General features: G+C 34.0%; 4 protein-coding genes across 8 annotated transcripts in view; 1 reads left to right on the top strand and 3 right to left on the bottom strand.

Annotated features, from left to right (window-relative positions):
- Positions 1-4660, bottom strand: part of Trpgamma (Transient receptor potential cation channel gamma) — a 94897-nt gene extending 90237 nt beyond the window's left edge. For 4 of the 5 annotated variants that reach the window (XM_089085325.1, XM_089085327.1, XM_089085324.1 and 1 more), the window contains exon 1: positions 4159-4660. The gene's annotated coding sequence lies outside the window, so the exon portion shown is untranslated. The remainder of the gene's footprint in view (positions 1-4158) is intronic. The other variant, XM_089085326.1, reaches the window with a different exon arrangement.
- Positions 4661-10113: 5453 nt separating this feature from the next.
- Positions 10114-13116, top strand: LOC105422668 (uncharacterized). Its single transcript, XM_011632148.2, has 7 exons — positions 10114-10329; positions 10561-10633; positions 10716-11199; positions 11269-12283; positions 12399-12527; positions 12618-12773; positions 12864-13116. Exons 1-7 carry the CDS (start codon positions 10295-10297, stop codon positions 12889-12891), a joined length of 1920 nt encoding a protein of 639 aa, XP_011630450.2. The 5' UTR covers positions 10114-10294; the 3' UTR covers positions 12892-13116.
- lsn (vacuolar-sorting protein SNF8) lies at positions 12272-13979 on the bottom strand. Its single transcript, XM_011632147.2, has one exon. The coding sequence runs from the start codon at positions 13819-13821 to the stop codon at positions 13066-13068; it is 756 nt and encodes a 251-aa protein (XP_011630449.2). The 5' UTR covers positions 13822-13979; the 3' UTR covers positions 12272-13065.
- Positions 13980-14636: 657 nt separating this feature from the next.
- Positions 14637-107428, bottom strand: bent (projectin protein bent). The gene is made up of 146 exons (XM_089085319.1): positions 106987-107428; positions 97108-97632; positions 96636-96657; positions 92204-92366; positions 91800-91941; positions 88808-88943; positions 88130-88333; positions 86917-87218; positions 86091-86308; positions 85353-85758; positions 84868-85040; positions 84447-84620; positions 84247-84326; positions 83855-84020; positions 83337-83492; positions 82730-82891; positions 82376-82426; positions 81984-82001; positions 81233-81280; positions 81044-81088; positions 80914-80952; positions 80703-80768; positions 80560-80616; positions 80388-80435; positions 79975-80046; positions 79313-79363; positions 79148-79204; positions 79023-79073; positions 78890-78946; positions 78723-78779; positions 78574-78633; positions 78335-78484; positions 77957-78100; positions 77836-77886; positions 77609-77752; positions 77255-77395; positions 77110-77166; positions 76800-77012; positions 76656-76712; positions 76484-76540; positions 76340-76393; positions 76166-76222; positions 76040-76093; positions 75856-75966; positions 75559-75615; positions 75333-75413; positions 75190-75246; positions 75005-75061; positions 74852-74908; positions 74723-74773; positions 74570-74635; positions 74279-74332; positions 74146-74190; positions 74004-74057; positions 73600-73653; positions 73161-73214; positions 72971-73003; positions 72690-72728; positions 72512-72541; positions 72359-72397; positions 72194-72226; positions 71891-71911; positions 71553-71591; positions 71395-71433; positions 70747-70791; positions 70553-70594; positions 70304-70348; positions 69866-70009; positions 69042-69227; positions 68807-68821; positions 67157-67336; positions 65195-65239; positions 62878-62916; positions 62032-62070; positions 58543-58693; positions 58102-58338; positions 57733-57869; positions 54165-54242; positions 52846-52971; positions 52546-52690; positions 52214-52353; positions 51955-52099; positions 51720-51861; positions 51486-51610; positions 50996-51349; positions 50649-50855; positions 50274-50582; positions 49457-50047; positions 48836-49141; positions 48341-48643; positions 47760-48044; positions 47251-47562; positions 46534-46836; positions 46026-46307; positions 45584-45883; positions 44941-45243; positions 43898-44179; positions 43274-43579; positions 42523-42825; positions 42028-42329; positions 41437-41716; positions 41004-41309; positions 40649-40923; positions 40252-40558; positions 38958-39839; positions 38348-38647; positions 37849-38130; positions 37430-37729; positions 36885-37187; positions 36067-36525; positions 35722-35844; positions 34707-35594; positions 34237-34539; positions 33156-34037; positions 32518-32773; positions 32069-32394; positions 31645-31947; positions 31076-31460; positions 30758-30963; positions 29844-30304; positions 29032-29566; positions 28576-28770; positions 27706-28189; positions 27134-27389; positions 26673-27007; positions 26478-26593; positions 25982-26266; positions 25658-25797; positions 25289-25552; positions 24388-25004; positions 22998-24096; positions 21649-22874; positions 21414-21547; positions 20984-21191; positions 20606-20758; positions 20279-20505; positions 19678-19968; positions 18960-19331; positions 18705-18761; positions 18066-18241; positions 17750-17864; positions 17516-17658; positions 17182-17338; positions 16453-16770; positions 16183-16296; positions 14637-15894 (listed from the first exon to the last, which is right to left on the bottom strand). The coding sequence occupies exons 2-146, from the start codon at positions 97418-97420 to the stop codon at positions 15692-15694; spliced, it is 29145 nt and encodes a 9714-aa protein (XP_088941445.1). The 5' UTR covers positions 97421-97632; positions 106987-107428; the 3' UTR covers positions 14637-15691.
- Positions 107429-126728: the final 19300 nt, after the last annotated feature.

Below are 126728 nucleotides of genomic sequence, written 5' to 3' on the forward strand. Positions count from 1 at the left end.
ACGTGCGGGAGTTCAAAGGAAGAAAAATCCATAAACGAACACTTTTACCGGAAATGTTCGGCACATAGATCCCTTTGGGTTTCGGACAAACATGTCGAAATCGATCAAACGTGGATCCCCGTGGATTGACGTACAAATAAACAAATCGATGTATGCGCGATTCGCTTCGATTATCTTGAGAACGTCTTTTCGATAAATCACGGATCGGCGGTTCCATTATCCATATTTTTAGTAGCTCTCGAGCTTCACTTCCGTGATCGTAATCGGAATGCTTGCGTACCTCTTGCAGGACCATCTCGCAAAATTTAAATCGCAAAGACAAAATATAGAGTCACAAGAAGCGGCCTGGCAAGCAACGTATGAAATAGATCGAGCGATACGAAAATATATGTATATATATATATATATATATATATATATATATATATATATATATATTGATGAAAATAAATGGTTTCTTCCTAACAACATGGATCCAGGATGCATTCCAATTTGCTTCTCGAAAGAAAATATTAGATCTACAAATTAATTCGATAAACTTCAAATTTACTCGTTGAAATCATCATTTTTCTTTTACGTTGAAATTTAATTGGTCAAAAAATGGACTAAAGCTACAAAAAATAATGAAGACTATTTTGATAATTAAATTTATATTATTTAATGCATATTATTATTATTATTAATGTATAAGTAATTTCAATTTTGTAAAAGAAAGCATCAAATTCGTATTAATTCGTACACTTATTATGCTTTCATCAACATACAAAATCCTGCTAAAACTCTTGAAAATTTACACCACTTTCAGACTTACTCGAGATTATAAATGCTTTAGTATTTCAGTTTTCTTAATGCTTTAATAAAATAGAGTCAGTTAATTTATAAAAAAATGTGCTAATAAAAAGTGATTAGAAAGTTTTTATGAAAATAGATAATAAAACATTGTTCTTCAGTTGATTTCTATTAAATCTTATCTCAGTAAGTTCCGAGCAGATTAAAGTTTAATTGTCGAGATAATTAACGTTGCAAAGTAAAAAGTTGCAATGACCAAGTGAAAACAATAGCTTTCCGACACCTTTACATGAAGAAAAAAGTCGACTTCGAGTTGATCACAGAATAGTTGGAAAGTAGTGCCGCGATAAATCTTGGACACTTTATATAAAATATCTCAAGCACATTTTCTTTCAACTTATTCTCAGTTGATCAATTTCGTGTCGATTTTTCTTTGATAAAAGTTTGACTGCATTTTCTCCCACAAATTTTTAATATTTAATTTGATTTTAAACATCTCTCTTTAAAAACTAATTTTTTTCAAAATAAATATTCTGTTAAAGCAAACCATATTCAAAAGTAAGCGAAGAATAAAATGTTTGTCGTTATTCGCTTAAATTTACATCGAGAAAATATTAGACTTTTAATCTCAAATTTCAAATTGATTAACGAATTCATAGAGAAAGGGAGGTACAGAAAATCTGGAATGTCCAATTTAAAAAGATTGAACTAATAATATGAAATTAAATATAATAATATCAATTAAAATAATAATAAAAGTACTCGTTATGATTTCGTGAATCTTTCGTTATTCATATTACGTCCCTCACTTGTCCTCTCTTCAGGGCGATAGGTGTGTAACGGAAGGTGAGGTAATTAAATGACAGTGACTTGAATTTATGACTCACGATTCCCTATGCGTGTACACCATATTTTCACCAGTGGGAAATAGCACTGTACTTGCGAATCGCATGAATAGAGAATGGCAAGCATTACATTGCAAAATTAGCGCTGCGTAATTAATGTTCGCGACATTATTGCTCCTTTTACATTACGCATGTACAGAGAATACTGTCAACAGCAATTTACTATGTTAAAAATTTAAATGTCATCAATCATTATAAGCGGTTTTGTTAAAAATCTCTTCAAATATATCAAAACATTTTTACAATGTAAATTTGTATATTCATGATTTTTAGCAAAGTATGTATGAAAACTTAATAATTAAATTAAAATTATTGTGCATTTAATATAAACATTTAATACACATATAATTTAAACGTAAATTAAAAATAAGACAACGCGTATAAATGCTAAAAGATCTTTTTCATAATTGTATAACTAACATATTTTTTTTATATTTTCTTCGTAACATGCAAAATGAATCTTTCATTTTCTTTCTCTCTTTCGTTGTGCTGAAGGATCTTATGTATTTCTTCTTATTTTTATTGTACCAATTTGAACATATATCTAATTTAACTGAGAGCTCTATTACCAGTTTATTCCTATCTTCAAATAGCACTAACATTGTTATACAATTCCAGACTGGAAATTCGAAGCTCGAACTCCTCCTGACAGTTTTCGTAACAATAAGAGCATCCTTGACTAGCAAACCGCCGAAAGTTAAATTAACTTTCTTCAACACTTCGCAGCGGTATTGTCTCTCTTACCGGCAGTTCGATCAAATCCCACGTGAGAATTTTTCCCCGTAAGATTTTTCCTCTCGATACGATCGAGGGCTCAGAGAGAACGACGAACGGCGCGAAATCACGGGAGATCAGGGAGAAAAGGGGAGGGAGAAAAGCAGGGAGGCGCAACGCGAATGTATCAGGACACGATTTTGAAAGTTGAGGCTGAAGATGAGCTCTAACTAAGTTGAGCCCCCGCAAAATTGCTCCCACGACAGGAACTTCGGAAGAACTGCAGTTATGAACGTACGACCTGGCGATGTTAATCAAGAAGTTGCAGCGGCGAGGTCATAAATGTCGTGGACCGGCAATTCTTTTTTCTTGCTTCTATGTTGTTCCGCGTGTTCCGCGTGCTCAATAAAATGTTCGGGCAGGATAAAAATCCGCGTTATTTTTAGAATTCACCAAGATTCCATGAAGTACTTGCATGAATCTCTCTCTCTCTCTCTCTCTCTCTCTCTCTCTCTCTCTCTCTCTCGCGAGCACATAGAGAGGAACGCGATCGCGTTTTCGCTTATTCGTGTCGCGTAATGATTGTTCACTAATGATTTCGGGTCGCCGTAACTCCCTTCGCACCGAGAAATTTTATTTACCGTGCGGTAATCAAGCTTATCGGTTAACGTAAATTAATTCCAAAATGATTAGCGATCGAAATTACGTCATTTGCATCCACAGATATTGCATTGATACATCCGTATATTTCGATTATGTCACTGCAAATATATTATCGGGAAATTATTATTTAATTTTTCTAACGTGCACGTGTTATTTAATTCGTGTAAAAATATGTCATAATTAATTTGTACATTTAAAAATACAATAAACATATTGGCGATATGCAATTAGAATGTTATCGTGATTGTGATGTTAAAATGTAATTTATTTGTAAAAATGTTAATAAACGACGAAACTGTAAAAGCTAATGGCTTTCAGATTCGAGAGTAGTCTGTCATAGTTACGAATGCAAATGGATTAATATGATTTTGCGAGACATAATACCGGGAGATTACGTGATGAATCCATAGGGGCTAATAAAACATGATGTAATATTGATTCCTGCAATTTCTACAGTATTAAACCATTAATGACAGTAGTCTTGATAAACGCATCATCAAACATATCGCTAAACAACCCGACTATATCAAACGACTAATATCGGGAAAAACTAAGTATCTTGCGCATATTTATTATTATGGATATTGCAACGGCGAGTGAATGGGGTGAATTCGGAAGTAAACCAGGATATTAAATTAAGAACTCTCTCAGTGACCCACTTCCACTCGCTTGAATTTACTCTGTTAACTCTTCGCGCCGTCAAAAAGGAGCATCTCTTATCCACCACCGCTGTATTTCCTCTGTGAAACAAAAAAAACTTGAGGGGAAAAAAAAAAGAAACCCCCCCCCTCCCACAAAACGATTCGCGTTCCCCTGAAATGTCATTCGAAACGACTCGATGTCTCAAATCATCTTTGTTTGATCTTTTTAAAACAAAGTTTCTATCTTCTTATCTCGTCTTACCTATACTCCAAGTCTCATCATCTCTTTCTTTTTCTTTCCTTCATCTCTTTCTCGGAAGGCATTTCAATTTTAAATTAATTACCCGAAATCGAACGAAAATCCTCATTTCACTCTGCACACGCCCCATCCGATTTTGCACGCGTGCATGCTGATGCTGCACCAGAAACGCGGCAGCAATACTGACCTTGACTTTCCGACATCTCCGGGCGGCAATGGATCTTGACTGTCTCCTGAGCGCCTCCAGAGGAACGCGTTGCCTTCAGAATCCGCGCCGGTAGGTGCACCACCACGACACAGCGGCACCACCACTACTTCTCTCTCTCTCTCTCTCTCTCTCTCTCTCTCTCTCTCTCTCTCTCTCTCTCTCTCTCTCTCTCTCTCTCCCTCTCCCCCCCTCCCCTCCTCGCGGGTAGCTTCAAAAGATAAGAGCTGATAACCGGTTCCCGATCCCGCACGCGTGCGACGCGATCTCACGAGCGGGGAAGACGATCACTGACAGCCGCAAAAAAAAAAGGGAAACTACGGGGCGACGCAAGACGGGTTGCGACCGGCAGAATTTATTCGGTGCATCCGAGACGTCGACGTTCGCAGGGATACACGCGGATGCACACTTTTGCCCGTTCGTTCTCTTCACAGCAGCACAACGAATCGTTCGCGGCGCGGCTTGGGCGGTGACTGAGCGCGAGAATCGAGGCGTCCCGACGCTCTCTCGAAGTCACCCCCACTTCCACCCTCGTCTTCCCGCGATATCATGCGGACAGAGAGAGAGAGAGATAATACCTGCCAGAATTCCCTCGTCTACTCGCACCCCCGTCTCGTTGCTAACACGATCAACGAGATCGGAAAGTTTCCCTTTCGTTGTTTCTTCGTTCTTAACCCCTTTCCGAACACCGAAACTTGCGTATTCGGCCCCTAACAATATCGAGAACTTTTATGTTTTCGTGTGCGAAAAACGATCCTTTGTAGAAAGAAAGAAGGAGAGAGATTCGTTAAATACTTTTTTATTCCAAATGTAATAAAAAATTATATAATCTTTGCGAAAAATAATTATTTTAAAAAGAGGAAAGCTATTTTTAATCTGGATATAGAGAGTTAAGATATTAGATAATTTTTTAAATTAAAAATAATTCGTTTAGTCGAAGTAATTTAATTTTGTAAAATATATATGAAACAAATAATTCGCTGAAGTGAGTATTGTAATGTTATTTCTCGATATTTATTTAAAAAGAAATGAATTAATGAAAAGAAATGAATTAATTATGACTGCTATTAAATTAATATTAATATTATTATAGATTAACATTACATACTGTATGCTTTAGTAATAAAATTATTAATTTATTCTTAAATTTGTAATAATTAAATTAACCTTAATTACTTCCAATTATATAATATAACACTGGGATTACTTCCAATTATATAATATAACACTGGGATAAATATTAAATATAAACTGTAGTCACTTACATAATCCATTATTAAATTCATAATTCCATTAAATTATTCATTTTATATAATCGCGATCTAGCCGTATTAATCTTAACGTGAAAATCATTCCACATATATCAATAATAAAAACTTTTAGCAATTTTTATTTAAATTAAAAACCATAGAAATATGCATCGTATGTTTTATGTATATGTTCAGTCATTTTTACGCATTCCTAGATAAGCAATTACTTTAAGATATTAGTTAAAATATAAATTCGATTGATATCCACGAAGAAACAAACAATTTACAAACTTTTAATAAATAAAATTAAACTTTTCTAGAATTTTGCTAAAGTTTTGCTAATATTTTTCATGATGAGAATAAACTCTTTATATTAAGTGACTGGTCTTTATGTCTAGATGATTGATTATTAAAGATTGATTATCAATATTACTTATTGTCAGTTATTAATATATGATAGAATTAACATGAATTTTTCGCCGTCTAATTGTCATAGAGAAATTTTCATGTGCGCAATATTAATAAAATGTTAAAGAATTTAGGTTATAATAAATTTTCAAGTAAGCTCGAAGATAATTTATATTACCTATACTTATACAAATATTACCGACTATCTTTGATGAACAGAAATGTAATTTCAGAAATGTATGCTATGCAGTATGTGTGTGTATGTGTATATATGTGTATGTTTATATAATTATAAACATCGGAATTTGTATGTACATTATACGTATACTAAACTAAATACTGTAATAAATTAAATGTCCAGATATTTGCATTATATGTTCAAAAACTATTTTATATAAGTACTTTTCGAAAGCTCCCTAAATATAAAAATATGATTATATTGTACAAAACACAATATAATGTATATATAAAATAATCTTTAAATATTAAATATTGATTGATTGACTCTTCAGAAATCCATTATCATCAATTCTTCAAATAAGAATGCATAATCTATTAAGTATGAAACGTAAATAAATTTCGTATGAACTAATTTAATGCTAGCGTAATTAATTTATTTTAATGGTAGTAAATTATCAGAATTTAATATTGAGGAGAATTGAAGAATTTTATTTTAGCTCATATATGTAAATAATCAACTCTGTGAAGTAATATATTTAAAAAATTTTTCTGTTTCGTAATGAAATATTTGTTAAATTCACGATATTTTACTTTGTTTCAAGCTGCATAAATCAAGTTGCCAATATGTACAAATAAATACGCTATGAAAGATTAAAATAAAATACCACATATCATGTATACAAGAATAAATACAATAAATATTCATAAATGCATCTTTTTAGATTAAATTAATTGAAACGCTATGTAATACTAAAATATTTATTACAATAAATATTTTGATTTTGTATATTTATATTAAAAAGATATCTTATATGGCTTTTTGTTTATTAATCTCTTTCTTTATATAAAATATTTGCTATCATTATTTTTATTTATATTTGTAACTTTATCTTATAAATTATATGGGACTAGCCTATTTTGCGACAAGTATTCTGATAATACTAATACTAATGTCTTGATAATACTAATGTCTTGATAAAAATATCAAAACATGTTATTATTTAATAAATAATACAGAATAATAAATTTATTGCATTGCTTCGCAACAGTACAGTTTCATAATAAATCAAAATGCAAATAATTTATATTTAGAATTAAAGATACATTCTAGTCTCATCAATCCTAATATATATATATATATATATATATATATATTTATTTATTTTAAGACAAATAAATTTGTAAGATATATTTATATATTATTAACATAAGATATATACATGTGTACATGTATATAAATTTAGATATATTCGTATAATTTTGACACATTTTTTTATCTCAAATTAAAATAAAAATATATGATTCACAAGTACGATGTGCAATAGTGGAATTGTAATTTACGTTCAAAACTATGTTAAGTTGCACATACAAATATATCCGAATTATAGCAATGTATAAAATAATTAATATTTTAAAAATCGTTATGCATATTAAATTTCGTTTTACTTTTCATTTATAAATAAGTATAAATGTTTACTAAAATAATTGTGCAATTTCCGAAAAAAATCTTTATTTTCTACTTTATAGAATTTTCAAAAAGATTAAAATTTTTTTAATTTTATTTTAAAATAAAGTTTAACTTTTACATGTATATATAAGTCAATAAACTCGATAAACAATTTTCAAATCTTACAAATACCGCAGATAAACAATAGATAAATTCATGGCATTATATTGCAAACATGTTTTTGTGCATAAGAAAGATTATTTTTATTATATTTTAATTAATATTTTAATCTTTTGCATATTTCAATGCAGTATTACAAAAATTAATCATATGTATATAATTACGATAATGTAAAGTGGAAAATGATGAAATATATGAAAATAATAAATAAAAAATCAATACCTATAGATTGCTCCGTCAGCTTCGTCCGATGTCTCCTTCTCCGCTCGTTTCAGATTCCTCTTGAATTCATTCGCGAAGTATGAAACTAATTGCAATCGCGAATAAACTTATTATCACAATACGATAATCGCGCAAAACTTTTTACGGCACTCCCGAAATTAAAATTACTTAAAATGTGACCACAATTATACACTGATTTATTTATATACTGAACAATTTTGATCATCGTTGAAAATGCAATATCCAAAAAATTTCTTCTTGACTCTGTATTGAAATCAGAAAATAATTTACATATTTCTCTAATGTGCACATGTATCTAGTAAATTACACATGTATCTAAATTATAGCAATGCACAAAATAGTAAATATTTCGCGCATAAAATAATGATTACGCGTATTAAAGTTTTCATTTATCTTTCAAAAATATTTATTATAATAATTACATAATTTTAGAAAAATTTTTCTTTCTAAACCACAAAATTTAGAAAATACCAATAGATTTCAATTTCGTGAAGAAAAGTTTAATAATATAGATGTATGTAGTAAATTGTTTTAAATCTTAATATCGATATTGTAATTATCCTATATAAAAATATGTGTCCACTTATGAAATTTATTAAGCATACGCCAATTACGATTTTTGCATACGCTTTAATTACGATAAGAATCGCATTGCATTTTGCACGACACGTTTCTAACGTCAAATAATACATCGTATGCATTCTTGTGAAATTTATGTAATACTTAAACACTTTCTATGCGACAGATTTTTCACCTACCAATATTTAAGCAGGCAATTCACACAGAACGTTTCTCATTCTCAATTGCATTCTTAATCCGGAAAGCGGTAAAGCGAGCAAATTACAAATATATCTAAAAAAAAGTTAATCGGTCTAAAAAAAAGTTAATTCACGATGAGAGATATATTTTACAAGACTCGTTAAAGAAACAATTGTCAGCAATAAATATGCCGGCGAAACGATATTGTAGTATATATACAACCCTCATTCCCTATTGCTTCGAGTCCTACATATGTATGTAGGTCGAATAAAACTCGCGAGATATTCGCATCGATAAATAGCCGTCGTTCGTAGATTGTTAATTGTAACAGTTAATCAGCCGTACGAATTGATAACTAAGCGAATGGCTCGTAAGAAATAATTGCGTTTTGAGAGATGTGTGATAACGCTTACGCATGATAACGACGTGCGGAGCGACGCGCGCTGTGTGTTGCTCGCCCGAACATCGACGTACAACAAAACAAAATAGTTTTTTACCCTACTGTGTCACAATAACAAATCCTTATGTAGATCACGCCCCAAACAATTTTTTGCCGTTATGAAATAGATCCAATTTTACGAAATATCACGACGAATATTTTCAGTGCCGTTTGAGCTGATTTTGAATGGCTTGTATTACTATATCTTTTTATATCTATTATATCTTATATTTATACGAATAATAGAGTCCTGTCTTATTTGATCGAGAAAATAGATTGAGAAAATAGAGAGTAATTTATTATAATTATTTTATGCCAAACCTTTGTATGTTTTTAAGACAAGAAAAATTATTTTAAATCTATTTAAAAAACTAATATTAAAAGGAAAGGATTATTCCTGTAATCTGTATTTGATAATTCATGAAAACCAAGTTCGCTAAGCAATTATTATCATGCATAAACTAATCAAATGTAATAAATGTTAAATGTAATAATCGCATGGCGAGTCGTACAATATTAATTAATGTTAATCATATATGCAAAATATACGAAATATTATCGATAAATAATTGATATTACATGTCATTTTTCAATATTTTTATATAAATACTTCAAGTTTTATTCAAGATTATTTATGTTTCATTGTGATATAAAGATTAATTGTTCTGTAAATAAAAATTTAATTAACTAAACTATCCAACCAATAAAATAAAACTATCTAACTAGAAAAATATATTCAAAAATTATTTTGAAAAACATAAATCGCAAAATATATATTTTATTAATAAATGTTTTATAATTACTTTATAATTATCATCTCGCAATTGTCACAATTAAAAAAAACCTGCGCATAATCATATTTGTTTAATTATTATATAATAAATGTCTAATATAATTTTCGAAATGTCGCAGTATAATTATTAATCTGAAAAAAACCAATTAATTGATATTTGCTAATAAATTTTATATTTGAAGCATTTTTGCCGCCAATATGTGTATGCGCTGGTGTGTGATGTGTATATGTGTGTATGTGTATGTGTGTGTGTGTATGTGTCAATCGATCGATCGATACAAGTGCGATGTGTTGATAGCAGCAACATGAATGATCTATTGAATGTTAGATAAATTGAATGAAAATAGTTTAGATATTGAAATAAAATTTTTTATAGTTGATTTGCCTTTTTTATAAGACAATAAATTTTCTATAATAAAATGTTCGATTCGGAGTATACTGCATTGAAACGCGGGTAAGTGTGAGGTTAGGAAAGCTTTAATATATCATTGTTAAATAAAAGATAAAGTTAGTAGCACATAGAAAAATATCAGTCAGACAGTCCTTATACAGGAAGTGATCAAGCCAAGCTAACAGTTTATAAAACAATAATTTTGCGTTTTTGATAATTATCAACTTGATCGATCAATTTTCTTACAGTTATGATTTTATTGTTTATATTTTTACTATTTCTTTTAAATTCCAGAGAACATAATGTTATTCTTCAAGAATACAATGATATTGTTGAAGAGCTTAAACGAGAGTTGGAAGTTTGCAAAGTAAACCTCTTTTCAAACCTACTTAATGTTTGATGTTTAAATTTATAGCGAAGCATATATGCAGTATGAATATATTTTTCAGACAGAACAAAACAGCATTCGTTCTGAGTTACAAGCTCTGCATATTGAGAATAAGAACAGCAGTGATGCTATACGCGATTACATTTCATATACGCATATGGAAGAATGTGGCAATCAGGATGCACACAATAAGATAATTACAAATCTGAAGGAGCATATTGCGGTCTTGCAGATGGAAAAGGATTCAGCAGTTCAGCTGTGGCAGGTGTCAATGAAAGCTGTGGATGCTTTGGAGCAAGAACTCAGAACTCGTCCAGTGGATAGCAGAGATATCAAATTTTATGAGGAACAGTTGAAAGATGTTAGACAATCATATTCGGAGGCTATAAAGGCTTTGGAGGGCAAATTACTTCAAGCGAAGGAAAATTTCATGAAGCAACAGTCTCTGTGGATGTCAAGCAAAGAAACGATAGAAACTCTGAAGAGAGAAAAAGAAGAAATACTGACAAGATTTCAAGAGCTTCAACAAAGTAGTCAACAGAAAGGTCAGTGATTTACATAGCATTTAATTTGAGATACGACAGAAATGATACGTTAGTAATTTTATTTAAAAGATAGGAATAGTCAACAGACAATACAGTCGTTAACAGAAGAATTATCTGCCGCGAAAGCGGAAATACAGAGGACAAGTTACTTGAAGTCAGATTTAGAGAGGAGATTAAACGAAAGCAGAAGAGTGGCTAATAATATTATAGCGAAGAATGAAGAAACAAAATGCAAAATGGCTGAGGCTCTCGATCTAGTAGAATCTGCGGTAAAAGAAAAAGAGTTTATACTTCAAAGGGAGGCACAGATTGCAGAGCAAAATGCTAGATTGGAAGCTCGATTGACTTCCATTATCGAAGAACACGCCGTTAAGATGCGACAAGAGACTGCTAAGTTGAAAGACGCTCATGAGCATAGTATGAAAAAATATTTATTAGAAATCAAAGAGTTAAAATCGGAATTGCGGGAAAAAGTAACATTATTAGAGCAATCGCAAAAAGAAACCAGATTAGTGGAAGAAGAACTGGAGAAAGTGCGTCGAGATTCTGAGGAATTACTGGAAAAATCAACCGCGAAGATTCTGACTTTCGAACAAGCGTTAAAACAGACAGATTCAAAATTAGAGGCTTCTAATGAAATATGCAAAAGACAATATAATTTAGAGATGCAACAGCTGCGAGAAAAAATTGCTAATTTGGAAGAGAAATTAGTAGTTTCGAATGAAAAGCTAAAGCAAATTCAACAACAAAATTCTACAAATATACGGGATCGCATTAAATTAGCCGATGAAAAGACCAAGGACGCAATCGATTGTTACGTTAATTTGGAAAGTCAATTGATCAAAGCTACAGATGATAAAGAATCTCTGACGACAGAATTGAAGACGCTACAGTTGGCTTTCGATCACGAAATACACAAGAGAGATTACGAACGATGCATGTTGGAAAACAAGATCCGCGAACTAGAAATAAACCTTTCGAAGGAAAATTATATGGAGAATAAATCAAGTCTTAATATTTCTCCAGTCCAAGTTCCCTCCCAGCATCATGCGGATACAATGAGCAAACATACTTTGGATATAAGGTAAATAATTTTATTATACATTTTCATTTACATTATATAATTCTATACTTCTACTACATAAAATAAATAAATAACTCTTTTGCTTTGGATGTGCCTAAAAATCAATGTTTTTCAGGGTTGAAAATACAGATCATAATTGGCAGTCTATGTTAACTGAACAATTAAATAAGCAACAGAAGCATTTCGAAAAAAAGATCAAAGAGATGACACAACATGTAACAAATCATCAAAAATTAAGTCGAAAGTAATAAAAAAAAATCTATTTAACTTTATTACTGTTATTATAAACCTGATTATAAATCTGATTGAGTGACAAAATCTGCTTTATTTTAAGATGGAGAGACGAAGCAAAATCTTTGACCGTACGATTTCAAGTCAAGTCTAAGGAATTACGTGGAAAAATTAGTTCGTTACGAAAAGAAAATGCCGAATTACAGAAAGCACTTCTACTTTGCAAACAGCAATTCAAAACGGATATTATTCAACATAGGTTTGTACTATAAAGTCTTAGCTAAATTGAATCATATAAAACTGGCATATTCTTATGACTTATGTCTCTCTCTTATTTGTGTGATTTTAGTAATATACAAGAATCTGAAACCAGGTGACAGTATCCTATATTGAACATAGGACACACATGGATGACTACAAAACGGATCTCTGCTGTAAATATTACAAAGCGACGGATTTTATTTACCAAAGAGATACAAATTGTAAAAAGCAACGTTAAGTCTTTCCTGAAATTATTTTCTACCTATCTGACAACAATGTTGACACAAAGTCTATTCTTTGGAAACAATGCACGCTGTGAATAAACTAGGAAACCAATATAACACCTCGTCTTCTCCTTGTTTATCCAACCAAGCTAATCCTTCCTTCATCATATAGTCCAGAGCCTTCTGCGCTCTATCCTTTTCCCATCTCAATTCCTTGCACAAGATAGACTTAGAAACATAGGCATTTGTGGATAAGCTAGCTTGACGTAATACCGCCGTATGGTCCATACTGAGTTCACCAGGTACTGACTGTACTAAATGTTTTCCTCTGCCAATAGGAACTACAGAAAAACCGTTTCCAAATATTCTCAACTTCTTTGCAGCAGCCAGCAAATCCTCATTGGTGATCTCCTGATGTTCCTTTCTACGTCCTCTGGCTTGGATCAAACGCGTTCTTAGCTCGTCCAGAGATATCAGGCCACCGTTTTTGTAATTGGTTGCCATACAAACTTCGACTATCTGCACAGCGAGCTCGTAGTAAAAATCGCCAATGCCCAAAACTGACCAAAATCCTTTACCGGACGCCAGCGGGTCCACACCTATCGAGGCGCACATCTCCGTAAATTGACGGCGAAAGTGCGCGTTCTTTTTTATCTCGTTCTTGTGCTTCGACGCAAATTCCTCGAGATTTACGCGGAACGTCTCCATGTGTTTCGTCATCTGCTCGAACTGGTTCTCCTGGATCTCCGTGCCCTTGTCGCGATACTTCTCCTGCTCCAACTTCTGCTTTTGTATCGCGCCCACCCCCGCCTTTCGTCTCATCTTCCTCCTCAATCAACTTGCCTCGATTGTCAATCTCGAATTAATTTTTTTCGGCGTTTAATTACTCTTGACGTATCTCGTTATCGTCCTGACAACTCGCCATCTAACCTATCTCTTCTTGGGAACTCGAATCCCCCCCGCCCTTTTTCGTGGAACTGTCAAAACCCCCCCGTACACTAGCGTCCTCAAGTTCTATTTTTAGGATATTGGAATTAAGTAGCCATTTACATTTTCTGACCCTGCCGATAAAATCCTATTCTGGTGTGTGTGTCCGTACTACTTCCACAATTTGTGGAATTTGTGGATCAAGAATATAATTATATATCTCAGTTACTTTTATAATTATTTTTTAGTGAATTAGCCAACTACAATAGTAACACAACATCAATGTCATAGTTTTCCACTTAACAACGTAAATGCAATATAACACGTGTGTTATGTAATAATTATGTTATTTCTTCCCTTATAATTATCAAAATTTTAATAGTTTACGTAAACTTTTATAAGATTAATGACCTAATAATCTAATTATCTGATTTTTAATAATGCATACTTTACTATATTTTATATAATATGCTTTAATCAGTAATATGACTTTTATTAATATTTGCATGTTCCTACTAATTATTTTCAATTTAAAAAAAAAAATATATATATATATATATATATAAAGACATCGTATTTTTTTTCTCATCGAAATATCCTACATAAATGCAAATGCTAACTCGAGAATGGATATGGAAAAAAATTTATGAAAGTTATACTTACTATGTCATAAAATGTATAATAATAAAGTATGGATAATGATAGATTCATTTTTATTTTTAATTATATTTTATTTTATCGTAAATTTTCTGACGGAAGCAGTCTTCAAACAAGTAAAACACGACAGTGCGTACCATTAATATGGAATAAAGTGACACATCGCGATAGTATCGTATACAGATATTTGCGTATTCATTCTAACGCTATCGAAGGATTCCCGCGATGAAATCTTTGGATGCTGATGTTAAAAACGTATGGTTGGATGTTGTTGTTCGAGGATGCTGGCAAGTTTCACCGGGAAAATCGCGTCCGCGAGCGTAGATGTCTTTAGGATCTTTTCACTTCTCTTTTTTTTTTTTTTTTTTTTCAGATACTATCGCGATGTGCTCGTTAAATAGTCGCGTGTACTCGAGTGTATGTCGAGTCGTGTAATACAGCAAAGCCGAATATTTTAGCGTAATAAGTTGCGCGTGCTATCCGTAATGCTTGTGTGCGGAGACGGCGAATTCGGATTCTCGTCGTGGCAGCGAATACGACTGCGATTTTGATGATTCGCGCGGATCATGCGACATCATGACAAACACACAGGAAAAAAAATATAGTGTTCCAGAATAATTTACATATTAGAATGCGCGAGAGCGAGAGAGAGAAAGAAAGAGAGGAGAGAGAGAGAGAGAGAGAGAGAGAGAGAAAAGAGAAAGATTATCATTAATCTTTCAATTTTCTCTTTCTTTCTATACAAGGATATCATATACTTTAAAAATGTTCGCTGTGAACGAGATGCACCAGTTCTTTGTTCGCGTCGCGAGTGCATTCCCATTAAATCTCGCAGAAGTTGAAAGGCTAGAGTGGAAAGCGCGATAACGATCGATCTCGGAGGAGTTGCCCGCAGAAGTTGGATGCATGCGAGAGCGGAAAAGATATATTCTTTTTTGGAGAAAACGCTTTCGAATAAATATAGATCCATTGAGAAAAGCGTGCGCTCTTTAACATACTCGCAAATTAATCGGGAAAGACATTCTCTGAAGAATATATCATAAATACTCCGAGTCGATCGTCCGACCGTGATAATAATCGACGTTGTAACCCGATATCAAGATTGATTTCACAGCTCGCCGGGATTGACGACGTTGAGAGCGAACGCCGAGTTCGTTTCACCCTTCTGGCCGATCGCACGTGCCACATATTGACCGACGTCGCTCGCCATGCATGTCTTGATGCCGAACTCGAAGGACGTATTGCCGTCTGAACTGAAGTGATATCTGCTGCTCGTCTCGGGGATTGCCTTGCCATCTTTCAACCAAGTCACTGGAAAATTTTTAACACAATTCAACTTTGCTTACTGATGCGAAAAAAGAAGATTCAGATGAGAATCGTTATAAGGATAAAAATTTATATTTCTCTCCAGATAAGCTGTCAAAAAAACAAGAATATTTCGTATATGTAATTAATTATAAGGTATATTTTATGAAAAATTTTGTTGGATTTAAAAAAAAAAAATTACTCGAATATTATTTGAATATAATAAATGATCTAGAAATGCTTAGTGCTCAGTCTACACATTCGGTGTCCTTGCTCTGTGTAAAGCCATTTTACCTTTCAAAGGCGCGGTATCAGTCTTGCACGTGAAAGTAACCGATTCGCCTTCACTCACTGTTGCAGACTGCGGGAATGTCGCGAACGCTGGGCTTTTCGGCTCTTCGTTTGGAGCTGGAAGAAATGGACAGAATGAATGAAAATGAAAATAAAAAAAGATTAAGATAAGAAAGGAAGTAGAATTAAAAGTAAAATCGAAACGAGGAACAAGGCTCGTCTTCGCCAATTTTTCTGTGATACGATTGATAATAACTAAAGGCGATCTCTCACCGAGTACGCTTAACGTGCACGACGAGTAGCTCTCTCCTGCATCGTTGAAAGCTTCGCACGTGTAAGTGCCGGAATCCTCGGGGAATATCTCAGCAATGACTAGCTTGTAGATGTTTGCTTCATTAGTGTACTGGAAATCTTTGCTAGGCTTAATCTCCTTATTGTTGTGCAGCCACACCACGTCGAACTTCTTCGCACCGATTATTCGGCAACTGAGCGTCACAGCCTCGCCGTCTTTCACATACTTGCTTGTTAAATGGTCCACGATCTTCGGCGATTTGTCATCGCTCTGCTTCTTCCCAGCAGCGTTCTCCACGGCTAAAAACAAATCGGATTAAGCGTCACGCATCTTTCTATGTTTTTTTAACATTAAAAGTTTCTATGTGTAACCATTTTTATTTTTTAAAATATTTTTTTTTTTTTGTTAACGGTACGGTTTTGAAATTTTCTTTTTATTAATTATTCTCTTTATTCTAATGGAATATTGAGGTCAGAAAATATTGTAAAATTTTATTCTTTATATTAAAATAAACGTTAATTTAAAGAAATAAAAACGATAAAAAAAACGATTGATATTTCTAATGAAATATAATAAAATAATATAACATAAATTACAAAATAAAATTAAAAATGATATTAAATATCTAATTGAAACACGTTAAATTACATTTGATTGAATTATTATCTTTAGGTTAGATAGTATTAGATAAGAATTGTAAAAATTCTTACCTTTTATTGTCAGTTTGCAGGATGTCGTATCACTGCCAATGCTATTAGTTGCGATGCACGAGTACTCGCCTTCGTCCTCGGGGAATACCTCATTGATTGTGAGAGTGGCCACTCCATTCTTATATTTCAGATCAACGATCTCTGACGAGCTCAATATCTATAAAAATTTTATTTCGTTTATAAAGATATAAATTGCTAATAAAAACTTTCCTTCCTTTTATACGAATTTTTAGTACATTTTTAGAAATACCTAATTATTTTCTTTGTGTATCCATTAAAAGTAATAGCAAAATTCTTAATTTAGTTGTCGTGAATAAATTTCGAGCTTATGTACCTTGCCATCTTTACTCCAAGCGATTTGCGGTTCTGGATCGCCATCGACTTTGACGGTGAGTTCCAAATGTTCGCCATCGTTGATTGTGAGATTTTTCAGCTTTTGGATGAATTGCGGCGGTCTCATCGAATCATCTGACGGTTCTTTAATACATATACATTTTCATATAAGATTAAAGATTACATTAAATGATCCAATCATTAGAGATATGACATGGTAAAGCGATATACTAACGGATAAGTTCTTTCGTGGTGCTCCTGGATCGAGATGGACTGCCAGTAGAGTCAAGTTTCGAGCCGTATTTCTTTATGCTTCGCTTATCAGACGTATCGCTGATTTTAACACTATCCTGAAATTATATATTTAAAAACATGTCAATAATGTTGTTTTTTTATTCTTACCGAGAGTCCTTATTTGATTTTATTTTTAAAAAGTATTATGAATACTTGCATCTGTACTTTTAATTATTTTAAGAGGTTTTTCACCTCTGCCGACTTCGAAAAATCGCCAATGATTAATATAAATATATTATATTATTTCGTGTATATACCTTATATGATGATGAAATCGTCGTGGAATTCTGTTTGCCATTGTATGAAGAAGTGAAGCTGCTATAATTTTGTCCTTGGCTGGTTGTGGAACTGTAGCCACTATAACCGCTGGACTTATGGATTGTCACAATTGGCGGTGGTGCCGGTTTTAATGGTTGCTCGATGAACCTTCGATCTTAAAATGGAATAATTCGTTTTAAAACAGCAATACAATATATTCATATATAATTAGGTTATTCTTGTCATAAAAGTCACGAGATTTATATTTCCTTGCAAAAACAAATTATAGCAAATCTAAAAAAATGGGATGATGGAAAAAATGAAAAAGCTAATCCAACATAAAATATGATATACTGTACAAAGATAATAAATGTATAATATTTCGAGAGAATCGTTATTTTTGAGGTGTATCTAAACAAATGGACTTTTATAATTATTTCAATATGATTAATATAAAAAGATTGAAATATTTCATATGCGGCTAATATAATAAGCTACATACGATTTTATACATTTATGATTAATAATGTGGAAAAGCTTGATGTAAACACAAAAATAAAATATATCTATTTAACGGAACATTGCTTGTAACAACAGATGGAAAGGATAGCAAAGGGTACACTCTTAAACAGCTCTACCTCCGGAATGTAGGAGGTCGTGCACTAATTTTACTTGCTCCTCCGTTTCTCCAGTGCCTACAAACAAATGCTTAATGAAGTCTGTTTCGTTAAGAAACTCAGTACAAATTATAAAAAGAATATTTTCAGTTTCAAGAATTATCTCAAGTTATTCTCGACAATAATTCTTCAATTATTTATAAAAATAAGTTTCTCTGTCAGTTTAACTATTCTATTCATTTTTGCTTGATGTTCAATAACATGCTCATCTCATACCTTCTACGATGACCACGCAACTGGTCTCGTCCTTGCCATGCTTGTTGGTAGCTACACAACGATATTTGCCACTGTCCTCTGGCTTGCAATCGATAATTTCCATTGTGACGACGCCGTCAGCATTGCTCATGGGATAATTGTATTTGGACAACTCCTCCCTGTCTTTGTACCATTTCACAGTGGGTGGTGGATTGCCGCTCAGGCAGCAGAGCAACTTGCAAGTCTGCCTGATTTGGATGACACGTGGCCGCAGCAGGAACGTGAAGCTCGGCGCCGACTCAATCATCTCTAACCACACGTTGTAGCCAAGCGGTTCTCGTCTGCGCACCGGATGCAGCTCGGGCCTGTACTTCGGAATTTCTCTTGGCAATGCTGAAAGAGCGAAAACATCCTTATTTTTTTTATAAAATGTAAAGCAAATAAAACTATTATCAATTATATTGATAAAAATAACTGAAATATTATTAGATAATTCATCACGAAATACGTCGATACCTCTTCATATGTTATATAAAAGTATTAAAGAGTATGCAATATAAAGTTCAAAGTAGTTCAAAATTAATATTATAATAAATTTAATATCATCTTTCCTAAATATAATTAAATTATAGTTATCTAGATATACTTAAAAACTATATTAGAAATATCAATTTATAATAAAAATTTTAATTTTCCTCCAGACTTATGTAAATTATACGGTAAAATTTTGATGGCTTACGTTGTACATTGAGGAAAACAACTTCTTCACGATAGCCATAATGATTCTCCGCGCGAATAATGTACTCTCCTCTGTCTTCCAACTTGACTCTGTTAATAATAAAGGTGTAATCATCACCGTGGTATCGCTTCATGAATTTGACGGATTGCCGCAGTTCTTGGTTGTTATGCGACCAACTCAAAGTCGGTGCGGCAATCGCAATCACGCGACAAGTGAATTTCACGCTCTGTCCTTCGTAGGCGAATGCGCTTTGCGGTTTGATGACAAATCTGGGCGCTGCTTGTCGGCGATCTGCAAAAGCATAATTAATTGAAAAATTACCCATTAAGACAATTTTAATCACCTTAGTGTTATTTAAAGCTGGTGTTAATTTCTAGTTACAAGACATATAAAAAATATACAGAAAATTAAACAAACATTTCTTTTTTCGGAACATTTCTATTATTTAAATTAAATAATATCTTTCTTTTGTTAAAATTGAGCAAACAGTTCGTAAATATTTATATCTCTTCGTGTTCTACAAAATCAACGATATTTTTTATATCTCTTTTCTTCATCTTTTAAAATTAATTATGATTACATATATTAATTTTTTACTTACCGAAGCAAGAGTCGTAAATTCTGTATTTCTCGATTAAGAGTTTTCTGAGCGACGAGTACTCGGCTAGGCGGCCAATGGGAAGGACGTACTTGTCCCAATTCTCGTATTTGGCACGTAATCTGTCACGAATGCTGAGATAACGACTGTTGGCAATTGGATTGGTCCATTTACTGTGGTCGCCGGTCAACCATGGATGAAGAAGACATTCATGTGCGGTCATGCGCTTCCTGAAAGGCAAGAATGACAATAATGTGAACGAAAGAGTAACGGAACAATAAAGAAAATGTATTCTCTAAAGAAATCTGTAAAAAAGATAGTAGAACGCACTCTTTGTTTTTGACTAGTAATCGCCTGATGAAATCTTTGCCCTCTTCGGAAACGTCGCGGAATGCTTCCTCGTCAAAGTCCCAGTCGCATGCTTTTACATTCTTCAAGGTCTCAATGTCGTTGTCACCGGCGAACGGCGAAAGACCACTCAATCTGCGCAAATGCATTCTAGTCGATAGAGTTCTCTCTTTCTTCAATAAAATTCTGTGCATTCTTTGTGAATGCATGCATATGTCTTATAAATATTTTACTTCAGAACTCATATAATAACCAATAACTCCAAGACTTCATAATAAATGTATTTCAAATAAAATTTAAATATTTAATTACTTTGTTATAATTGCGCGAAGTGGTAATCTTACGACAAAATTTACTTACAAAACATAAGCTAATACACCGCAGGCCCACATATCGGTGTAAAAACCGACCGGCTCGCGTTCGACGATTTCGGGAGCAGCAAATTCAGCCGTGCCCGTACTGATCTTTACTACTTCGTTCGGATCAAGTTTAGTAGCCAAACCGAAATCAATCAGTTTCACGTTGGTGCTGTTACGAGTTTGGCACATGATATTTTCAGGTTTAATGTCTGGAAACAATCACATATTAATTAAGATAATAAGTTTAAAGTAAATATTAGTTTTAACAATTATAAATAGCATTTAAGAAAATATCAAAATATAATTAAAATAATGAAAATAATAAAATATAATTAAAAATCTAAATTATCAAATCTAAGTAAAATCTTCAATAAATTTCACGTGTGTCATAAGAAAGAAAAAAATTCATTGTTAAAATAACAATGTCTTACCTAGGTGAATGATGTTCTTTTCATGCATATGCTTGACGCCCTCACAGATCTGCCTCATGTAATTAATGACTTCCGCTTCGGACATGGTATAACCCTCGGCTGTGATCCTCTCAAACAGTTCGCCGCCAGACAGGCTAACGAGACAAATGATCGAAATTAAGAATAACGCAAACCCGTCACGATCCGCCGTCGTATTTAATAGAGAACAATCCTCTTGTCTAAAATGGATACTTACAACTCGAAGATCAGCACCATCTCGTCATCGTCCTCAAAAGCATCGTGTAAGTTGATCAGCTTGGGATGATGCAGCTGATTCATAATATCAATCTCCTTCCTGATCAGCTCCTTCTCCATTACATGCGATACCGGGATGAACTTGGCGGCGAAAATGTTACCCGTGGTTCTTTCGCGGCAGCGGTGCACCACGCCGAATGCGCCCGTGCCGATCTCCTCCAGGATGTCGTATTTGTCGTAGACCGACGTATGCTTGATCTCGACCGGTTGCGGCACGTATTTGCTGTACATGTCAAATACGAACTGATCGTAATCGCGCGGCTTCTCGTCCTCGCGGCCGCGTATCTTCTTGCCGGTCGCGTCCACCTCGTACTCCTTCCTCTTGAATTCACGCTTGATCACGGCCTTGGTGGTGATCAACGGCGTTACCTCGCTCGGATCGGAACGGCCGTAGATGTTCTCCGCGCACACTCGGAAGTCGTACTGTTGCCCCGGGCTGAGACCGGTCACCGCGAGCGTGCAGAAGCGAGTGTTGCCAGCGCGAATCCAGCTGCTCATCGGGTGCTCGCGCTTTTCCACCACGTAATTGGTGATGTTGCTGCCGCCGTCCCAGACCGGTGGCTTCCAGCTGACCGCCAGGGAGTCGTGACCGACGTTATCCACTTGCGGGAATCTGGGCGGATCTGGACGATCGCTGATCTGTATCTTGATGATGGCCGAGTCCTGACCGAGGTCGTTCTCGGCGGTGATGCGATACGGGCCAGAGTCCATGCGGCTGCCATCGCGTATCGTCAGCACGGCGTGTCGCTCCTTCACTTCGACGGCGTAGTGTCCACCGGACTCGATCACCTCGCCCTCGCGCACCCATGTGATCTTCGGCTTCGGATAGCCAGTGAATGGGATCTTGATGACAACGTTCACGCCCTTGTCGAAGAAGGCAGTGTCGCGGAAACGTGGCGGCACGTTCAGCTTCGGCGGTGTCTTGATGAAGAGCTCGCCCTTGGTGGACTTTACGCCGCATTTGTTGACTGCGCGGCAGAAGTACTCGTCGGCGTCCTCGCCGAAAACGTCGTGAATAATGAGATTGTGAGTCTCACCCTCGGAGTAAATGTTATAGCGAGAACCGCTCACGATCTCGCGGGCACCTTTGAACCACGTGATGGTCGGCCTCGGTGTGCCAATGATCTTGCATTGGAAGTGGGCGTTGTGATTCTGGATGCAATTTACCTTGAAGAAGAAACGAGAAGAAGAGAATTATATTTTTTGAATAAAGTGACATTATTGTATTATTTTAAAATTCATTCCATAATAATTGTTTATAATCAAACAGCAAGCTAAAGAAATACGAACCTTGTTGAGAGGTTGAATGATCTCTGGAGGCTTCGCCGCCTGCGGATCAACGATCTTCACGGAGGTCGAGGCCTTCGACTCGGGACTAAGTCCTGCGATGTTTTGAGCAAATACTCGAAATTCGTATTGCCTTCCTTCGATCAGGTTGCTGATATTGATCTGCGTCGGCAGGCAAATGCTGACGTTCACGCGCTGCCATGCCTGACTGCCGACTTCTCTCTTGTCGATCCAGTAACCCTGGATTTTGGCGCCGCCATCTGTTTCCGGTTTCTCCCAGGAGAGATTGACGAAGTCTCCGCCAACCTCGATGACTTTGGGCGTGCCGGGTGGTCCTGGTGGATCAAACGGCGCCTTGGCTTTGATCGGATTGGTGCCCTCCAACGGTGGTCCCATGCCGTTGTCATTAGCGGCCATCACCCGGAAGAGATATTCCTGGCCCTCGGTAAGGCCCTGCACGACGAAGGTGGTGTCTTTGCAGAAGGAGGATACAATGATCCAGTGAGTGTGGCTGACATCGCGACGCTCCACCACATAATGGGTGACTCGAAGACCGCCATCGTACTTGGGTGGATGCCAGGATAAGGTGCACGTGTGCTTGTCAATATCGGAGACATCGAGCGGTCCGGTCGGTGGTCCAGGCAGTCCAGTGATGTACACGTTGAAAGACGCGCTGACGCTGCCACTATCGTTCGAGATGGACAGGTCGTAAATACCAGCGTCATCCTTCTGAATATCCTTGATGAAGATAATGAGGTACTCGTCGAACACGGTATATTTGATGTGCGTAGTCTCCACGATTTGGCGGCCGTCCTTTTTCAGAGTCACTTCCATTGGTTGGTCGCCACTGTAATAAATCTTGATCTTCGTGTTGTCGCCCTCCGGTAGATAGAGATCACCCGGTATGCGCTCGATGCGTGGCGGCGTACCGATCTTTAGCCTGCATGTGGTCGCGGCGACGCCGAGCGGATTCGAGATCTGGCAACTGTAGTCACCGTCATCAGCATCCCACACCTCGGATATTACTAGTCTGTAGATGCCGTTTATCGCCTCGGCACGGAAGCGACCGCCCAAAGTGATCTCGCGGCCGTTCCTCAGCCATCTAAACAAATTAAGATTATAACGATAAAGATTAAAGTTAGGAGGTAATAACAGCATAAGAATAATATGTAATTTATTACAAGTATTAATTCTTAAGAAAAATTGTAATTTTTAAATATAAACGTTTAAATAAACGTTTAAGTTGTAATAAATTATATAATAAAACAATCTAAAAAAAAAAATCATATAAATGAAATCGATTTAATTGTTACGATGTTCAAGTCTAATATTTTTATTTTTATGAACTAAGTTTTATTTAATAATAAATAATAAGAATATTATTTCAATTAACCTGGCAGTCGGCAGAGGTTTACCCGTGGCCTCGCATTCGAGGACGAGAGTCTTGCCAAGCGGTATAATCTGACTGATAGGCAGATTTCGGATAAACTCCGGTTTCTCACCACCCTCGACCTCGCAGATTTTCACCGGGGTGGTGCACGAGCTCGGCTCAGACCTGCCAGCTGCATTTACCGCAAAAATTCTGAACTCGTAATCGCCCCGTTCGATCAGATGCATAACCGTGTACTCAGTATCTACGACATTGTATTCGTTGCACTTAGACCACATCGCGCTGCCCACTTCACGCTTCTCGATTATGTAACCGGTGATCCTGCTGCCACCATCGGACACGGGCGGCTCCCATCGCAGGTCGACGTAGTTCTTGCCGACCTTAACGACTTGCGGCGTGCCAGGTGGCGATGGCACATTAAACTTGCTCTTGAGTCTGAACGGCGCAGACGGCGGACTCGGCTTGCTGAAGCCGGCCGCGTTCTTCGCACGAATTCTAAATTCGTATTCGTGACCGCTCATTAGGCCGTAACACACATACGTGGTGTCTTTGAAGAGATAGTCATTCGCCACCCGCCATTGCATGTCTTCGGCAGGATCGCGGAACTCGATCTTGTAACCCTGTAATTGAGAATAATGTAATATATTACAAAATATTTATTAATATTAAAAGTACAAGTTTGAAATAAATTAAAATTCAAAAAAGCTAACTATATAAATATATTAGAATTTGTTAATATTAAAAGTATAATCTGAAATAATTTATAAAATTGAAAAAATACACAACTGTATATATATATAGCTATATAAAAAAATATATAACATATATATAACATATATATAAAATGATACAAATTATTAGATTAATAATTCATATCCTGTAGTTATAAATTCTATTTACACACCTGGATGCGGGAGCCACCATCGGATAAAGGTCTCGTCCAGACCACCGTGGCATTCGAGGTGTCCCAATCGATGACTCGTGGCTGTCCGGGTGGATCTGGCACTGTGAATGGGAATTTGGCCGTTATAGGTTCATCAGCCTGTAGCGGATCAGATACGCCGTACTGATTTTCCGCTCGTACGCGGAAGTTATAAGTACGATTCGGTTCCAAACCGATGACGTCATAGTGCGTGCTTCTCACAAAGCTACTGAGCTTCACCCAATACTAAAAGAAATCCGAAAGCAATAAAGACATTTTATATCATAATGAATAAAAACTAATGTTACCTTTTTGATCAATTTATTTAGAATTATTTCATCGAAAACTTACACCGGCTGGATCCAGTTTCTCGACAATGTAATTCGTGATTGGTGAACCACCATCATCGGAAGGAGGTTTCCACGTTAATGTGCAGGTTTCCGGAGTGATATCAGAGATGTCCAAAGGTGCCAGAGGTGGCGATGGTTTGTCTAAGAAAAAAGTTATTTTATAGCAACTCATGTACTGATAAAATCAAAATGCTCAATAAAGAACTATTCAAAATTACTATTTTGTTACTTTCTAAATATAATTCTTTAAATTTAAATCCAAGGTACTAAAAAAAAAATAATAAATATCTAGAAGTTAAAGATTGATGTATAAAGCGAAATTTACCGACGACGAGGACCTTGCATGAGGCGGAATCTGTGCCGACGGTATTCGTGAGATATATCGTGTACGTGCCGGTATCCGATCTTTGCGCTTTCTTGTTGATGAACTGTGAGGCAACATCGGTGGTCTCAAATTTAATCCTTTCGCCAGTGAGAACTTCCTCGCCGTTGATGGACCAGCTCGGTCTCGGCTTGGGGTTAGCTGTATATGGTACCGTAATGGTGAATGGTTCTCCAGCAATTACAGTCATATCACGGATGCTGAGATCGCTCGTGATCTTTGGTGGGACTGTAACGAAAGATTGACATCTTGAATTATATCTGATTCTCATTAATTTGTGATAAATTACGATTAATAACAATAGAAAATTTAATTAAAGCAATGATCTGAAAATGTATCTGTATATCTGTATTTTCTCTTTGTATTCTTAAAATAAAACATTTAAAATATTTATTAATATATGAGTTAATTAAAAAGTTATTTAATATTTAATATTTACATGGTGCAGCGCTGGCACGAATGATGTCGGAATTGGAGCTCCATGGTCCGCGACCGGCAGCATTTTCCGCAGCCACGCGGAATTCATAATCGTGATTCTCAATGAGTCCGGTAACTCTGTGAGACCAACAAAAATCGTTACAATACCTTGCTAAAAACCAAAGATACCTCTCGAGAGCATATACAAGTCACTCACTTGTAAGTAGTATCGTGTACCAAAGCTGGGGTAGCCTTAACCCATTTATCCTCGTTTAGCAAGCGCTTCTCAATGACGTATCCGAGGATCGGAGAGCCGCCGTCGTGACGAGGCTTGGTCCAAGTAATGGTAATGCTGTCCTCGGTAGTTTCTACACCACGAGGTGTTCCAGGTGCGCCCGGAGGATCAAATGGATGTCGCGCCTTGATCGGATCGATCGTTGTCGCTGGATCCGACGTGCCGTATTGGTTTTCTGCCATTACCCGGAATTCGTAAACCTGACCGACCGTCAGATTTCTGACTCGCACAAATGGTGTCGTGACGTAGCTGCTCACCTAAAAATTTCTTTCTTTTAGAATCTCCGACACTATATTCAAATTCAATGCCAATTAATTAGTCTTTCCTTTCCGTCTTTTTTTTTTACCTAAATTTTATGATAATCTCAATTATATAATATTTACTTTAGACCACGTAGCCGCTTTCGGTTCTTTTTTCTCGATCACGTAGTTAGTGACATCAGCACCGCCGTTGTCTTTAGGCGGGTTCCAGAAGAGAGTGAGGGCGTCGCCTCCGAATTCATCTGCACGAAGATTCTCAGGCGGACTAGGACGATCGAGAACCTTGACGTTGACGGTCGCTGTGTCAAAACCAGATGAGTTGCGCAGCTGAAGTCTATACTGTCCTCCGTCCGAACGTTTCGCATTCTTCACTACCAGGCTGCAGCGAAAGATTATTCAGTAATACAACATGTACAACATTACACTAAACTTTATCTAATAACTAACTGTAATAAAACAAAATTCTAAATCCAAATTGTATTGTTTTGTTTTTAAATTTCTTTATTGTATTGTTTTTAAATTTCTTTTCAAACTATCTTCCTCATAATAATTATAATATTCTCTAAATATTATAATAACTAAAATTCAATTGCATGATGTTCAACTTTAAAAATATTGACAAATTAATAAAATCTTCATATCTCGTTTTAATTCTCATTTTCTCAAAAGTTTATATTAATTCCAGAGTTATATACCTGGCAAAATCATCGGCCAGCTGCTGATGCACACGTGGATCGGTTTCGTCTTTAATGACATCGTTCGCAAACCACGTGGCGGTTGGTTTGGGGAAGCCGATATAAGGTACATGAATAGAGAAATCTTCACCGGCACGAACAGTGATATCGCGAACTCCACCGAGGTCCATGACCGGTTTGTTGGGTTGTTCTTCGATGATGATCGGATTGCTAGGTCGACTCGGGTCGCTGCTGCCGACGTCATTCACCGCAAACACCCTGAAGAGATATTCCTCGCCCTCTTTCAGCTTCGGCACGGTGTATACGTTGCTCGGTATAGGCGCGCCGTTTACATCTGACCAATCGTCATCACCCTTGGCTTTCTTCTGAATAATGTATCCTCGGATCTTCGAGCCGCCATCGCTTCGCGGTGCTCGCCAGCTCAGAGTCACTGAATCTTTAGTTATCCTATCGGCTTTAGGCGGTTCGGGTGCATCAGGACGCACTACAAAGTTAACGGTAATGTTGTTACAGTTATTATAGTTACTGCAATTTAATAATTAAAATAATCAATATTATTGAATATAAATAAAATTAGGAATTAAAACTATTAATAATATTGAAGAACTGAACAAAAATTAAAACTAAAATGAATGTTAAAGGAAGATGTTCAAATTATAGCATTTTGATGAAGATATATTTTTTTTACAATTAAATCGTATTTATTAGATGCAATGAATTTGATGCTACAAATGCTTCGAAGCATTTCTTGACGGATTAATTGATACAATTCTTTGTTCTGATTCGTCAATCGAACACTTCAAAACATTTATAATGAAATGTTGATCGTATTTATTATAATGTGATAACATGATATTGGAGTATACTTACGGCGTTGGTGTCCGGCTGTGATCGGTTCAGTAGGCTTGCTAGGTTTTCCAGGTCCAGCCTCATTGACAGCGATCACTCTAAACTCATATCGCGAACCTTCGTGGAGATCCTGCACAGTGAATGTCGTATTCGGTGTTGGGTAGTTGTTAACTTTCAACCATTCGCCACCACGCTCGCGCCTCTCCACGTAATAACCTGAAAAAAGTAATGCAAATAATGTATATAAGTCATTATATATAAAATATGGATTTCGGCACAGGGTTTCACCAATAAAAAGGAAATTAAAATCTTCATCATATATATCTAAACTTTTAATAATTTTCTCAAAAGGAAACTTTTTTTAATATTAATTTAAATATAACATATATATAAATTAATATATATAAATGCCACAAAATATTTACTTTTACCTATATAGATATATAACAATTAAAATAATTTATTGCGACAATTTACCAGTGATAGGCTTTCCTCCAGTATTGATAGGCGGATTCCACGAGAGACTGCAGCTGTTGGGAGTGTAACCAAGAACCTCAGGCTGGCTTGGCGCATCTGGTGGATCGTAGGGACTCTTGGCGACCACAGGCTTGCCCTCCAAGGGCTCCGATACTCCGTACATGTTCTCGGCGCGGACTCTAAAGACGTACTTCCTGCCTTCAGTCAAGCCCTTTGCTGTAAAACTCGTCCTGGGAACATATCCAGGTACTTGTCGCCAATTGTCAGAACCGTAATCTGAGACTTCGACAATGTAGTTCGTAATGTCGGAGCCACCGTTGTCCATTGGTGGGTTCCAGGACAGCCCGACGGACTCTTGCGTCGTGCCGGTGTATTGTAGAGGACCCTGAGGTGGTCCAGGCTTGTCCACAACTATTACTTCAATCTCGGCCGAGTCCTTTCCGTGCTCGTTCGTCGCGGTTATAGTATACATGCCACTGTCATCTCGCACAGACTTCTCGATAAGCAGTTGCGTTCGGTCGCTCTTGGTCTCGGTCTGAAGATATAATAAAAAATGAAAAAGTGCATATAATACCAATAACAAATAAAGACTGTTCACTTGACTCTGTATAAAGATTAAAATAAGGATTCTGTGAGGCAAGGAATAGGATAAAAAATTTATAATTTATTAAATACAAAAGAAGGAAGGCATTACGAACTAACATTTAAAAAAAAAAAAAGAATTCTTTATAATTATTTTTTAATAAAAATAATTTAATTAATAAGTTTCAATCGAGTCAATTAATTAAAATAAAATAAGAAGATAAACGTACAGATAGACGAAGGGTCTCCATAAGTGATTTTCCATCCTTGGTCCATTCGATCTTTGGCGTGGGAGCGCCAGACAATGGTATGTTGACATTGATCGGTTCTCCAGCGCGAACTTTGATCTTGCGTCCGATTAGAGCGTCTAGATGAAGCTTCGGCTTTTCTTTCATAGGTTTAGCCGTGAATACGGACGAGGTCTCGCTTGGTTTTCCAGCACCGGCGGCATTTATAGCCGACACACGATACTCGTACTGATGACCCTCGGTTACATGATCATCGTAATATTCAGGATATCTAACGGGTTCCTTGTTCTGCTTTATCCAGCGACCTGTAGCACGATCGCGACGCTCCACGTCATAGCCGATGATCTTGGAGCCACCATTGCTAATAGGCGGAGTCCATTTGATTTTGATGTGATCCTTGTCGGCATCCACGCATTCTGGTTTGCCAGGTTGTCCAGGAGCAACTGTACAAGTAAAAATACGTTAATAAAGAAAAAAAAATAATAAAAAAATAAAATTAGCAATATATAGACAAACATAATTTTTTATAGTTATAAATTTATAATTACGTATGTTTGGAATTTAATATTCTATTAAAATATTAATATTCTAAATTACAATTATTAAAATATTATAATTAAAAAAAAGCTCTGGAAATTTTAGATCCTTTTTAAAGATCATTTTTAAAAACGTAATTAATATTCTTATAATTATTTTAGAGTTATTTATTTTGTGTGTATATGTATATAATGTGTATATATATATATATATATATATATATATATATATATTTAAATATTTTTATATCAAAATTATATATATATATATATATATATAAAATTTTGATATAAAAGTATTTAAATTATAATTTAATTATAATTCAAGACTGACAACATAAATATTTTCAAAATATTCACCAAATTGATTCTTGGCAACAACAGATCGGTCAGTAGTCAATGGTTCGGAGCGGCCCTGAAGATTTTCCGCAGATACACGGAATTCATACGTGGTTCCTTCAAGCAATCTTGGCACAGTAGCATGATTATATTTGGGATTAACATGTGTAACTGCTGGTACCCAACCGCCGCCATGCGTGAGATCGCGTTTTTCAATGACATATCCACTGTAAAAAAGAAAAGAAACGTATACGTGAGAAATTATTTCATATGTTATTATTATAATCTTTTCTCCTGTTTAAATAAAAAAAAACTACTTTTCCTGTAAAATTTACTTACGTGAGTTCGCTGCCTCCATTGTCTTTAGGAGGCTTCCACGACAATGTAACGGACTGGCTGGTGATTTCCTCATACTCTAAAGGACCTTCCGGTGGTCCCGGTTTATCTAGGACGGTTACTTGGAAACTGCCCTCGTCTATACCGCTGCTATTTTTCAACAAAAGATGATATAATCCCGAATCGGACCTCTTGGCATTGACAATGTGGACGATCGTGTGATAACCGATCGACGTGATCGTTGTCCTGTCGTTGGAAGTCAATTCGTTGCTTCCTACGCTCCACGTTGCCTCCGGCGTCGGCTCGCCGACGAAGTCGATGTCCACGTGAAAGATGAGTCCAGCCTTAATACGAACGTCTTGCAAGGGTGTCTTGATCTTTGGAGCCACTAAAGAAATTTTAAAAAATTGAATTGTTTATCCAAAGCAAACGAGTATAAATTAAAATACTTTTAAAATTCAAAATATTATAAAATAATAATAAAATTTAATAAAATTTAGGAATGTAATGTTGTCTCGCTATAATTTTTAATCAACGCTTTTCACTTAATTGAATGAAAATGTATAACTTACAATAACGAGGTTTCGCAGTGACAAGATCACTGGGCTCCGATGGTTCGGATTGACCGGCGGCGTTGACAGCAATTACACGGAACTCGTATTCCTGGCCTTCCGTCAAGTCCGGAACAGTCGTGCTGTTTTGATCTTTCGGTACGTGCACTGCGTTTACCCAGTAAGGACTGCCCTTTTCCTTCTTCTGAACAATGTATCCCGTGATCGGCGATCCACCGTCGTTCTTCGGTACCGGCCATTGTAGATCCACGTGGTCCTTGTCCCAATCTGTGATTTGCGGTTTGCCAGGCGCGTCTGGTTCATCTGAAAGTCAGACATAAAACATATATTTATAAATAATATATTAAAATGTTTCAATATATTATTACTTGTTCATATAAGTTTTTAACTTCAAATTTTATGGTGTAAAATTTTTTTCACTCACCAAATTCGTTCTTTGCAATGATGCTCTTCGTTGTCTCAAGCGGATCGGATTCTCCGATGTTGTTAACAGCCTTGACACGGAATAGATATTCTTTGCGATGAGTGAGACGGCTGACTTCATGACTAAGTACCATACTCATGCCGGCGTCGGACCAAGTTCCACGGGACAAGTCCATCTTTTCGATGACATAATGCAGGATAGGACTGCCACCATCGTCGAGAGGATGTCCCCAAGTTAAATGACAACCCTCTTTTGTGACATTGCTGACTTCCAAAGGTTTTTCCGGAGGTCCTGGTCTGTCGAGGACAGTGACTCTTGCACTGGCGCTAAAAATTTAATTGTTTGTTTAATTAATTATCATCAATATTAAATTATATCAGTAAAAAGCAATTTAATTCATCATAAGAATTTTAATAAAATTTAGTTAATTTAGTTAATTTTTCAAGTACCTGAAATTGCCATGTTCATTTTCTAAAGTTAGAGTGTAACGTCCAGTATCACCACGGACAGAGAACGGAATTTCAAAGGTAGTTTCAGTATTAGTAGTGTACATCTCGTGACGAGCGTCGGCCATAATTTGAACTCCATCGCGACTCCATGTTGCCTTCGGTTTAGGTGATGCCACGATAGGAATGTTGTAACTAATTTTCTGACCCGCACGAACCACCAAGTCGTTCAGCAAGTGTGTATCGAACGAAGGAGCGACTGCAATTAATAACAAGAAATTATAAATATTGAAGAAAAATATTGTTAGTTACTCTAAAAAAACAAGAATTTTTTTAATTTGTAGGAAAAGATTTATGTGCAAAAAGAAAACGTAGAAAAAGAATTTGTATATAATATCAAATCTAACTAAAAAGTAGTCTTAATTCGAATTATTTCGATTAATTCGAAAATAATATTAATAGAAAGAATTATATTTAATATTATTAATACTTTTTTTAAATGTATATGTATGTAAAAGAACATTATATATATATATATCAACTTAAAAAATATGTACTTTTAATATCTTTTTACAACAAAACTCTTTCTAAAATAATTTAATTATTTTATGCGATCAATTTCGATAAAAGTTCAAACTTACTGAAACGCGGTTTGGCAATGACCGGCATCGACGCGTCGGATGGATCGCCAGGTCCGCCCTTGTTGACAGCGATGACTCTGAATTCGTATTCTTGACCCTCAGTGAGATCCGGTACCCTGGCGCTAGTTTTATTTCCAGGTACTTCAGCGGCCTTTTCCCATTGTCCGAAACGAGGTCGCTTCTCGATGATGTAACCGGTTATGGGTGATCCACCGTCTTTTTTCGGCGGTGCCCATTCGAGATCCACGTGATCCTTGTCCCAGTCGGTGGCGACTGGAGTGCCAGGTTTGTCCGGTTTAGCGAACGGATCTTTGGCAGTGATGGTGTCCATTCCGGTCAACGGTTGGGATTCGCCCTGTTTGTTGACCGCTCGCACCCGGAATTGATAGTCATGTCCCTCGATCAAGTGACCTACTTGCGCCGAGGTAGTATTAGCTTCGGCCACGGGTACCCAACGCATGTTCTCCGTGTCCATCTTCTCAACTTGATAGTACTGGATTTCGCAGCCGCCATCATCCTTCGGCGGTCGCCACTTCAGGGTACATCCGTTTTTGGTGACGTTATCGATCTTCAGCGGACCTTCCGGCGGTGAGGGCACGTCCATCACGTTCACCGTCAACGTGGCGGAATCTTTGCCGTTCACATTCTTGGCCACAAGCGTATAGACCCCAGAATCGGAGCGTTTGGCCTCCATTACGCGAACCTTGGTGTTATAATCTTCGTTGGTGATCTTAATACGGTCACTCGCCATCACTATGCTATCCTTCAGCGACCACTCTTTGCTTGGCGGTGGCTCGCCGATCACCGGCACATCAAAGTCGAAGAAACTGCCGGCGCGTACTTTCACGTCCAGCATATACTTCCTGTCAATCTTTGGTGGAACTACACAAAATACATAGTATGATTAATTAAACTGCATTAATTAATTAAACGTTAAGTGCAAAGATTACAGTATCAAATAGAATGTTTGATCAGTTCTTTAATTTCTTAAATTTCTAAGTTATAAAAATGTTGTGCTAAATTATAAAATAATATTCGATTTTTTCGAGTACACATAAATTTTGATAAATTGCAAACTTACGATTCTTGGGTCGTGCTATATGAGACTTTGATGCCTCTGATGGTTCACCAGGTCCAGCCTTGTTTACAGCCCTCACGCGGAATTCGTATGGAGTTCCCTCGACTAGATCATTGACTCTACCACGGTTCGTGTCGCCATCAACCTCAGCACATTTCTCCCATGTCGGACTGTACTTGTCGCGTTTTTCTATGATGTAACCAGTAATCGGTGATCCACCGTCTTCATCAGGACGACTCCATTGAAGTTCAACGAAGTCCGTGTCATAATCAACCACCTCGGGCGTGCCTGGCTTCCCTGGTTCGTCTATAAAAGATAAAATAATACAAAAAATATAAAAAAATTGACATCTTTTGAAAAGTTTGACATCTTTTAAAAATTTTGGATTCTAATAAACCAGGATAAATATTTTGAAAATAACAAAAAATCTTTAAAAACATACAAAATTAATATTTTAAAAATGTTTGTCTTACCGAATGGATTCTTCGCCTCGATGCCCTGCATGGCAGTGAGTGGCTCGGATTTGCCCTGCTTGTTGACTGCTCTCACTCTGAATTTATATTTGTGTTGTGGCGTCAGGCCCTCCACCTGCAGACTCGTTTCCGGTCCGTCGGTTTCTCCAGCCGGTACCCAACGACCCGTTGCCTCGTCCATTTTCTCGACGACGTACTTTTCAACTGGTTGTCCGCCGTCGTCTTCGGGCGGCTTCCACGAGAGCTTGCAGCCCTCGGCGTGCACGTCGGACGCGCGAAGCGGACCTTGGGGTGGACTCGGCTTGTCTATCACAGTTACCTTGACCGTGGCTTCATCTCGGCCGTTAATATTCTCAGCGATGACGGTGTACTTGCCGGATTCCGCACGCGTGGCCATTCGCACACTTAGGCTGGTGTTATAGTCCACGTGCTTGACTTTGACGCGATCAGTCGGTCGGACCTCCTTACCATTCAGCATCCATTTGGTGGTTGGCGGTGGCTCGCCCGTTACCTTGCAGTCAAAGTTGAAGTTTTGGCCGGCCTTGATTTTCACTTCGATCAAGTTAGTGCGGTCGATTCTGGGCGCGAGATTACGCGGTTTTGCGATGATGGTCGGCGTGGCGTCCGACGGTTCACCGGGACCAGCTTTATTCACGGCGCGTACGCGGAATTCGTACGGCTGGCCTTCGATGAGATCTGGTACAGTGGCAGACGTTTCATCCGCGGGCACTTCCAGTGCCTTCTCCCATTCGCCGTATTTATCTTTCTTCTCGACTATATAACCGGTGATCGGTGAACCGCCATCGTTCTCCGGCGGGGTCCATTTCAAATCAACATGGTCTTTGTCCCAGTCAGTGGCTCGAAGATCACCAGGTTTGCCTGGTTCGTCTGCGAATAGATGCAAAAATAAGTTAAGCTAATTCTTTAAGATTGAAAAAAATAATATATTCGTATTTTGTAATTTATATTTGCGATGTCTTTGTTTAATTATAATTTATGTTTATAATGGACGTACCAAATGGATTCTTGGCTACTATTGTTTGTTCTGCTTCCAAAGGCTTTGATTCACCCTCGGCATTGACCGCGGCCACCCGGAAAAGATATTCTTTGCCAGGCGTTAGACCCGTCACCTCGAGAGCTGTAATAAATAATTCACATACTCATTTCAATATTCTGTATTAAATAAATGCTGTAAATCAAATTATATATTTCAAAATATTAAATAATTCAAAAGTATCATGAATGTACATGAAGTAAAAATAAAAGAAATACATACAACTTATTATCTATGGTTTATTGAAATAAGGAATTTGCTAGTATTAGTTTTATATCTTTTATCCAGTTAAGAAATCTGACTCACTTGGCTCGGTGGAACGTCCACAGGGTACCCAGCATCCGGTCTCCGGGTCCATTTTATCCACCTGGTAGTACTCGATGGGCGTACCGCCGTCGTCTTTAGGTCTCTTCCACTTCAGCTTGCATCCCTCCTTGTGTACATCTGACACTTGAAGCGGTCCCTCGGGCGGTGTCGGCTTATCTGTGACCGTTACTTGTACTGTCACCGAGTCCTTGCCCGACGAATTGCTGGCCGTGACAGTGTAATCGCCGCTATCGTCTCGCGACACCGGGCGTATGCTAAATTTGGTATTGTAGTCGGTGTTGTCGATCTGCACCTTGCGATCGGAATGAAGCGGTATCGCGCCATAACGCCACTCAATGTGCGGCGGTGGTTCGCCAATCACGTTGGCGTCGAATTTCAGCATCGAGCCAGCAGACAGAGTAACGTCCCTCAGATTGCGCCTGTCGATCTTCGGGGCCACTGCAATAAACAATTGGACAATCGGTGATTAAATGCCAATGTCAGATTTAGACAAGCATGCGGTTCATCAAGATTATTTTCGGAACGTGCGTACGCGCTTTGTGGTAACGATACAAGGATACTATTCTGCTACAGATCAATCGCTTGCGTAAACTAAGATCATAGCTTTGAGCGCCAATTATTATTAAGGAAATATTTATTATAACTTTATGTAATATAAAAATAATAAAAAAAAAATTATAATCAAACTAGACATAATTGAATTGTTATAAGAAGAAAATATTAAGCTTAATGCCAAATCATAAATATATAATTATATAATTTGAAAGATAATTAAGAAAATTAAGATAAATACTTACAGAAGCGTGGCTTAGCAGTAAATGTCTTGCTAGCTTCGCCAGGTTCTGACTGGCCAGCCTTGTTTACGGCGATCACGCGGAATTGATAATCGTTGCCTTCTATTAAACCATGTACGAGAGCTTTGGTGACTGGCGTTTCGGTTTCCAAAGCTTTCTCCCACATAGTACTGTATTTGTCTTTCTTTTCAATAATGTAACCCGTGATAGGCGATCCACCGTCACTGACAGGCTCCTTCCAGGCGAGTTCGACCTGATTGGCCGTCCAATCAACCGGCTCTGGTGCTCCAGGTGCAGTTGGCACAGCTATAAAAATTAGATATAATATAATTAGCAATATTATATTATTTTAGACACATCACACGAAAAATAAAATTAAAAATTAATAGAAAGATTAATAGAAAAAGATTTTTGAATAAAGAAAATCTATGAATGAAAAAAATATATTTGTGATAACGATATTAACAATACAAACTAATAAATTATATATTAAAGGTATTACTGACAAAAATATTATTTTGAGGGATCATAAAAAATATTTCACTTACTAAACGGATCTTTGGCTACGATGGAGCCGAAGGTTTCCAACGGTTCAGATTCTCCTTCCTTGTTGAGTGCCTTGACTCGGAACTTGTATTCATGTCCAGGTGTAAGCCCTTCGACTTTCATTTCGGGTCCAGTAGTTTTACCAACTGGTAACCAGACACCTGTCTCTGGATCGAACTTCTCCACGAGGTAGCCTTCAATTGGTTCTCCACCATCGTCTTTAGGTTTCTTCCATTTAAGCGTGCATCCTTCCTTGTGCACATCGGATACCTCGAGTGGTCCTTCCGGCTTGCTTGGCTTGGCTAGTAAATAAATGGAATTCAGGTTAAATCTTATTTCATCAAAATTGTATTTATAAACTAATTTTATTGTACTTGTAAAATATATTAAAATTTGTGAAAATTACAGACAATAAACTCACAGACAACGGTGACTTCGACTTCGGCAGTGTCGGATCCGTGTTGATTGACTGCTGTGATCTTATAAGTGCCACTATCCTTACGTTCAGGCTTGTCATTGAAGAATTTGCTATTATAAGGCACGTTCTGTATTCTGCGGTGCGTGGTCTGCTGGATACTCTTATTATTGATCACCCATGTAACGTCTGGCGGAGGTTCGCCGATAATTTTGACATCGAAGTGGAAGGCTTCATTTTCGCGCACAGTTATGTCACGCAAGTTTCGTCTGTCAATCTTTGGCGCGACTGCACAATAAAAAAAAAAAAGATTATTACTATTTAAATAAATTTTTCTTTTCTATTAGTTTTTTTTTAAACAATTGGTTTAAAAAAACTTTTACATTAAAAAATGATTTTAAAACCTGACTCGAGATTTTTTTCATTAAAAGAAAGTATACTTTAAAAATTCTAAAAATTATTTAATAGGAGATTAAATTAAGATATCCATAAGTGATGAACTTACGTCTTCGACACTTGGCAGTAATGGGTTTGCTGGCATCGGATGGTTCGCCAGGACCGGCAGCGTTAATGGCTTTGACTCTAAATTCATATTCCACACCCTCATCAAGATTGTCGACACGGCCTTTGCAATCCGGTCCGGTCTCGCACGCTTTGATCCATTTAGGTGCGCCTTTCTCCCGTTTTTCAATCACATATCCGGTGATTGGAGATCCGCCGTCTTTCAACGGCGGAGTCCATCGCAGATCTACATGATCCTTGTCCCAGTCGGTCGCCTCCGGACGTCCTGGTGCACCAGGTTCATCTGTAAAACGTAAACAAAATTGATATTATTTATCTGGACTCAGAAATATAAATAAGATATTTTGATCATAAGAAAAATATAATCATTAATAATTGTTAAAAACTAATTAACAAAAATTTCTTAATTTTCTTGAACTCTAAAAATGACGGAAAACAAAAAAGTATTATTTATGTAATATTCAAAATTTTAATGTAAACAATTAAATTTAAAAGTTAAATAAAAGAATATCGTTGCAAGTACATAAAAAAATAAAACGTGCGAAAATAATGTTTAAATCTTGTCAAGAAACATTGGAAACTGAAGACTTTACCGAAGGGATTTTTGGCGACGATGCCGTGTTCAGTCTCTAACGGTTCGGATTCACCCTCCGCATTTACAGCCGCGACTCGGAACTTATACTCTTGTCCGGGCACCAAGTTCTCCACTGCCATAGTAGGTTCCTTGGTACGTGCGACGGGTATCCATCTTCCAGTCTCCGTATCCATCTTTTCGACCACATAATGATCCAAAGGTGCACCACCGTCATCCGCGGGTGGATTCCATTTGAGAGTACAACCCTCTTTGTGCACGTCGGATACTTTGAGTGGTCCTTCAGGTTTACTAGGCTTATCCAGCACCAGGATTTCGATCGATGCTTCATCTTTGCCGGAACTGTTCTCCGCCTTTAAAGTCAGCGTGCCGCAATGTGCTCTGCTCGCCGACGAGATCACGAATTTGGTCTTGTAGTCTTCCGTTTCGATAGTTAAGACATTGCCGGATTCCTGCTTAGCCTTGTTCAAGAACCAAGTCTTGCTTGGCGGCGGTTCACCCGTGACTTTAACATCCAATCGAATAATATTACCAGCCTTGATCGTGATGTCCTTCAAGTTTGTGCGATCGATCTTGGGCGCGGCGTAGCGATCCTTAGCAGTCAGGGTGTCGCTGGGCTCGCTAGGCTTGCTCTGACCACCTTTGTTCACGGCCTTAACACGGAATTGATATTTTTGGCCCTCCACAAGATCTGGCACTTTGGCTTCGGTTTTGTTGCCCGGAACTTCTGCGGCTTTCTGCCATTTGCCATACTGGTCTTTCTTTTCGATGATGTATTTCTCAATCGGAGCACCGCCATCCTTCTTCGGGGCTTTCCACTTTAGGTCCACATGATTCTTCGACCAGTCTTTCAACTCGGGTTTACCAGGAGCATCAGGCTCAGCTGTAAAACAGATATTTTAAAAGATATTATTATTATATTATTAATATGTATGTAATACATAAGAAGCAAGAATATTGAATTGTAAAATGTATAGCATAAAGTGTATAGTATATAGTAAGTTATACAGTATGTACATGAACATTTTGTTAAATTACATTATAATGTTAGATTTATTTATATAGATATGATAAATACGACTATTATGTTCAAGAAAATATTTTATGTGATAAAATTTTCTTAATTTAATATAATATAAGAAAGGTAAAGAGAAATAAATTTTTAAAATATATTTATAATTAATTTGAAATTATATGTATATTTACTAAGTTTCTATATAATAAATTAGAAAAGTAACTAAAAAAATTAATTGCAGAAATTAAGCAAAGAATAATGTAATAGATGAGATACTCACAATAAGGATTTTTGGCGGTCGTTGGTATTGATGTTTCCAAAGGTTCGGATTCGCCTTCGGAATTGACAGCTTTGACACGGAATTGATAATCCTTACCTTCATTCAGACCAGATACGTCTGCCTCTGGAGTCTTACTTGTACCACATGGTACCCAACGCCCGGTGTCTACGTCCATCCTCTCGATGACGTAATGATCAACCGGTTCGCCACCATCATCATCAGGTTTATCCCATTTCAGTTTACAACCCTCGGCTGTCACGTTGGATACTTCGAGCGGTCCTTTTGGTTTGCTAGGTTTGCTTAGTACCTGATAAATATTGAAATAATTAATTAGATTTATATTCTTAAAAAAATTCAATTTACAAAATTAAATTTGCAAAGTGATTGTTATACGAACCTGAATCTCAACGTCGACCTGATCGGTACCGCTATCGTTCTTGGCGATAACGGTGTAAGTGCCGGCGTCCGAACGTTGAACTTTGTTAAGAATAAACATAGTATGATAGTCTTCATTCTCGATCTTGAGTCGGTCCATACTCTTCAGCACCGTCTCTTTGCGTTTCCATGTCACGACTGGTGGCGGTTCGCCTTTAATATCGGCCTCGAGTCGCAACATCTGGCCAATTCGCATAACTTTCTTCTGGAGATTCTTACGGTCAATATGCGGTGCCACTATAAATAAAATTGATAATATTATAATAAAATCGTATGGATGTAATTGTAATAATTAAAATGAATTATAGAATGCTTACGGAATCGAGGCTTGGCGACGACACTCTTCGAGGTATCGCTGGGCTCGCCAGGTCCGGCCTTATTGACCGCCACGATTCTGAACTCATATTCATGACCCTCTTGGATACCATCGGTCACTTTAGCCGCCGTACGATCTCCCGGAACCTTAGCGACATCCACCCACTGTCTACCCTCTTTGTCTCGCATCTGTACAATATATTTCTCGATCGGCGCACCACCGTCGTCTTTGGGCGGAGTCCATTCGAGATCGACAAAGTCCTTGTCCCAATTCTTGAGTTCTGGTCGTCCAGGTTTGCCTGGTTCGTCTGAAATAAAAAAAATAATATATATTACAAAATGAGATAGATAAGGAAACATACATATTATTTCAAAATCAAATCTATTTTAAGTTGCTGAATTACAAACTTAATTTTCCGAATTTTGAATACGTACCGAAAGGATTTTTGGCTATGATAGATTTGTCCGCCTCTAAATCATCGGATTCTCCTTCTCTGTTGACGGCTTTCACGCGGAATTTGTATGGCTTGCCCTCCTGCAATCCGGTAATGGTTGCTTCAGGTTCGGTACTACGACCGCAAGGAATCCATTGTCCTGTGAGAGGATCCAGCTTCTCGATCTCATAGTATTCGACTGGTGAACCACCGTCGTCCTCGGGTTTGTCCCATTTGAGTTTGCAACCATGTTTGTTAACATCGCTTACTTCCAAGGGACCCTGAATTGTAAAGAAAATATTTAATATCTTATTCGATTTCTGAGTCAATTTATCAAATAGACAATAATAATTTGCATTAGACAATTAGATAATTATTTTATTATCTTCAAATATTTTCTATTTAATAAATAATTCTTTAAATTAATTTTATTCTTTTTTCAACTAGAATTATATATTCTGAAATTATTTACATTTATTATAATATATAAATAATATGTGCATGATTTATATGTATATATGTAAAGTAATATATGTAAAGTTTGGACGCGTCCATAATTTATCATATAAAAGATAAAAAAACAAATTTTTACCTTTGGTTTGCTGGGCTTGCCAAGAACGGTGATTTCTACTTCGGCAGTATCCTCGCCTACTTCGTTCTTCGCCTTGATGACGTATTTGCCAGTATGCGCACGTTTAGTCTTGAGAATAAAGAACTTTGTATTGTAATCAATATTGTCGATTCGTATCGTGTCGTCCGATACGAGTTCCTTGTCTTTGAAAGTCCAAGTGACTTTTGGTGGCGGTTCACCAATTATGTTCACGTCTAGAGTTACGGTAAGGCCAACCTTTATCGTTACAGGATTCAGATTCGTGCGATCGATGTACGGTTTCACTATAAAATAAAAGTTAAAAAATTAATTATTGCTGAATTTGCTTTCTTCACAGAGATATAAGATTTAACTTTTGAAGACAGATAGAATCGCACATAAGATATTGTTCATGATAATTTTTTCAACGACATATTTTCATATTTTTAATCGTCCGTGATAAATTATTGTAATTTATTAAAACAAATTAATACTTACACCAACGAGCTTTAGCGGTGTGAGGATTGGTGGCCTCGCTAGGTTCACCAGGACCAGCCTTATTAACAGCTCGTACTCTGAACTGATATTGATTGCCTTCTTCTAAACGTGGAACTGTGCCAGTACACACAGGCCCTTGCACTTCAGCAGCCTTGACGAAATTAGTACCAAACTTATCCTTCATCTCGATTATATACCCAGTAATTGGTGCACCACCGTCTCTTATCGGTGGTTCCCACTTAAGCTTCACCATGTTCTCCGACCAATCAATGATTTCTGGAAGTCCAGGAGCCGCTGGTGCATCTGAAACATTCAAAAAAAGTATCTTATAAGCTTTCATACTCTTTATTAATGATTAAAAAATTTAAAAAGTAATCAATCTAAGAATTATTAAAGAAATGAAAGAATTTTTAAATTCTTTTTCTTTAATAAAATATAATAATTTTATTAAACATTTTTAAAGAATAATGAGAAAAGCAATAATTAATATCATCTACATTATTAAAATAATGTATCAATACATATCTATAATAAAATTAATTATAAAAAATAATAGTATCTCTAATTACAAATTTTTCTGTTGTTAAGAGAAATATTCTTCCTCTCTTTCTATCTTTCTCTTTCTTACGATATATCTATTATTATTCAATCTAAAGATAGAATAAATATATAAATATATAAATATATAAATAGAAATATATGTAAAAATAAAGACGTATGCGAATGTTGTAATCAAGATTAGATACTATACCGTATGGATTTTTAGCTACGACGCCAACGTCGGTTTGTAGAGGTTCCGATTCTCCCTCTTCGTTCACAGCCTTCACGCGGAATTCGTACTTATGGCCGGGCTCCAAACCAGTAAGCGTGTGTTCAGTTTTTTCAGGATCCACGATACCAGCCGGTACCCAACGACCTGTTGTCACGTCCATTTTTTCAACTAAGTAACCGGTGAGAGGAAGTCCACCATCGTCCTTCGGTTTATCCCACTTCAATTTGCAGCCCTCCTTGTGTACGTCGGTGACTTCCAGCGGCCCTTCCGGTTTTCCAGGCTTGTCTACAAAGTTTTACGTAAATACGTATTACATAATGTTTTTTCTAGTTGCTTTCAGCAACCTTGTTTGATATAATTTATATCATTTAATTTCAATATTTAGAATTAAATTTAAAAAAAGAATATGAAATAATTTACTTATATTTCATTGGTTACATTGGTTACATTTTTTATTTCAATATTAAACAAAACAATTTATATCATAAGTAATTCATATTGTTATAAAGACATTCGTTATAAAAAAATTCATATTGTTATAAAAAATTCGTTTTAGACATTTAAGTTCAAGAGAAATTCAAATTATATTTAAAGTTTACTCACCGAGAATATTGATCTCCACATCAGCCTCGTCTTGTCCGGAATCATTCACAGCCTTGATAGTATATTTGCCAGTTAATTTGCGACTGGTATTTGTTAACTGGATCTTAGTAAGATAATCTTCGTTGTCGATCTTTACATTAGCTCCAGTTTGGAGTGGCGCATCAGCAAAACTCCATGTAATTGTTGGAGGAGGTTCACCTTCGACATCGACTTCTAATTTCACTAGTTGACCTGCCCTTACTTTAATGGTCTGCAGTTTATCACGATTAATGTGCGGTTTCACTGTAAAAAATAATATTTATACAGTATTGCATAAAATTATTTTGCTGTAATTATGAAAATCAATATTTATTATTTTGTATAAAATATAATAATTTAAATTTTAATGTTTAGAAAGATTTTTAAATCAGAATATAAACTAAAAATAAAATTTAAAATAAATTTTAAATTAATTTCAATATTAAATTATATAAGTTAATTATAAGTTGTGACATGGTGTCGTGGGATCGCTCACAACAAGGAGCGTTTGCTCCAATTAATTAAATCCCGCATCCACTCGTTTGAGGGGGGAGAGGCTACTGAGATACTATAAAATCTGAGATACTATTGAGCGTCCAAATAATCGTAGATGATTCTGTTCGAGATTAAATCGAACTTCGTTGACTACCTCAATTGATTATTGTTCATACGAAATCCATTCTTTTTCCTCCTCTCTCGTGCCCCGTTCCGTGAACCCTTCCCTCTATCGCATATAAAATTGAGTTGCCGAGCTACCGTCCGCGAGTCTTCGGTCAAATCGCGTGAGAAAATTATTAAAAATTTTGAGTGCGATTAAGTGACACCCAACATTCCGTAAACTATGATCGCGACAACCTCGGAGCGCGGGATTGGAGTACAGTCGACGAATTCGAGACCGATTCCGGGGCAGCGATCACGATAAAGTTTTAATTTAATTTGTTACGTAATCCGCAAATATTTCGAACTTATGTATGTAATAGGGAATACATTCAACTGTAATTAATTAATTAATTTGATATACTTACAGAATCTTGCTTTTGCAACGTGCGGCTTGGTTGGATCACTGGGCTCCGATGGTCCGGCTTTGTTAACAGCACGAACACGGAATTGATAAGTGGAACCTTTCTTCAAGCCGGTGACGCGACCCTTTGGTTGTGGTGAATCGGTGACAAGAGCTTCCTCCCATTGCGACGAGGGTTTCTCCTTCTTTTCAATAATATAACCGGTGATCGGTGCACCACCAGTGTCTTTAGGAGGTTCCCATTTGAGATCAACGCGATCGACGTCCCAATCCTCGAATTCCGGTGTTCCAGGCTTGCTTGTAACATCTATCAAACAAAAAATATATTTAATTTAATTTTTTAAAAATATAAAATATTAATCAACGTTACTGAATATATTTATCTGTAAAAGTAATAAATTAATAAAAATAAATTATTTGTTTTATTAATAAAAATAAATTATTTGTTTTATATCAAATTATACTTTGATAACAAAGCTTTTTTAGAATCACGGATTTTTTGACAAAATTAATGAAATTTTTACCTAATGTTTTTTATTTTATATTAATTGATATTATTTTATTATATTATTTTTGATGCTTTTTCGGATAATTTAATTTGGTAAATAATTTTCCATCTCAATTTAGCAATATTGTTTTAAACTTACCATAAGGATTCTTTGCGAGCGTGGATCCATCTGATACAAGAGGTTCTGATTCTCCTTCGTCATTCAAAGCTTTCACTCTAAACTCGTATTCATGACCCTCTTGAAGACCCTTTACATCCATTTCAGTGTCTGCAGTACGGCCGACCGGTATCCATCTGCCTGTTGCTTTATCCAATTTTTCCACTTGGTATCCAGTGATCGGCTTGCCACCATCGTCTTCCGGTTTACCCCATTTGAGCTTGCAGCCGTTCTTTGTGACATCCGCGACTTTGAGTGGTCCCTTTGGCTTTCCAGGAGCCGCTATACATGAGAAATCATCGTGCATTATTTTAAATTAAAAAGAGAAAAATATACACAATTTATCTTGCCACAAAAAAAATATTAGATTTAAATATACACAATTTATCTTGCCACAAAAAAATATTAGATTTAAGCCACTCACATAAAATCGTCACTTCGACTTCCGCCTCGTCTTCGCCGTGAGGATTGACAGCCTTGATTTTCCACAGACCAGTGTTTTTACGCACACTATCAGTGATGGTGATCTTCGTGTTGTAATCAACATTGACGATCTCGATGTTCTCACCGGATTTTACTTCACTGCCGACGTGGTACCATGTAATCTCAGGTGGCGGTTCACCGCGCACATCTACGTCGTATTTAACAGTTTTGCCAGCCCGTACGACGATCGGTTTCAAGTTCGTTCTGTCAATTCTCGGTTTCACTGAGGCAAGCGAAATTATATAACATTATTATTTTATTATTTTCTACATAGAAATGAAAATAAATATAAATTTTGAAACGGTATTTCTTCCACAATTTTTTTTCTAATTAATAATTATTAACACTTATTCATTGTTAATTATAATTATACTGTAATATAACAATTATTAATTACAATTATAATCAATTATAATTATAATTTATATATAAATTTGATAAAAACTTACGAGCTTTATGCTTGCAGATCTGCATCTTTGATGCATCTGACGGAGGTGAAGGTCCAGCTTTGTTCACGGCAATGACTCGGAATTGATATTCGCCTTTTTCTTTCAGATCGGGTACTTTGCCCTCAAGTTGATTTCCAGGAACTTCGATAGCCTTTTCCCAATCAGGCTTGTATCGATCCTTCTTCTCAATAATATATTTCTCAATTGGTGCTCCTCCGTCAAACTCAGGCGGAGTCCATTTCAAGCTTACAGATTCGTTATCGTAATCGGTGATTTCGGGCGTTCCAGGCTTCAAAGGTTCGTCTAAAAGAAAATCATTCAATTTAAGCTAGAATTTTAAATATAATGTTTGTCTTAATGGCACAATTATATACAATCATCTAAAAAAATTAAAACTTTATATTTGAATTAAAATACAAATTTAACGCTAAGTGTTAAAAATAAATGTTTACTCATGCAATTTAATATTTAATATTTTATATCTTAATAACTAAACTTTTAGATAGAATATTAGATAGAATATTTTAAAATTTTTAAGGGATAATTCTGTAAAAATCGAAATTTATTAATGTGATATTTTGATTAAGAAAAAAATTACTTCATGTATTAGTTGTAAAATTTATAAATAAATAATTGATAAAGTAATTTAAATATATATTTCTTCATTATTATTTACGATAAACGTTCAATGTATTATTTAATATAAGAAAAATATACCATATGGATTCTTGGCGACAACACCGCGATCGCTTTCCAAAGGTTCCGAATCGCCCTCGTCATTGACAGCTGTTACGCGGAACTTATATTCGCTTCCAGGATTCAAGCCAGTGATTTCAAATTCCGTATTTGGCGAATTTCCAGGCACTTTGCCGACTCTGACCCATTTACCAGTCTTCGTGTCCATTTTCTCGATTTCGTACTCTTTGATCGGCATACCACCATCATCTTCCGGTTTCTCCCATTTCACTTTGGCCGAAGTGTTGGTGACATCGCTAACTTCCAATGGTCCCTTAGGAGCATCCGGTTTCCCTATGTAATTTAATTTGATCATTAAAATTTTTTTATTCATGTCTCTTCCCTATTTAAAAATTAATTCCTGCAGTTCTAATATAAAAATTAGATAGTAAAATATTAAATTGGCGAATATTATTAATTTATTGATAAATTATTATGTATAAAATAAAATGATTAAGTGAAAAGATTTTATTTTTTAAAATTAGACTTACCGAGCACAGTGAGTTCGACAGTCTCTTCGTCTTTGCCGTTAGCATTTTCGGCAATCAAAGTGTACTTTCCGGTATCCTTGCGCATCGCATTCACGATCGTGAAGTCCGTGTGATATTCGACATTCTCGATCTTGATGCGTTCGGTAGTAGTTAATGGGATATTATCTCTCCAAATCCATCTGGTCTCTGGTGGAGGTTCACCAGAAACATCCACAGACCATTTATGAGTGCGACCAGCTTTGATGATGACTGATTTGAAGTTGGTTCGGTCGATTCTTGGTCTCACTAAAAATTTTCCCAATTTTATTATCTATGAATTTCTCTCTTACAAATATTAAAGTAAACAGAATTATAAAATTCTAAATTAAGTCAGTAGTTAAAACATCTAATAAATTAAATCGAATTAAAGCAAATTAAATTATTAATTTATTTAAAAAAATTAAAATTTTAAATGTATTGTTTTTAATTTTTAACACAAATAAATTTGAATTATTACAAGTTTGCTATAGTGTTTAGAACAAATCTTTGGATAATTATTGAAATCGTGTCGATTATACGACTAAAGTACTTCAAGTACTTACAGTTCCTGTGCTTGCAAAGATGATTGTCCGTAGCATCGCTGGGCTCGCTAGGACCAGCTTTGTTGTGAGCAAGAACGCGGAATTGATACACCATCTTTTCCTTAAGGCCTTCCACTTTGGCTTCGGGAGTTGAATCAGTGGTCTTCATTACCTCAATCCAATCGGGGGAGAATTTGTCCTTTATCTCGACGGTATAATGAGTGATCGGCCTGCCACCGTCGCTCTTCGGTTTCTCCCATTTCAAAGACACGCTGACGTTATCATAATCAAAGATCTGTGGCTTACCAGGTTTACCAGGCTCGTCTGTCAAAAGTATTACAAAATTGATTAATAATCAAAAATAATAATAGTATTTATTAAATTAATTTTATTTAATTACTTTTCCTAATTTTATTTTGCAAATTTATTTCTCTTTACGGAATAAATTTATTAATTGTTAAATTATTTCCATGCAGAAAAATTATTAATCATTAAAAAAGTTAGACATATCCTCACCATAAGGATTTTTCGCGAGAATAGCTTCCTCGACCTCCAAGGGTTCGGACTCGCCCTCCTTATTGACTGCCTTGACGCGGAATTTGTACTTCTTTTTGGGCGTTAAACCAGAAAACGTGAAAATCTTTTCATTAGGACCAGTTTCTCCAGCTGGAATCCATCGTCCAGTGTCCAGGTCCATTTTTTCCAATACGTAACCCGTAATATCGGTACCGCCATTATCCTCCGGCGTGTCCCATTTGACTTTAACGTGATCGGAGCGGACTTCCTCTACTTTGAGAGGTCCTTGCGGAATCGACGGTTTATCTGCAAAAGAATAATGAATTATATATTTTAAACAACATACATGTTTCAAACAATTAAAATTAAATTATCATAATAAAATGAACATTCTTTTTTTAATTTAAATTGCTTTAACTTCAAATTTCTAATTTTCTTTAATTAAATAACAGAAATATTTAATTTCCTAAATTTTATAAATAAACATTTGTTTAGACATAAATGTTTATTTTGAATTTTCATACAAAATTCCACTTAAAATTTATTTTAATTTAATCACGAAAATTGTGTAATTTGCAAAACTTTCTAGAGATATTAAGAAAATGTGATAGCTGAACTTACCAAGAACGACGACATCAGCGACGCTTTCACAAGTGCCGGAACTATTCGTCAGCACTAATTTATATTTTCCGGAATCAGATCTAGTCGTTTTCCTGACTGTCAATACAGTATTTCTTTCGTATTTGTCGATTGTGATTCTCTCGGCCGCGTCCTGAATGATCTCCTTTTGGCCTAGATACCAGTGCACCTCCGGTTCCGGTTCGCCGGCGTATTTGATGTCATATTTGATGATTTGGCCCTTTTTAACAATCAGGTTTGTGAGACCATCACCGACGATGTACGGCTTAACAAATCGACACTTGGCGATAATCGGCTTGGTAGCATCAGATGGCTCACCAGGACCTGCTTTATTCACCGCTCGTATCCTGAATTCATACTGCGTGCCTTCCTTGAGACCGTCAATAGTAGCTTGAGTTACGTCACCCTCGATTTCCTTGCCTGTCACCCATTCCTTGCCGAATTTCTCTTTATATTCGATTACATAGCCGGTAATGGGTGCACCACCATCGTTCTCGGGTTTTGTCCATGTTAAATCAGCATGATCTTTATCCCAATCAGTTACCTCGACATTCGTGGGTTTGCCTGGCTCGTCTGAAAGATATAAAAGTATCTTCGTTTAATTCTTTTATTTTATTTTTTTTTTAAACATATTTATGAATTGCAAAATCTATATTAAAAATTTGTTGCGTTCAAATAAAATCATTTTATTAATATTTTCTTTAATTATTAAAAAGATAAACAGTTTTATTTTGCGTGTGAAAGATGATATTAATTTTAATAGATAAATTCCAAGTAATCTGAGTTCGATAAAACTTACCCCATGGATCTTTGGCTAAGACAGGTTTGGCAAACATTGCCGGTTCGCTGGAACCGAGTTTATTTACGGCTCGTATGCGGAATTTGTATTCTCTCTTCGCAATTAAATCTTCAACTTTATAGACACATTTCTCGCCCGTCATAACTTCGCCTACACTATCCCACTGAGATTTCAAGCTAAGATCGAGGCGCTCGATGACGTACTTTATGATAGGTGATCCGCCGTCATCCTTCGATGGCTTGAAGGATACGACGCAGGAATTCTGGAAGATTTCATTAACTTCGACGTCGTACGGCGCAGAGGGGACATCTAAAAGAAATAATTTGTAAATAAGATGTAAGATTTTATGAGTAAATTTTATACGAAAGTACGAACCTTGCATAACGATATTGACATCCTTTACTTCTTCGCCCTGGTTATTTCCGATTTTTATCTGATAGATACCAGACGACTCGCGTTGAGGTTTCTTGATCTTATACGTGACCTTATCCTCACCAACGACGATTTCGACGTCCTTAAGAGGTAGCGCTTTGCCATCTTTCATCAGCTTCGCTTCCACTTGACTCTGCTTGGTGCCCTCGACTATGGAGATCAAAATATTAATAAATAAATATAATATAATGAAATATAATAAAATAAATATGATTTTTTTCAATCCAACATTACTTCATCATAATTATTAAATTTATTGCTATTGTATCATGCAAGATATGAGTGATTACCTTTAAAAGGCACAACAAAGACCAATGGTGCGCTGCAGGGTCCTTCGACTTTGTCGGGGAAGTCGACGATGGGCTTGCTCTCGCCTTTCTTCACAGTGAGCTTGCAACTGCTCGTCAGTTGGCCGCTCTCGCACATAATCTCACCATCGTCCGTCATTTCCAGTTTATTAAAAATTAACTGATGTTTACCGCCACCTAGATTCTTGATCTCCACTCTCTCATTAGGTTCAATCTTCTCGCCGTTGAAGTAAAATACGGCCGGCGCGGTCTGATCCTGAAGCTCGACATCCAGCACCAGCTTTTCTCTCTCTACAGCAACGGTGTCCTTTAGCTTCTTATTGAAGCGATTGGCATCTGTAATTTACGAAAAGATATTTAATTATATGAGCTTTCTTATAAATAAACAACTTTATAAAACGTTATAAAACGTTATAAAACTTTCTTATAAATAAACAAAAATATATTATATAAAGAATCTTATTATACTTACAGTTTATCACAATTTCAGCTTCGGTCTTATCCGCGTTACTCACGCAAGAGTAGAGCCCGGCGTCCGTGACTTTAATGTCTTTAATGATGAGCTTCCTTTTCCTGCCTTCTTCCTTGATTTGCACCCTGACGCAGAAATTATTTATAAAAAAATGTTCTTGAAATCAGAGACAGTGAAATTAAGAAATTAATTATTAATTTAGCTTAAAGAATTGTTTCATCTATTTAAAAATACCTCTTGTCAGGTGTGATCGCCTGGTCACCCTTGAACCATTGAACTTCACCCGCGGCATCGTCCAATTCGCAAAGTAAAGTCAATGTTTCCTTTTCTATCAGTTGCTGGTGTTTCAACACTTTGACAAACTTATAAGGATATTCTAAAAAGACAAAGTAATTTTCGTAAGAATTGAAAATTTTAAATAAAATCATACTCAATCAAGTTACAATTAAAAAAAAAAAATAGTACCTACCAACTATAGTAAGAACAGTTTCGGTTTTGTCTGTCTGCTTGTTTATCTTGCAAGTATATTCCCCGCTGTCTTCGAGAGTCGCGCTCCTTATCGCCAATCGACACACGCCGGACATGTCTTTGGAAATACTGTACTGGTCTCCATCCTGAAAAATATCAGCAAGATTTTTTTAATATCGAAATACATTTCGAATATTAAAAATTTATTCAAAAGTTCGATTATTAAAGATTTATTCAAAATTTTGTACGTAATAAATTACCTCGAGTTTCGTTTTGCCTTTGTACCAGGAAACTTGCGCCATATTGGAACTAACTGTACATTCCATATAAGCTTCATGCTTGGTAAAGCCGCTAGTTTTCTTCGACAACGGCTTCAGGAAGCTATACGTCGGATCGGGCTCTAAAATTTAAAAAATACATGAATAAAAACATTATTTAATATTAAATGTATATATAAATATATATATGTATGTATATATACGTATAGATCAGATATGTGTCAAACAGACAATAGGTAAATTCGTAGCATTACGCAGGCAGGCTTTTATTTAACTCAATTATTAAAGAGAAAATTTATTAACATGTTACGTACCATCTACATTAAGGAAAGCCGTGCTCGATACACCGGCAATTTCGATTGTGTATTTTCCAGTGTCTTCCACTTTTGGTGGAGTGATTATAAGCTGATAGCAATCTTCCTCATTTTTGAATTTGTATTTCGCCGATGGGAATAATTCCTGCACAAAAAACAAATTATTTAGCATAAATTTCTTCAGTCTTTAATTCCATTTTTCTAATTATTACAGAAATGCATTGCATAGAATGTTTCAATTAACAGTTCACAAAATATGAAAATATAATTAAGTAATTATTTCTGGAAAGAAACACTTACGTCTTTTCGGAAGAACCACTTCGGCTTGGCGTTCGGTTTCGAAAAGTTCGCTTCGAAGACGACCTTCTTGTCTTTGCCTTCCTTGGCGTATTGGTCCACCAGTGGCTTCAGGAAACTTTCTTGTTTCTGCGAAAGAAAAATCACTGATTAACTATAATCATATTCGAAAATTCAGCCGGGAAATCCAATTGTTCAACATCGACAGCGATCACTTTGACAGGCTATAAAAAGATGTAGTAGGAAAAATCGGCGGAAAATTCGAAAAACAACATTGTCTCTCCGTACGAGCAGAAGAACGGAGAGCGAGAACGACGAAAAAAGGAATAAAAACGAACTTTTTCTAGAAAAGATTCTAGAAAAAGAGAAATCTTTTAATAAAGACAAACATTTTTAAAAGATTCGATCGACTGGACAAGCTTGTTTTCAAGCCTGCGATTTGTCATGCTTATTATTGTTAAGATTTGTTAAACGATTTTGAGGAAAAGAAGAATGGAGAGATTTCCTCAAAAAAAGTAAAAAAAAAAATATTCGCCATTGCTCGAGCAAAATGCGCGAGAAAATAATTACTGGAGAAGGCGTTGCTTATGATACATTTAAGAGACGACATTGACGAGAAAAGATATTATTTGATACTAGGGAAGCTAACTGTGAGTATTTTACATAGCATTTTAATTATATTATAATTTAAATATATTTACTAAATCCAAAACATTTAAGAAATGATTTTTGGATAAATAATATTTAATATTGAATAGTGACTTGATAAATAACCAATATTGTGCGTAATATTCCAGCTTCAAAAAATATTGTAATATTGTAATATTCTACATAATTTATTTTAACTTTTAGATAATAGTTTAAAAAAAATCTTTAAAAAATGCAAAATTTGACTTATTAACAATAATTTAACATTTTTTTAATTATGTTAACCATTTTTTCATTGCACAAATTATTCACAGATTAGGATCCCTGCGAGTAAATTTTAAAATTAAACAGAATGTGCTCTCGGAAAATTAAACAAGTATTAGAAAAAGTGAAGTCATAGATCGAGTCAGAAGATGCAAGTGAGAAGCGACGTAATCTTGATCATAAGTAATTAATACAATAAAATTTATTGAAGGCAGAAGAAAATATAGAATTTGGGGGCGAGGCAATTAATTAAAAGAATCGTCGAGAGCGAGTTCTCGAGCGAGTCAGAAAGAGAAGATAGGCAGATCATCGAGTTTTGGAGACTGTCGAGGCAACAGCGACAGGCACACAGATCAATATCACGTGAATTTATTGATGGAGAATTCGATTCACATGAGAATCGGTCCAACCTCCGTCTTGGTGAAGTGATGCAGGATTGGCCAGTCGGGTATTAATTCGGCCAGAGACGGCCTACGCGATCCACTATTCTAGAAACAAGAAAAGGCACATCCGCGATCACAGAATTTTCTCGGAACATGTCATCATCGATCTTGCTCGCTGATCGCTTTCAGCGGAGAATTATGGTGGGCTTTTATCTCGAATTTAGTTGTCATTGCTAGCCTTATTCGTGCTTGACTTCGTAAATTTTTTGAATTTTCTTAATAAATCGTCACTATTCGTTATTAACAATTATACATGATTACCTTAAAATGCTTAATTAACTTAAATAGTTACAATCATTAAATAATTATAACATATTAAATAATTACACTTATCATAATGATTAAATCGTGTTAAATTGTTATAAAATATTATTAGAAGTACAACGTTAAATATTATTAAACGAAATATATAATTATTATCACAAATGTTTAGTTATTTAAACGTCGTAAACGTTGCTATTTTTAGTAAATACATACTTTTCGTTCACCATTTTTATTTACAGTGACTTTTTTGCAAGTTTTTAGAGTCATGAGTGAATCATATGACTTAACAGAGCCAAGTGCGATAACAAGGAACGTTATTTGAATAATTTATTTTCTTTGTTTAAATAATGAAATTGTATGTTGATAATGATCTAAGTGTGATGTTATGTATTTTAGTTCGAAAACATGAAAGCATGTGCATGCGTGATGATAAGCGTATGTGATAATAAGCCTCATTTTTAATTAAGCCAAACGTGAGAAGCGTGAACAATTCAGCTGCAATTTTTATTGTGTTTAGTCTTATTAAAGTCTATGAATAGTATCTCCATATTTACGTTCGTGTCTTCATTTAAAAAAAATTTTAGAGATTATTTAAAAAGCGCAGGCCAAAGGGATCTCTCAATCGTAAATAGTCGCAAGAATTTCGAAAAAAATTTTGAAAAAAAATTACAAATCCTAATGTAATTCAATATCGTTTTTTGCGAAGCCTAATTGGATCAAATGTAAATCTAAAATTCTTGCGAATAACTGACTGGCTTTCGTTTTTATTGATTTATTCGGTTTACATCCTCAGTCGAATTGATGTAACCTGCCTTAATAAAACAAAGAGATCAATCACATTACTTTGAACATGTCGCGCAAGAGCCGATCTCTTTGCTGTGTTATAACAACACAATCTTTTTATCTTATCTCGCTCAAAGGGTCAAATTTACAAAATCCAAAGAACAAAGGGTATTCTGGCAAATTATAATCATAGAATATTGAAACGCAAAAAATTTCACGAAAAAATTTTTTTCTTATAGTTTTCCTAATCCGTAAAATTTTAAACAATTTTTTTGCACAAGATAACTTATGCTGTATCTTAATCCACTGTTCAGCTCAAATTTAATTAACCAGAATACCGCGCAGGAAATAGAAGCCTTGCGGGACAGTTCTGCTCTCTGTTTCGTGGCTTTTTGGAATCTAATGCAAGGATTGCATTGCTTTAAGATTTTTTTTTCGCGAACCTTCTCCTTGGCGTGTGTCGCTAGTTTTGGCCAGTCGACGATTAGCTCCTGCAAACTTGGCCTGCGCTGAATGTCGAAGATGTCCTGCATGCCCGGCACACACACATCATGGTTAATGCCACTCTTATACAATTAGCCAATTCCGATCATCAAAGAACTCTGATTTAAAGGAAGATTCGATAAAAATGAAAAAGCTCTGAAGAAAAATGGTGTTAAATAATTTCTCCTAGTTTTATAATGTGTTTTCTGTTATTAATCCTTTTTGATTTATATCTATTATTAATGTTTTATATGTAATTGTTTCCATAAAGCACAAACTTTATAGCTATATTGTATAACATTATAAGTAATAACATTAATTTTTAGTACTAGAATCTAAACATTATTGATCAATTATATCAGAGTTCTTTCTATCATTTCCTATAATACTTCTATGCATTTAGAGATAATGCTTTTCTTCTAATGTGAGAAGTGTCACATGCAATAGGTTCAGAATAACATCAATTTTTATAGTACAAAGTAGTTCATATACAATTCATACACAATAGTTCATATAGTCATAATAGTCACAATAGTTCATATTATTTTTTTTCTACTAGCAACTTTCAGGCTTTTCAGTTCGTGCTTGCTTGTTAATAAAAAAATGTATAATAAACATCAAGATACAACTAACCCTCAGTTTACGTGTGATAAAACAATTTTTACAATAAAATTTTCATTTTATATATTTTGATCTCGAAATTATATCAATTCCTCATAAAGTTTGATCTATCAATATAGAATTTATCTAAAAAAATCAAAAGAATAAAGAGGGATAGATGTAGTGCAGCGAAGTGCAGCATTAACTCTAAACTATACATGAAAGTGCATATGTTAAAAGTGAAAAAGAAAGTTACGTCGCAAAGTAGTGGCACGGGGAAATAGAGAAATTATATGGCATAATCAGAATTTATAATTATGTCGCGAGAGTAGAGTTTTAAATATTTCGACAACGGCTCAAACATCTACTATTCTGTAATTCTTTCTCATTTTCTAGTTATCGTTGTAAAATTATTTATTTAAATTTTAACATTTACGAAAAGAAAAATTGTAAGTTTTAACGTGTCGTCAGTGTAGGATCATCATACTGTCATCGTCATTATGAGGTTTATTAGATCGCTCGGAAAAAAACCTTAAGCCAGCTCCAGTTAGTTTCACCCTTCTTGACGAGGGAAATTCGAAAGATCTCCACACCCGCTATCACGATGACTATTTCCTCGCCATCTTGGAACCAACTCGATCCATGTAGCTCGCTTCGTAACGACTGAGAGACAGAAGTAGATGGAGAAGAGAAAGAGAAAAAGAGAGAGAGAGAGAGAGAGAGAGAGAGAGAGAGAGGAACAGAAAAATGTACTCTAATTCTGAAGATATCACCTTTAAAAATTAAGTTATACTACATAGAAAATTGTTTAATATATTCACTTAATTATTATTTATTCTATCAATTAATTATTTTCTAATATCATTATAAATAAAAAAGATTTATTATTTTTCTTTATTTCCTTTATTTTCTTTCTGATTAAATAAAAATATTTTAATTGCTAGGATATAATTATTGAATGAATAAAAAAAAAGAGAAAAAATTCGAATTAGAATCGAACTTAAAGAATTATTTTTAAATTTAAAGAATATAGTCTAATAGCAGGCGACATTAAATTTACATGTCTCAAATCAACATCGACATGTTACCTGTTTTTACATTCATCATGAAGATATCAGGCTGTTAATGACGTGCTGAAGTCACATTCGCACATCCCCATTATATACATTACATCGATAGCAATTGTAAATACGACGCGTAATCAACTTTGTTCGAAAAAGTTAAACAAATTCAGTTGCATTAATTAAATTTATTTCAAGATAATAACATCCATATAAAATTTAATGGTTCTACGTTGATTAAAAATCAATTAATTACTAATTGATTTTTATTTGCTTAATAATTTTCCTGCAAAATTGATACTATTTGCATGTGTGTGTTTGGAAAAATAAATAAAAACACGTACCTTTTCCACTTTCTTCAACGCCGGCATGGGCTTTTCGACTTCCTTCAGGTCTACCTTCTCCTGCTCAGCCTCTTCTCGTGCCCATTTCTGATATTTCCTCTTTTTCAACATAGCACGGAAGTCCATGCCACTGGCGTCTGTCATAAAATTCATAATAAAATTAAAAACTAAAATTAAAAATTAAAATCTAAAATAGCGAACAACTTTGGTGTCATCATTTTAATATTACAAAAATTAAAGTGTATATCAAATATTAAATTAAACATAATAAAATAAAAAACGCTGAAATTTCTTAAATATGAATAAACCAAATGGAAAAATGCGCTACGTGTATTTATTTGTTATTCTTGTAGAATTGAGACGACTCACCGGAAACATAGAGCTGCATCTCGGCAGAATCCTCGCCGTGGATGTTGCTCACGACGATCTTGTAAGTGCCCTCGTCGTTGGGCTTCGTCTTCCTCATGCAGAGGGTGATCGTATTGGTCTCCGAGTCCGTGAGGAACTTGAAGCGTCCACCCTCGATGATCTCGGTGATGCCCTTGTAAAATTTGAAAGTTGGCGCGGGCGTACCCTCCACCGCGACGGTGAGATACGCCGTCGAGTCTGCAAAAAAAAAATAGCTCGTTTGAATACTAAACATGAACTAGAACATGAAAAGATTACGCATCTAAAATGTCGGTGTAATCTAAACATGGTCCCAGGAATTTACACACAAATCTAATATTATTGCTGTTAATTGTATCAATTTTGAGGGAATAATCTTTTCAGAATTTTAAGGACCAATAATTCGAGAGGAAAATGCAATACCTTCGACGGCAGAATATGATTCCTGGACATCGACGATCTGGGGTGGTCCACCTGGCCCGACATCTCGCAAAGGTGTGCTAGGTAAGTTGATCCTATTCTCAAGGTCCGCCACGCTGGGTCTTCTGATGTCCGCTGTGCTCGGACGACGACGCTACATCATTCAAATGAGAATGTGAGCATACACATATTTACATACATTTTGCTATCGCATTTTGACGTAGGCAATTTCGAAAGGCTTTTGAATAAAAGCGAGAATATTTAAAGCATGGCGCGCGACGACTTCCGCCAAACACTTCCGCAAAATTGTATTGAATTTTATTTATGATAAATCGATGTAATTAGAATCAAAGAAACGCGAAGTGACATATAAATATTTCATATACAGTATTACATATATATAAAAAAAATAATAATTAAATGAATATTTAGTTACCTTCTACAAGAATTTTTTCTTTGATTTTAATTTCCTTTTGTAATAATAAACATTGTTTTTGTTATTTCTTAAATTATTCTCTAGCAAAACAGAATTGAATAAACAGTAAAAAAGTATAAAAGTAAAAAAGTAAAAAAGTGAAAAAGTAAAAAAATAGAAGTCGCCGTTGTTCTTTGAAAAATCTGCAACGTTCATGCGATTTTACATATTTCTTTACACTTTAATTATTTACATTTAATCATTGTAAGTTAATGTTATTTACGAGTAAGAGTTAATTCATATAATTAGTCAGCGTTACATTTCAATCATTAGTTCACTGTGTGTTAGTCACTGAATCGAGTGAGTTTTAATAATATTAGTAACAACACTAAAATTCATTCCTTTTCTCAAAATACATTGATTAGCAAGATAGGATAACTATGGGTAATTTCACATGATGAATTTCCGACTTCCATGGCAAATTCTCGAATGGCCATTACGATTTCAAGGATTTTTCTTACTTAATTTCAACAATAATTTTGCAAGACAAGCTAATTGTTTAATCTTTAATTTAATTAATTTTTTATATTTTACGTTTATATTTTCAGTGAAATATTTTAGAAATTTCAATATTAGCTTACTCGTCTTGCATTTTTGTATGTTCCTTTTGGTTTGTGTGCAAGGAAAATGATTAAATAAATAATTAATTAAGCATATAAAAATTCCTTGAGAACGCAAAGTCGGTCGGGAAACAGATAGGAAGTATATTAATCAGATGAATAAGAAATTGGAGAAAGCAGGAACGTAATTTTAAAAATTCTTGAAAGATGGCTGTTTTATAATAACAGAAAATATAAATACGTCGATCTTGAAACAATTTTACATAATTCCTGCTTTCAACTTTAAAAATAAAACATTACATTATGTTTAATAATTCATTATTTTACGATGATATGAATATATGAAGATTATAATATTCGCGCGTTGATGCAAAGTCAATGCGTGAAATCGTGATAAAAGGCATTTGTCATAATATATAAATCGCAAAATGCGAATTATGAGTTACGCATGAGGGATGAGAATTTAAAGCTGGAATGAAATAGTTAATCATTATTAACATGAAATCGTCGTCGGTCAAGAGACTTTCAGACGAGATTAAATTGCGCAAGAAGGGACAACTTTACGGAATAATAAAACAATAACAGATTAAAATTAAATATTACTAAAAATTAATAATTACTTTCCGTTTTAATTATCTACACCATCACAATATTATATTACAATATCAAATTGTATTTTTGTATTGTACGTTTTGTAATTGTCCCTACTAATGCAATATAATTTTATTATATGATAATCTATGATAGGATCGTTATTCGCGATATTTTTGGCCTGTCCTCGCAAACCGTCGATGTTAGAATATGAGAATACAAAAATAAAGTAACAAAAGATACGGAAACTTGGGAAAAAGAGAGAAACATAGAGTTAACATGATGTATATGACGTGAATGATTATTTTGATTGCTCTGGTGATGAAATGACCAGCTTACTCCGTGAACCAATCTGATCCTCGTTACGTCAATTAAATTGCCCATACGAATATTCGTCTAACGAGAAATTCAGTGATCAGGATTATTTACAAAGAGACACGTTACAATATCTACAACGGTGTACAAATACGATGTCGTATATATTTATGAATCAGGATATTGTTGTTTTTTTTTTACTTTTCCTCTTAAGCGACATCGTATTCGTGACGATGAAAATGAGAATACTCCGATCAAATCTATTTGACACATATAGTGTGAGCACAATGGATATTTACACCTATACATAAAATTCTACATGAATACGTTATTTCACATATATATATATATATATATATATATATATATATATATATATATATATATCTCTGACATATAAGAGCAAACTGCTCGGTTTCAAATTTATCGTAGCGATGTGCAAAATGGCAAAAATAGTCAATCGAAATCTTTAATGTCGATTTTTATTTTTTAAAGAGACAGATTATTATATTTGTAAAATATTTGTCAAGTATATAATTTACAAATAATTTCACAAATATAAATTATTTTAACAATGTATTATACAATCATGTTGATTATTAAATTAATTATAAAAATAACTTTACGGAATAATTTTTTAAACATTCTGTTTCATTTATTTAGTATAAAATTTAAGTATAAAATGTGCATTAAAATAAAGCTGCACTACTATGACAAGTCTGATACCGAGTCGTACTGCAACTACTTAATTTTTAATGGTGGTAGATCTTCACATGAACAATTTCTTCAAATTACTAGGAGACTAATAGGAAGCAATTTCGCTTTTTTCATTAATTATTTATAATGTAAATTAGTCCAATTTCTTACCACCATTACAATTGCATCTAAATTGCATCTATACAGCCGCATAAAATGTACAGGTGTATCCGCTCGAACTAATAAGCAAAATTTCCGCAACGCGGTCGCGATGAACTTCTTCAGGCGTTACACATTAAATCGATCTATACGTATATTTAATTCTAATTACAATATTCACATATAAATCAATGTAATGCAAAAAAACACCTATAAGCGTATCTCGTCGGCGTTAACTATCGCGAGAAAGTGCTCTTTGCAAAATATTTATACAATATACAGGTTTAGAATAATATTCCAAAATTTCGTTTATGCAAAATTCTATTAATTGTACAATTAACCTGTTAATTATACAATTATCTATTTTGTGATCTTAATAAAATATCAAGAAGTTGTGGATTGTAAAGAAAATTTATTTCAATGGAATTTAATTTTAATAAAATTTTAATCTATTTTGCTAATAAATAATTAATTGTCTATTAATCGATTCATTAAACGAAATTTTTAGAAATTACTCTGAAATATCCTGTATAAATAATTTTCAAATTTTAAGCACGCAATAAATAAGAAAATAATATAAAACGATATAACGATATATGTATAAACGTATACATATATATATCTATATATACATAATACAAAATAATATAAAAATATACATATGCGTACAACGCACAACAGAGATATTGTGCTAACCTCTTTTTCTTGCAGCGCGCCTGGTCGGCCGGGCTTAGTCTGTGTGTGGTGCGTGAAAAAATAAAAGATGAGATAGAGACAGAAAGATAGAGACAGAGGGGGGCGGGGGCAAAGAAAGAGAGATTAAAGCTCTGAATTCTGAGGGGTTTGGTCCACATGAGGTGGGCTCTTCTCATGGGGGTGTGCTCGATATGTGGGCGGGAGGGATGATTCGACTTTAAGAGAAAAGAAAACTTAGATTATTGATCAGTAAATTACTTGCCAATGTGCTCTCACGAACATATAATATTAAAAGATATTAAACCGGTATTAAAATTACGGTATTAAACCGTAGTGTTTGAAAAAAATAGCGGCTAGCGTGTTTACAATAGCGGCAGCAACAGCAGCAACAACCTCAAAAACTTCAGTTAAAAACATGTCGCAGAATTATTTTTTTATTATTATTAATATTATCATCGTCATTATCATTATTATTATAATTAATATTATTATTATTGCCGTCCCGCGGTAACGCGTGGCGTTGCTTTTTGCCTCTCTCACCGGGAACTTTCCCTTGCCGAGTATACGTTTTTAGTTTTCACTTAGTTACTGGGTTTTTATTATTATTTTATCGTTTTGTGGGCGACACAGAGGGAGCGATGTACGTCGTTCAAAAATCACGAGGGTTCGGAGGGAGGGTCAAAAAAAAATTCAAAATCCAAAAAGGAAGATCGGAGTTCGAGGGACAAAAAAAAGGGAGGGGGAGGAAAGAAAAAAAAAACATAGAGCGATATATAATACAGAAGAATTGCTGGTGATGGTACTCTGAGCAGGTAAGCTTTGTGTTATAGCGAACACAAATCTCACCTTTGTGTCCAACACCTCACCGGGCCGTAACTTTCCCAACTGCAAAAATCACAGAGACGAAATGAGGGTCAAGTGACTGCTCGTCATCGTAGAGATATTCCTCTCTCATCGCTTTGTTAACACGCGGATTTTTGTTAACACTTTCCGAACGGATTTACATAGAACATCCAAATACCTTTCCTCTCTTTTACAAGAAACAGTTGGCGAAAAAAAAAAGCGATTATTCCAAAAATAGACGACAAAAATGCTCCTGGCGTACTGGCTTTGCTTTGTCATCCTGTTAAGTTGCGCGAGAAACTGACTCCTCTTGCCGAGTTAAAACAGATGCTGCTTTTATTATTCGCTCGAGGCGCGGAATCTCGGTAAATCTCCGGAGGATGCGGATGAATGAAAATTGGGGGTGGGGGGTGGGGTTAGAAGGACGAGAGGCGAAGTACGCGGTAAGTAGACGAACACAAACGGGGGGGCTGGTGGCTGTTCAAGGCTCGCCTTACCGACGTTGCGACGGCTCGTGCGTTTTGCATTTCTGTGCGATGCATTTGCTATACAGGACAGTGCGATTCGGCGGTGCGCGGTATCAGCTGACACATCAGTGAATTTAAATGCAACCAGATCGCGCGTGATCGCATGAAAGAGACGGGTGTCTTGAAGAGAGCGAGTCGCAAGGATAATCTGAGAACTGCATCTCGATTATCTCGAACCTATCACCGTTTCCACCGGATTCTTTATTACCAAATCATCCAAATTTCATTTTGTAATTTTATAATATAATTTTATCGCGATTTTTGTATATAATTTTCGTTTTGCATATATATTTATTGGAATCTTCCAATGCAATTATTATATGTAAGTTTTCACATAAAGACTCAAGATAATCGAGATAATAAAGAAGCGAGGGCGTATCGTACAGCCTGTTGTATCATCACAACGTTATTTCAATAAAATTATTCTTTCATTATTATAACTATTTACTCGATAATAAAGTTTATACATAAAATATAAAAATTTTGAATAACTGTTATTTATATATTTGATACGCATAAATACTTTTATTGACGTACTGCTGTTTGAAGCTTTGTTACAAAAATTTGAAAAAAGATCTTTAGCACAGTGTGACGACTTAAAAAATTTATTCGAGTGCGATTGATTAGATGTCTGACATTTCCACTTTCGTACAACAGAAATACTCGAATTTATCTGATTCGCGGACCGGTATGCAGAATAGTAATTCAAATTGTTTAACGCTGGCAAGAGCAAATGTTTCACGCGGGCGATGAGACGGTCCGATCAAGCATGATTCACACATTCTTGTCATGTTACTCGGGACATTTATTAGCGCCGATACCTGTCTACGGTGGCACATTGCTTGCCAAGATCGCTCGGTGATCTATCGGGTGGAAATGTAAGCCAGAGAAAATTCGAAACCTTGTTGAAACGCGGACGACGGCAAGTTGACGCGCGACAGACAAGCCCTGGCTTCCTTCGCTCCCCACATCCCGTATTATTGATTAATATTATTGTTGTTATTGTCATCAAGAATGTGCATAGATTCGGGTTGCAATAGATTCGTGCCAGATGCAGAGATGCATTCCTGTTTTACTCGCTGGTCAAATTTTAGATTACGTATGTCGAAACACCGAGAGGCACGTGCGAGAGTTTCGCCCAGACTATTTCTTTATTTCAATGAATCAAATTTGGAATTTGGTAGATTTTCGAAATTCTATCAAATAAAAAAAGAAAAATGTGTTCTTTCTTTGAAGATAGAGAAGAAACTGGAACTCTCCCACGTGAAGGTTTGCACGGCATCGCCGGGAATTTAATTCGCTTCTGACAATACGAAGCTTCCTCGTTAATCAAGTAAAAAATCAAATCATCATTGCCATAAAGTGTGTAAATTCGAGACGACGCGTGCGGATTTTTTCGTGCATCATGTGCCATAAAGTACGACCACAGTGAGTAATAACGAGCAGGCAAGATCGAACAAAGAGAATCGTGAATATGAGATTTCAGATGCGTTCCGTTTGACACTCGCAAACGCTCGTGAGTATCACTGATCTTGTATAATAAACAAAATGAAATGATTCTAAGAGCATTGCGAGTCAAATAAAATGCATCTTTCGCATCTTTAACAACAAAATAAATAAAGTTCAATCGTTTTCTTCCACGACACTCGGACCGATTCTCTTCGCGCGATACTCCGGTGAGTGTGTATGAAAGAGTGTGTGAGAAAAGTAAGTAGAATAAATGCATTTGGTAGTCGAGTAAGGTTGCAGACGAGACATTCGCTTCCGCGATTTTTCTCAGCGATTTATCTCACCTTGCGCTCGTCCACCACCTCGCCGGGACGAAGCTTCCTATGCTCCTATGGACCAAATTTCTATTAACCACTACTGCGAAGTAAAAGTGGCTGTATGCGCACGTGTGTGTTTGTGTACGTGTGTTGTGTACGTGTATATATATACACATGTACGATGCTGCAACATGTTTACATCGTTTAATGCGATCGTTTCGATCGGTCGGCATCCGTGCTACTACCCCCTTCGGACGTATCAAAACGCGTTCCTCGCGCTTTATCTTTATCTTGAAACCGAACCAAGTCTCGGGAAATCGGCTAAAATTAATTACATCAAGTTGTGCGTCTGCTTAATTTTAGTTACTTTAATTAATGCTTTTCTGCTATTTTCACTCCTGAAAGTAGCTCCGGTTGTAGCAGTCAAGCTAAAAATATTTATTAAGGTTGTAATCTAATTATAATTCAGAAAGATTTAGAACAAAATGTAGAGATTTTATCTCGAAGTGACGAAATATTCGGCGGACAAGAAACGCTTTCGATCGTCGCTCGGAGGTAGTAGACCACATATAATCGATAATTATCCGTGTTTCTTCGATGTTCTTCTTCATCGGGAGCATCGTTTAGCTCTTCGACTTCTCGCTTTCCGCAAGTAGAAGTGCACCAATCTTGGACGTCCTCGATATTACGCATCATCACAGGTTGCTTTCCATTTTCTCTTTCTTTGGAACGTCTTTACTGACCACGGGATTTGGTTTTTATCCGGAGGAAGGAACGAGGAGGAGGATGGGAGGGGGCAGGAGTATGCTTCAGAAGCTGGTCAACTCTGGGTTCTTTCACTGACGAGGGATTCTAAATCTAAATCTCACGCCTTGCTGACACTAAACGCGACGTGCGTCACTCGACGAGCTTGTCGTCGGAGATTCACGGCGCGTGTCTATCACGAATACGACCACTAAGACCATCACTGACTTACACTATAAAACTCAAAAAAAAGCTACAAAAAAATCCTAGAGCCAGTCATCTACCTACTTGTACATCGAGTGTCTTATGTGACTCGTTAATTGTCTACCTAATGGGACTCATAAGCGCTTTGCACTCTAGAATATATTTAGCGTAACATACTGTATATTACGAAAAATAGGTCACGTTACTATTTGACACGTTGAAAATTAATTTGAAAAAAAATTTAAAATCTGTAACAAAAGAATGTAAATTATTTCATTACTCTTAATATTGAATATAAATAATGTTGAATATTTCAATAAATTTAATGTATTTTACAACACATTCTTTTTATGAAATTATTAATTAAAAAAAGATATAAATTTTTCTCATAATTGTCAATATATATTCAAGAGTGCAAAGTATTTTATCACCTTCTTTGCTTTATTGACCTGTAATGGAATAATTATGAAATAAACAATGGCAAGTGAAAATAATTTTGAACAGTGCAGTTATATAAGAAAAGACATCAAGCAGTCTCTAATGAGATTTTAATATTGATTTGTAATTCAATATTCTATTAAAATAGATTTATCGCGTCATTTATCTCTGGATTTTGAAGTTAATTGGAACAATTGTCTGGCGATTTGACAAGATCCTTCTATTAAATTAACACAGTGATCCGATTTCTCCGGCATTAGCAAGATTTTTTTCAAAGCAAGCAAGGTGATCTCGTGAATGCATAAGAATGCAACAAAGTTTTAAGCTAATCGTCTAATTCTACACATATTTATCTACACATAACAGTTCGATAATTAAATTAATTGATGTTTAATTAACTAATGAGTAACAATTCATAAATTAAATTTAAATTATTACATAAACTAAATTTTTCTAAAAAACTTAGAACTACTTAGAAATTGTCAGTCTACAGAGCTCGAGTAATATTCTTTGCTCTTCTCATCTCTATTGCATTCTTCAGCTTGGTCCTCTACAAGGTAGTCTATATACCTTTGCGATCACACAGTACAATTCGTAACATACCTCGTCACTAATGATCAGGCTGGGCCTACGACCCAATTCCTCGGGCGGTATGAGTGAACCGCGTCGACTGCTAGTTCCGCTTCCGGGTGCTAAAGAACCCTTCCTGCTGCCGACTGGTGTCACGTCCTTGATAACTTCGATCTTGGGTGTCTCGGGAGCTTTGATCTCCGGTAGTTTCGGCTACGATGATCGAAAATTCATCGATTAACAGCTCTTGTTCTCCACCGAGTCCGTAACTTAATTATTGGATTAAGCAAAAAGTTAATGTTTCTTTTAATTTAAATAGTACAACTTAAAATTCCTTCAAAAATTATAACTGTAACTGTAATTTAATTTTTTCCTCTTTGATTGACAAAAAAAAAATTAATTCATGTACGTTAAATTGTACGTTTCGTAATTAATCAATTTTTGTAAATACGTGAAAAACAAAAATTTCTTCAAAATCTAATCGTTCGTAAACGGATGAAACTAAGTACTTGGAGAAACACGGTTATGTTAATCCTTGATAACTTTCAGCTTAATCCATTTTTAATAAGTCCTCGATTAATAAAGAGCCGTTATCCAATTGGATAATTCAAAACAAATTTCGCAACGATTTTACCGAATAATCGGGGGATATCGAGGCTCGCGATTTAGCACGAACGCGTACGTAGGGCGATTATGACTGACCCTGCAATTTGAATCCGAGTTGAGTCGGTCGCAATAAGGCTGAAAATAGCGATCGACGTTTTCCCCATCCTCGTTCACGGCACCGACGACGATAGCGAAGACGAGAAACCGATTTCAGGGGGATGATATACGAGCGTTTATCCGCCAAAATAATTCTGTCGGCGGTCACGCACTGCACAGAAGGCATTCATCGCTTGCCAAGGCGAGATTCAGATCGGTTGATTATTACCCCTTTTCGTTCGTAACCCCCTTCCTCTTATTCGTTCGTAACACGTTAATGGCGATTATGCAGACATTTATGACGCCGGAGTATTTCACGTTTTTTAATGAGAACGAAAAGTACAAAACCAATCCTTATGCCGAAATGCAGAGCAACTGACATTTTTCGGACTTCTGGAAGAGATCACGCCGATTTCTAATCCGGAAGATTTTAAAGTTACTCACATAAAAAGTAGTCAAAAATTTTGCGATTAAATAAATATAAACTAATTAAAAAAATAAAGACATTCTCAAATATCTTGAATAATTCGGATATTTTGATTTAACGAAATACACATTAAATTTCAAGAAATTGTGATATCTATATAATGTTAAAAAATGAAAAATTGTAACAAAACATATGTAATAAAATTGCTTTTAATATATATGAAGTCATTTAGCTGTTTTTGTTATTTGCATCTGTGTACGGAATATCCTGCACACAAGTATCATATTTTTAGATACGTACGGTTCTTTAAAAATTTTACCGTCCTTCCAAGCTTAGAAAACGAGAGATGTGAGTTTGCACCTCAGCTATAATTAAACCTTCGCAAATCGAGCGTAAAAATTAATTATCCTGAACCGCGTATCACGAGACTCGATCAAAACGCCTTCGAGTGACGTAGCAATTGCGAAATCTGCAGGATTTCTGCGTGCAACTTTGGCAATTTGGCAAAATCATATTTTATCTTCGCGCGTTATTAATAAATGACAATTGCTCACCTTAGATTCGAATTTCTGCACGGCGATATGAAAAGAAAAAACGCATCATTAGTCGAAAATTTGCGTTTAAATTAACTTATTGCTACATTTAGCTTTTATATATCTATGCAACTTTTAGAAATCGTTAAACGTAAAATATATCTGTAACTTTGCTTTTTCTTGAATTATTATTATTCCAACATGATAATTGAGCAATGTATTGTTTTTGTTTACAGAAATTTAATTGTTTCTTTACCTGTGTGGCCGGTCTATCGAGTTTCGTCTTATCGCGAGGAACAAACTCGCCAAACTCGAATTCCTGAGGTTTCTCAAGGACAGGTCTTTCATAATCCGGAATCTCCGGAAGTTCATAACCCGCCTCTTTCCCTGCCTTTGTTGCCTTTGTCTTTTTCGCATCAACTTTTTCTGTCTTCTCGGTTTTCTACGTGGCAAATAATAAATGATGTAAAATCACAGAAAAAAATTTCTAAGAAAATAAATATCAGATAAAATATCAGATAAGAAATGTCACTTAGTTCTCCTTGTATAAGTCGCCAGCAGCAAGAAAAAATGATTATTGCAAGTAATCTTGTAATTAAAGTAAAAGTAGAAGAAAGAAGAATGTGAAGATGGAGAAGATTAAAAGAGAATAGCAGATACCAATCTCTTAAAAGAGATTTCGATGTGTCTCTTAAAGAGATCTCATATTAACATCGTTATTATAACATCGTTATTATACGAATAGAATAAATGTAAATCACAGAAGAGTTAGAGCACATTGAAGAAGAATAAAAGATGAGTGCGTGAGTAGAGCTTGAAAGTATGCCGCAGTATACATGTATATAAAATATATAAATCAGAAAGAAGATAAGTTTAAAGAAAAAAAGAACAGTTTTAATTAATTTTATTTATATTAGGAATGTGAAGTGAGAATTATCTTGAAATTCATATAGAAAATGCGCGCAAATATATTTTTGCAAATATATTTCTGTTTAATAATACGAGATTAGACGCAGATTGAAGTTTAGCGACACAGAGACAACGCGACGAGGTCGCATTGACCCCCTTCAACGGGGCTACCTTAAGTTCCATCTTGCCAGCCTCAGCCTGCTGAGGCTGTTTCGGATCCTTCGTAACTGGCTTAAGCTGAATCCCCTGAAAGGTTTCGGTTTTTACTTCCTGTTTCGGTGGTAAACGGGATTTCGGTTTGGTGGCATCCTTCGGCTGTATTAATACATCGTTGTTAGGAGAAAAGCGCTTCACGTAAGCGATATCGCGATACGTTTGCTCCGTCGGAATTCATATTTCAAAAAGCAAGGAGCGCACAAAATGCTATTCTATTAATATTAATCTCTATCTATGACACTAAATTATCTCGTGATACTAAATGGAATATTAAATCAAACGTTCTAATACTAATTTCTACAGCTAACTTCGTTATTGTTTCCATATCTAAGGGAAATATTGAACATTACTCTGAACGATTGCCAACAGATGTGACGAGAGGAATGAAATTACCTTAAGCTCGACTTTCTCTTGCGTCTTCTTCTCTTCTTCGAGTTGCTGAAAGAAATAAAAGTTTGACATTAGTAATACGTACATTTTTTTCTCCGCCAGTTTTAAAGATAAATTTTGGTAATATTTAGAAAACAAAAAGTTAAACATTTTTTTCTTGATTAATAATAATTTAATTTATATTGATATCTAAAAATGCGTGATTATATTTCTAATTATTATCAGATTCTACATTCTATAAATTGTAATTACCTTGACGGATTTCAAACTCTTTTTAGTTACCTCCTCTTCTTTCTGTAAACAAAAAACATAAAAATTGCATCTTATCCCCTAATTGTACATCCTATCTCTTGACAAAATTCGTATTCTGGTTTAATTCATATTTATATAAACATAAATGTTAGATTGTAGTATGCGTATATTGTGTATGTGTGTATCAAATATACCTTTGGTTCTGGTTTAGGCGTAAGTTTCTTTGCAGGTTCCTCTTTCTACAAACAGCAAAAGTTGCTTTAATTTAATGTTTTATTTATTTCTTTTTAATATTAATTTAATTTGTGTTAAATTATATTAATTTCAGAATTATATTTAAAGATTTAATTATGTTAATTAATATGAGTATAAAATTACAAGCAATTTTTGCGTGATTTTCTTCTTTTAGAATAATGCGCGTATTACTTTTCTTTTAGCAATCTTTTCAGTGTTTTTTTAGCAAAAATTTAACAATGTGTTAAATATTTTGTGTTAAAATATTAATATATAATTTAGATAAAGAAGAAAGGCGAATATTTAAATCTTAATTTAAAAAAATATTGCACGCAATGTTTTTTGTTATGTTTTTTTTTTATGTGTTTTAGTAAAAAATAAACTGTATAAAATATTATTATATTATTATATAGTTTAAAGCAAAGTAAATACAAATTTCTGGATATAATTGTAAAAAATACCAAATTTAGATACCAGATTTTTAAGCAATTTATATCTTTTAAATCGATAATATTTGTTAAGATTTGGCAGTGCTTGTTAAGATTTCTTAAAAATTTTAATAATGATTTCAGTTTTGATAAATATGATGTAATATGTATTAGGTGTACCTTTAATTCATCTGGTTTAGGTTTGGCCGTCGGTTTTTCCTAAAAATGTATGAGTAATATTATTTAATGACAATTTTCCATTTATTGTATTGTTTATTGTATTATTTATAATGTATGTTTCGTGTACTTGTGTTAACTTGTATAAGTATTTTGTTTACCTTGATTTCTTCTGGTTTAGCTTTAGGTTTTTCATCAATCTAAAAGTGTTTTTACAATTGTAGTATTTACGTGTAAATGTACAAAAGAAATGTATAAAAGTAAATAAAAATAATAATTAGAAGTGTATTATATATCTCATCTTCCTCTAGTTTTGTTTAAGTATTAAACTTTTTGCTTAATTTTAATTTTTATAAGTAAAAGTATAATTATAAAAACGATACCTCAAACCAGTATTTTTCTTAATTTTTTATATTTTTATCTTACAACTCTTGTAATAAATGTTGGTCGTAATAAATTTTGTGTGTGTAGTTGTAACATAACACAAGTGTATGTGTACCTTTACTTCTTTCGGCATCTCCTAAAAGTGTGCATAACAATAAGATAGTGCTCACTTTTCGTGTCATTGCTACTAGATTAATCAAATTTTAAAAGTCTAACTATTTAAATGTTTTTTTTATAGATTAACTTTGATTTCGATTTAATTTACTTTTTATCTCTTTTTAATTCTGTAGAGTTATTCTAAGAATTATAAAAAAATAAAGAATAACTTAAATCGAGATAAAAGGTAATCTATATCATTGATAGAAATGAATATAAATTTAGCTTTTCTTTTAAACGGCACGAGGAACATTTTATGTACCTTTATTTCATCCGGTTTAGACTTTGATATTTCCTAAAAGTGTACGATTGCTATTTAAAAGGTGTCTCCTATTGCAATATTTATTATATCCTATTTTCTTTGTCAATCGTGAGCTAGTCTTATATAAATGTATATTTCTGCAAGACAATGCAGATTTAAGAGTACCTTTACTTCCTCAGGTTTAGGTTTGGCTTTCGGTTCCTCCTAAAAGTATATGTGTAAGTTTAAATACTAATATTTTATTTTCCCTAATAATAAATTATGGTGTAATTATTAATAAATTAATAAAATGCATGATGTAAATAGTGTTTTGTGTACCTTTGGTTCGCCTGGTTTAGGTTTGGCTTCCTAAAAATGTACAATGTATTTAATGTACAATGTAATAATGTTCCTATTGCTATCTCTTTCTCATTTTATCGTACTTATACAAGTGTGTATTGTTGCATATGTTGTATATATATATATATAGTATATATGTGAGTGTATATATGAATACCTTCACTTCCTCCGCTTTGGGTTTGGCTTTCGGTTCCACCTAAAAATGTTCAAAATGTGTTTATATGCAAATAAAAATGTTTCGTGTTACACGTGGTTAATACAGCTGCTCATTTTTTAAATGTGGCGTGTTTTTAGAAAACTTTAAAAAAAAATAGCATTATGTTTTGTATATTATACTTTAGTTATCTCGTTATATATATTAGCTGTAAATGTCAGTGTTAAACGCGAACGAAAAAATTGTTGTTATATAAAGTATAATAACAGTATTATTTTATATACCTTCGCCTCTCCCGGTTTAGGCTTAGCTTCCTCCTAAAACGTAATAGTGTTTTTAAAATTCTTGTTAAGTGTAGATTTAACATTTAATGTTTTATTTCGAGAAGCTTGAATGATCGTATAAAAAGTAAAATGTTTAAAATAAATCATGTTAAAAATTTTGCATATATGTGTACTTTGTGTTTTCATGTACCTTCGGTGTTTCTGATTTTTCGAGAGTTTTCAGATTTGTGGGCGATTCTTCTTTCTAAAAAATATTTATATATTTTGAAATTTACATGTGTAAAAATATGTGTTTCGAAGTTCGTAAATCTGTGTAATCAATAAAAATATATAGATACGTTATAATTAATGACTGTATAAAAATATTTTTTTCATCATTCTATTCTATTTTACAATATCATAACATCACAGTAAAAAATTACATCTTGATACAATGTTAGTAATATTTTAAAGCACATAACAAAGCAGCAATAGTTAACAACAAATATTTAATTTATTTATAATTATGATACATACAAATAGCTGTACATATAATTTTCCATATAAAAGAATGCAGAATTTAAGAATTCTTTAAATATGTTTATAATGTTTATAATTGTAATATGTATTGTTGATATATAATCGTGTACCTTAGATTCATCCACGGATTTAGGTTTCTTCTTCTTTGGTTTCAATATTGGTTCCTAGACAATATTTATAATCAACAAAATTGTATATTTAGAATTAAGAAGAAGATAAATATTTAGAAGAAGAATAAGAAGAAGAAAAGTATCAAGAGAAGAAGTAAATAGTTACTGTAAAGAAACGACAGAAGAAAAGACGCCATGGTAAGAGTTAATTTGATGAGAAATATCAATTCGCAAAAATGCGCTTAAATAGCTTCGAAGATCATAACACATAAAGAGAAAGTGAAGAATTGTGAGCATTGAAAATTGTAGATAAAGGAAAGAGAAGATGATTAAAGATTATGCGATCAGACAAGTGAAAAGAGTCAACGATTAGTGCTGACAGAAAATGAAGATCACTTTTATACCTCAGATCCTTCTGTCGATTTAGTCGACGATCTACGTCTAGTGGACACCTTTTTCTACAATTGCACAAAAATATAATATAATAAAATAAAGACTGACAAATGTGTCTTGTGTGAAATATAAGTTTTGTCATTTATATTGTACCTTGGGTATTTCTTCTTTATCAAGTGTAGAATTAGTATCTTTACTCTAAAATAAAAAAAAAATAAAGAAAACAATATTATCCAAATTTATTGTATTATATGTATTTAAATGTGTTATATTGTGAGAATTGTACCTTGACCTCTTTTGGTTTGTTCTCTCCTATTTCATGTTTGGATATATCGACCTCCTAAAAAGATTGAATGATGAAAATCTATCCTAAAAGCACATTTCGTTTTTCGCAAACGAATAAAAGATGTAAATAATATGAAAATCCTTTATATAAATGACAAATATTAAATACTCGTATGATTGAAATATTAAGTACACAAGTAGAATAACAAATTAAATATAATCAATTTAGATTAAGATAATCATAGATTTTTGCGTCGACTATTGCGAATAAATGAATGCGAAAAATGTGTACCCTTTCTTTAGGTTTACTTATGCTGTTCCTAGGTTTGGACATAGGTTTAGGTGCGGGTGTTGATTCCTGTGAGATAAATTTTCGAAACTATTGTGTATCAAATTGAATAAATGATTTCTACAAATATTATACGAATATGTTGTAAATGTGTACCTCGACACTGTCTCCGATTTTATAAGGTGCAACTTTGATATCTCGCGAATCCTAAAATGTACCGATAAATTATGGTTCATATTGGAAATAACAAAAATAGAAATAAATACAATATTGATTCACGTATACCTCCAATCTTTTAATAGATTTGGGCGCGTCGTCTTCAGTTCTCGAAGCCCAGATATCCTATGATCGCGTATTATTTTATTACATTAATGAGAATGCAATGTAATAATAAAAAAATATATGTATAAATATGCATTAAATGTGTACAGTTTGTACCTCAATATCATCATCAGATTCGTGCGTTTGTGGTTTAACAGTGGGTAACAAAATATCCTAAAAAAAATCGAAGAAAAAATATAATTGTTTCTCCAATGTGTGTTTTGTATCTAATTAATTTCTATTTTTATCTAATAATTAATCTCATTATACGTGCGTGTATACATGTATGTATGCGTGTGTACCTTATCGATTGTGACAGAATTTGATTCATGCTCAATAGATTTTGGCGCCCATACATCCTAAAATAATACACCAATTTTAAAATAAATAAAATAATAATTTTTATCTCCGCAATAAGATATTATAGATATTATCTATAACTAACGTAATTGTAGTGCGTGTAGTAAGTTTTGACATCTCGATCGAGTAGAGTTTTGTGTGGTGCGTCTACGGAGCGCGCGATATCCTAAAATAACGATGCAATTTACTAAACTATTTCACGAAAATGATTTGTATATGAGTCTAAAATGTATTAAAGTGAATTGTGTGAAGTTAAGGTATAAATAAAGCGAAGTGAAGTGTTGCATGCATTTGTATTCGTGTATGTGTACCTCATGATGTGAAACGCGCCTATCATCGTGTCCCTTCGATTTCGAAGTCAACTTGCTCTAAAATTTTGATATTTTAAAAGATTATATATATATATATATATACGCAAATACCATATTTTTAATGCTAATTTTGCTTTTATATCGCTTATACTTGATTTTTTCAAAGTTTTTTCAAAGTTTAAATTGATTTATCAATTTAATTATCTCTTAATTAAAAAAATAATATAAATAAATGAAGTTAAATTTTTTTATATTATAATTGTGCAAATATAATTTTTCTCATTTATAATTGTCTACCTCGTTATTTTGCGTAGGCTGGGTATTGCGTTCTTTTATTTTGTCTAAAGATATATTGCCATCAGTTTGATCGTCAGACACACGTCTCTTAGTCTTAATTATCGGTGTACCCTATAATAATATTGTTAAAACTATGTCCACTGTTTCATAGATTTATATCAAGTATAAAAAAAGTGATGTGTACCTCATCAGTTTTGCGGGGTTTGTTTTCATATTCCTTCTGCTTCGACCAAATATCCTAAAAGTGTCAACATTAAAAAATATATAAAAAAAATCGATGTAATGTGTAAATGTAACGTGCAATGTGTACCTCAATCTTTTCGTTAGATTGACGATGAGATGATTTATCTTTTGTTTTGGGCGAATCCTAAAATAATATCATATTTTGATAATTATATTCTTTCTCTTTATATATAAGCTAATAATTTAACAATGACTGTTTTCAGCATATATGTTTATGAAATTAAGAATATATTTAATGTACCTCGTCATTTTTACGTAATCTAGTGTCACTTTCCTTTCGTTTAGATTGAATATTCTAAAAATATCAGTTGAAAGAATTAAAAAAATACATAAAAAATTAATTAATGTAATACAATATAATGTGTACTATATATATAATGTGTACCTTAATTTCCTCGTCAGATTGACGACAGAACAACTTATCTTTAGATTTCGGTAAATCCTAAAATAATATTATGTTTAAAATATTTTATATATTTCTCTGTATGTATATATGTATAAATTATATATAGTACTTATTTAACACTATATTAATACAAATATTAATATTTGCATACTTTGTTGTAAGTTTTAGAATTAATATCTCGCTCTTTCGGTTTAGTCGACCAAACGTCCTATAATAATAATATTTTAAAATATGTAAAATATATTTAAAAAATGTACTTATAATTATTATGTATATATGTGTGATGGTGTTATACCTCAATTTCTTCATCAGATTTGTGTGGCTGTATTTTGTCTTTAGGTGTATCGTATACAAGTGTTTTGTCTTTCGACACTTCGCTAGGTTTGTATATTTTAGCTATGGGTGTATTATATGAAAGTGTTTTGTCTTTCCGCACCTCATCAGGTTTGTGTGGTTGTGTTTTAATTGTAGATGTATTACGTAAAAATGTCTTATCTTTCGGTATGTCCTATAATAATATTTAAAATGTCATCATTATTTTCTTTTGTCCTAATACAATCTAATTATATCACGCATGATGATTAATAATATAATTATAATTGTACTTTGTCATGTTTTTTGGAATCGAAGTCTTGTTCTTTCGGCTTAGTCGACCAAATATCCTAGAAAGAGTTACATTTCGAAAAAAAAAAAATATATATATATATATACATATGTTTCACAAACTATGGAATAATGTGTATTATGTACCTCAATTTCATCCTGTGGATGTATTTTATATGTAGATGTGTCATGAGAAAGTGTTTTATGTTTTGAAATATCGTCGGATTTATATGGAAATATTTTACTCGTAGGTACATCTGGCAAACGCGTCTGTTCTTTCGAAATATCCTAAAATAACATATTTTAAATTTTGTAATTTCTTTTAAAGAAATTTGAACTATGAATAATTTATGAGATTTTAATCTGAACAGATTTTACCTGAACAGATTTAATCTTAACAGATTTTTTAATACGATTTGCAATCAATATTGCATTCATTACTAGTTTAAATGTTTTAAAAAATTATATGACACAAAAACATGACAATAAAATACTATGTACCTCAATTTTTTTGTCTGACTTATGTGGATGTATTTTACGTGTATCATGAGAAAGTATCTTATCAGTTGGAATATCATCGGATTTATGTAGGAGTATTTTACTTGGAGACGTGTCAGGCAAATGAATTTTCTCTTTCGGGGCATCCTAAAATATTTAAAGATTTATAATTCCGTGTAAAAAAATTCGAATTATTCGCTAATATCTGTGATTTAAACACATTCTCATACTTTGTCACATTTTTTGGAATCAGTATCGCGTTCTTTATTTGCCCAAATATCCTAAAAAAATTGATATTTTAACGATATGCGATTTATCTCTAGCCAGTTATGTGATAAATATATTATATACCTCAATTTCGTCATCTGATTTTTGTGGGTGTATTTTATGTGTATCGCGAGAGGGTGTTTTATCTACAGAAATATCTTTGGATTTATGTGGGAGTATTTTACTTGTAGACGTATCGTGTAAATGTGTTTTGTCTTTCAAAGTATCCTAAAATATTTAAAATTTTATAATCTATTTAAAAAGAATTATTCGCTAATAATATTTATAATTCAAATATATTCATATACTTCATGTTTTTTAGAATCAGAGAGAGAGAGAGAGAGAGAGAGAGAGAAAGAGAGAGCATTTTTTACTCGCCTAAATATTCTAAAAGGATTAATATTTTAAACATATATCGTGCCTAGCTAACTTTGTAAGCTAACGTCAGTAAGTATTTTATACCTCAATTTCTTTGTTCGATTTTTGTGGATGTGATTTATTTACATCTATGTCACGTGGTAATGGTTTATCTTTGTCTTCGTTAGATTTTTGACATGGATGTGATGTATCTGCGGGTGTACGAGATTTGTGTGTTTTATCTGACGACATGTCCTAAAAATAAAAAATAAAAAAAAATTATGTTCGAGATATTATATTCTTTTAAACTGAAATGTCTATTTTTACGTATTATATTCGCATACTCTATAATATGGCGCAGATTCGTTATCACGTTCTCCCGGATTGTGAATACTCCAAGCGTCCTAAAAATTAATAGCGCCGATGAAATACGTCATATTCGTATACGCAAAACATTTAATTGACATATGCGCAATAATAATTTTCTATATACCTCAAGTTCATCATCTGAATCGCGCACGCGTGGCTTAATTGCAGCTCGAGACGCAACCTAGAAAATTTATCTTTACGTCAGCCCCCTTATCGTATATATCAAAAATAAATTCCACTTTTGTATAAACAATGTAATATCAAGTATTTTAAGTGACGCGAGATATGTACCTTCGGTTTACGGTCAGTTTCGCGTACCGAAGAAATTACCTTGGATTTCGTAGTTTCCTACAAAGTAACGTATCATGTTTCTATATCACGAGATCTCAGGATGCATAAAGATAACTATGAATGCGTCACGTACCTCGAACTTTCTTACCGATTTATTATCTATTGGTTTAACCGACGAAATGTTCTAAAATCACGCAGTAATGTGTATGCCATTTTAATGAACGTTATGTAATCGAGAATAATATTGTTATCATATACCTGAATCTCTTCGTCAGATTTGTATGTGTGTGGCTTGAACTTCGATGTAAGTGTTTTCTAAAAAAAAAGTAGGTATCTTGTTACGGAATGCAATGAAAAGAAAAAGAATATAAAATAAAACATCTAAAGTAGTTTAAAAAAAAAAAAAACCATATCTGAGTGTACCTCGTCCTCAATCATTCGCGGAATGATTTTTGGCCCGAATGTGGCTACGTCCTGCAACGATGTGATACAAAATGTGATATTCTCATTATCTTTTTGTACACAAATCTAACAACTATAACACGAATCTCAAACCTCGATATTTTCCAAACAAAATAAGTGTATTTTAATTTTCTTATTATTTTTGTGTGTTATAGCCTTAAACATTTATTAAGAGCAACAGATTTGATAAATAGAGTGATGACTTTGTGTCTAAAGTTAAAATTGTATAATTTTATTTTTATTGCAAAACTATTTGCACATTGAAAGCTTCAAAAATCAAAACTACAAATAAAAATTCTTTCTAAAAGCTGCTTAAGGAGAAATGTATACAAATTATATAATTTGTTAATACAAATTATACAATTGTATTAATAGACAAGCTGGTTCGGCAAATTGGCAAACAATGAATTATATAAAGCTTTTATGTAATAAAAAATAAATAATTGTTGCAAAAATTCCTTCTTACGTCAATTTTGAGAAGGTGACAATTCACTCATATTTCCATACTTACTTGGTGCTCTTAAAAATTATAATTAACAATAACAACTAATTAACTAATCAACAACAAAATATTTTGTTAGCACATTATATAAGCAATTAAAAACGGCACTGTTCTTTCCTACCTTTTCAGTTGCCTTCTTCTTTTCTATTTGTACAGAGGATCGTCTGCTTTCTACCTTGACTTCCTCTTCGATCTAAGATAAATAAATAAAATATAATATATAAATTAATAAATTTTCTTATTAATTATAATTTCTAATAAAGAGCTAATGTTTTTCAGTAAAATTTTTAATTTAAAGCAAAGTTAATTATATCATCGATTATAAAATTAAATATTTTTCTATATCTTTAATTTATATTTATATTTTTATTTAATTTAATATTTCTATAATAATGAAATATTTTAATCTGTTTTATTTCATTGTAGTCAATAAGTTTAGATTTTTCCAAAATGTCAGTATGCTTGTAAATTGTTTGAAATTATTTTTACAATACTGTGAAATATGTATATATGTATGCATATGTATGTGTGTACCTCTAGTACAGAAAGACGTCGTGGTGTCGCGGTGCCATCATCTATTATCTACACGATGATAATAAAATAAATGAAAATAACTTGTATTTATATGTATATCTAATAAAATGAATTTTCCAGATCCATAATTCACAAAATATTTACGAAATTTAATAATAAAATTTCTATATACCTTTTCTTCAGTCTTGACAATCGAGCTTCGACGGCTCTCTGTCTTGAGTTCTTCCACCTAAAACATAATATAAAAGTTTATATTTAAAAATTCTTTTTTCTAATTTACAACTATTTAGAAAAATACACAATTAATATTTTTACCCTGCTAACTGATTCCTTGCGACTCGTCACGGTTTTTTCAGGTTTAGGTGTGGTTTCTCGAGATATCTATAAGTAAATGTGAGATGTGTAATACAAATTAGATTAATCAGATTAATTTGCAATAAATAAATTAATGGAAATATGTTCTTTTTATTGTTACTAAAAAGCATAAGATATGATGCTATAAAAATGTATAGAATAAATTATGCACCTCTTTGGATTCGGGCTCTTTTTTCTTTGCAATCTTTTTCTGAAAAAATATTAAAATGTAAAGGTAAATAAAATTTAGAAATAGATTATTAGCAGGTAAATTAAACTTGTAAAAATATAATCGCATTCACCTTTTCTTCTTCCTTTTTGTCTTCAATTTTTTCAGCAGGCTTTTTCTATAAATTAAAAGAAAATATATAAAGATATAAAGATAAATATTTATAATAAGTTAATAGAAATTACTTATTATATATCATTTAATATAAGAATTTAATATTTAATAAATTTCTATTTAGAAAATATTTTATAGTTAGTCTTACCTTAAGAGATTTCCTTTCTTCAACATTATTCATAATTTCTTCATCTTTCTATATACATAAAAAAGATAAAATATTAATAAAAATATCTTTGCACGATTTAAAAAACGCAATAATCGGAGATATAATTGTAAATATAATTTAAAATAATTCTCATTCATTTAATCAGCAATATATAGCTCCGATATTCATTCCTTTCACAATTGTTTTCAAAATTGTTCATGCTCAAACACACGCAATAATATGCAAAAAATAAACCATGCATGCAAGAATTTGCAGATATAGAGATAAAGAATTAAACAATTGGCTAAACTTAAAGGAACCAGCTTCTGGGAGTAGGAAAGAAATGTGCCATCTGAAAAAGCTCTTAGAAAATTTTTTAAGCATTTTTCAAGCGTAGAAAAATAAATATCGAGGAGGTTGTTTAAGCGTGCGTACAATATGTTGTTTAAGAATGCGTTTGAAGAAACCTAGCGGATAAATCGAGATTAAGCGGATGCTGCGAAAAACAAAATAATATAAGCGAATCTGTACGGTGCAAAAGCGGTGACTATTAATTTTTGAATGGAGATAATTTTTGCGATTGCAAGATGAGATCTCACACTCAAGAGAAACTGAAAGCAATTTGTTGCGATTTATAAATATGTACATGTTGTTTTCGCAAAATATTTTGCCAAAGCATCAAGCTTCAGAGCACAGTGATATTTGTTCGAGCGCATACATTACCGAAATCTGTCTGACACTTTATGCTCACCTGCAGAATTTCCATTTTCTGAAACAGAACATATCAAGACTTTTACTTTTTCTTCGTATATTTTATACAAACTTAAAATTTTATTTTCTTACAAATATAATCACTATCGTTTACGTACTTATCGTAATTATAAATTATTATCTGCTAAACACATAATAAACTTTTATTCATATTGTAAAACACACAGTACACACAGGTAAAGGTATGACACACAAATAACAAGAGAGATAAGAAATAACAAAGGGTGAAATAAAAAAAATGCATGGGAGGGCACAAATAATATATAATTATCATCACGATGTGATGTGTTCTGATAGTGTACTGTTTCTTCGGTTAAAAATCGCATTTTACTCTTCGTAAAAAAATTAAAAAGAAAGAATTATATCTCGTACCTTCCCAAGCCCTGGTTTGTGGATACCGTTTGGTTTCAAATCGGGCTTATCCTTAAAAATAACAAGAAAAAAAATGATTTATTCTGTAAAAACATGATTACTTATACGTAGAAGAGACGAAGAAGTTGAATTAACAGAGAATTGTTATACACCTAAGAAATATTAAAACGAATAATATAAAATAAAAATATTGTTTTTATAAATAATTAGAAAATAAGGTCGTCCATTTTATTAGAATGAACTAATAATACGGTGTTACTAAAATATTATTAAATAAATGAAACTTTATATACATCAATGAGAAAAGTTGTAATTTATGTATTAGTGTTGATATATGTTTGTGTATATGTGTACCTCGACGCGAGAAATGATTTCAGAGTCTGATTCCTCGAGAATGGCTTCTGTGCTGATAATGCTGGACTCAATTACACTCACCACTTCCTCCTCTTCCTCAATTTCCTCTTCATATTCTTCTGACCCCTCACCCTCCTCATCGCTCCACACTGAACTTATTACCTTTTATCGAGATGTAATTTTTCAAAAATATGCCAATTGCCGTGTCGAGGAGTCGAGAAATCAATCGTTTTGCAAACATTTAACAAATTATGTATATAATAAGTAATTTTAATATGAAGTATTTGATATTTGAAGTATTTGATTCACATTAATATGTCTGTACTTTGACAATCAATTGCATTATAAAGAATTATAAGGATATAATATTTTTATTTTTCTTTTTTCTTTAGAATATCACTTTTTTAATTATTTTTTTAATTAAAGTTAAGAAGCGTATTATAATAAATTTTACAAAACGATTAATCATCCTGTATCAAGTTGTACGTGGTCAATGTAAATATGTTTTGTTAATCACAAGAGGCATAAGGGAAGGAATAGGAGAGTAACAAAAAAATGATAGAAAACCAAATAAAATTTTGATTAATCCTCTCGTCTCAACGGCTACCTTCTTTTCTTCTTTCTTTTCCTCTTTCTTTTCTTCGACTTTTTTCTCCACCTTCTTCTCTTCTTTCTTTTCCTCCTCTTTCTTCTCCTCTTTCTTTTCGACTTTCTTCTTCTTCTTTTCTTCTTCCTCCTCCTCTTTTTTCTTTTCCTCTTTTTTCTGCAATTTAATCACGACAATGCATGCAATATATAGGGGAACATATCTCATCTACAAATGACCTTTGTATTCATTAGGAAAACGACAATTTAATTACATTAACAAATCTCTGATTTAGTTTCGCACTTGAGCAACATGTCAATTTTCAAGGGTATTCGGATCAATTTATAATATATTTTAAATTTACATAAAGAAAAGGAGTAACAATTACAATTACAATCAAAATTCAATTCACTGTTTTGCGGTAGTTGAATTGCAATATATTGGGATATGGATTTATACATAGACAGAGAATGTGACTAGAAGGAATTTGCATTCACATATCAGTAATGTTTTAAACGTAATTAAATAATATTTCTTACCTTGACGACGAGTCGGGCCGATGACTCGTCTTGGCCATATTCGTTGCTCACAACAACTTTATAAGTTCCTGAGAATTCTGTTGATGCTGAAGTAATAGTTAGTTTCATGTCCAAACCGTTGAAAGAAATCATGATATCCTTTGACGCTTTGATGACCGTTGAATCTCTAGAATTGTAACAATTATAGAAATTTTATAGATCAAATTATAAGACAATTAATAAAAAAAACATTATTGTCAATTATAAAATATTAAACAAGTTACATCATATAATATTGGCGATTGACAATTTTACATTTCCATGACATAAATTTTTTGAATAAAATAAAATGTTATATTATTGTGTATTACAAAATTATTGCATTGTTTAAAATTTTCGTTTCAAGCACGTACCTGGACCACGTAACAGTGACTTTTCGATCTTGCGTTGCAAGAGTAGCGATGAGCTCAACCGTTTTGCCTTCTTCGACAGTCTAGAAATAAAAATCATATATAATGATTAACAAAACTTCATTTTAATATTATCTTTTCATCAAAGCAGATATTAAATAAAAAATGCCGCATTTCGAATAATTGAAAATAAAAATGCTTACAATTGATTTGAGGCCAGTAACAATTTTTGGTTTTTCTCCTTTCTCCTCTGGAATTTCCGTCACTTCTACTACTTGCGAGGTAGCTTCACCTTTTTCGTTGCGTGCAACTAATTTGTATGTGCCTTTGTCTGCCGCCGACATTTGTTCGATTTCGAGTTTCACGGCGAATTCACCCTATTCGAAGAAAATCATTTGATTAAAACTCATACAATAATTTTTTTAATAAACATCGTCGTAATGTATGCTGAATAATGTCCAATTACTATTTTCATAAATATATACGACATATCAACGAAATAAATATAAAAGAAAATAATATTGTTGTAATATTTCTTAAACTAAGTTTTACTCTAAAAAATTTTTTTTAATACTTATCTATTTTATTACAACACGGAATAAAGTTTTATAGTATGAAACTCACTTCTTTGACTTGTTCGACATGCAACTTGTGTCTATTATCTTCTTTAACAGCCTGAGTTTCCTTGAACCACGTGCAGTCGGGTGCGAATTGAGAAAGAACATGACACTCGATCACGATTGTCTTCTTCTTGACGATCTTCACCACCTTTGGCTTCTCCTTAATTACGGGAATAACTGAAAATAATTGAAAAATTGTTTGATATTTTGTTTGCAAATTTATTTTCTACAATACGCTTCACATTTCCAAAGAAATAAGAAATTCCTTAAGAAATTAGAACTTTCACTCGTCATTCGTTTTACTGAAATATAACTAGAAATAGTATTTATTAACAACTTAATTTTTACAAAATTAAATATTGTTGAAACAAACGTTGAATTACTAATTAATCTGATCATCTATTAATCTGATCAGAATCGATTATTTTGCATTTATAAAAACAAATTATTATTTTAAATGATATTTAACACAAGAAAAATAAAACTTACTTTCGACGTTCAGCGTAAGATTAGCGTTGAGTTCACCGAGTTCGTTCTTGATGTTGCACTTGTAGAGGCCGGAATCATCCGGTCCGGGATCATTCAGAGTTAGTTTGATGTAATAAATGTCTTCCTTCTCTTCAACAATGCTGATAGAGATCTTCGAAGACTCCTTTACCGTTTTACCGGCATGAGTCCATACAATTTGCGGTTTCGGCTTTGCTTTCACCTTACAGTCCATGACGACGAGCTTGCCTTTGTTTTGCGATTGTATACGCGGTTTCTCCACGAATGTCGGCCCGTCTCCTTCCGGTTCCGGTTCCGCCTCGATATTCAAGTTCAGATTGGCATTGCTCTCGCCGTACTCGTTTTTCACGTGACATCTATAAGTGCCACCGTCCGGTGCTGATGGATCCTATTAAAAAAAAATATTTTAAAATAATTCAACTGCGAATTAATAAAAGGTAATTATAAATAAAAAAGTTAGCCTTAAATCAATATAAATATAGCAAGAAGATTATAATATTCTTGCTTATATATGAAAATGTATATAATCTTGATTTAAGATTAATTTTTTTCTGTGTATCATTAATAATCCAGTATAAATAAAAAAATTATAAACGTTTACAAATCATAGAACTAAATATCTATGAACTTAAAAAAACAGAGTTTCTCGTATATATTATAACAGTTGAACAAGATAAATTAAAACTATGTCTGCTTTTAACAGGCAGAGAAGAGAATTACCTTTATTTCCATGATAAGCTCATATATATCTTCCTCGACCGTCTTGGTCTTGATCGAGATCTTCGACGATTCCTTGACCACGTTGGTGCCACGGAACCACGTTACCTCTGGTTTGGGATTCGCCTTGCACTTGCACTTCATGGTGATCAGCGTACCGGTCTCGTTCGGGATGATGCGTGGTTTCTCGATGAAGGACGGAGCGCAACCCGCGCCCTCCTCTGCATCTTGGAAAGATCCACGGTTAGACATCATCGGTCGAGATACGAACGTCACTTCCGGGTGCACAGCGGGACACCGGAAACGCGATCTGCGCCGCGGTCGCAGGTCACCAATGACCTGCGACCGCGACTCCCGATGATGTTAGTTGTGTTGTTGGCAGCTCAATGAGTTACGAAGCAGAGACTTCACGATTGGTTAGCAGTAGCGCGATTGTGCTTACCTGACAAACTGAACCTAATCTCGCCAATGATCGCGAACGTTCACCGAGAAAAATCGTTCGTACGCGTTCATAGAAATGCACGAGGGAGACACGGGGAAAGTCGATGGGACTCGTCATGGACGAAGTCAACGAGAGGGATTTCATTGTCCGAGCGGTTTGTAGCTTTGAGATCAATTTTGAGAGCAAACGTGCAAATAATACTAGCACACTAGAAAAAGACATCTGCAAATGTGGTGTTGTTGCTCCTATGTTTTTAAAGTTCGTGTGTTTGTAATTGATCGCGATTAAAAAATTGATCTTTTTTTTTTTTTTCAAGATCTTTTGATATATGAATTCGACAAATATCTCAGAATGAGAGCCCTCTCGTACGCTTCAAGGGGGACTTGCCTTGGAAGTTGAGGGAGATGTTGGCGTTACTCTCGCCGAAGTTGTTAAAGGCGTTGCAACGGTAATTCCCGCCGTCGGCCTTGGTCGGATTCGAGATCTCGAGAGTCAGCAGATACGTGTCCTTGCCGGTGGCCTTACGTGACATCTTGACGCGATTACTGTCGGCAATTGTTTTCTGACCCTGGTACCATGTTATGTCCGGTACCGGATGTGCCTCCAGGATGCACTCCATGATGAGTACGTCGCCCTCCTGACGGATTGTCGGCTTCTTCGGGAAGCGCGGTGGCTTACCGTCCGGTATTCTGCATAAATCGACACGTCAGACGCGAAAAATTTGTCGATTCGCCGATCGACCGGACGCAGAATAAAGCCGTTTCTCGATGGACGACGTTGAGTCTCGTTTGCCGTCTCGCCAGCTACGCCACGCGATATTCTCAAAAACGCGACGCGATGTTACGAAAAGACTGTCGTAAAAGTCGCAAGCTCTCTTTTAGTCTTAAGCTTTAATTTGTCAAAATTTAATAAAATTTAATAATTTTTTTTAATCTCAACAAAACAACAACTTTGTGTTTTTCTTTTTTTTTTAATTTAAAGAGAACGTACAACTTTTCTATATGCAGACATTCGCAAATTTATAAGAGATATAAAAATATTGTAAGTATTCATAAAAAAAAGAAATTTTTGCTTGGAATAACTTTTAAAAAAATTAAAGAATTAGAGAAAATACGAAATATCATGCAAATATCTGCATAATCCAATATTTTTCAACTTCTCTTCTATTTTACAATACATTTATCAATACATTTATCATATTCAGAACGGAATCTTTACGACATGCACTATTAAATGTAACGAACGTAAAGAATCTTAATAGCAGAATCTCAATATAGAGATAACTTCTCGAAAGTAAAATCCTATACTTTTCATTTAACATTTTCTTTCCTTCTATGACATAAATTTCTTGCAAATTTAATTTCAATAAAAATCAGTTAATTAAATTCCAAAATTATTACAACTATTATTGCTATTATTACTATTTTTGCATTGCAATTCACTGAAAAGTGCCCTTTTGCTATTATTGCTTTTATAACTCGCGATACTATCGAAGAAAATATTGCAATGCAAATTTTCATCGCGCCGCGTCGAATCGAAGAAGAACGCGATTGTCGGAATTGTGGCGCAACAGGACGGAAGATGATCTCTCGATGCCTACTTGAGCTTGTCGCCACCCTCGAAGTTCAGATTAATGGTTGCCACCCCTTGGCCGTGTTTGTTCTTCGCCACGGCTCTATACTCGCCCGCGTCCCCCTTCGCCACGTTGTCGATCTTCAGCCTCGCGAGGTGGTACAGCTTCTGATCAAGTTCCAGTGATGTGTTGAATCGCCCGCCATCTTTCACTTCCTCGGTACCGTGATACCTACGGTCGCCGCCAAATCGAAGCAACCACCGAATATTGATTTGCATCGCGCCGATCGCGATCGCGTTCGGAAGTGCACGTCGTGCCCCTGAACTATCGGAACAAGATTCTAAATAATCTTTTCCTAAATAATCTTGAAACTCGTATATTTAAACACATATATTTAAAATATATATTTCGAATATTCTAGTCTTTTGAATGTTTTCTATAATTAATATTTTATGCCTTTTTATAAATATTAGAAATCTTTTTGAGAAAAGTTCAATTAAATATGCTATTTCTGTTCTTAATTCTATTACAGTTGTTATTATTTATTATGACTGTATTATAATTATTTTTTTTAATTTTATTATAATTATTTGTCACTTTATTATGCGATTAATCGTTGATTTGTTAATTTGTTCCGATGATTCAGCAACGGCATTTTCCGGCAAGGCTACTTCCTCACGCGCATCGCGAATCTCAAGGCCTTACCACTTGACACTCGGTTTCGGATCGCCGACAAGTCGGCATTCGAAGGTGATGGTGTTACCGTCGTCGGATTGTCTAATCACCGGTCGTTCGGTGAAGGTAGGTTTAATACCGTCATCCGGTACGGGTGCCTCGTCGCCTACGTTCGACACAAACGATCGACATTTCGAAAATTGTTCGTACACACGCTTGCTTGCCTACTCAATCCTTTCGCTGCGATGATTAACTCTCAGTCAGACTCCAAACAGGCGCGATCACTTCTAAATACTACTAATTTCGCTAACAAGTTTTAGCTTTGATTAAATTTAAATCTCGATGCGTGAAAAAAAGATGGAAAAATAAGCTTTCTTTTCTTTCTTCTAAATTACTTACCGTTCAAATATTGCTTATCACCGGAGAAAAATAAGGGAGGAACAGAATCTTAATTTCGAACCAACTTTCGGCCGATGAAATTTAAGGTGAAAAGGTGCTTTCAGCAGCGAAAGGCTTAAATACGCGAAGCGTTTTTTGCAGTTCGATGCGAGATCGGGAGTCACGTATCGATTTGGCTTGAATGGTTCTTCAAGTTTCTAGACATGCTAAACGTTTCTCTGCTATAGAATAAGAGTGTCGCAGTCTTTCATTTACATTATCGATATTCAATCTTTACGTGATTATCGTTTTAACTTTATTTATTAAATATATATATATATATATATATATATATATAAAAGTTACTTCGTTTATTCATACTAACGCATATAACAAGTGCGCGGTGAAAATCACAACGCTCGGAAATACACGTCTCAAGAATTCGCAATCCTTGCCGATCGACATCTTGTGAATTAGGTTGCTCTCTCTACTCTCCTTCCGTCCATTCGTAACATTTTCGCTTGGTGGATCGTAAAATTGTGTTTTCGTAGTGTCACCTGCTCCATTTCTTTCGTACGGTTTCGAGGACGGACACGCGCGCGCGGTTAAGTAAAAATAGAAACACTGCACAGAGTTATGCATAAGCATTTCGTCAAAGGCTGTTTGCGAGTGAGTGAGTGGTGTAATATACACAAATGTAATTTTTGATACGACAATTATGACAATTCGATTGTAACAATTAATCGAGAGATCTTTTTCAATCTCATCTTTCTTTTATATATAAAATATATAATTGAAAGCGCGAAAACCGAGGGAGGTATGTGTTTGCATGTGTTGTGTCGATGTACGTTAAAATACTTGGTATTAATCAATGATGTGAATATATATATATATATATATACAATGTGACAGAGCAACACATTTCAAACATTTCTGTTTTACTCAGAAAAATCTCTACGAGCGAATTAGCCGATGAGAGTGACTAGTGAAGCATGTGACGAAGACATATGTGAGTATGTACAATATTAGAATCGTCGTCCTTAACTACGTGAATATTTTACTATATTTCAAGAAGATTTCCGTACTTGCCAGTTTTAATTCAATAAAAATTATATAGACTGCTAAGACTTATTCCCCGCATTATTATCAAAAATGCACATTAACATATTTCCTTTATAAGTAGCTAACTTTTATAAAAATATTATAAACGTAACGTATATATTTAAAATGTGACAGTGATGTTTTCAATTAAAGGAACTAAAAGAAATTTGATGCTATAATGCAGTATACCGTGTTATTTATAAATAATAATTTTAAAAAGTTAAATTTTGCGCAAAACGTTCGGCCGAAAGACGAACATAACGTTTCGCTTTTCATTTTGAAGTCAAAATTGCTATTAATACACGCAAGTAAGGAAATTGTGTTATGACGTTAGCAGATCTAACCATCATAAAAAATCTCATCTGTAGATGTGCTCGCCCGTGTGTGAGCGATGGCGCCTTCGAGGATTGAATCTCTTGCGAGCGTTCACACACGGCAAACATGATATCGTATGAATAGAGAGATGTCATCGAAGCAACCTAACGAAGCGTCAATAATGCTAATCTGGTGATCGCATCTCGCGCGATCTATCCCGAGACGCAAATCTGCGTGTGTCTTCGTTTCCGGCGCGAGATGCGATTCGAATTAATACGTGATTGAAGCAGCAGTACACGCGTTGTTACAAGTTGATTATTTCTGGTCCGCTCTCTACGCAACTTTTTTACGGTGCAAAATTCATGAGAGACAAACAACAGTGTGTTCTCTCGTCAAAAGAAAAATGCCGTTTAGTTTCAATTAAGATCAATCAACGGGCTGTATATCGTGGCTCGCGTCGAGCCGACATCGATACGTGCTCATCGCTCGACCGAAACAAACCATTAAAAAATAAAGATCACCGCATGTATATTTATGTATATATATATATATATATATATATATATATATACATAAATGTACATGCATTTACAATGAAAGAGCAGAAAGAGATTGAAGAATGGAACTGCTGATGGAAACGGAAAAAAATTAAATAATAAACTGCGGATATGTTTTGTTGGTGCTGAATCAACATGAAGGATATAGATAAATAGGACAGAGAATTGAGATACAGAGTGAGAAGAAGAGTCAGAAATGAAAGAGATCATCGATATACATCCCGAGTGAGAATGTGAGAGAAGAGTCGAGGAACGGCACCGATGATCCACTTTATTTTCCGCTTTAAGACATCGCGGAATGGGGTGAAAAAACGTGTTCACTACTTTAAAAATCTATAAAGTTAAACATATTTTATAATATCAGGGGTTAAATATTCGTTAAAAAATTATTTAAAAAAATTGTAAAGGGAGATTTATATGAAAAGATTAATACAAATTGTAACGAAGTTTTTTGGACAATAATTAAACATTTTGAAGTGCCTGCTTGATGTTAAAGGTAAATTAAAGTTAAAAATAACTTTTCAATCCAAAATTTCAAAATAAAGAAATCTACTTTTAATCAAGCGTAACTTGTGAAAAAATTAAGCAGGTGGATGTAAAACGTAAAGCGGATCATCGGTCGAAATATACATAGGTTCATGGTTATTTATTGTCAAATGTTAAATACTTACTGTCGAAATTCAGGGAAATTGTGGCGTTAGATTCGCCGAGCTCGTTCTTCGCCGTAACCTTATATTTGCCAGCATCCTCGACGGTTACATTTTTTATTTCCAGAGTAGCGAAGTACGAATGGCCATCTTTATCGACGGTCAGCTGAAATGGAATTCAATAATTGTTGCTACAGAATTCATATTAATTATTACGAGCCCCTTCCAATTTTTTCTCGTAAAAACTTAAAGAAAACCGAAAGTTATGCACAATACTTAATATCATACAGATATAAGTAAAAAGAGGGTGCATAAAGAAATTGGACTATAATTTTTATATATATATATATAATTTTTTTATATGTTTGAGTTTATTCAACTGTAGAATTATTATATTAAAGTAAACTTGCTAATCGGGAGTGTCGAACCTTGTGCCTTGGCGAATCTTTGACCATGTTCCCGCTGTGAAACCATGTGATTTTCGGCGTGGGATCGGCCGTGATGCGACACTCGAACAGCAATCGTTTGCCATCATCTTCTTGTCTAATCGCGGGTTTCTTCGCGAAAGTCGGCGCGATGCCGTCAATTTGTCTGTAAGCATGAAATAAACATAGTATCCCAAGTCGAAATTTTTCTTCTACTTTTGACCTCCATTAAAATTCTTACATTTATTTTGATATTTTAAATAATCAGATCAATTTCTTACTTAGCTCATAGTTTCCATTTCGAATCAGAAAGTTCTATTAGGGTTAGCCGAAATTATTTCTTCTGAACGTTAAAGTAGGAAATTACTTTAAAATAGAAGTCCAATTTCTATATAAATCAAATATATTATAATTTTTTTGAAATTTATAATCGTTTTAAAACTAAGGTCAAAAGTAAAAGTAAAATTTCGATTCAGAACGAGTCTGTGGAAATGTATTGAATTTATCGTTTATTAAAGCGTTGATCATAGCACCGATTCAACCGAATCATAACGAATTGATGCAAAAATTGAAATGCTTTGCAAAAGTAATATGTCAACGATTTTAATTTTCGGCACAAATCGATCAACGCGTTATATATATGGACACAATAAAACCACAAAGATACAACAAAATCACATATGTTATTAACAAATTGCATGCTTCGGATTAGATTTATTTAACATTGCTCGTGAACTAAGATCCCCGTGCACAATGGAACAAGAAGTTAAGAATAGGAAATAAATATTAAATTTTAAAAATAAAATTAGAAATAAAGATTAAACATAACGCACAATGGACACGAGTAAGTATAAGATATAACTATATCTTATATTTACATATGTCCATTTTGCATTCTCTATTCCTAATTTTCATTTCTGAAATTTAATATTTAGTCCTGTTCCTAATTCCTATTTTTATTTCTTCACTGTGCGCAGGATCGAACACTTCCATCTCTTCATCGTCTGATTGAGAGAAACGACAAGAAACACTTGATTCAAATTCTATCATTTATTCTCTTTTGTTTTCTCTCTCAACGAGACAGATGAAGAGATAAAAATGTTATAACTCCCGAGTAAAGTGTTGAAGAAACCTGCTGTAGATTGTAAACACATTCAATATGGACTAAAAAAATTAATACAAAAGATTAGTAATATCTTCATTTCTAAATAAATGATTAAAATAATTAAAATTTCCTATACAACATTTTTATGCATTCTTAATCTCCTTTTTATTTTTCTCAGAAAAGCAAGGCTGAGTTGCTTGTTACAGAAAATCAATCGAATAATTCCATTTCTTTATTGTTGGTTAAATTTAATTTAATTTGTCTTATTTCTGAATGAAATAATTAGAACTTCTTCTAAAGTATCAAGTAAGAAGATTCGAAAGATGACAACATTTGAGTGAAGAGTAGCTTATGCGGCTGCTGTGAGTGCTACGAGATTTACCGCAATTTTCACGGATTGCTGCCAGAAATAACTCATGTTTTGTTTAGTTAACGCTTCCTGACGAGGGATAACAGCTCGTCTGACAGCTTATCTTGATGACTATCCGACAGCTAACATCACTTTAAAATTCGACTCCGGTACATCGTCATTACAATCGATACTTTTGTCTTTCCGGCAATACTTTTTTCGACCGAGTTTGTCAAGAATTTAATTTCCAAAAATACACAAAAAAATTTGAAATTCTGAATTAAATTAAACCCCTAAAAAATCCCTTTCTCAATAAAAATTTTTATACACACGTTTCTTCTGATCTCCTTCTATTCCTATCTATTTCTTTAAAAAGCCACAGATAAGTGGCTTAAGACTCAATCAAATAATTTTTGCTCTCTTAATAGAACTTATTTAAATAAAATTTTCAAGTTTAGTTTTGGATTAGAATATAATAATAAAGGTATAGAATTATATAGAATATAATAATAAAGGTATTCTAACTACGTTAATTTCCCCTTTAAATTATTCTTTACCGGCAGAACCGTGCGATGCGAGTTACGATCGCCGGTGTTTATTCTCGCAAATTGAGAGCCGGGACGAGAGGCACGTGCCTAACACTCGCATCTCGAATGGGCCATAAGTGCATTAACACGGGTGTACGTTGCAGCTAAGTTTAGCGAGGAAGTAGGCTGCAGCTGTTTTCTCTCGACTTTCACCCTCGCCAATCGCGGATCGATTTTCGTTTTGCGCAAGCTACGAGCTTTCGATCGACATTTTGCGCCTTCGACGAATCTGCTCGTTTGCCGAAATGCAAAAAGTCCCGCCATCCAGAGAGTCGAGATTCTCGCGAATCTCGCGCGAATTGTAATAATATTTCACGCCCTCTAATAAATTATCTCTCGCAGTTGACCGACATTTTTTTTCGCACCGTGGAACGCGATCTGCGACACGTTTTCGGGAGACGCGTGGAAGGCGCTCGCGTTACTTTTAGAAATTCACGGGAATCAAGTCTGTCGATGCGATCCGAAAATACAGCTTCTCGTCGTGTCGTCGCCGCCGACTGCGACTCGAGAGCTCGTTGAGAACACTCTCGACCCAGTTTCGAATTATCTTCGAAAATCATTAAAATCGCAACGAGACGAGGGAATAAATGCAAGCGAGAAGAGATTTGGGAACTGATAAATGCTTTCCGCTTGTGGAGATTGCACATCTCGCTCGATTGATTTACCAGCTGCGACAGTAAATCGTGACTTTTTTTCATTAAAGTAACGTCGAAAGCAATAATAGACTTCTCGCGAGTCACTTTTTAATTATGCAATTAATCGAAGAAATATTTCAACATTTTTTATGTCAAATATATAAAATAATATAAACAATTTGATGTGAATTGTAATAATAGCGGAAGAAAATCACGAATATCAATTTAAATTATAAATATTTATAATATTAATATTAATTTTTTACTTCATTGAAATATACAGGAATCGTAAAAAATTAAATAGAAATTTTTATGTCTATCTTTTAATACAATGAAACCTTAACTCTGCAAAATCCCGAATGGCAAGATTTTCCGTACAAAAAAATGCCTCTTAATAAAACAGAAAAGAATTCTATACAAATTCTACAATTGATTGTAAGAATTAAGTGTAAATAAGTTTTCGAAATTCTTCCTCATAACTTTCCATACTTCCATCTATTATGATCCACTCTTTCATCTCTCTATTAAATCTCATCAAAGTTGAAGTGGTTTAATCAGTCTATTTTTCTCCTTCAATCTGATCGCTCTCGACTTTAGTTATAATATAGATAAATCATAAACCAGGCAAGATTTAGTGGCCTCTCTTTCTCTCTCTCTTTCTCTCTCGCGGAAAACAACGTCCGAAATAATTCGGCCACTTTGTGGTCGGGTTGCGCGCGCGCGCGCGAGACACGAGCAGTGTCCAAAACTAGAAGACCTTAATTCTATTTCCATCTGCATTTCGTGTTCGCGGCTCTATCTGCGTGGGTGAATCGGTAAGAAGAGGACGAGGATCGAGCGTCCAGCTAACGCGCTGCGAGCCGTCAAGATTTCTATCGGATTGCGGCGGTGCGCGGCGCGAACGCGACCAAAAATAGCGGACATACCGCGACGGTTATTCTCGGTCAGGCCGATTCAACATGCACCCAAACGTTATCGGCAGAGATAGCACAGTAGCATAGTAAATAATACATCGGGAAGATAAAAATTTTACTCGTAAAATTTACCTTCTAATTATAAACAAGAACTTTTTAAAAACCTCATGTTAAACTTTCGTGAATCTCTTACATGCATTTCTACCATCCAGATTAGTTTTAATCTCGGTTTAATTTTCTTTTTATTTTGTTCAAACTGTAAAAAAATAAAAACCAAACTTAAAGTTAATCTACATTGATATAAATAGATTGATAACAAATTTGGAATCAATTTTTTTATTGAAAGTTGAATCTGCATAGAAGGTAATTCAACAGAAAGAATTATTTGAAATTATTAAAATATTTGAAATTTAAGAAATTCTTTTGAAATTTTCGTGAAATAATATATAAAAGAAATTAAATAAGGATTAAGGATAGAATATGTGATGGCATTCACACTTTCTATCATTTTATATATAATATTTTCTCTAATAAAAAAGGGAAAGATGGATGAGTTATATTAGTGTTTCAACAAACTAATTAACAAATTAGCAATTATCACAGTTGAAAGCATAAGTAATGCTCTCACCCTCTTCCAACGGATTGATCGGCAGCTAAAATCATAAATAAAAAACAAAATACAACGAAATAAGCGAAAAAAGCAGAAACAGAAATAAAACAGAAAATATACAATAATAAAATAATAATAGAAATGCATAAGCGCGAAGCGTAAAACAAGTTAATTAAACAGAGCCTGGAGAAGCGACAAATAAGTCTTCCTCTCGGTACAAACTTCACCGACGTACTTCTCTCTAGGCTCATCCATTGCTAGAAAAATATAACGGCAAAATGTTAATCAGGAAACGATCTAATTTAAAGAAATTTCAAATAAAAAAACTTTTATAATATATACAAATTTATATCAATTGGGAATCAATGTCTAAATCTCGATATTTCTTAATTTAAAATTAAAAAAAGATTTAATTTATTATTATAATATTAAAAATTAATGTTTATGTAAAAGATAACCGTTTACATTTTTCATGACAAAATTAATTCATTTTGTTATATCTTACTGATTTCAATTATGATTTAATCAATCGTTTCTCTTATTTATTTTCTTAATTTGAAGTAGGTGAAGATAAATATGAACTGGCTATCAATGAAATAGTTTATAAACGCAAACTGAACTGGACAATTCCGTGTGATTTTATCTTTGCAAAAATATTGTTTTCGAAAAATATCATTAAAATAAAAAGATATAATGCAAATACTTACGACTAAAGTTGAGGTTGATGGAGGCGGCGACCTCGCCCATCTTGTTCTTCGCCTTGACCTTGTAGAGGCCCGCGTCGGTCTCGATGACGTCGTCGAGTTCGAGCACCACCAGAAATTTGTTGGTGCCGACACTCTGCATCTTAAAGTTGGTCCTGTCATCCTCGCTGAGCTCGGTCTCACCTCGGTACCAGGCGATGTCGGGTTTAGGCGAGCTCATCAGCTGGCACTCGAATATCAGCCGGTTGCCATCGTCCTCCTGCCGCAGCTGCGGCTTCTGCGTGAAGCTGGGCGCGAAGTCGTCGGCGACCCCCATCGTGGAGGCACGCCTTCGCACCTGTCACTACAACGAGACGGGGTAGACCCGATCCCGTTCACACCCGCGATCCAAGAAGGGAAATAATTCCTTCGCCCAGCTCGTCGGTTCAAATGGCGCCGGCCTGCGGCACCATCCAACCTGTTTCTGCCGCGGGTTCCTTCTGAGCTCGACGTCCACCTTTACACGCTTTTCACAGACTTCTGAGAATGCTGGAAGCGAAAGGACACAAGATTAGTACGTGGAAAATAGAATTTCCTCAAAGAGTTGAAATGTGTACTTTAAAATTTAAATTTAAATTTAATTTTAATTAATTTTAATAAATTTAAATTTAAAATATTAAATCGCATGTATATCACTTTAGAATATTAAAATAAATTCGAAGATTTTAAAGTAGAAAATTAATTATTAAGACTATTTTATTAATTATTAATTGATAAAATAGTTTCAAGTCGCTTTAGAATACAGATTACAAAATTAGAAGAATAGTAAAATCATCTGTTTTAACGAATCATTTCTTTAACAAAAATTCAAACAAACATAATTTCTTCTAATTTTCTAATTTCCCATAGTAATTTCTCAGTAATTATTAATTAAAACCCATTAAAACTTTAACAATATATATATATATATATATATATATATATATATATATATAATATGAAAAGAATATCGTTATTTCTTCTTTATTTTAAATATTTTATTCCTCTTATCATTTTCTAAATTATAACATTGAGGTTACTGCTATTGTGTCTGACATTCAGAACTTGCGATACAGAGTTTGATATAACGGCATCGATTGTGCTTTGAGTCTAGTCACCGGTTCAGTAAACCTTGGCAGTCTGAGTTGCTGTCACCTGTAGTTGCCTCAACCGTGGCTATTTTTACGCGGACACCTATACTTAGCCTTCTTTAGCGTTGTCTTACGATCGTGGCACCGCGTGATGAGGTTCGTACTTAATATATATTCGTTAATATTCATTCTGGATGAATGAAGCATAAGTGGACATAGAACGGAAACGATTAACTTTAACATACAACAAATTGCGAAGAGAATCAACTGTACGCAAAATCGAGGAAATATTGGAAGAAACATTGCCTGTTAAATAAAGTTTCCGCCTTGGAATTAAACGCGGCTTCGCTGTTGTGGTCGATCTCGAAGGGAAGATCGCCAGGAAATGGCGAAATGGAGCGACACTTCGGCCACGACAGCGAAAAAAGCGACGTCCGGGAATGATTTATCGTTTGTAATAAACTCAAAATAGGTATTTACATAATTTACGGAAGTACGCAACGGTCGTTATGCGTCGCGTATTTTTGCATTAAGCAGCGTGAGAAGTTCGAAATTACTCCTCATCTCTTGGCCGTAAGTCGCGACTTCTCGTTTACGATTTTCAGCTGCTGAAAACGCGAATTCCTCTAAAATAATTTCACGATAAATAACATGCCCAAGTGTTTCGATATGATCTATCTGTGCTCTCGCTGATATATTTTGTCGAGCGTTCGTATTTTCAGATCGTTCTGTAACTATCGGAAATCGAAGTTTCCCCCAAACTACACTAATATCAAATATTATAACAAAGACTTCGAAATGTACATATAAAATTAATAAAATAATTTAAAAAACTTTGGACTCTCTCTCTCTCTCTCTCTCTCTCTCTCTCTCTCTCTCTTCCTTTCTTCTCCTCTTTAAATGTTAGGGAAACGAATATATTACTAAAAATTATCAGTTGCAATGTTTGCTCAACATAAATCTGATTTTTCTTTTAAATAAGTGTTTTTGGTCAAGGAAAATATAAGGAATCGCATGCTCTGCCTCTCGCGGTTCTCTTTCACGGAGAAATCTGAAATATGAATTGCGAATTATTTTCGCGTCGATCTAATAATAATTTCGCCCCGCGAAATATCGCGGTGGGAACGAGCGACGCCTGCTTTTCCTCAAACGCCGCGTCGAAAGGACCTCATAATTTACGAGTGTCGGGCCTATTTTCGGCAGGTAGCAAAGGCGGCGTGTGGCGACTGCGGCGGCGACGGGCCGACCACCAACATACATCGACGTACAGGAGATTAGCGGCCACGTTTAACTGCAAATTGAGCGCGGCGAAAGCACGGCGAGTTTTCGCGGAATCCGCGACTCTCGGCTCCGCGACGAGCCCGAGCGAGTATTTTCCTGCGAGGCCCCCCCAAGGCCGAGGGAGCCGCAGGGGTGACGTAAGGCCACTATTATTAATGCGGCTCTTGGCTCGAAAATAGGTTGGGCCAGTTATCTTGGTAATCGGTTATTATGTTTGGCATCTAACCGTGGAAGCAGCGTGCATTTCGGGTCGCGATACAATCCCGTCGGATGTAATATGTTCGCGCGCAAGTACGGACAATCGTTCCTTTGAGGCACCGCAGGCACCGCGCGACACCTCCAAGTGCCAGAAGTGTCGATTCGCTTAGGCGATCGCCAGCTACGTGGCGAGATCGTTTTTCGCGTGACGTATCGAATGACGCGACTTGACGCACGATGACACCAAATCTCTGCACCTGTTTTTCTCTTGCAACTTCGTTGCATATATATATATATATATATATATATATATATATATATATATATGATACGTCTAAACGACAAAACGTTTTAATTAATCGGTGGAAAATCCAGACACAAGAAAATATTGTTGTATTAGTTAAAAGTCCTTTGAATTTAAATAGGATTAACCGAGGAGTGACAAAGTCAGATGTAAGAATTTTAATTAGTATACAATTTATTTATCTGCTTGATTCAGCTGTGAAATAATTGATGTAGAAACATTTTAGCTTTCAACCATAATTGGTTGTTTGATAACTATACAGATAGTTTCTTTGAAAATTTATATCTGAATGAATGTGATGGGATGATATTACAGATTGAAATGAACTCCAACAACATCGTATAATTTTTAACAAATATTATAAATAAGATAATTATAGAACGCAAAATAATATGTTACGACATTTGATTGAGTAGCTTCGCGAATGTTGGCGATAAGTGACAATCGTTTCAGAAGAATATGAATTCGTTTCGCGTGACGTGTGCCGGGAAAAGGCTGCCAAGTGCAAGGTAGGCGTTGGGACATGAGGCGATATCCTTCCGGTAACGTGAGATTCGCATAATTGGTCAGTTGCCACCGCTCGAGCCGCAAAATTGTGAAACAAATCATCCGATTATGTTAGCTCCAGCCAGGCGATGGAAATATGATACGCCTGGCTGCTTCGCTCGCGCTATCTCAAGAAGTGCCAGACAAACAAGTTACAACGCAAATGAAAAGAAGTACCAACAACATAATATCAATGTTAAGCACGTTGCATACAACGTCAGAGATGTGAAAAGATTAAATGTTTTAGAGATTTGTTCTTTTTTTTTTTCTTACAAATAAAGACAGAAACGAACGAATTCTGCCTGATTTCTTAATTTGATGAAATCAATACGAAATAAATGATGAATGATAAATGGTAGATTTTCTACGTCGATTTTTATAATCGCAATAATCCGAAAAGATGATGCGGCGTCGATATATATTCTATGACTACAGTGGTTGATCTTCTTGGACGAGACCGAACAGATGCGAGGGAGAGCTTAACAGACCGACGAAATGGCACACAAAACGGACGGGCCGAGTATTACAACGTCACAGTAAGACTTGGCAAGTGGCCTCCATATGCATTCCCAAGATTACTGCACTTCGTAACAGCACGTTCGCATTCCACCTCTTTTGCCCGTTCGCTCCATAGTCATCTGACGGTCTCTCGGATATAAAGGAGAAAGAAAAACATTGGCCAAATATATATAAAACTACACTTAAAAGAATTAATTTTGAAATCACAACTTGATAAACACACACTTAAGGAAAATGTTGTTATATTAATTTTCCTGTTAATTTAAAAAATGACTAATTTAATCTGGCTTTCTTAATTCTTATTAAAAGAAGTATCTTTTTCTTAGTAAAAAAAAAATACTTAAATTTATAATACTCGCATGTTTAAAATATTAAGCTTGTTTCTTTTCCATTTATAAATAATGTCGATGCAAACAGTGCCTGTAGTTTAAGCAATTTGTTATTTATATTAAAAATCAGATTAATTTTAGAGATGCACTTCTTGTGATGTTTTTTCTTAGAGATGCTCTTTTGATAAGAAAATTATTTATACAGAAAAGAAAATAATTAAAAAGTTATAAAATTACATTGTTGTTTTATATATCATTAATTTTTAAGTAAAGCAAAACGATAAATTTCCGAATCCTTATTCGAGGAAATATAGATCGAGAAATATGTCATTTAAATTTTCGAACATGTCGGCACATTGTATGTGAGAAAATGTCAGCATCCGACTGACCTAATATTTTTGCTGGCTATATAGAAAGCATTGCTTCACTTTGGCATAATCCTGCCGGCTATTTGTGATACAATACATGACACTGTGACTCAATAAAAAAGTAGCACATTGCCATGAGATAGTATAATAAATGCTCCGAGGGAAGAAAATTTGACTGCCTAGCAAATAGTTACAATTAAAATGATTGCCCTCCGCTGCGATTTACAAAATACATACATATGAAACAACAAAGATCGAGAAGTAAAAAAAGCATTACGAAGATCCACGCATTATAATTAAAAAGATTAAGACATAAGGGATAAAGAAAATACAGACGGAAAGACGGTAACGAAGACCAGCATAGTGTAAGCTGTTAAAATTTCGTCTCGTGACGAAAATGAACATTCAATGAGTCTTTGACATTGAACCAGCATTGTTAAAAAGGCGCAATTACTTTTGGCACAGCTCTGAGCCACGTGCGTCGTGCAAAACAATCTCCTTTTTTCACCGTTATGAGTTTACGAGATATATTCATGTGATTGCTCTGACGCGTGAAACAATCATTAAAATTTTTATCCGTCTAGATGCATTTGTATACTATAAATAAAAATTGCTACGCCCAATAATGATTCTTGATATACCGCATCTATTTTCATCGAATTAACTGAATCACTTAGTCGTGACTAACGGGCTTGTTGTTACTGCTTCACTTTTAGGAATCATGTGAAATGAGTAATTTCTGAAAATGTTTAGTAATCTATTCTCTGCCATCCAAATGATTAATAATTTATTTTCTGTATCCAAATGATTTACTTCTTACGTAACGTAGTTATTTTAACGTAGTTATTTTAATAAATAGAATACAGCTACTAAAAGAAAAATTGCAATTGCAAGACAGAGAGAAAGAGACAGAAAATACGCAGTATAATAATATCCTTTATAAAGATTTATAATTAAGGTTTTAACAATATTTTAAATGCCATTTTCACTACTGAAACATTGCTGCAATCAATCAAATCTGACTCTCGAGTAAAAAAAAAACATGAGTTATGATAATATTTCTTAGATTACATTTCTTGCAATAATTAAGGGTTTTTTTTTATTTCAACATTGACTTTCGGGATTTGTAATTCGAGATTTGTTATTTAAAGAAGCTTTTGTCACACGGTGATGATTCATTTCTCAATAGTAATCCAAGGTGAAGTCACATCCGGAACTAAATTCTATTCGTGAGGGTTATAATTACTAGTCGTACGATGCATTTTCGCGGGCGCACTCTACCATGCCTATACTACTGACCGCGTTACTTACGACGCACCGCGATCTATTTTCGTCGACTGACTCAAACGAGTCGTTGGCGGTACTAAAATCACCGATCGACGTCCCGATCTATCCGCGATAAAACGCGAGAAGTCCTGTAAACAAGCGTTCGCATCCGTACTTTTTGGCAAAACGCGGCGAAACGTCCGATCGCAAAACCAGATTAAATAACGTCACGATGATGAAAGATTTTGCTTGGCCCGTTCATAATAACAACATTATTAAATTATTTGCCCGATGGCAAATAAAAAGAAATAAGAATTGTATATAATTTTTATACAAGTAGATAAATAACAAATATAGCTGTGGCAAAAATTAAGACAATTGGAGCAACAGAGTGAGTGATTTAAAAAAATTCAAGTAAATAAATTTAAAAATGTTATGCAATTTTTGTTGATCGAATTAAAATTCGGTATTAGTGGAATGCACGATATGATAATAAAATATATGAGAGTTATTTAATAATTTTTCAACTACTTAATATAGCACATAATATTAAAATGAGTGAGGGTCAAGGATATACGTTGTTTCTTAGATTAGCTTTCTGTATTAGTTATTCTCATCAGCCTTCAACAGTTAGCCTTGAATAAATGAAATGGGGTTGCTAAATCTAAGAGAGAGATACCTATATACCAGAAGTCTATAATATTATTACAATTATTATTAAACAATTTAACACAAAATAAATAAGAATTGTTACATTAAAAATGTATATTCTTGGATTCTATTGGCAGCAGCATTTATTATTTTATTGAAATTGAAGAATTAATACTATATTTTATATATTTTATATATTACTTTTTTCTTGATTTCTTATCAAGAATTATATTGACATTGATTAATTACGCGCAAAGAGAAAAGCAAATTTGTCGGTTCAAATCATTGGCAAACACCGCCAAGAATAATATATTAATTACGTTATACTGACTAAATCTGATGATCAACAGATGAAATAAACGGCTTGGCCGATAATGGAATAATGTCGACAATCCAAAAGTACATCAATGTATATACATACATACATACATACACATATTGAATGATTATTCAATTAGAATGTTACACATCAAATTTAATTCTAAAGAATGTTTCCAATAAATTCTACCTCTAATAAACTATTTGGTCATGAAATAATTTCCGGGCCAACTTTACGAAAGATATTCAGAAGAATTCAAAAGAAACAATTTAAGAAGAATTTTTGTAGATTTAGATAAAATCACTGATACTTGAAATGTTTGAAAGCAATATCAAATAACATAATTCTATAAAGATTTGAAAAAAAATTTTTTCATAAATATGATTTAGCTAAAAAATATTTTCCATTGTAAATGTTCGTGAAATTAAACTTATTGTTCAATGTTGTTGCTAACACTTTTATAACAAAACTATTGAGAAAATTAATAATAGAACAAATATATATATATATATATATATATATATATATATATATATATATTCTCATACATACATATTTTATGTTTAAATCAAAATTCCTTAGCTATTTAATTAATAAATAAATTAATAATTATATACGTTACACATTTAACATTAAGTTGGATAAATTTCACACTGAGTAAAACAAAAATTCCAAAAATAAATAAATTAGCAATATTTCTAGCAATATTTAACAGTATACTTAATATTTACAAAATTTAATATCGCATTTTTTTATGATTTTTTTCGCGGTGCAAATATCGATATATCTTTTCTTCGTGTTCAGCCAACTCCGAATTCGTCGAGTCTTGTGGAATTCACGGTATGTGGGATATTTTTAAATCAATCCAACATTCTGGGCTTCGATCACTAAGTCGAAAGGAAGAACTATAGAATTGTCTACAACGATTGTCTACAATGACAGCGAAAAAAACTTTTGTAAAATAAATATGCCATTTTCGAAATTTCTATATAAAGTTAACCGAATTCTTTTTCTCAAAAGATTATAAAATTTCTACATTGTATACATAAAAGTATTTTTTCATTAAGTAATAATCAAGTATAAGTACAAATATAAGCAATTTATAAGTTATCATAATGAACGCGGAGAAAGTGACAGAGAGAATGCAGAAACTGATTTGTTAGCAAGTCAAGATTAAATATAATAACAATATATTTAAATATTTTTCTAAAGAACGATTAGAACGACAATTAGACGAAATGACGTGGGAAGAAATGGGCCGCAAGACAACATTGTGTGTACGAAACTATTAGTGCCTCTCAAAATTAACGCATAAATATGATTTATGAAACATCGAGGAGAGGAACTCGGCGACAAGATGAAGTGGCAAACGATGCGTTAGACAATGTGTCGGACGGCACGGTGACGTGAAGATGGACGGAACGACGCATGGAACAACGACATGAGCGAAAAGATGGAGAAACGACGAACCGCTCCTCACGTTACGCCTTCCTAAAAATAAGTGGACTCCGAGCCTAGATACCTAGATAGTAGTCTACGAATAGTCGCCGCCGCCGCGACGGAACTTGTGGCGATTAGTCATGTGAAGTAGGACCGTCGAGAAAACCCGTCTGCATTGTGAGCTTATTAGAAGTTTGAATTTTTCTAAAAAAAGACTTGAAATTTTAATAAACCTATTTCCAAATATCCGTAATCATTAATGGGCAAACAATTAGTCAAGGTAAAAGATCAGCGACAAAATAACATCGCGACGCGACAAATTAACGTGACGTTAGAAAGGAATGAAGTATATACTGATAAAACATTCTATTTATCTTCAAATAGAAGGAATAAAAGCTAATTAAAAGTTAAGAATATTAAAAATTAGGAGAATCACTGTCTTGGAAGTGAAACCACTATGATGAATAGATATTCGTCGTTTTCAAGTTTTATATATTTTTAATTCTGCTTAAAAGTAATACATAAATAAAATTAAAAAGTATAAATAAAATAAAATAAAATAAAGATAATTCAAAGTAGAAAATAAAGATATTAAAGTAGAATTTTCCTTATCAAATATGCATAATTTAAGAGATAGAAAATCTTATATAGCATTAATTCGTAATACTGTAACAATTATGGATTATTATTATTTGGTTTTTAGTGCAGCATTTTTTTTTATTTCTTGACTTTTTAATTTCTAACATCCATTTGTCTCTCAACGCATACATTTCCGCGGGTGCACCTATCAGATTATATAATCAAGAAAAGTACTTTTTTCAAATATTCTCAAAAATGTAAAATAATGTACGTAAAATAATGTACGAAATTTGTTCAATAAAAGATCAAAAAATACTTGAATATAAATTACATGTAATTTTTATAATTAAAGATTAATTAAAATGTATGAACGTATTCAACTAAACTTTAACGTTACTAAATTAATTATATTCAAGGCTCAAAACAGCTTTTCGAGAATTGAATTTTAATTAAATTTAGTAATGTTATTTTATTAAATAGGTTTTCCTGCAATGATATTTTGATGTAACGTTTCTACTTATTAAATTTCATTTTGAATAAAAAAAATGAGTCAGTTATCAAATTGTAAGAGCAATACTTATTTTTGAAGGATAACAGCTGATCTACAGGGGTAACTGGATCAATTTGTCGTGAAAGCGTAACATACCTCCTCAATCCACTTGTCCCTTCATCTAACCCTCGGTAAATCACTCGCGTGGGTGAGCGTGCGCGAAAGCGAAAGAGTCCGTGTCACTTGTTGCTCACACTTCGACACTGATCCTCACACGCGACCCCCGATGCGACGTTAATGACGTTAACGACAGGCGAATCGGGACGAATGGGGAGGAGGGGAGAAAAAGGAGGAAAGGAGCTCACAAAGTGTGAAGAGAAGTCGCACTGACATCGCGTGAATCCGACAAACGTCACGCGCGCTCCTCCCTCGCAGCCACACAACGTGCACATCCGCATCCAACGCATCATCTGAGAGACTTACTTGAAGCGGATAGCGTCTCCTGATGAGGATGAGCGCTTTTCCTCTCGCGGGTGCGAGTCCCCGGCACCCGGCCGAGCGTTTTTCTCGGACACCCGCGACGACGGCAAGCGGCGGTCGCTTATTCCTGGATCACTCCCAACCCCCCGAGGCAGACAACGAGACGCACACACTCGGCTCGAGAATTCGACGAGCTCGCGCGAGAATGAAACGGGTAAAGATAGGAGAGACCTCTCTCTCTCTCTCTCTTCCTTTTTTTTTTTCGATCGTCTTCGTCTTCGTCTTGTCGGGTCGTCGTCGTCGTCGTCGTCGTCTTCGTGTAGTCGCTCGTCACCGTCTCGCCCTCCCTGCCTCTCGTATCCTGCTCTCTTTTTACTTGCACGGAGTGTCTCTATCGGCCGTCCCAATCGTCGGGGCCCCGCGCGCCAACTAAACGCGCGAGGTGTCGCGAGGCTATCTCGAGGTTGGAGTTTCGCCCCCCACCACCACCACCATCACCACCACCACCACTACCACCACCACCATCACGACTGGCCACTGCCGTCGTCTTACTCGAAATTCTCTGCCTTACATCCCCCGTCGGGCCATACGCGCGCGCCCACGAGCGTCGCGACGCTACATGTGACGTTACATTCAAGTGCACGAAGTCACGTTCGATAAGTGATAACGACGCGATCAGGTCAGACAGGCGTCCTCCGCGCGACATTCGCCGAGAAATAACAGCTACTCCATTGAAAATCCTCGTGATATACCGTGACATACCGTCTGGCTCATTTTCAATTAGGATTTCAAAAGATTGAACAATGATCAACTCAATTGCCAATTAAATGTTACATTTTGCAACATTTTCACCCTTGCAAACATGTCGATTTCGCGCTAAAGTCAAATTACGAAAATCCGAATGCGTCCGAATGTATTAATGTAAGAGCTTTGTAAATAGAACACATATTTACAAACTAAGCGAGCGATACTTTTTGCAATATTTTGAATATTTAATTATATTTGGTATATGAATGTAATAATTTATATATATATATATATATATATATATATATATATATATATGTTCAATAATTGTGTATTTAAATATTTTAATTTATAAATTTATATGATAGATGTTCAGAAGTACCGGATAATATTATTAGAAAATTGTCTTAATAACTATTACACGGAGAATTCCTTTTGTGCCAGTTAAATGACTTAACGTTTATTCCTCGGTCTCCGCAGTGCATGCAAAATGCAATTCGTTGCAACAATATTATGCGGCAAAAAGTATTATTGGCGAATTATCCAAGGTCGGAGCGTCCGTAAGTAAGCGCCGACAGACATATGCTGAGGACGAGAAAAAGCATTTATTACACGCTACACTTCTTTCGTAATCGGACGTGCGCGTGCCTCACTGAAATTCACCCCAGTTCTTATATCTGGCTCGTCACCGTTACACAATAACGTTCGCTTTCGTGCGGAGAGATCGGAAAAACTAGCGAAGGTGACTAAAGTAGATTTAAACAGAAAGACGAATAGAACTTCGAACGAGCGAGATTTTCTACAGCGAAATATACATTTAACATACATGGCGCAATCAAAGTTAACTTATTGATATCCGGGGATCGATAATCATAATAAAGTGTGATATTCGGCAAATTAAGAATTGTTTCATCGTCCCGTCTCGCGTCCGCGTTATATTAAAGTCCTCCGTAATAATCTTAGATTCGACAACAGGCTACTCGCAGAGGTCCGAAGTTACTCATATCCTTTTTTAACTCAAATCTTTTTTTAACATTGTATTTATATACAGCCGAATATGCGCGGCATTACGCTCAGCGCATTGACGCGACTTCGTCATTTGTGCGTTCTATTTCTTGTCACTGGCGAGTCTGTCATATGAACGCGTCCGTCGGCAACGACGGACAACTAAAAATGAACCCGCGCTATCGACAGTGAAACTAAATGACTAGCGAAAAGTCATCGGAATGGAATCTCTCGCACGTTGGCGTCCCCGTGATGAAATTAGATAGCACCCGCAACACCCGCGCGTAACGCGAGGTGTGCTCTTTCTCTCATCCGAATAAGAAAGATAGAAAAAAAAAGAATAAAAATAAATCGCATCGAATGACATTTTTCCAAGCTTGTTCGTACAGATACGCGAAATCGATGACGGGAAATAAATGACGAAACGGCCACGTCCGCGGCGTTACGAAATCGAAGGATTTTAAGTGCTTTTAGTCTATCAACGTCATGTTTAGCCGCGTAAATCGTAATATATATATATATATATATATAACAAATATTTTACATAATTTCAATGACAGATTTCTTACAGCTAAATTTTTTGTCAAGAAAAATTAAAAAAAGAATATGTAATTGTTAATTTAAATTTACTATTAAAACTATAGTTGTAAGATTCGTTGTGTATAAATAATTGTGTGTGTTCATAAATATTTACATGTTGAATAATGCGTGTTTATGATATTTAATTTCAAAGAATTTTTTCTCAATTATAAATTTCTTGTAGATTTAAATTTTTTCTTAAATATCTCAAAAAGATTCAAAACGTTCTAATTATTTTCACCAAATCTGATTTATATATAAATATTAATTTTATAATCGAATATGTATTGAATAATTATCGTTTCGCTTTCATAACTTAAATAATTCATTGTATACCTAATCACTGTATAATTAATGCCATGTATAAATGACATTACGTAATACAGCATTTTCTATGAATTATATTACTGTTAAAATTTAATTGTCATTTCGCAAATAGAAGATACTTGTTGCGATTGAATGGGAGACCGCCAGTTTACTTTGGACGCTTAACTAAATCGTCACTCAACGCTGAACAGAAATATCAAGAGAACAAAACAGTACACGGAAGTATTCCAAATCACAGTAACAAGTATTAAATTTATAAACAAGCATTACCGCCAATTTAAAAGAAACAGGATACTCAAACCATATTTGCAAATCGTATTTGACTTCGGTTTAAATTAAGTAGCGTTAATTAATTATAATGAAAAATCAAGAAAGAGATCAAACGTCATTTACCTTTCATTCTCTCGAGAAAACCCTTCCTACATGAGACGTTCAATCACAGTGATAAATTTAGAAATCTTAATTTTCCTAACATAAAACGGACATTATAGTAATAACTCAACGTTGAGTGGCCGTGCAAGATGACTTTGTACATCCTGACAAATATATTTCCTCAAGCCATCCGTGAAATTTTACAACGAGAATCTTCAGCAACGACGTAATTATGAGAGTTACTATCTTTCTCTCTTAGTCGCAGTCTACAATTAGTCGTAGAAAACGGACCCATGTGTCACCACACATCGCCTTTGTATCTGATATACCGACGTCTCGAAAAAAAGCAACGTCATGTAAAATTATACCGGCTAGATAATTTAGTAGCGTGAAAGAATATAATTTAAGTCACGAAAGCGGAACGCTAATCATTCGACTACTGTCAAAACATGTCACTAACGTACAGATCAAATTCCGATAAGAATAATCCGGATTTTTTTAAGCGGTTTGAAATATTTAAAATTAAAAATTTAAATCAACAAAAAATTTATAATTAGAAATTAAAAGTTTATGAAATCAGATATCAGATAAACCTTACACAATTATAAAACACACAAATCTTTGTATATGCACACACATACACACACACACACACACACACACACACACACACACACAGAGAGAGAGAGAGAGAGAGAGAGAGAGAGAGAGAGAGAGAGAGAGAGAGAGAGAGAGAGACACACACACATATATAAATTTTTACTAAATTTCTTTAAACACTTTTATAATTTTTCTTTTAAAGAAGAATCATTACTTACGTCAGATTTAATTATAGATTTATTATAGATGTATTATACATTGAAATGCCTTAATAAATTTAATATGTATTCTAATTGCTTCACACGCATTGTAATTACAGATTTTTTTAATTCAGCAACCAAAACAATGTAAACTTTTTCAATTGTCTGAATTAATTTGCTAAAGCGCGGTTGCCTATTATAAATAGCAATTCAGTATATACGCATTTTGCGCTCATCCGGAAAATGTTACATTGGTACTTATTCAGCTCGCATTAAAGAAGAAGCTTCGAAGAGGTTGAAATAAAGAAGAGAAAAAATAACAAGAGAAAAATCAGCAAGGGAGAAAATTCTCACGCAAAGCATTAAGACATAATTCTCTCTCTCTCTCTCTCTTTCTCTCTCTCTCTCTCTCTCTCTCTCTCACACTCACTCACTTTAAATTCTGGCAAATAGGACACTTTTCTAAATATACACGATCTCCTCTCACCGACAAATCTATCTTTACGTATTAGAATTTATACCTAACGACTTCAAGCATCGCTTTTTCATAATTAAGTTATCGCACGACTTTCGAAAAATTAGATATAAACTTCTTCGATAGGATGTAAGATAAAAAATGCATAAATGTTTAAAAAAACATATCAGTCTAAAAGAAACATGCACGTATTAATAAACGATCGTTTATACGGCGACATTTAATTTACAAAAAAATATCATGCAGCGCAATATTTTGAATTTATCGTATTCATTTATCTTATATAAAATCTATATAAAATCTGCATTCCCCGTAATTTAAAAATACCATCACAAGAGAAGAATATCGTTGACAGATATTCTTATTACACGATGAAAATAAAAAATTATGTTAGGTATTCTCCATAGAAAAATTAATTGGTTAATAAAACATTGTATTAGTAACAATAATATTGTTACTAAAAATTAATCGTTAACAATTCATTACTCACAATTCATTACATATATAATTTAAAATATCTATATGATACAAGGTACTTTACAGACTCTATAACGTCTTTTTTTATAAAAGATAGTACAGCTATAAAAAGAAGAAGCAGAAGATTTGAATACGTATTTGAATATGTATTTTTGTAATGCTATTTTTTACTAATTAAGTGCTCTATTTCCGATTTTTTTGCTCCAATCGATTCGATAAGAACAATGATTGTGCCAGCATAAGATGAAAGTTAGCATAGCCGTAAAGAAAGCAATATAATTTTTTATTTGTGTCTGAGCAAATTTTCAGATTCTTCGGGAAAATTATCCTTTATGTAATAATCTATTAATATATGCAAAATTATATTTTGTTATACACATACATTGAGATACTCGAGAATTATGTAACATCTTATATATGATCAATATTACAATATATGATCAATATTACATTTACATGGTAATACTAATTTTTAATTAATTCTGTGATTTTTTTTCAGTAAATAAATTTTAAAGAATGCATAAACAAATTCATAATTCAAAAATATTGTCACAATATATGTTTACATTTGTTTCGTATAATGCATAAAAATGGAGATATTGCATTGATTGTCATATAAATAATTTTCAAACACATAATCTTCGAACACATAATTTAATATATATAAGTATTATATCTGTTAACTTCAAGAAGTATAGCGTAATTCTTATTTTATATATATATATATATATATATTTATACATATATGTATACATATGTACGGTTTTATATACACATATGGTTTTACACGTACCGTTTTATCAAGTGTTATAATTCTGAATACATTTCCAATATCTCATAAACCATACAATTTTGAAACAAAAGTTTCAGAAGTTATAACAAATGTTGAACAGAAGTTGCTAAATTTCGAGAAGGCTACATGATTATATTGATTTATTTACAGATGAAGCTATCGTAAAAATTTATTTAAATAAAATTATATATTTTTTATTACACAGTATGATTCTTCTAATTATTCGGAATGAAAGTATCAAAGTATAAATATAAAAATATCAATAATTTATAATATATTTTATACTTCTGACATATAATATAATATAAAATATCTCGTAAACTATTGATTTTTTATAATTTTATCTTAATATTTTTATATATTTTTATGAATAACTTATGAATTGCTCAACAAAAAATATGTCATTTTATTAAAAAAATAGCGAATATAAAAAAATTTCAACAGTAGCACTATTTGTAAATAAATCAAGATCATAATCATATGGCATAAGCATATGGATTTGTTATCTGAAACGTTTGTTTCAAAATTGCATTGTTTACGATATCTGTATCCAGACTTTCAGCACATTCTATATATACATAGCAAATGGATATTGGTACAATTCTTTTTGTACAATATAAATTAAATTATATCTTGACATAATATATCCATTATAATTTTTAATTCATAAACAACTAAAATTGTTCCTAATTCAAGCATTTTTTCAAGCATCGAATTGCTTTTCGTTATAGACATAATTAATTCTGATTCAAATAAATCTTAAAATTGATTTAAACAAAATATTGATCAAATTATATTTCTAAAATCTTAATTCTCTAAGATCATATTGAATTGTATACGGGATGTCTAATTCCTAATAGTACATCACTTGTGTGCGGATAGAGCAGATCAAAGCCTTCTATTTTGCAATTTTCGCAATTAATAACGAATTATTAATTATTAAAGATAGTCGAAATAACGATGCATATCCGATGCAAGCGCGTGGCGAAGTTAGACCCTGAGCACAATAGAGCAAATATTAGAAACAGAAATAAATTTTAAATTAAAAAAATTTGAAATAAAAATTAAACGTATAACGCACAATGAATACAAATAAGTATAAAACATAGTCACATCTTATACTTACTTGTACTTATGTGCGTTATGTTTAATTTTTATTTTGAATTTTTATTTCTAAATTTTAATATTTATTCCTATTCCTAATATTTTTTACATTGTGCAGGGCCTTAATCATCCAGCATTGTTCGGGTTTGATAGGAGCGTGGCGAAATGTTTAGACGTGAGGTCTACAAATGAGAAGACATTTGCTTATAGTGCACCTCTAACATTTCGTCATATTTCTATCGCGTAACATTAGGCGGTCACATCTCGTCGTGTGTTTGTCATTTGCTAAAAAATGCTCGTGAAGAGCATTTTTCTTGCTCAGTTTAATCTTCATACTCATTAGAAATCAGATATCCTATATATTATCTGGACGCATATATTTTAAAGTCTAAATTTATTTTTGCATTAATATATTTTACAATAAAGTGTTGCATAACCATGATTATTATGTTAAATATTTTCTAAAATTATTGCTAAGATTATTGCTTTCAAAAAATGATTATTATTTATAGACGGATAAATTATTTATAAATACATTGAAATATAATAAGATTTAAGATTTTGTTTAAGTATATAATCAGTTATATATAAATATAGTTATGTTGTTAAATAAATATAAGTTTATAAATTATTTTATCGCTATTATCGCTTATAATTATAGTTATTTGTGTACCTTATCTAATAAAATTATTGATTAACTTATTAATTAAATATATCAAAATTCTTTATATTAAGAAACCTTTTATTTAAGAATAATAAAATGTTAGATTTACTGAAATCCGAAATATATATTTATATATTTAAGTCAGTCATTTTTTATAGTTTGCTGGTAAAGAGCAAAATGCCAGGTATTGCCATATTGTCATTATAGTGATATTGTAAATTAAGAAATCACGTAATTGTCAGTAAGAGAAACTTCCGTTTTTACGTTAGATAAGATATATTGCGGCACTGCAAAAAAATATACTGACAATAATTTGTTTGCTATTATTATTATTATTAATAAATAAAAGAAATTTGGCAATTTTATGACATCTAAATAAACGAATGAATTTAAAAAAAAAATTCAATATATTGATACATATATTATTTCGCATTTTTAAAATGTGTGTCTGTATAGATAAAACTTAATAACGAATATTAATTATATTGTGTCAAATAGATTTTATCATTTTGTGATTATGTATCATTTTCCAAAAGAATGGATCAATAAATAAATATTACTAGACTAAAAATATGTATCATATATGAGGAAATATCAAAATTGAAAGCAGAATATATATAAAATTTACTACATTTTGCAGATATTAAAAAAATTAATAAATTGCTATTATTGAAAATACAAAGCAACTTCTAGTATTGTAAAGACAATAAATAAAAATGTATTAGTGTACTAATTATCACTTTGGTCTTAAAATTTTTACTTTTGTATTTATATAATGCTTACAAATACACTTACAGAAAGCATATTTGCATTTTTTGCAATACACTTATGCGTTGCTTATTTTTGCTTATTGTTTTACTCACATTACATTGTATTTCTCTTCTATTCAGCCTCTTCAAAAGCAGTAAATACAATAGCACTAAAAGAGCAACTCCCAATATTCCACAATAATAAAGATTAGGCCACGTAATTGCTTTTATTATGCTATACAATTTAATGTATATAGTATCAACTGATAGCATTAATGTAATATCTAAACAATCACAATTAAATAATTAACTAATTGAATTTACTATTTATATTATATTAAATTCCTAAAAATATGATATAAAATATAAAATTGGACTGCAACATATTGTTAAATATAATTACAGGAAAATTTAAGAAGAAATTATTATAAAATGTACATATTTCTTTAGATTTCTTTATATATGAATTTATAATAACTTTTAATAATTTTTTAATAATTTATTTTACTCGGAATATCGATTAAAATAAAATGTACAATATTATTTTTCATATTATAAATTTTTCGCATTATGTGCTGTATTATTAGACATACATATATAACTCTATATTTTATTTAGTTTTATTACAATTTATATATAAATAAAATGTTTATTTTTTTATGTAACAATATAAAATAACTTACCAATTAATATTATTATTGTTAATATAACGATGCATAAGAGACATATTAACTGTATATAATCCATTATATATTATTTTATAAGAAATTTCACTAAACAAAGTATACTTGTTATTGCCTCTCTCAGTCAAATCACAATATCTATAAACAAATATTAATTTTTCATACTTATCGGGAACTATTCATACTAAATCGGGAAATAGCACTAGTTGCTTTATAATAGTTCATCTTTTATATGACATGGTTGAATTCTATAAAAATTGAATAAAACATTTACTATATTTGTCATATTAAAATAGCAGACAAAAATAATAAATAAATCGCATTATAAAAAAATGAAATACAAATAGACATGAAATGTAGTTGGAAAAGTTGGAAAATGAGCAATTAAAACACTATTGTTCAAATTTAAAACAAGATGAATTATACAATATATTTTATATCTAAAAAGTAATAACAGATAATAATTAAACGCGGAAACAATGTTAAAAAATATGATAACAAATATAACGGATAATAAATACGAATAATTTTTTTCATTTTAAACTCGATTATTAGTTAATTTATTAATGTCATATACATTTATCTTACCAAAATTGAAAATTTTGTTGTTTCTGCGTCTTATGTATAAGATAGATAACGTGTGAGTGATACATTTGTTTTGTCTTGACTTGATTTGTTAAGAACAAAACTGTACTTCTTATTTCTAATTGGCCAATACAAATAAATATTATTGGTAATCAGAACTTCATCCATTTCTTTCTTTTATTATATTGGCAATGTTAAACGACATATTTGAATTATTTTAATAATAATAATCGCGCGTGCGTGAAAAGGAAAGAGTATATTTAATAAATATATTTAATAAAATTATATATTGCGCGCATTGTATTTGGGACGAAATGATCATATTAATTTATTTGATATTACAGTGTCGATCTATATATAATTATCAAATTATTTTTCAAGATATAAAAATGTCGTAACACAATATATAGACACAATATATAATTCTATAATTTTTCAGTACGCTAAATTATTGTTTAATATTAAAATTTTTTAAATTTTTTAAGATTTTTTATGTGTCTACTTTTTAGTTGATATTCAAGTTATTAAAATTATTTAAACAAATCTTTTATCAAATATTCGTATTCTAAATGATATGCAAGTTTTTTCTACTTGCTAATATTTACCTAAACTCGAAAACACGATTTTCTTTTAGAAATTAATTATTGCATCATGAAAAGCAAAGTTCAAGTTGCATTTCAAGTTGTGTTTAAACTTAATCTAAATTTGCCATTGAAATCGCAATTACAAATGTGACATTGCAAATATTAAATTGACATCATGTAAGATCGATTCCTTAAATTGTATTACATTTCATAAGTGTGTAAATTGTATTACATTTCATAAGTTTTAGTTGAGTTTTCCTAAGTAGAATCGCGTCTATAAATATGTTCCTAAGAATGTTTCTCAAGAGTCAAGGCAAAAAAATTTCAAAGGAGACCTTGGCAATTAGTACATGCGTAAATAGCACCATTCATCTCACCACAGGTGCATTCTAAATGCAAACAACGATGGGAAACGAATAGAACGAGATTTACATCAGAACCAAAGCAGCGTTCGGCGATGTAAAGATTTTTCATGCCACATGTGCGCAACGTTGATGCAACGCGAAGTCTCGCTTGAACCAAATAACACAGACGTGACGAATATAAGCAGAACGTGGTCCTATTTCCATGCGTGTTTACATTTGGCTCGTTTAGAGTCTCAAAAAACATGTCATTAATATTTTAAGATAATTATTCACCGAGGAAAAAAAAAGAGTTATTTTAATTTCGAGAAATGATGCAGTCTGCATCTATTTTTAAGTAAACATCAAGTGTCTGTGAATTAATGCAATCTAAAATCATATTTTTTAATCATATTGGCCCCAAAAATTATTTGAGTTATTATAAATAAAGGTAATTAAAGAATTTTTCGAAAAAGTAATAAATCGTTTCCTTTTTAAATAATGCAATTATTGCGTAAAAAACAAATAAAAATTATGCGTAACAATTATTTGTAAAAAATTAACTTCTCTATCTCAGGATGTAATTATAATAATCTTAATAGCAACATCAATAACAATAAATTAAATTGCGTCCAAGAGACGAATATTGGCTGAATGTTAAATTAAATTTACATTTTATTGTTCGATCATCAAAAATCGCTCGTGAGTCCACGAGGAAAGTTCGTCATAAGAAAATCGTCTCGCGAACTTTACGTAGCCTTTACGACGCGACGGCCCGCTTGTTTGTTCCTTTATCACATTTTTTTCCCCGAGAGCGAGAGCCCGAGAGTTTAAGAGTGGGCGAACGGCCCGAGTATATGGAACAGCCGGTCTAATCTTAGTTGTCGGTCCGCTCTGGAAATAGATGTTATGAGTGCGAGGACAGGACAAGACACTGGCCTATTATATTTGCCTCGGTGTCTCATCCGCACGATTCAAAAGGAACACCGTATAATGTATATTAGCTCTGTCGATTTGTCCGATATTACCCGATATCAGAATTTATTTTTTTTTTAGAATGGACATGGTACTATCAATGTCGAGACCAACAATTCTTACATTCTGAAAGACGGAATTTATTTAATTAATGGCATATCCTGAATTGTCGTGATCGTAGATCTCAATAAATTTATGTCGCTTTAATTCTAATTGACAAATTGTTTGAGAGTTGTAAGGTTCTTTATTTGGCAATAAGGCAATTCGAAATTTACCGATAAAATATAGACCTGAATTGTTTCTAAAGCAGGTCTGGTCACAATATTCATCGGAATAAGTACTGAAAGTACCGGGATAACGCTCGTTCCAGGGAGATGAATGATTAACAGAACGGAACATTGCGAAGCTATCTCGAGAACTTGGACGATTTCTCGAAAAAGCTCTCTCTGTGTACTGCGAAAAAAATGTGATCAACTGATCGAGATACGACATGTTTTTCCAGAAATCTAAGTTTATGCAAGGATGTTCGATGGTTTCGCAACTCTTCGAACTACAGAAGCACATTTGGGGCGTCTGACATTTAAGATGTCCGACCATAAAACGTTTTTATTACTTTCGGGACGAAATGGTTCGACAGACATTAAAATTTTAACGAATACGTCGTCAACGTCAAATCAATCTGTCCAGCTACTGTCTTGAGATGTTTTTTAAGTTATGCGTTTATGGAAATTAATAACAATATATAAATTACAATATATTTCATATCTAAAAAACAAAAGGGCAGACACATTATTATCACACATATTATTATCACATTCTCGTGTAAAGGATAATTTTCACTTCATTCAATTTCTCTCATTTATTTTTATTTATAGATTCATTAAATTAAAATGTTTATACCAGCAAGTTTTATTTTTTAAGGAATAGTTAATTGTGCTCGTTTAAAATTCGTATTTAAGTATTATAATAAAAAGTGTAAAACACTCGACAGTCTGAGAAATAATCATTCAATCAAATTGAAGTTTTTTTCTCAAAAAATGCTCTCTTTAATTTTCTCTAAATATTTCTTTGAAAAGTTTCTCGAACAATAAACGAATCAGGAAAAGTAAATGACATCGGATGGGGGTGTATAATTCACGTATTGGACTTTACAGTTTCCGCGAACGAAGAGTCCGACAGAAGTCGAACGGTGAGATGTCGAAATTGTAAAAACTGCGATGGCGGCCCGTGAATTTGAAGAATACACTCGATATCGGGAATGGAGACGATCGGCACGATTCCAGAGAGCCGGCAATCCCCGATAATCTCGAAATAACGCTTCTCTCCTGTTCTTTTCCCTCGGTCCTCCTCGTCGCTCTCTCTCTCTCTCTCTCTCTCTCTCTCTCTCTTTCTCTCTCTCTCTCTCACCGAAACAACCGTCGGTATTTTTGGTGCCCGGCATGAAGGAGACGAGAAGGCCGGTGTCGAAGAGACTACGAGAGGAGAGAAAAGGTGGAACTCCCAGATAGAAAGAGGAAAGAGAGAGAGAGAGAGAGAGAGAGAGAGAGAAAGAGAGAGATATACGCGCCGAACATCATCATGAAAACGGCTAGCGCCATCGCTAGCAGGCGTAACCTGAGAGCCTCGCGGACCCCGCGACCATATATGTCCGCCTGTCGTTCTCTCTCTCTCGCTCGCACCGCCCGTCACGACGTCGCGATATCTCTCTCGCGCAGCATCCACCCGCTCGCTGGACCACAGCGCGACGATCCCTTGCACCGATATCGACGCGTATACATCAATATCGGAGCGTCGCGACAAGTTTGCTCCAAATATCAGATACTTTCACGAGTATCAGATACTTTCCTGTCAAATATTTATATTTATTATATTTTATTTGCAATGTTCTTTTCGTATTACTATCTTACTTCTGATGCCGAATATAGATTTTTCATTTGTTTTTTAATTAACATTTGAGAGGAAGAAGTTTATCTATAGAAAGTATTAGTATTTGAGATTTATTATCGTCTGTTGAGACAAATCGTATATTTTATAAATTTTTATATTTTTTTTCTTTCTTGGCGATAAATATTCAATTCAATTAATTAATTATTGAATTTATAAATATTATATCGATATCTGATATTCAAGCTTGTATTTAAAGTATCAAAAATATCAAAAGACTGAGCGTATCCTTTAATTTTGCGCTGCGTAATATTTTCTAATATTATCTTTATTTTTAAATTACGTAACAATATGCCAATTCTGGTTCCAGACATTGATATTTTTTTATAGCTCACGTACACACGATCCTAAATCTTTTATTTTATCGTCGTTCAACGAAGTACAATCTGCAGATGTTTAATTTTAGATGACCGTAATATTTAGTCTGGAAATTAATAATCGGTATTTTATATTAATAAGAATTCTTAACTTTTTATTTACAGTCATTTTAATTATTATTTTTTCTGTTTCTATAAAGAATGGATTACAAAATTTTAGATAATTGCACTTCGTTTAATGATAAAATAAGATATGTAATCATATACTTATACATATTTGCATGAGTTATAAGAATTGATTCTAAGAAGTTATCTTATCGCACTTGATATTTCTTACTTTGAATAATAAAAATAAAATGTATTATTTATTAACGTTTATGACCGATGATCGACAGAGCATACGGAGCCTAAATCTTTCGTAGATCAATGCACTCGATCGACAAAACAGTGGAAGAAAACTTGATCGTGGCGCCACTTACCCGGCATGTATTGTACTCTATTGACAAAGAAACATTCTATTTGTTTAAAAATATTAAAAATTAAAAAAAAATTGACATCATGACAAAAAACATCATGAAAATTCAGTTTTCCAATACTAAAATATGCGGAAATGATCAGAAAATTAAAGCAATATTAAAAGATTCATGCAAATTTTAGAATAAACTCTACAAATTTTGAAAGATTTCAATAAAAGATACAAAATCCTATGAATTAATTAGAGTTAATGAGAATATCAAGAAATCAAGGATAAATAGCTGGAATATATAATGATAAGACAATAACTTTCACACATCTTCAGAATATCCCTTTTTACATATGTACGTAAATGCAACTTTATGTATAATGTATAACTAAGTCTTATCATCAAACACATAATCCTTAAAGTTAACTTATATATTAACGTTGGACATAATGTGCGAAGATCGTAACACGTGCACTTGGTTCTTACTTAACATGTGCGTATGTATATTTGCACGTGGGTTATATACATTTTAAGACTTCGATGCAACAATTACATACCGACCAGCTCTAAATAACAATAAAAATATTTAAAAAGTATTATATTAAAAGATGTTTGATCTTGCTAACCGTCTGAAAATGATATCGTTATATTTAGATATTGAGTGACCGATGTGGATAAGATAGGATGTACCCGATACAAAAATTTGTGTCAACAAAGTCAACAATAACATAATTTTTATGTATACTTTTATGTAGACTTTTATGTATGTATTTTCAAAGTTTAATAGTCCGCATAATGTATTCATTAATATTTTATCCATAAGCATTTATCAATATTCGTTTAAAGATTGCACCACTATCGTGTTTTCGCTATGAACGATTGCGTACCGTTTCGTGTACCGTTAATTATAGTGAATCTCACAGCGCGAAATATTTATTTATTTGTACGGATAATTATCGCTAGCCATTCTGATCATTGCCATTCCGCTATCTGATCTGTCCTACTGCACGAGTCTAATATATACAGAAGCCGATATAATAATTAGAGTTTCTCAAGGTCCTACGAAACAAGAAGAGGTCTTAAAAACAAAAGCAAGCGTTAATCCGCACGTGCTTGTAACATTGGAAATTGACGAGTGAGCGTCACAATGTCATTCGAAATTCTGACTTATAAAATATCGCATTAGGTAGACTATTCCCCTTTCGATTAATCATACGAATCATAATATATGAGCGATTTCAGAAATTCTGATTAAAAAAAACATTTTCAGATTCGTAAGATAATTTTCTAAATAATTTTTAAACATTTAAATGCCACCGGCCGTGATTGCTTCTGTTTCGTCATCGCAGCAATTTAGTAGGCTCAACTGTTTGATAATTAAAACTGTTTGTTTTCATAATCTTTTACCATATTTTTACTACGTATAAACTTAATGATAAACGCCGATCGTATCTCTTAATAATATTCGACAAAAAAAAAAAAAAGAGAGAAACGCAATAACGTCGTCTAAGAAATTTTCAATCGTAAAATTTCTACAAATATCATTCAAATTAATTTATCAAGATTGAATCTTCCTTTCGATGTTTTTCTTCGATGCTGTATCTATCGCTCGCAAAATATATGTATCGCATCGATGCCCATATTATCAAGTGAGTTCCTATAAAGCGCCTAAGACTTTTAAGTACACGTGGAAGCCTTGCGAAATATCGTTAGAATAAAACGGCGATTTCGTTTGGGACGCAAATCCTTTCACTGCCGCACATTTTTCGCATTCGCGCCGGCGTCGTTGGGATTAAACTGCTTTTCCCTACGCCTATCTGGAGCAAAACAGTAATCACGCCGCAAGATTTCGATATATCGCACGCTCATGCAGAGTGGAGATTGATTACCGAAGTATAACAATCTCTCCTGAGCTGATCACATCGCTCGAATCGCATAGCAATCATAGCATAATTGATATTCCGATATTAAATCAATTAGGCATATATACGCAAAGTGACAAAAGCGCCAGTGTTTTTACAAACGATCGATCTCTTTTATAAGCAAATCAGTCTTTCTTTCGCTCAGTCCCTGCGTTGTTCCCAAGCCTCCTCCTTTAAAGCGAGACATGTTGCCGCACGTCGACGTGAAACTCGATCTGGCTTCAATCATTTCTCTTTCAAACCTGACATTCGAGTCACACAATCGGGAATTGCACCGATTTCCATCGTGTTCAATCGCGAGGTTTCGCGGAACGGAAATTCTTTCCGAAGTCATTCACCGTTCGCTTTACGTATTATCGCATTCGCACACCTTTTCCAATGCAATAATAGATTGTATTATAGATATACAGAGTATTTGAAAAGTGGTGGTCAACCCAAAAACAAGAAAAAAAGTTGATATAAAGAGATGGATCTGAAAATGCGTTGCTTTCGAACGATCGCCATTTTTATGTTGAAATTTCAAATTGCTTTGCTTTCGAATTTTTTTGTCAAAATTGAAAGAAGAGATGGTCTTCATGAGTTTTATAATATAATTAAAATTAAATAAAAGTTGTGCACTCTAAGTGCAAAAGCAGCAATGTTTATTTAACTTTAATTATATTATAAAACTTAATAAAGACCAATTCTCCTTTCAATTTCGACAAAAAAATTGGGAAAGCAGAGCAATTTCAAATTTCAACGTAAAAATGACGATAACTCAAAAACAATGCATTTTCAGACCTATATTCATATCAACTTTCTTTCTTGTTTTTAGATCTCCCGAGTGATTGACGTCGACTTACGGAACATAAATGCGATATTTTGATTTGCCAAACTCTACGCTTCTAGACGCGCGACAGGGTGTCTCATTATTATACTTTCACTCGAGTGAGCCGCTAAATGACATAACGGTCTACGCACAGATGTAATTAGCACACAATAACAGGTACGCGTGTACACGTGGCTCTAATGTCATAAGAGCCGCTTTTACCGCGATTGCTGTTTCCGTGATAAATCATAACAGCCTGCTCGAGAACCGCGTTCTCCAGCTAAATCGTTCGTCCCGAAAAAAGAAAATCCGAAGCTTAATGATAGCTATTGGCGACACGAGAGCGAATTGCCATTTTAACAGGAAGCACTCGACGATGCATATTAACGACATCATAAACTTACAAAGTAATGCCGGTTACATTTTAAATGCGTCGATCGACACTTTCGAACGAACAGTTGACATATCGAGAACGATTAACACGTTTAGATATAACATCTCGAAGTGTTTTAAAATATTACGGGAGATTTTTCAAGTCTATACAATAGACCTATACAATAGAAAAATTCGATTAATATCGTTGGGATTTAAGTCCCAATGCCGAATTATAGTCACCTAGCTTGTTAAGATCAATAAAGCTTCATTTACTCGATTCTGTGCGCATTTGTGCGAAAAAGGCACTATACTCATGTATCCCATGTTCCTTGACGTAATCTTTCGTTGCAGTTTTGGGTCGCAGAGGATTTAAGTCGAGTAGCGATTTAAAAAAAAAAAAATATCCATCTCTAGGAAACGCGACGTCTGCGCGCTCTCAATAAGTGAATGCATAACGACGGCGGCAACGACGATGGCGATAATCAGAGGTTGCGCAACGTGTCGTCGTAATATTTAGCAACGAGAGTCTCGAGTTATGTACCCAACTTTTCCGCAAGTCTCGAGAAGCACCGAGATATAAGCCGAATCCCGAAAGGCTCGTTTCTCTCTCTCTCTCTCTCTCTCTCTGCCGCTCTTGCTCTCGCACTCTCGTTGCCATTGTAACGCGACATTCTTGTTCTGCTGATTACACAACGCCTTCGCGTTCGACGGATCGGTTTATCGAACACGCGTCGCGAGCGCGAGTTATAAATTTCAGAACGCTAGTACCTGTTTGTTGAGCCTCCGTGTTATCGTCGCTCTCTGATAATATTCGCTCCGAGGAAGCCGTGCGCGCTTAATTGATTTCGTCCAGCTCGAAATAGGCATTTCATTTTTATGCGTTGAATATTTCGAAGAACATGTACGCCTACAAATACGTCATCAATGAACAACACGTTTTAAATATTCGCGTAATATTAAATTTTCCAGGCACTCAGCGATTGCGTAGTCATTTAAATAGAAAATAAAAATTGTAATCAAACTATTTTTTTATACTCTATTATATTAATTATCCTTAAGTTTTCTTGTTCTTTATTGTTTTTTGTCTTTTCCTATATAATGCATGATATATTCCTAAAGAAAAATGCACTTAATGATAGAAAAAAATTATTCAGAGGCTGTTAGCACGTATTTTCTCACGGGACATATGACAATAAACGACCGTGACAGTTGTTAACCGGAAGCTACCATAAAAAAAAAAGAGGAAGAGGCGAAGACGAAGAGTATGAAGATATGAAAAAACGCGAGACTCGCGTTGAATGTATGATGAATTTTTTTCAATAATTTTACTTTACCTTCCGCTTTTCCATTACACTCGATATACCTTAAATTCTTCCAAAAATTTTAGGAATAAAATTATCAAACAACTACGTTTGTCTCGGCAGCTGTTAAGTATTAAATGCATAGGAAATGCAAGATCATTCCATTAATCACTAGGCAATATTCATATTCTATCACCTGAGATAACTGGATCGTTAAGCTGGCAATTAAATCGTAACTACAGCGAAATTAAACTGGTTCGATTAGTCACTATACGTTTATCGGCTTCGATACCGCTTCTTATCGGGAAATACGTGATTGGGAGATTAAGCTTATTATCTCTTATTATCCCTTTTGAAAACAAAATCACGTCGCGAATATAATTGCACGATATTATCGTGCTAAAAATAACTGTGAGTGAGAAATATGTTTGAAAAAAACCAAAAGAGAAATTCACAAATTCTTAAATTTACCTTATGTTAGCTCAATTCCGTGACGTGCGTCAAATTACCAACATTACTCGAGCGATAATTCTTATAATTCAAATTGAATTATAACCAGTGGAATTATTTATCGTAATGAGAAGTACAATCGCGAAACGCGAGCGTTGTTATGTCTACGTTAATCTTGGCGTTTCAATTAACCGCGTTAAGTACCGAATCGGACCCGAGCGAAATAAAAGAGAGATGACGGCATCGGTGATGATTTATAAAATTCGCGGATGTTCGAGTCCCGAGTTGTCGATCCGCCCGGTGGTGTCGCAACATAAAACCGACTCGCGTCCTGAATTCGATAACGGAGATTAAACCGAGACTCGTCCGACGTCTCGGCCGCACTTTCTCCCAGATCCGCTCGTCCTTGGACCGCACGACGGGCGACTGACTGACTTCATAGACCCGTTGCAGCGCGCACGCGAGGAAACGTCCGTCCTTGCGGATCCTCCAGAGCCGTGCCGCGACTACGAATCCTCGAATGCAGTCAAAATCCGACGTCCGTGCGTCAATTTTGCAACGGCAAACGTTTGACCGACTCGCGTACGTACATTATTTACGCTTCGCGCGCGATAGATTCCGCGCGCGTCAAATTCCCCGCGTGTCGACATCAAACTGTCGTCCTGACAACCGTGACAATCCCCCATTACACATCCTTAACCGAGAACGGCTGCAATAAATCGAACGGTAAGTCGAGCCGATTAGCGGAAAATTGCGAAATGTGAAAGACAAATGTTAAAATAGCCGAAATTCTTTTTTAAATAATTGGATATTTATCATGGACTTCGGTTTACGCTAAATTTGAATTTCTATCATTTCTGAACGTGATTAAACATTTGATCTATGGATCAATAAAATGTTAAGAT

This window comes from Pogonomyrmex barbatus, unplaced genomic scaffold (genome assembly GCF_055798465.1).
Source record: "Pogonomyrmex barbatus isolate J1 unplaced genomic scaffold, ASM5579846v1 scaffold1, whole genome shotgun sequence".
Lineage (NCBI taxonomy): Eukaryota > Metazoa > Arthropoda > Insecta > Hymenoptera > Formicidae > Pogonomyrmex > Pogonomyrmex barbatus.

Excerpts from the sequence above, each read along its gene's own strand:
- lsn (XM_011632147.2), bottom strand. The coding sequence starts at position 13,821 with ATGAGACGAAAGGCGGGGGTGGGCGCGATACAAAAGCAGAAGTTGGAG.
- bent (XM_089085319.1), bottom strand. The coding sequence starts at position 97,420 with ATGGGGGTCGCCGACGACTTCGCGCCCAGCTTCACGCAGAAGCCGCAG. Across the intron at positions 80,953-81,043 it reads ACAAAAAGGAAGAAGAAAAG|AAAAAGATTGCAAAGAAAAA; the intron begins GTGAATGCGATT and ends ATATTTTTTCAG. Across the intron at positions 29,567-29,843 it reads TGGAGACCCTTCGTCTATCT|ACCGAGACCAAGAGCGACCG; the intron begins GTACGTTTATCT and ends TTATATCTTCAG.
- LOC105422668 (XM_011632148.2), top strand. The coding sequence starts at position 10,295 with ATGTTCGATTCGGAGTATACTGCATTGAAACGCGG. Across the intron at positions 10,330-10,560 it reads TATACTGCATTGAAACGCGG|AGAACATAATGTTATTCTTC; the intron begins GTAAGTGTGAGG and ends TTTAAATTCCAG. Across the intron at positions 10,634-10,715 it reads GAGAGTTGGAAGTTTGCAAA|ACAGAACAAAACAGCATTCG; the intron begins GTAAACCTCTTT and ends TATATTTTTCAG.